The sequence below is a fragment of the Hyaena hyaena genome, unplaced genomic scaffold, assembly GCF_003009895.1.
Source record: "Hyaena hyaena isolate Hyena2069 unplaced genomic scaffold, ASM300989v1 scaffold_94, whole genome shotgun sequence".
NCBI classification, from domain to species: Eukaryota; Metazoa; Chordata; class Mammalia; order Carnivora; family Hyaenidae; genus Hyaena; species Hyaena hyaena.
The window spans coordinates 2,093,915-2,232,974 of record NW_024080726.1 but is presented as its reverse complement, the minus strand read 5'-3'; the positions used below and the strand labels follow the sequence as shown (position 1 = coordinate 2,232,974).

General features: G+C 56.8%; 2 protein-coding genes and 1 long non-coding RNA gene across 10 annotated transcripts; all 3 read left to right on the top strand.

Annotated features, from left to right (window-relative positions):
- The first annotated feature begins 13,784 nt into the window (after positions 1-13,784).
- Positions 13,785-41,020, top strand: H6PD (hexose-6-phosphate dehydrogenase/glucose 1-dehydrogenase). 7 transcript variants are annotated; one of them, XR_005528879.1, is made up of 6 exons: positions 13,919-14,069; positions 22,734-23,370; positions 24,453-24,570; positions 36,819-37,088; positions 38,126-39,844; positions 40,933-41,020. XR_005528879.1 is itself a non-coding variant. In XM_039235021.1 (5 exons), exons 1-5 carry the CDS (start codon positions 14,020-14,022, stop codon positions 39,487-39,489), a joined length of 2,439 nt encoding a protein of 812 aa, XP_039090952.1. In that variant the 5' UTR covers positions 13,785-14,019; the 3' UTR covers positions 39,490-40,992. The 7 variants fall into 7 exon arrangements, 6 of the variants coding, with proteins under 6 accessions (XP_039090952.1, XP_039090954.1, XP_039090956.1 ...); XM_039235021.1 differs by having other exon boundaries at positions 13,785-14,069; positions 38,126-40,992; XM_039235023.1 differs by lacking the exon at positions 13,919-14,069 and adding an exon at positions 14,420-14,727 and having other exon boundaries at positions 38,126-40,992.
- A 24,129-nt stretch (positions 41,021-65,149) lies between these two features.
- Positions 65,150-133,375, top strand: SPSB1 (splA/ryanodine receptor domain and SOCS box containing 1). 2 transcript variants are annotated; one of them, XM_039235029.1, is made up of 4 exons: positions 65,150-65,519; positions 65,969-66,135; positions 121,664-122,506; positions 131,339-133,375. In XM_039235029.1, exons 1-4 carry the CDS (start codon positions 65,248-65,250, stop codon positions 131,464-131,466), a joined length of 1,410 nt encoding a protein of 469 aa, XP_039090960.1. In that variant the 5' UTR covers positions 65,150-65,247; the 3' UTR covers positions 131,467-133,375. The 2 variants fall into 2 exon arrangements, with proteins under 2 accessions (XP_039090960.1, XP_039090961.1); XM_039235030.1 differs by lacking the exon at positions 65,969-66,135 and having other exon boundaries at positions 65,427-65,519.
- On the top strand, positions 67,966-68,979 carry LOC120233661. Its single transcript, XR_005528880.1, has 3 exons — positions 67,966-68,050; positions 68,251-68,319; positions 68,801-68,979. It is a non-coding gene; the product is annotated as an uncharacterized LOC120233661 (long non-coding RNA).
- Positions 133,376-139,060: the final 5,685 nt, after the last annotated feature.

The window sequence follows — 139,060 nt, the reverse complement described above, 5'->3', positions numbered from 1 at the left end:
CAACACCCGTGCGCTATCCACTGGCACCACCCACACTGGCTGGGCGTGTGTCCTCGAGTTCCCCTGTGACGTCAGCACTCGGCCCCCCCCGCCCCCTCCTGCACCCCCCCCCCAGTGACCTCCGCATCCCTGTTGCTCATGTTTTACTCATAGAAGCTCTCTCCTTAGATCTTTGTTTCTGCAGTTCGCTTATCCGGTTGCTCAGCCCACCACACGGCAATTACCCCGTCCGCTGAGGGCGTGTGGAGGGCCAGGCATGGCCCAGCATGGCCCACAGTTGGGCCTCACGTCACCCATGAGGCAGCTCGAACTCCCCCCATGTTATCTAGGCAGGAATCCAAGCTCACACGGGTCTGATGAGCTCCCGGAGGTGATGGGGGACCTGGGTTCGGACCCAGACTTCCAGTTCCGGGAAGTGCGCCACCCTGAGCGCTGTATTTGCCCACAGGTTACCAGGGCACGTCACCAGCGGGGACAGGGGTAGGGCAGACACACCTGCTCAGAGCAAGACACGGGGCTCCTGACAGACTGACGACCAAAGCAGAGGGAAGCATTAGGAAGAGCGGAGGAAAAATGAAGAGCATGGCAATCTGGGTCCATTTCACAGCCTCGGGAGGCCCCCCCCAGCATCACCGTACAGATCAGTGTGAGTAACAGCAGGAAAAACAGTCTGTTCAGTTAGTGCCAGCAGGGTGAGCAAGTACAAATGCGGGACTCCCGGTTAGATCCGATGTCACACAAACAACACATTCTTATTTAGTATTAGGGTGTCCGATGCGATCTTTGGGATACGCTCGTGCCCCAAAATTGCCTGTTGCTCATCTGAAATTCACATTTGCCGGGCATCCTGTACGTATCCAACAACCCTAGATGTTCACTGCATGCTTGGCTTAGCAATGCATTCTAGAAAGATGTTCTTCCAAAAATGGGTAAAATAAAGGAGCGACTGGGTGGCTCAGTTGGTTGAGTGTCTGACTCTGGATTTCAGCTCAGGTCATGATCTCACAGTCCATGGGTTCCAGCCCCGCATTGGGATTCCACCCCCTGCTTGGGATTCTCTCTCTTTTTCTCTCTCTCTGCCTCTCCCCCATGCATATTCTCCCCCCTCCCCATACTAAATAAATAAACTTTTAAAAACCCCAAAATGGGTAAAATAAAAAGATTGGTCCTTACGTGATCCTTTATGAGATGAGTAACAGTTAAGAACTGTGTGAATGACAGAAGGTACAGACAAACACAATGGAAATCTCTCTTTCACATTAAAAACAAAAAATTCTAGAGGTTGAAGGTCCCCAGATATCTGGGTAGCTCCACCAGCTGACCACAGATCTGGGCTCCTCCTATTTTCCTCCTCTTTGACTGTTAGCCTTCCTGTCTCATGGTTGCCTTATGAGCCAAAAGAGTTGCTGAAGCTCCAGCTGTCACATCAGCATTCCAAGCAAGGAGCAGGTGGAGGAAGAATATTAAAAAAAAAAAAAAAAGCACATGGCAGCTGTCTATTCCTCTTTTCATCAGCTCTGACAGCTTCTGCTTATATTTTATTAGCCAGAGCTTAGTCATGTGGCCCTATTTAGCTGCAAGAAAAGTTTGAAGTGCAGTGTTATAACCGTGTATGTTTCCTCCCTGAATAAAATCAAGGGTCTGTTACTAGAAGAAGAGAATGGACTTGCGGTGGGGGGGTGGGGGTGGCGGCTGTGGAATACTGTGTCCTCTCTCCTGGTCTATCAGGGTGCCTGGCCTTTTCTGCAGGAGGCTGTTAAGGGCCCACTTCTTAAAAATATAGGCAACTTTAACTTGCCTACTGCTCTGTTTTATAGACTCTTCTGGTTATAGTTCTAAGCCACCAAGGGCACAATTTAATATATCAGAAGAGGGATAAAATAAAGCGGCAGACTGATTTTTTTTAAATATCTAAAATTGAATTTAAAAGAGTGTTCTTAAGGAAAAGAGTAAACTCTTGAAGAATAAATACCTGATCTCTGCAGATCTCTCCCTACTTCCCCTCCGTAGATTTCAACCGGGGCTGCGTCTGGATCCTACCTCGAGCCGGGTCGGGTGCTAGGATGGGGGCTAGAGTGGTGGGTGAGCTTTCCCGGAGCTGATAAATGTGTGTGAAATGGTCTGAGCCGGTGCCTGGGCGGCACCCTAAGGAGGCTGGGTGGAGACACTGGATCTGTGTGCCTGGGAAGGGGTCACCGGTGGGGTCACTAATATTCCCAACAAAACGAATCCATTGGAGAATCCTCCCCTCCCCCATGTGGGCCCCAAAGGCCTTCGCTAGCTGTTCGTGCTCTTACCAGTGACAGAGGTTTGGGAGCAACTTTCTGCCCCCCCCCCCCCCCGCCCAATCATTCAATGATTTGCCGGTTCCCTGAAGCTCTGCTGAGAATTTTCTACCTTTTAGGTTTAGTATGAAGCAAAACTCTTAAAAGACGAAAGAAAGAAATCTTTGCTTTGCCTTCATCTTTGATCATGAAAAGCGGGTGTAGAGGGATGTCATAGGGGACCTCGGCTCCATTCAGTCTTTAGAGGCCACGATTCCCCATTCCAGAGCGAGGTGTGGACAGCTGGACCACTTTGCACCCAGTTTTCAGTAACTACGTGAGGACGGTAGCACAGGCAGCGCATTTGAGGTGGGGAAAGGTTTTCCGGAGATCAGCGGCTTGTGAGTATCGCCCCCTGGTGGAGGAGCAGGGTCTTGTTTCCCTCTTACCTCCAGAGGCCCAGAAGGATCTTTATGAAGGGAGCTCACAGGGCAGGCGCCGGCCCCCCAGGGCCAGGGATGCAGCCCTCCCCTGAGAAATCTGCACCCGGCTAAAGCAGCCCCTGGCAGTGACATTCTTTCCCAACTGCTGGACCAAGGCGGGAGCTTCTGGAGACCAGGTGGGGGGTCTGGGAGCATCCTTAGATCTTCCCAGCGGGACAAGATGGGAAGGCATGGAGGGGGGACCAGAGCAAGAGTTCTGATTCCCCAGGGGCTGGGGTGGAATTGTCAATAACAGAAGACCAGCTAGAGAAAGTGTTCTCACTAGAATCGAAAGACCAGCAAGCGTGAGCTCTTCCCCCTGGAGTCGCCAAAGGCCGTCCCAGGTGCCTGGGCTGTAGGCGTTGAAAGCCTGCTGGGGCGCCTGGGGGCTCAGTCGGTTAAGCTTAAGCGGCTGGCTCTTGATTTCAGCCCAGGTCGTGATCTCACCGCTATGGGATCGAGCCCCGAGTCGGGGCTGTGCTGACAGCGCAGAGCCTGCTTGGGATTCTCTCTCTTTCCTGCCCCTCCCCTGCTCTCGCTCTTGCTCTCTCTCAAAATAAATAAACTTGATAATTTAATGTTTAAATTTTTGTTAAGTTTATTTATTTTTGAGAGAGAGCGCATGAGCCAGGGAGGGGCAGAGAGAGAGAGGGAGACAGAAGATCTGAAGGGAGCTCTGCGATGACGTCAGAGAGCCTGACAGAGGGCGGGAACTCACGAACCATGAGATCATGACCTGAGCCGAAGTAAGATGCTTAACCGACTGAGCCACCCAGGGGCCCCATAAATAAATAAACTTTAAAATAAATAAAGTAATTAATTATTTAAAAATAATAAATGCATGCATGAATGCATGCATGGATGAATGAATGCATAAGTAAGTAAGTAAGTAAATAAATAAATAAATACGCAAACAAATAAATAAATATCAATCCTGGCTGGAGAGAGAGAGGCCAGGAAAGTCAGATTTCCCCCTTAGACTCCACCCAAGGGTGGAGTCAGAGCATCCTAGCAGGTGTGAACCAGGAGCGGGGACAGGAAGTCATCTCTTTTTACCCCCAGTGAGTCCCTCTAGGTCACCAGCTATGCACAAAAACTGTAAAGAGATGCCAGGGTTAATCTCCCAACTGCAGGGAAACATAATTAGCAGTTGTAGCAGAAATGGGAACTTCTTCAAGTGCCCAGCCCCCACCTCTAAATACCTGCCTCACCTCTAAATACCTGTGTGTGTTGAGCTGCGCTCACTAGGGCTCCATTTGCAATTTGGATTTCTTTGAGTGCCTGAGAGCCTCGCTCTAACATTACCCAACGTCCCGGAACTTAATACAGATAAACTCATTTGGGGCCTCATCCATGTGGTGCTTAATTCTAGAAGAATCAGAACATCATTCTTGTCTTATCCAATTGCACGGGTTCTGGGAATGCGGTGTTTCAGAGCCCCCGACATGTGTTTGAATTTCCTATGCCTTTTTATTTTGTAACAGGGACTTACACGTTCTCAGCATCCCCCCCCCCCAACACACACTGGATTGGTCATCAAGGCAAAGTGTCTGACTTAAACGAACACACTTAGTCTTTTACGATAAAATTGTGGCCGGACAGGCATTGTTGGGGTGTCGAGAGAGACAAGGAGCAGGGGAGATGGGGGCTGGGCGCTTGAGGAAGTTCCCATTTCTGCCACATGAAAGTTGGCTCCTGCCCTGGTCCTGGCCGATGTCAGCCTCTGGGATAAACCTCCGTGTGCCCGACCCTCTCCGGACAAAGGGAAAGGGGTGACTGGCCTGTCCTAATCCTGGGGGGTAGGAGAGACGGGTGGGCACCCTGGTTAAATAAGGCAAGTGCCTCTCAGCATCTTGTCCACAGGATGTGGCCCCAGTGTGACTTTCTTTTTCGTGATTTTTAAAATTGTGACAATTTACCATTTACCATTTTAATCATTTTTGAGCGTACGGTTCAGTGACATTAAACATTCACAACCTTGGGGCTTCTGAGTGGCTCAGTCAGTTGTGTCCAACTCTTGGTTTTGGCTCAGGTCACGATCTCATGGTTCGTGAGTTCGAGTCCCGCATTGGGCTCTGTGCTGACACCAGAGCCTGCTTGGGATTCTCTCTCTCTCTCTCTCTCTCTCTCTTTCTCTCTGTCTGACCCTCCCTCTCTCTCTCAAAATAAAGAGATAACCTTTATTATCATTTGGTTTTTTAAATTTCTTTAATGTCTTTATTTTTGAGAGAGAGGGAGACAGAGCTCGAGCGGGGGAGGGGCAGAGAGGGAGAAGCAGGCAGGCTCTAGGCTCTGAACCATCAGCACAGAGCCGGATGCGGGGCTCAAACCCGCAAACCGTGAGATCATGACCTGAGCTGAAGTTGGGTCTTTAACCGACTGAGCCACCTATGTGCCCCTAAATAGATAAATTGAAAAACAAAAACCAACCAACCACCACCAACAAAAAAACCATTCACAATGTTGAGTAACCATCACCACCAACCAACCCCAAACTTTTTTTCATGTTCCTAAACAGAAGCTCTGTCCCCATTAAGCTTCCCCCTCCCCTGGCCCTGGCAGCCATCATTGTACGTTCTGTCCCGTTGCATGTGCCTGCTTTAGGTATCACGTGTAAGCGGAATCCTAAACTATTTATCCTTTTCTGTCCAGCTTCTCGCACTAAAACATAACGTCTTCAACATCCATCCATGCTGTAGCTGTGTCAGAAAGCCCTTCCTTTTCGTGTCGGGCTATTTCCCTGTAGGGATAGACCACATTTCATTTATCTGTTCATCTGTTGACTGACACTTGGGTCGTTTCCGCCTTTTGACAGTTGTGAATGATTCTTCCATGGTCATCGGTGTGCAAGTATCTGGGTCCGTGCTTTCCCTTCTTTGGGGTGTGTACCTAGAAACGGAATTGCTGGAGCCTACAGTAATTCTGTGTTTAACTTTTTGAGGAACCTTGGAACAGTAGCAGGTGCATCACTGCACAACCGCACCAGCAATGCATGACCATTGCATTTTCTCTGCATCCTCACCAACGCTTATTACTCTCCCCACTTTTTCGGTTGGATTATGGTCTTCCTAGTGGGTGCGAGGGGTAGCTCACTGTGGTTTTGATTTGCTTTTCCCTGACGGCTAATGATGCTGAGCCTCTCCTCATGTGCCTACTGGCCACTGTACATTTTACCATCTCCTTTGGAGAAATGCCTGTTCGAGCCCTTTGCTCATTTCTGAATCGGGTTGTTTGGTGTTTTGTTGAGTTGTAAGAGTTCTTTCTATATTCTGAATATTGATCCCGTATCGGACATACGATTTGCAGAATTCTCTCCCATTCTGCAAGGTGTTCTTTCACTCTCTCGATGGTGCCCTTTGATGCACAACCAAACGCAACTTTTTGCATGTGTTAAAAGAAGGTTCATTTGACAAAGATCAGTCAGCTGCCAGTTGTGGTATATTAATTAATTCACCCATTTATACACGTATTATGGAGAGTATTTAATACAAGCATGTATGGAGGAGAGACCGGCACTGGGTATTGGGGAGAGATTTGTGTCCATAAGATAGAGTTGCCACCAGATAGTTTACCTTCAAAGTGTCTAAAGTGTGGTTGAGAAGACACTTCCTATAAAATAGAGGCCAAAAACCAATGACAAGGGATATTTCCAGGTGCTATATGATCTTTTTTTTTTTTTTGACAGAGAGAGTGGAGGAAGGAGAGGCAGAGAGAGAGACAGAGAGACAGAGACAGAGAATCTTAAGCAGATTCCACGTCCAGCGTGGAGCCTCACGTGGGGCTCAATCTCATGACTGTGAGACCATGACCTGAGCTGAAATCAAGAGTCGGATGCTTAATCGACTTAGCCACCCAGGTGCCCCTATATGATCATTTCTAAAATGTAAATTCCAGTTGATGTGACGGGACTGTCCCAGCATCAGGGAGGTTGGGCAGAGAAAGCCACTCAAGTCCTTCATCACCTGTCCCAAACCACACAATCAAGCTTCTCGCCAACAATCAATATTTCCACCCTCACAGTCAATGCCGTGTGACATCTAAATTAGCAAGAACTGGGGAATGTTAACTTAGGTGTAACATCCCCCGCTTACCTCGTCCCTTACCAGGTCAAGGTTATATTCTTTTTTTTTTTTTAATGTTTTATTTTTATTTCTAGGAGAGAGAGAGAGAGAGAGCGTGAGCAGGGGAGGGTCAGAGAGAGAGGGAGTCACAGACTGAAACAGGCTCCAGGCTCCGAGCTGGCAGTCAGCACAGAGCCCGACGCGGGGCTCGAACCCACGAACCGCGAGTACATGACCTAAGCGAAAGTCGGACGCTTAACCGACTAAGCCACCCAGGCGCCGCAATATATTCTAGGCAAAGAATTCTTTCTAGCTTTGTGACAGGTATAAACACAGCAGCCTATGCCATCAAATCAAATCATACAGGAATTATCTTATGTCATGGGTGCCATCCTTCAAATCTTGATTCAAAATAATATTAGAAGTTATTTCCCGTTCTGTGTAATTGAATTTGATGAAATACAATCTTACAAAACAAGAACGTTAAAAGGCAAATTATTTACATGGTCAAAAGAGCATAGGTTTGAAAGCCTTCATCTTAAATTCCTATGAAGAGATTTTCTTACGCAGATAAGGCAGGTTTAGGGGAAGCAAAATATCCCTGATACTATGGCAGCAAAGATGGTGGTTTGGGAGTCATGGCTTCTGAAATGGATACAAGTCCATAGAGAAATACACTTCTAAATGTTACTATGAATTATGTATTCACACGTATGGATGTATTCATATGTGCTATGTATTACACAATACGTTTTTAGCAACATTTCTGTGATTTAAGGCAAGGTCTGCTCATACTTCAGGGAGCCTAATGCCACTGGCTTTGACTTGCCAACTTTCCCTGCTTGAAGCTGGCCTTCCCCACATAGCTTCCTGGGGGATAGCTGTCTCTTCTGGCCCCCAAAGACCTGCTTTGAGAGTGAGGGACCCCCTTGCTTATACCAAAAGCCCAGGCAGCATCCCTGGGAATTCCTCCTTGCTCGTCCCTGTATCTAACCCAGCAGCCGATCCTCTCAACGTTCTCTCCCAAGCTTCTCTCACGAAACACAGGACCCCCCCACGCATGCTATGACTTCTGCAGCCTGGCTGGCTCTGGAGGCACTGTCTCCCGGTTCCTTGAGATCATGGACGATTTATTTACCCTGGAGGGTGCACTGCATACACAAACCCACCAATCCAGAGCCCACACTTCCAGCCTCTTCCCCTACGCGGCTTTCACACTTGAGGCCACCTTCCCGAATCACGGGGAACTATGTGCACAGGAGGGGGCAGCCCCCGTGCCCCAGAACCTGCCACAACTATTCAAACTAGCCAATCCTAAGCCTGTTGACCCTGCCTTGCCCATGCTTCCCACGGAAAGGCCCTTGTGCACACGTTCCCTGTCACCCTCTGCCTTCTGACTGACCCTGGGGCTTCCCCACGTGGCCCTGTGTGGGCGGCACGGGTGCCCTCCTTTCTGGAAACTGTAACGAACTACCTTCCTGGTGTCATTATCTCCTAATCGGTTGATTGGCCTTGCTATACCCGAGTACTAATCACACACCCCCGCTTTTTTTTTTTTTTAAGTTTATTTATTTATTTTGAGAGAGACAGAGAGAGTTCTGGAGGGTGGGGGCAGAGGTAGAGACAGGGCGAGAGGGAGAATCCCAAGCAGGCTACGTCCGCGTGGTCAGTGCACAGAGCCCGATGTGGGGCTCGAACCCCCGAACCCGTGAGATCATGACCTGAGCCGAGATCGAGTCGGATGCTTAACCGACTGAGTCACCCAAGTGCCCTACTAATCACACCTTTTAAAACACCCTGGAGGTGTGCCCCCAGCCCGTCTGGACCCTTCGATAACCCTCCACTGTCTCAACCTCTTATGGCCCAGGAGCCCCGGAGACTTTTCCGAAATGAACACGGATTGTGTTGCTTTCTTCCTTCTGACTCCCGAGAGCCTCCGCTGTGAGTTCGGAGAAAACCCACATTTCCTCACCGGAGCCTACACCCAGTCTTGGGCCACTTCTCGCTCAGTGGTCTGGCCACATGGGACCCCTCCCCGTCCTTCCGAGCTGCCATGCTGTTTCCTGTCTCGGGGGCTTCTCTACTTTTCCTTTTACCTCCCCACTACACCCCTCCCCTTGGAGTAGAATAGAAGTTCCTTGAGAATAGGGGCCTTGGTCACAGCCGCGTCCCCTGAGTCTAGCCAGCCTGGCATGTAGTTAGTGCTGGACAGATGAATGAGGGGCACCTTACCTGTATGTCCATGGCTGTAGAGGGGAGGGGTGGAGGGGGCTGGTGACTGTGGAGGTATCCCCTGCTGTGACCCTGTAGCCACCTGGGAGCTGCTGGATCACCAGAGGTTCCCACACTCCCGGCCCCAGACAAGACACTGCAGTGTCAGGGCTGGAAAAGGCAGACGGTGCCTGCTTCCTGGAGAAGCCAGGAAGCCAGCCTCTGTCTCGTGAGGTCCTGCTGACCGTCACATTTCCCCTGCAAGGGTGCCCTGTCCTTCCCCAGACCCCGGGCTCCTCCCGGGCCCGCTCCAGGACCTGGGCTGTCCCCGGGCTGCGTCTCCACTTGGCCCAAAGGACGCGATGCAGCTTTTGCTGGTGCAGAGGTGTCTGGGGCTGCTGCCAGCAGCCTCATCTTTTCATTTCATCTGCCAGCCAAGAGCTCTTCCCTGCTTTCGCCTCTTGAAGCTCAAGGCAAGAAACACTGACCTTGAGTACAGGAACCTCTTGCTTTGATACTCAAGGTCCCCTGTGCTGGTTCACGTTCAGGCCAGCTGCTCCCCAATCTTCTCTCTTCTTTTCCTTTGACCCCTTACCTCCCAGGCAGCCTCAAAACAAAACTTGGGTGTTTTTTTTCCCCCTGAGACCTGGCTCAGGCAGTAGTGACAGCGCCAGTGCACCTCTCTTACCCAAGGGCACCGGTGCACCCCTTCAGATTGCTGACTGCTGGCGGGTGGCCGCTTCGAGAAGACACCCTCAGAGTGACTCACGGCCACGTGCAAAGTGGAGGGGACCCGATGCCCAAACCTGGTAGCGCTGGCTTCCTACCTTCTACCACATTCATTTGACAAGTGTTTTTTTAAGGGTCGTGGGTCCACTAAGGGCCTGTCTCACTGGGCTGGACGGGGACTTTGGTCACGTCAGTGCTGCACGGCTATCCAAACAAGCATTTTTGGAGTACCTTCCGGGACAGTCCAACAAAGCATTCTGGGAAAACTGGATATGCACATGAAAAAGAATGAAGGCAGACCTGGCACCTCTCATGTCATATACAAACATCAACTCAAAACGGACCAAGAGTCTAAATGTAAGAGCTAAAACTATTGCGCTCTTAGAAGAAAATGCAAGCCTATATTTTCATGACATTGGATCAGGCAAAGCCTTCGTAGAATATGACACTAAAAAGACAAACCACCAGAGAAAAAATAGAGCAGGTGCACATCATCAGAATTAAACTCTCATGCTTCGAAGGACACCATCAAGAAAGTAAAAAGACAACACACAGAATGGGGAAAATTTTTGCAAGCCATCCATCTGGAAAGGACCTTGTATCTAGAATATATAAAGCATTCTACCAACTCAGTAATAAAAAGATAATCCGACTGAAAAATGGGCAAAGAATCTGACTAGACGTTTTTCCGAGGAAAATAAACAAGTAGCCAATAAGGCCATGAAAAGAGGCTCAGTGACAAAAGCCATCAAAAACATGTAGATCAATATCACAGTTAGATCCCAACTTACACTCACGAGGATGGTTAGAATCCAGTCAGATGATAGCAAATGCCAGCAAGAATGTGGAGAAATAGGAAGTCTCACACACTGTTGGTGGGAATGTAGACAGACTGGTGTAGCCGCTGGGGAGAACAGTCTGGCAATTTCTTCCTTCCTTCCTTCCTCCCTTCCTTCCTTCCTTCCATTCTGTTGTTTTTATTTATTTATTTTTTAAGTACAATTTATTGTCAGATTGGCTTCCATACAACTCCCAGGGCTCATCACAACAAGTGCCCTCCTCAATGCCCATCACCCACTTTCCCCTGTCTCCAACCCCCCATCAACCCTCGGTTTGTTCTCTGTATTTAAGAGTCTCTTACGGTTTCTGGCAGTTTCTTTAAAAAGTTAATTGTGGAGTTACCGTATGACTGACCTATTCTACTCCTAGGTATATATCCAAGAGAAATAAAAACCGGTCCACAGAAAAACACAGATACTTATGTTCATAACAGTATTATAATACACAATACCCCTAAAGTGGAAATATCAGTTTGTCCATGAACTAATGAATGGACAAATAAAATATTGCATATCCATACAATCAAATATTATTTAGCAATAAAAGGAATGAAGCACTGATATATACTACAACATGGATGAACCTTGAAAACATTGTAACATTGGGTCTGTATAGACCCAAGAGGCCACATATTATACGATTGCACATGTATGAAATGTCCAGAATTGGCAAATCACAAGGACAGAAAGTAGATTAGTGGCTGCCTAGGGTTGAGATGGTCGGGGAGAAATGGGGAGTGAGTGGTAATAGATATATGGTTTCTTGCTGGGGCGATAAAAATGTTCTAAATTGATATTGCTGGTGGTTACACCTCTCCGTGGCTGTTGAAAACCAATGAATTGTACACTTTATTTTTTTAAATGTGAGTTTATTTATTTTGAGAGAGAGTTAGAGAGAGAGCACAAGCCAGGGAGGGGCAGAGAGGGAGGGGGAGAGAGAGAGAATCCCAAGCAGGCTCCTCTCTGTCAGCGCAGACAAGAGAACAGGGATCTCAGTCCTAAACCACAAGGAACTGACTTCTGGAAGCATCCAAATGAGCAAGAAAAGGGCTGCCCTGGAAAGGATCGTGGCCCTGCAACCCTGCGGTGTTAGCCCAGGGAGCCCCACGCTGGACCTCTGACCCATGGGACTGTAAGACAATACGTCTGCATTGCTTAAGTCACTCAATGGCCGCAAGTTGTCACGGTAGCGATAGAAAAACAATAGGTAGCTCCTTCCTGTAGACTTCGCGAAGCCCATCTTTAGGGGAGAAAAAGTGCTGAGCTTTCTCATTCTGGGGATGAAACGTCGACTGTGGCTGCAAATCCACAACACCTGTTCCCCCCTCCCCTCCCGGTGAACGAGCGGAGCTGACTTGGTGAGTCGTTCTGAAAATAGAACCCGCCACGTGATTTTCTTTCTAACTCCACAGACCTCTCTTGTGAGTCATTCATCTTTCTGGGTCTCACTTTCCAAGTCTGTGAAGTGAAGCAGGCTGAGTTAACCCCGACTCCTGCCTGCCCCACAGTTTAGGAAGATGAAAGAAAAAGTCGCTGGGAGAAGAGACTCCAGGGCGCTCCGTGACAGGTGAGAAGCCACACACACTCGGGGCCGCACGTGCCGCATGGGGACACCGCTCTTCTCTCCGGCTTCCTTCGGAGGGTTCTGGGCGCATCTGGTCCCCTGTGATGTTGCCTGGAGCACAGAAATGAGAAAAGCTTTGGGTCGACAGACGTCCAGGAGCCAATCACAGGCCCAAAGGGACGAGGTTGTAGATTTGTGGGTGTGGCGGGGGCGGTGCTCTTACACCTAGATGAGACCAAATTATTTTCATGATGGAAAGAAGGCAAAGCAATGGCCCAGGTCAGACTAAAGGTACAGAGTCGGAACGAGCAGCTGTCAGTGGGGAGAACAGGGCTAATATCCTAGGCTCGTTTCATCCGAGGCGCAGACCCCGCCCGGCTGACACCTTAAGTGGACACATGAATGTTCTTAACGGGCTGCTTACGGTTGACTTGCCTATGGGATACTTTTTTTTTTCAATTCTTAACGTTTATTTATTAGTGAGACACATATGAACACGAGACAGAGAGAGCATTGTAAGGGCAGAGAGAGAGGAGACACAGAATCTGAAGCAGACTCCAGGCTCTGAGCTGTCAGCACAGAGCCCAACGCGGGGCTCAAACCTATGAACCGTGAGATCATGACCTGAGCTGAAGTTGGATGCTTAACCGACTGAGCCCCCCAGGCGCCCCTATAGGATACTTTTTAAAGATGCCCTCAAGGTACCTGCAGACCACCCTTGTGATGGCTCTGTAGGGACCCGGGAAAGGTCCCCTTGGCTCATCCCATTCTTCAGGCACCTGCCTTCTTCCATCTATGCCTCCCTTGGCCCCAGTTCACACAGTTGTGTGAGGACACGGTGCACCGAGGGTTGCAGAACAGGGAAGCCTCTTGGACAGGAGTCCTGGTATCTCCCCGACTGTTTTGCCCGGCACCTGCCCTAGACCCTCCTGCCCACATCCGGCTGTGGAGGCAGCCCAGTGGGTACTGGGCTCCTTGATCCCCTCCGCCCCCAGATCCCAGATCCTCCCCAGCATACCGCCTGAATTCTTCCTGAGGCCTGACAGCTCACTGCAGGCCCCCAGATGGCCCCTGGCCTTGGTGACAGTGGGGCCCAGCCCCTTTCAGCTTTCCAGCCTTCCTGGAACCCTCTTGCCCAATATCCTGTGTGGTAATCATGCCTGTTGGCCCCGCTCGGTTTTGCTGGCCACTGCCAAGTTCCCTCTGCTAGCTCTCATTGCTCTACCTCTCATGGAACCTTCATGAAAGAAAAAGCTGCGACAAGCTTTTTTTCTCCCCACTCAGAATCCGCTCTCCGGGGTGGTCCGCGCTCTTCACTAGAGGTGGCGGTGCCTTCTCCTGTCCCCGTGGTGGGCGGAAGGTGGGTCTGGAGGAGGGGCAGAGCTAAGATGCTCTAGGAGTAGGGACGGGGAGGGGGGGGGAGGTGGCCCCGGGGAGCCCTGCCTTAATTAGCCCGAGGTCACTCAGGCCCTTGACTCTCAGGAAGGAGCGGCTGCCTCTCTGATGGCGGAGGTGCCACTACAGGCCCTGACAGCCTGTAGGGCTGGGAGAAAAGTAGGTATGAGGTCGCTGCAGGGTGAGGGTCAGATACTGCACGACACTGGTGAGGACTGGGCCAGAGGGCTGCATACCATGCGGAGCGCTGATGGGAGCAGCTGACCGCGTCCTCTCACGCATGCACCTCGCCACCACCCTACAGGCGAAGGCCACACTCTCATCGGCCCCATCGTACAGATGAAATAACTGAGTCTCCGGTTTGTGTCTTCAGGGTCACACGGGTGTGAGCAGAGATTTGAAGCTGAACGTGGGGGCCAGGCAAGAGCGCGCTGTCTGAGCCCTAAATCACAACGTCCGGGCTCTGGAGGTGGGATGAACGAAGCTGCTCACTGGACAGAGGGCGAAGAGCGAGGCCTGAGGAGGTGAGTAACCTGTTCCAGGTCCCACAGCTTATGCCGGATCCCAGGGAGGACCCGGCCACCCGGCTCCCAGGCTTCCTGCGCCACACAGCCACTTCCCCCGCTATCCGGGTGTCCCAGACGGCAGCCCCTAAAATGCACCGCAGACCCCGTTGCTGCGGACCGGAGCGCCGGCGGGCCTCTTGCCCGCCCACTTCACTCTAGAATCCCGCCCTATCCGCGCTAACCAAGAAATCATTCGGGAGGCTCCGCCCCCCCCCCCCCACCCTTCGTCCGACCCCGAGCTGGGGGGCGTGGTCTCGCCTGCGCCTCCGCCCCTCGCCTCTCGCCCGGGAGCCTGACTGCGCGCGCGCCCCCGAGCCGGCCCGGCGCGCACGCGCCTTGACCGTGGTGGTCTGGGGCCCAGGCCCGCGGGGCCCCCGCGCTCCCAGGCGGGACGCGGCGCGGGTGGGGCGGGGCGGCGGACTCGGCTCCGGGTTACGCTCGGCGAAACCGGAGCGCGCGGCGGCCGCGCGGCCGCGTGACGCGCACCTGTCGGGCCGGGCCGCGCCGCGCCCGCGGAAGAGGATGAGCGGGGCCCCGGCCTGGCCCGAGCCCGGCCCGCCGCGCGCCGCCGCCGACGTTTCCCGGAGAAGCGGCCGGCTCCGACGGGCGAGATGAAGTAAGCTTCTCCCCGCCGGGTCTCCGGCTCCCGCGGCCGCGGGCGCTGGGGACAGTGAGCGGCGGCCGCGCACTCGCGCCGGGCCGAGCCCGAGGTCGGTGCGGCGGCCCCGCGGCCCGGACTCCTCGGGCGTTAGCGTCCCCGCGGCCCCCGCGCGCCCGCCGCTGCTCGCGCTCCGGCCCGAGCCCCTCCCGGCCCCGCTTCCTCGTCCGCAGAGCCCTTGGCGGCGGGCCGGGCGGGCGGGCAGCCCCCCTGGAGGCTAGTTTGGAGGAGCCCCCGGCGTCCCTTTCCCCGGGCCTTCTGGAAAGTCAGCGCAATGAGCGGCCGAGTCCAGTGCTTTCTGTCTGGAGAGCAGCTTGATCTTTGGCCTTAGCCCTCGGGTTTCAGTCAGCGTTCGCAACACACCCACCCGACGCGTAGTTTTCCAGAAGCAAACCTAGCTGCATCTTTGAACATCGGCTCCCTTAAACTTGAATGTTCGCTTGGAAATGAGAACTTCTGGAAAGATCATAAACCGAAATTCTTTGCCCACCCCCTCTCCACCCAGCCAGGCCCATGGCTTCTAAAGCCAGCGAATTAGGGGGGTCCTGGTGTAGAAATGGGCATATTTTAAACTCTTAGGCACATTCTCTGCCCTGATCGAAGGCGGATAGACGTTTTGAGCCGATGGGGCTAATCTTTTGGGTAGTTTTAGGGACACTTGAGATGAAAATGCTCCCTGTTCGGCGTGAAGAGAGCTCATTTCTGACAGTCCTTTACGTAACTTTCTTTTGAGGTACATGACTGCCCAACAAATAACTCCTCTAGGCAGACATTCAAGTTATTTTTATGCAGAGACTGGAGTTTCCTAAGTTACTCTGGAGTCCGACGGTTTGAGGCCGTCTGAGAGGGAAGCCTCGAGATCCCTTTATCAGTGGCCTAGCCACTTCTCGCTTTATTCAAGGTGGAATTTGAACAAGGTAAGATGTCATTGTTTGAGGCCACATTTCACGGTGGATCCTGCCAGGTCCTGACCCAGGGGCAGAGCAGGAAGTCTGGTTTTGCTGTTTGCTGCCCTGACTTGAGAGCCAGGTGGCTCTTTGGGAGACTTACCGCCATTGCCCTCTAAAACATTTTTCACATCCATGATCTGGGTGTTTTGGTTTGGTTTGGTTTGGTTTGGTTTTGGTTTTGGCCCCGTCTTAAAATGAGGTGGATGATCCCCGTTTTACAGCTGGAGAAAGCCCCTTAGCAGTTAGGTGAAAAGCCTACAGCTCCAGAGTGAAGGGGTTTAGGCGCCTATTCTTTGGGTCAGATCATAAATCCCTCGAGGGCTGGGGTGGGGACTTTTAACCTTCCTGGCATCACATTTCTTTGATTTTTTTTCCCCCAGCCAGTATGACAGGAAGGTCATGAAAGCCGTTGATGAGCCATTTCTTGGCATTTTTTTCCCCTTTCTGTTGTGGGATGGCTAATTCCTTTTGCAGCAGTTCCAAGAAACTAGCAAGAAAAGTACCTTTGCTCATGATGCCGTTGGTTTCATAATGATAGAAACAAACATTTCTAAGTCAGCTTACTGTAGGCTGACTCGTGCCAAGGGCCGTATGCGGATTGCCTCATTTTGTGCTTCTTATCAGCTTGTTTGCCTGCCCCGTGGTTGAGACACACGTGAGGGAGATAGACTGCACCACGATTGTTCCAGTCTCTTCGAGGAGCAGAATCCGTGTCCACACCAATGCAGGGTTTTAAATTCCACCGTTGGGGGTGTAGTCACACGTTTTACTGGTAGGTGGGACGCAAGGGCTGAAGCCAGACCGCCTGTGTTCACATCCGATCCCCTCTGAGCTGCCTGCCCTCCAGTGAGTCCTTTTCCCTCCGTGCACCTTGGCTTCTCCTGAATTCGTTCTGCAAGTGGGCAGAGTAATGGTACCTAGCTCCCGGGTTGTGGCAAGAATTTAAAAGCTTTGGTGCATGTGAAGCTCTAGGATCGGCATATAGTTAGACGGTCTGTAAATGTTTCTTTTGTCATAACTGGTGGTGTTACTGTGAATGCAAACTGTGCCTTAGTGCTCGAAGTCACCGGTAGATTCCTTCCTTTGTGCTATCGTTCAGATGCAGACGGCTTGCACACAGGTGACAGTGGTCTTCTACAAAATGGGATTTACTTGTGCCCCTTCTGTGGGCCAGGCCCCGTTTTGGATACTGGAGACCATCAGCAAACAAACCACAAAGCCCCTTCCCCCATTGGCACTTGCGGGGAGGGGCGACAGGCGATAAAACAAATACACTTTTCAAGGACAGTATATTAGAGAATGATACGTACCACGGAGGGAAATAGAGCAGGGGCTGAGATGGAGGTAGGAGGTTTGCAGTTTTACAGAATCGGCTGAGAGAGCCTCACCGAGGTGACATTTCAGGAAAGAATTCAAGTTAGGGAAAGAGTGAAGTATGTGGACATCTGCAGGGGGAAGTAGGTCAGGCAGAGCGAACAGCAAGTACAAAGGCCCTGAGGCAGGAAGACGGGTGGCTGGAGCCTAGAGAGGGGCACAGTGGCAGAAGAGATCATGGGTGGGAGGCCATAAGAGGTGGCCGAGTGCCATGCTCAGGAAAAGGCAGAGGAAACGGGAGGCCAGTTAGGTGGTTCCTATGATAACCCGGACAGAGGTGATGGTGGCTAGGACCAGAGTGGGGTGGTGGAAGTAGTTATAGTCTGGATGAATTTCGATGATAGAAACTATAGGATCCGCTGAGAGATGGGATGACCCCCAAAGTTTCCGGCCTGAGCTCCCGGAAGGGTCGAGTTACCGTTTCCGGAGGCTGGGGCAGTAGATCAGGTCAGGGGATGGGTCCGTTCAGTTTTGAACATAGTAAGTCTTACAGACACCCAGTGACTGGTGGCCGAGTCGTGTTGATTGTGTGAGCTTGGAGTTGAGGGGGAGAGAGCGCAGACTGGAGGGGAGGACCTGGTGTTGTACCTGGCAAATGCCAGTATCTGTGGTGTAATATCCCTGTGGTGTTGTATGCTGGTAACTGTGTAACAGTTCTGCAGGGGTGGGGCTTGGTGAGGGGGAGCCCGATTTACAGCCTTTGTCGGTATCTGTGGTGTAATACCCCTGCACAGGCTGTCTCAAGCACCCCACTGTAGAGTATCTTCGCCTTACAGACATAGTAGATGGAAATGATGTCAAGGGCCCAGGTTAATAGTAAAATATAGTAAAATACGAAACGATCAGCTCTAAGTATTTATTACTTCTGAATATAATTTTTTGGGTCATAAATTTGTACAATTTGGTTTAAACTTTTTCTTTTTGAGAGAGAGAAAACGCAAGTGGGGGAAGGGCAAAGGGGGGGGGGGGAACAGAGGATCCAAAGCGGGCTCTGTGCCGAGAGCACAGAGACCGATGCGGGGCTTGAACTCCTGAGCCGTGAAATCATGACCTGAGCTGAAGTCAGACGCTTAACCAACTGAGCCACCCAGGCGCTCTCATTTGGTTTTTTAATTCAATGGCTGTGTTTAACAACCGGCTTGAAAAATTCCCCGAAAACTCAGCAGGTGCATCTTGCGTGCAGGTACCAGGTGGCTCCAGCACACCATTTGGGTCGTGGGGACCCAACACACTGAAGAGGTGATGGGAGTAAGGATTCTCCGAGGTCTGGGAGGGAAGCGGGTCCCAGAGCCTGATCTTGCACCTCTTATCCCCGTCTCGTCCCCAGGGGACCGGGAAGGGAGGGCCACAGCCCGCAGAGTAGCTGAGGGTTGGACTAGCGTGGGCGTGTTTGGTACAGGTGGGCCAGAACCAGGAGAGTTCGGGAAAGACACCTGCCTTAGTGATCGTCTGGGGCACTGGGCCCCTCCCCTCGCACTCTGGTTAAAAAACGATCTTTAGTTTGAACTCTTGTTTTACTCCCACGCATTCTTTCTAAAATTCCGAACTCCTGGGCCATGATTTGAAGAAAACAGGCCCCTCCTTCCCGTTTGGCAAACAGAAGGTGGAGGCCAAAGGTGTCGATGTGGCATTGGGAGAGGGAACAGGGTGGCCGCAGCCACTGACCTTTACCTTCCCGCTCCTGTCCCCTGCCCCGGGGTCTGCTGGGAGCCAAGGACCGGCGCTGCTCCCTCCTGTGGCTTACCAGAGCCCTCCCCCGCCCCCCCCCCCCCAGCGCCAGCACACGCTGGGCCTGTGGGGGCCGGTCAGGCACGGCTGCCTCTTTCGCTTGGGCAGAAGCAAAGCCTGGAACCAGATTCCGATCCAGGCCCTCTGGCTGGCCAGGTTGGTGTTCGCGGCTTCGAGAATGTTGGCGGAGCTGTTCTTGCAAAGGTGAGCCGCCCAGGACGCCCTGACGGGAACCCCTCCGGCCGGACTGGGGGAGGGCAGGACTGCGGACATGGGCCGCATCAGCCATGACACCGAGACGAGCCTGTGTGAAGACGGTCGTCTGCACCTCCCTAGAGGAGGCCCCGCGGCACGGCACTCAGTGGGGTAGCGTGTTTCTGGCAAGAAAGTGTTGTAAGTGACATCGTGCCCTTCACACGCTTCCGCCAAAGCTTCAAGGAGTCTTGTCTTCACTTCTGAAGGGCACTCCGCTGTCAGCTCTTTGCTGCCCGGTGCAGTGACCCCGTCCGCTCCCCCGGGGCCGCGCTGCCCGGGGCCACCCTGGCTGCCTGAGGTGGGCACCCAGCTGGGGCCTCTCCCTTGCTGAGAGAGGGCACCTCTCCTTTCCTTGGAAAATCCAGGATTTGGGGGCAGCAGCCCAGTAGCGACCCTTCAGCTAAGTCTCTTCGCCTCATAGACGGGGCGAGGGGCCTTCGCAGGGCGAACCGCTTGGCGAGACGTAATCAAGGTAACGTGGCCGTTGGGGGCAGGAGCCGGAGGAGAATGACCCGCTTAGCCCAACACGCAGTCTCACACGCTGCCCTTCCTGCGCCAGACTAAGAAAACTTACTTTTTTTTAGTGTTTATTTATTTTTGAGATAGAGTATGAGTGGGCAACAGGCAGAGAGAGAGGGAGACACAGCATCCGAAGCAGGCTCCAGGCTCCGAGCTGTCAGCACAGAGCCTGACCTGGGGCTCGAACTCACAAACTGTAAGATCATGACCTGAGCTGCAGTCGGACGCCCAGCCGATTGAACCACCCGGCCACCGCAGAGAACTTACATTTAATTAAAAATAGGAACGATTCATAGCAGTACCAGCGGTCGGTGCGCCACGTCCGTGCTTTGTGGTTCATTTAAGTGTGTAATTTTAGGGGGTGCGGTTAGGCCTCTTGGAGCAGGCAGAGAGGCGGGGGAAGCGCTTCTGAAACACCCGCAAAAGCGGGGCCTTCAGCGCAAGAGCGGCTTAGACCGTCGGTGGCTGTGCTGGAGCCGTCTGGAGTCCCTGTCGCCTCACCCCTGCTCCAGGGCTGGGCCCTGTTCTTGGCTTCGTTAGGCTTCTCGAAGCCTGTTTGTCTCCCTGCCGCCGGGGCAGCAAGGGGGATGGGATGACCGTGGCAGTCACTGTGTCCCTCCTTTCGGGGCTGGGCGTGGGGACTGGTCTGGGGACTGTGCCCTAAATGCCCGAGGTCGGTCCTCAGGGCTGCCTGCAGGGCGGGGCTTTGTCCCAGCTGAGACGCCCAGTGCGCATGGTTGGTGGCATTATGCCACCCTCAGGAGCCAGGAGGCGCCTTACACTCAGCTAATTTGTTGACGTCTGCGTAGGGTTTTGTTGCCTGTGTTACCTCAGCTAATCGTCACAAGCCCGCTGTGTAGTTCGGTGGTGTTAGCCCTGTGTCACAGTTAGGAAACAGGGACCCAAACTGACTGGGTGACTTCATTAGATCACCCAGCCGGGAGGTGGTCTCGGGCCCTGGTCCTCTGACCCAGGTGCTGCATGCCTCCCCTTGACTGAGGAAGCTGTTTAGCCCAGTGACTGGGGGCTCGGGCTTGGGGACAGGGCAGTTCTGCAGTCTTCCGGGGCTGGGGGAGAGGGACTGGTCCTTGGAGCCCCCTCACCCGCCCATCCAGGCTCCCTGAGGTCCCGGACTCCTCCTCCTGCATCTCCAGCACGTCTGTCCGGAGCCCTGGTTCCCGGTGTGGGATCAGGAGCTCTGGAACGCAGCCTGCCAGCTGGAGGCTCCCCCTTCTCCAGGCTGTTCTCTGGGCTTCAGATTTCTCACCGCCTCTTCCCTCACTGACCTTGCAGCTCTGTCTTCCCTCCAGGCAGGGGCGATTGCCAGTTGAGGAAGAAATGCACTAAGGGCCAAGGACAGGGATTGGGAGAAGGAAGAAGGGGAGTGAGTGTGCAGGGTAGGGGGGAGTGCAGGGGAAGGCTGGGGGCCACGCAGCCGGTCCCTTTACCCGCCACGTCAGGCCGCCATAGAGGAGATGTCCGGTGTCCTGTAGATTCTGATGCAGATTCTGTTGTCGGAGCCTCATCTCGGTTTGGCCACTAACTGTGACATCCAAAGAGATGAGGAGGAGGCAAAGGGAAAAGTGGGGGCCAGGGGTGCTGTCGGAGGGTAGCTCTGGTCCCACTCAAGGTGGGCGATGATCCAGGGATGCGGGAAGGGAAGCTGGCCAGATATCTCCTTAAGCCTCCCTTTCCCTACCTGCACAGCCAGATTGGAGCCTCACTGTTGAGGGTTTTGTTCTTCCTTCATCCGGGAACTCCTGCTGCCCGTCATCTCGGTTCCCTGTCGGTGCTCCAGCCCCCCATCCCCCATCCCCCCTCCCCGGGGCTGGGCCCTGTTGCCCTGTCTAGTTCTGAGAGCCGAGTAGCTGACCACGATCGCTTTCCCCCTCGCTCCTACCTTTCCCCCAGAGCACTGGCCCTTGGAAATTGGAGAACGGGAGAGCCGTGGAGTAAGAATTGAGCACGTTAAAGCCTTACAACCTTGGTCAGAACAGAAGGCAAGTGAAAGCAACTCCTCTGGTGCATTTGCGGCCGGTCTGAGGCCGCTTGCCTTTCATACACGTCAGCCGCTTTAAATTAACCTGAAAGCAGCCAGGATGTTAGGTGCACCTCGGGCGTCAGGCACACCTTGGGAAGGCTGCAGCATGCATTTGCCATGTGTCAGCTCAGGGGCCAGAGAGCCTGGTGCCCGTTGGGCGCCCTCCTTCCTCACCTTCCTTCACCGTCTGAGCCTCAGCTTTTCTCTCTGCAAGAGGGAAACTGCAATAGCACCCGCTCCACTGGCTCTTTTCAAGGCTTTTGTCCGGACTCGGTGAGATTGTATGCACGAAGCACTCCGTTCCGGGCGGCTGCTGTCGTTAACGCACCCTAGTGACAGCTGCCACTTACACAGTGCTCCGGGGGTGGTGGCCAGTGTCCCAAGCATCTGATAAATACTAACTCGTTTTGTCCTTATAATAACCCTGTGCGATAAGTCACCGGTACCCCCGTTTCAGATGAGGAAACTGAGGTATGGAGAGACTGGGTAGTTGTCCAAAGTCAAACAGGAAGGAGTTGAGCTAGGATTCCACCCCAGTGGGTTCCAGAGTCAGTGCTGTTATTACCGCACCGCAGGGGTCATTAGTAATCGTGCTGGGCCCGGAGCCCAGCAGATGCAGGAGAAGCAAAGTGAGCAGCAACGGGGGGGTGGGTGGGAGTGTGAACCTGGCTTCTTGCGGCTCTGGCCATCACCTGAGGACCTGCCACCAGTCCTGAGCTGATGGGCCTGGCGACCCGTGCTCGCGCGTGAGACTGGCAGCGGCCATCAGGGGTGCGCTCCAGTCCCACGGCAGCCCTGGGGGCCACCCCCCGGAGCTGCCCGCAGCCCAGCTGTCCACCTCTCGCAAGGGGCCTACCCCCTCCCCGTGTACAGCCCCTACTACGGGGTGGGCCCCCTCCGCACCAGAAGCCAAGCTGCTGGGGGGGTGGGGGATGCAGTGGGGAAGCTGAGGGATTGTAACACTGTCCCGAGAAACGTGGCTGTTTGTGCCAGGCAGGAAATGTTTGACAGCCCGGAAGCGGGTGTACCTCCGTGTCCCAGCCTCCTGAACCGTGTCTGATCTTTCCTTGTTCCTTGTCTGCCTCACCTGTGCCCAGGCACCCCGGCTGCTGGAAGATGCTCACGATGGCGATGTGCGTGGCCCTCCTGGGCTGTCTGCGGGCCCAGGAGCTCGGGGGACACGTCTCCGTAATCCTGCTGGGAGCCACTGGGGACCTGGCCAGGAAGTACTTGTGGCAGGGGCTGTTCCAGCTGTACCTGGACGAGGCGGGCCAGGCCTACAGCTTCAGCTTCCATGGGGCTGCCCTGACGTCCACCAAGCAGGGCCAGGAGTTCATAGCCAAGGTCATGGAGTCCCTCTCCTGCCCGGAGGACGTGGCGCCTGGGCGCTGTGCCGAGCTCAAGGGCCAGTTCCAGCAGCTGAGCGGCTATCACCGCCTGAAGACTGGCGAGGACTACGCGGCCCTGAGCACGGACATTGAGGCGCGGGTCCAGCGCCAGGGCGTCCGGGAGGCTGGCCGGATTTTCTACTTCTCGGTGCCGCCCTTTGCCTACGCGGACATTGCCCGCAACATTAATGGCAGCTGCCGCCCCGGCCCAGGCGCCTGGCTACGGGTCGTCCTCGAGAAGCCCTTCGGCCATGACCACCTCTCCGCTCAGCAGCTGGCCGCGGAGCTTGGAAGCTTTTTCCGAGAGGAGGAGATGTACCGCGTGGACCATTACCTGGGCAAGCAGGTGAGCGGCAACTGTGGGCGTTAGAGGGGGCCGGGCGCAGGGAGACCCCATCGGTGGGGAGCCGCACTGCTAGCTGTGGGATTGGGCCTGGGCCGCTGTGAAACCCGAGCTGCCGTGGCTGTCCCGAAGGCGGGCTGGCAGCGAGAGGCTGGAGGAAAAGCAGAGTGTTGGGGGCAGGACCGTGGCCCTCATCCATGCAGCCGGCCGCATTCTCATCGCCACCCTGCATCGTCTACACAGGTGGCCCCAGGACTCTGGTGTCGGCCTGGCTTCCAGTGCATCCTGGTGTGGGGATTAGAATTAACTTCTTCCACATCTACCTGCCTTTTTTCAGTTTCCATATCTTTCCGAGTTCTATTCTGAGCCCAAGGCTGGTAACAAGATCCCACACCGAGTAGGGACCCCAAGTCCGTGCTTCTCAGCCAGGTTCTGTGGCGGAGCGTTGGGGGCCCTCCTGTGATGCAGGCCGCTGGCCGCTCCGCTCTGAGCGTGCCCTCGGAGCGCCTCTGGGACAGCCTTCCCTACAGGCCCCAGTGGAGAGCACACAGCACGGTGTCCTTTGGTGCCGACCAGGCTGGTGGGCCCGGGGCCACGCGGGTGGGTACCTCATCGTCTTCAGGACGGAGGCGCTGCTTTCTCTCCAGCCCCGTTTGGAGCTGCCGCGTTCCCAGAGAGTGGGCCTCAGACCAGAGTCTGAGCTGGTGAGGTTTTCACCTATTTCTGGGAAAACGAGCAAAGAGTACATTCAATTTACTGAACGTATTCAGTGTAAAGCTTTTCTTGCCCCAGTTATAGTGGTAAAAGGATCTCTTCTTTTATTAAAAGTTGATGGTCATAGAAGATAAATCATCGGAAGTATTTTTTCCTTGCAAAACGAGGAGCTGGGAGCCCTGTGGAGGTCACTTAACAGTTTTTGGAGTCTGTGTAGAGCTGTGAGGTCATAGAGCCCAGGGACTGAGAGTGTCTTCTCTGGGGGGGGGGGGGGGGGGGGGGGGGGGGAGCAAGGCGTGGGCCCTTTCTGGGAGTCAGGATGCCACCTTCACCCTGAGAACCAGCGGCACACTGGCCTCCTTCCCCGGCAGGCCGTGGCTCAGATCCTGCCTTTCCGAGACCAGAACCGCAAGGCCCTGGACGGCCTCTGGAACCGGCACCACGTGGAGCGGGTGGAGATCATCATGAAGGAGACGGTGGACGCAGAGGGTGAGTGAGGGGCTCCGTGGCCTCCGCCGGCCCCGTGCCCGGTGCGAGGGGAGGGCCTGGCATCTGCCCAGCGTCTGCGCCTCGGCTGGTGCTTCTCAGAGGGAAGCCGCCGCCGGTGTGGTGTCCCTCGAGGGCCTGCGGTGCCCCGGCCCTGGACGCGCTAACCCCCCAGGGCAGAGCCCGCGCCGTCCTCGCTGTCCGAAGGGAACGCAGTCTAGGTGGGTAAACTTGGCCCAGACCCGGAAGTTACCCCGAGTTCTACGTGGGTGTGGTGGGGCCCGTCAGAGCTGCCCCAGGGGCTGGTACCGGTGGTGCCCTCTGCCCAGACGCTTCTCCTCACCTCCTCGCCTCCCACCCCTCCTCTTCATTCCCAGCTCGGCCATCCCTTTCTCTGGGGCCTTCTCGACAAGGTCCATTCAGGGCCCCCTCAGAGGACCACGTGCCTCCTTTCTCTGCCCTCCAGTCTTTCCTGTGTCTCATCCGGGGCCTGTGTGTCTCTCCCCCCGGAACGTGGGCTCCAGGTGCCTCCTTTCTGGCTCCTGGCACGCATGTCGGAAGTGCTGAACAGATACCGAGTGAATGAGCAGCGTTGACCCCGGCGCGCGTGGCCCGTCTGTGCTGGGTGGCCTCAGCACGTCACCTCCCTCTGCGGCGAGGTGAGCAGCCGTGTAGCAGACAGTGCCCAAGGCTCCGCGGGGTGCCGGCCTTGTGTGAGTCCATCCACTTTGTTGAGCCTTGACTGCATTATGGTCAAAGCATCAGTTCTCAGCCAAGAAAATAAAAGCTAATTCTTCCATGTCTGTCCCCCCCAGTGGCCATCTGAGGTGGGTCCTATCATTAGCCTCCACTCACAGATGTGGTTTGGCGATGTGCCCAAGGTCACACGGCAGGAAGCGGTAGAGCCGGGTCCTTGGGGTGAGAGGTGTGGCTTTGGCCCCCAGGCTCTGCGCCACTGCGCCCAGCTCATCGCTCTGGCTGCTGGCTGCTGGCTGCTGGCTGCTGGCTGCAGCCTGGGCTGAGACACCCAAGGCCACTGTCCCCAGCCCACAGTGTGCCCCTGGGCAGAGTGGAAGGCTCCAGACCCTTCAGGGTCTGTCTCCTGTTTGCCTGTAACTCTTTTTCTTTTCCTTCCCTTGGTTACTCTCTCCAGCTTCCCTCCCCTCCTCTTCAAATGTGTATCCGGTGCCGGAGCCTCCGTGTGAGGGCCGTGGCCATGTGGGGTGTGATGAGGCACAGCCTCTGCCCCCCTCCAATACCTCACAGGCTCACTGGGGGAGGGGGTATATTAGGACAGACTCCAAAACATATGAGGCAGGCAGGCAGGGCCATGGGAGGGGAGGTTGGGGGAGGGGTGCCTGGCTCACAGGGCCCCTGTGAGCAAGCCTCCGACAACATTGCTGTCCTTGAGCGGAGCTGGGTTTCTCCGTTCTGGAGGCCCTGTCAGGACACTGGCCCTCTCCCCGCTGCACTGAGCCTGCGTGGTCTTGGGAACCAGCCCCAGCGCTTCCCGTTATTTCCTGTTCTGTCCTCAGCCGCGGCCCGGGCTGTGGGTCGCCTCCGTGCGCCGGTGTGTGTCTGCTGGGCTCCTGGCGGTGAGGGCCGGGCCTGGCTCTTGCTTCCCCTGCAGAGAGCTCCGCTTCAGCTCTGGTGCTGAGAGCGCAGGACGGCGTGACAAGGTGCCGCTGTCCCCGTCTGCAGTTCAGCGCAAGCCTCTGCCTGGACTTGGCTCAGCCACCGGCAGGGCTGGGACGCCGGGACTCCGACTGTGCTCTGGCGGCCCCTGCGTGTCACCCCTCCCCCCCTGCACTGGGGAAGAGCGGTGATGTCTGGGGCCACCAGCTGGCACCATCGCCCCTTATTCCTTCCAGCCCTTCCTCTCCAGTTCCCTTTTGATACCTGATGTCACCCGGAGGCTTCTTTGTGAGACCCCTGGGGAGCCAGGGGCTGGGTGCACTGAGGGCCTGCTTCCCCGGCAAAGATACTTTCGGGTTTTGGAGAAAGGAAGAGGGAAGGCAAGACAAAGAGGCAGACTGAGACCTGGGCAGGTCTGTGTGCCCAAGCATGGCCCGAGGCAGGGCGTCTTGGGTTTGGATGATGCCAGACAGCGAGGCCCAGGAGGGTGGGCACCGTGGCTCGGCCTTCAAGGCTGCGGGTGGGACCAGGGCACTGGCCCAGCTGCCTGCAGGGCGCAGGTTTGGAGGGGACGCCCTGGAGCACAAGGCTTTTTCCCTCAGCTGGGCCCTGTGCCTTGGGCCCAGAGGCAGAGACACAGGGCAGGGCAGGCAGGGGGGTTCTGTAGCCCCTGAGGGGTTCCAGCCAGCAAGGGTGTCGCCTGCGGGCTGGACCAGCCTGTCCTTGACTGAGATGCTGATGCCGTCCTGGGGGCTGGAACTCTGTGCCGCCTGTCTGCCGGCCTGTCTCTGGTCTGACGGGCTGACTTCGTGTCCTCCCCGCACCCCCCCTACTCCCAACCCCCGCGCCCAGCCACCAGGGCCTCTGGCAGCAGTGAGTGCTCCCTGCCTCCTGGGCCTTGGGGACCTGAAGGACAAGCATGTGTGTGCTGAGAAAGTGGCCCGGGGTAGCTCCGGAAACCCAAATGCTGAGCCTCCCCCCTTTCCACCCGTCTCCCCTCTCCCCTCCAGGTCCTGCTCTGGAGCCCGTAACACAGGAGGCCCCTTATAGACAGACCAGTTCAGGCTGGAGAGAGAGGACAGGAGATGTCCCTGGCTGGGGACATCTCCCTCCCCCAGGCTGTGGTCTCCCTGGCCTTGGCTGTGCCTTCTGTGGTGGGATGCAAAGCGGGCAGGGGGAGGGGCCGACCTCCTCCTGGAGGTCACGGCCGTGCTGGGGCTCCCTGTGCATAGCAGGCCAGCTGCTATGGTGGGACTGAGGGTGGCCGGGAGCTCCCGAGGTGGGATTTAGAGCCCCACAGTCTGGCGTTCAGCTTCAGAAGGGCACGTGCAGGGGCGGTCTCCCCTCGCCCGGGGCAAGTGCGGCTTCAGGTGCACAGCGCGGGGCAGTACGGGGTGGCCCTGCGCCGGGATCCCCAGGGATGGCAGACTACACTGTCACTCGAGTGCCGCAAACGGAAGGGACTGCCCCTGGTCCCCAGGAAAGGGACTCCTGAGAGGCAAGGTCGTTTGGCTGTTCCCCTCCCCCTCCCCCCCAGACATCCGAGTGGGTGAGGCTGGCCTCCCCAGCTCCCTCCCTTCTCGGCCCTGTGAGTGGCTGTCCTTCCCTGCCGCAGCCTCTGGCCCAGAGGAGTCTGTTGCAGTGTCAAGGCTGCCGCACAGGCAGGAGGGAGAGCGAGAGTGGGGGGGGGGGAGAGGAAGAGCACTTCCTTCCCCCTCCCTAGTCTCAGCTGGGGTGCCCCTCTGGGAGCCACAGAAACCCTGGGGGGTGGGTCTCCTGCGGCAGCACCGTGGGCTATACAAGGAGTGACCTTGGCTGTGTGGAGATGACCCCTGCTGGCCCCCCTGCTGGCCGCCAGGAGGCTCTGCGGAAGGAAGGGCTGCGTCATTGATGGCCCAAGGCACAGCTGTCCAGGCTGGACTGCCCCTTCTTCTGGGGGCACTGGAATGGGATCCGAGCTCGTGGCACCTCAGAATGCACGCTTCTAACAGCTGTGCCTGTGGCCTCAGTCCATCAGGGCCCTGCGTGGCTGGCCTTCCTGCCAGAAGGCGCTCAGGGTGTCCCTGCGTCCCTCTGCTGCCCTACTTTCTCCTCTGGGTGGAAGGCTTTTTTTAAAAAAACTTTTTTTAAAAGCTTATTTATTTTGAGAGAGAGAGAGCAAGCAGAGGAAGGGCAGAGAGGGAGGGAGAATCGCAAGCAGGCTCTGCTCTATCGGCTCAGAGCCCGACGTGGGGCTTGATCCCACGAACTGTGAGATCTTGAGCTGAGCCGAAATCAAGAGTCAGGTGCTGAACTGACGGAGCTACCAGGCGGGAAGAAGGAGGGAGACTTCCCGAGGACGGTGTAGCCGGCCCTGCAGGGGAGGGTCTCTTCCCACCCCCATTCCCCCCACGGAAGGAGCACGGTGCACGCTGACCTCCGAGGGCAGGAGCGGCCGTTCAGTGCCCCTTGCGCAGGGACCGCAGCAGCCCGGGTCCTCCGGGTGCGCACCAGCTGTAACTGCCCCCCGGCCTGGTGCCCCCCACCCCCATCTGCGGGCCGTCCGCAAGGTGAGCTCAGGGCAGCTGCCGGGCCAGCGGACCTGCTCTCTCCTTGGCCCTCCCTGCTCTTTATTTTTAGTTATCCCCGAAGGTGCCAGCAGGGCTCGCGGCTAGCTTTCGGTTTTGCGGTTCTGAAGTCTGTGTTTTCCTGGGAAAATCTGGGTCTCCCGCAGCGTGGAGGCAGCGGGGAGGGGCTCTGTGGCCCCCATTGTGAAGGGCGCGATCCGTGGCACGTCTCTGTATGATCATGATAATCTCTGCTGCTCTCTTGGGGTCGTTTGGAAGATTAAGTGAAATCACAGGCGTGGAAATGCTTTACCAGTGGAAGCGCTCTTCTCCTTCTGAGCCGTCAAGGAGGCGAAGTGCTGTGCTCTCTCTGCGGGGCGCCCTGTAACCGACCTGTGACTCGTGCCAGGTTCCGGGAAGACCCGGAGTTGGTCTGTAATACTGCCCTATATCCATGCTTCACCGAGTTCATCCCTCCCTCCCTCTCTCTCTCTCTCTCTCTCTCACACACACATATATGGATGTGAACATGTATTTCGGCTTCTACCTTCAGCAATCTGTATAATGTATACCTTGTAGTAACTGTATTTCTGTGAAATTTCTTTTTCTATCACAGAATATGAGTTGCCCTATTATTAGGCATTTCACTTTTTGCTATTTTATTTATTCATTTATATTAAAAACTTTTTTAACGTTTATTTTTAAGAGAGAGAGACACACATAGTGCAAGCGGGTGAGGGTCAGAGAGAGAGGGAGACACAGAATCCAAAGCAGACTCCAGGCTCTGAGCTGTCAGCACAGGGCCCAACCCGGGGCTCGAACTCACAGACCGTGAGATCATGACCTGAGCTGAAGTCAGACGCTTAACCGACTGAGCCACCCAGGTGACCCCCTTTTTGCTATTTTAAACAGTCCTTTGCAGGCTTTAAAAATTAAGATATAATTCACATATTATAACACTTACCCTTGTTCACAAAATCGTTTGACCACTGTCATTCTAGAACATTTATGAGCATTAAAAAAAATAGTTTTCCCTTTGAGTCTACTTCTGAAGTGGAGTTGTGAGGCCAAATGGTGGAAACTACATTACGGCTCTTATTATGTTTCCCAGAACGTGTGCAACAGCGATGATCATAGCTCGTGTTCCTACAGCTTTGCCTGCGTGGATGCTGTTGTCCCACCCGCCCTCGCCAGTGTGGTGGCCCTCGAGCACCTGGGACACAGCTTGTCTTGTCTGCCGTAGCATGCTGCCCCACGGGGGTGTGAGGGGTAGCCCGGCCGAGGGGCAAGGCACTGGGGCGTCTGTGCTTGTGACCTTGTGATCTTGGGTGGCGGTAGACTCCGAGCCGTTTGGAAGCCAGGTTTATGGTCTTGCTGCCAATTGTCCAACCTGGTTGAGCTTTTTTCTATCCTTGTTCAGACATCAGTGGGTTTTTAACCCTCAACTTTCAATGTAGGAAAGGATGCCAGGAGTGAATAAGAGATCATTTTCAGGAAGAATCAGTCCTCAGGCACTGGTGGACAACGAGTGGTCGGCATCCGCAGGAGAGCCGGTGCCCCGGCTGGACCCCGGTGCTGCGGTCGGCGGTGTGGTCCCTCCGGAAGAGGTCGTTCTGGAAAGGCAGAGCTTAGCCGGGGAGGGCTGCAAGCGCAAGTGCAAGCCTCCAGGCTGTGCTAAACACGGGCACCCCCTGAGGCTTGAAATTAAGGAATAAAGGAACCTGTCTTTTACACAGCGGGTAGTAAACCTGGGAAGTGCTTTCTCCCCGGCACTGAGAGAGGATAAAAATAGAAGAGGGTTACTTAGGGATTTGCTAAGCCAATGAATAGTAAACAGATAACGGGGCCATTGAAGGATTCTGCTGTGCTCCCTCCATCAAAAATTCATCTGTTCTCAAGCTTTAACTATCCTCTTTATACTCTTAAGTCTGTAACCCATCGGTTCCAGGGCACACATTTTCTTTTTCCATATTTGAACATCTCTGCAGTTGCATTTACCATTGACGGGGCACCGGAGTTGACGTGGTTGGAGGCCCGTCTCTTTCTCGGTGGTACTAAAACCGTGACGCTCTCGCCATCGCCGGCATTTTGGGTTTGATGGAATCCAGTATGTGTCTGGCACTCACTGCCTGCCCAGAAGTCCAGTCTTAAACCTCTCGCTGCCTTCCACGTGCACCAAATGTCACCACTTTCAGACTCAGCAGATTTAGAACTTAACCCGCCATTGAATTTTTCTCAGGACACGCCACCTGCATCATCTAACTTCTTTTTTCTTTTTTTTAATATTTTTTAAATGTTTTATTTATTTCTGAGAGAGAGAGAGAGAGAGAGAGAGTGAGCAGGGGAGGTTCAGAGAGAGAAGGAGATACAGAATCTGAAACAGGCTCCAGGCTCTGAGCTGTCAGCACAGAGCCCAACGTGAGGCTCGAACACACGAACCGTGAGATCATGACCTGAGCCAAAGTCGGACGCTTAACCGACTGAGCCACCAGGCGCCCCTGCATCGTCTAACTTCTTTATCTCCAAATGGTGACCGTCCTCTGCGTTGCCGGCTGCTGGGCCCTCTTTCTGAAGCTTCTGTAATAATAAAAATACTAGCCGGTATCTCCCGGCGCTTCCCGTGTGCCAGGCACCATTCCAGGCCTCGTAGATGTGTTAACTCGTTAATGCTGCAAGGGAGGGATGGGACTGTCCCTCTCTTACGTGTGAGATAGAGCTGCTCTCGTGGTGCCGCAGAGCTGAAAGATAGCGGAGCGGGTGCTTGAACCCATCCCTCCTGGGCTCCAGAGACCGCACTCCAGATCAAGAGTCTGAATGGCCTCGCAGATCCAGCCAGTCACCACGAAGCGCTTTCCCATCCCCTGAATGGTATCTTTGCGTTTTCCTGTTACTGCATTTGCTCTGGCCCTTGTTCCCTCCCTTAATTGCTCCAAACGCTGCCTTGTCGGACCAGTACCCCCTCCGTAAGTTCGTCTTGCAGGTAGATCGGAGATGGCCTAACTGTCCCACAGCACCTGTTACGGTTCTACTTCTTGCTTATTTAAAAAAGTCGTATTTGACATACAATTCACATATCAGACAATGCACCCATTTAAAGTACACAGTCCAGTGGATTTGTCAGTTTTAGAGCATTTTCGTCACCCTCCCCAAAAGAATCCTTGAACCCCTTATCCTCGTCCGTGTGACCTAGCCCCATGCAGCCACTAATCTACTTTCTCTGTCTATGGAGCTGCCTCTTCTGGACATTTCATATAAACGGAATCACACAATGGGCGGCCTTTTGTGTTTAACTCCTTTCACCGAGTGGCGTGTTTTCAAGGTGCATCCATGTCACGGTGTGTACCAATACTTCATTTCTTTTTTGTGGTGAATGGTAAAATTTTATTTGTCCATCAGTTGATGGACATTTGGGTGGCTTCCACTTCTCGGCGATTGTGAATAATGCTGCTGTGAACGTCCGTGTACAAGTGTTTGTGTGGGCCTATGTTTTCATTGCTCTTGGGTGCACACGCAGGAGTGAAATTGCTGGAGCCTACGGTAATTCTGCTTAAGTCCTTGGGGTCAGGAATTTTAATAGCTCCTTAGACTTCTCAGTCTAGTGTCCAAGGCTCTTTCTGACTGGTCTCGATTTCTGCTGTTCTGAATCACCAACTGGCTGCTTGTGCCAGGCCAGGCTTACATTGTCGTATGAACTGTGTGTTGGGGCCTCTGCCCTCTGGTCCCAGCAGGCATTGGGTCCCTGACCTTTGACCTAGATCCATCTTTCTAGAGCCTAGCTCAGCTGGCTTCTTCCACTCCACTCCTGAAAGCCACTGGTGCTCAATCCCTTCAGCTCCACTCCCAAGTTGAACGTTCACTTGTATGGTTGTTAAAATGGTAGTGCTAGGAAGTTGAAAGGGAGGTGTTTGCATGGAAGAATTGCAGGCTCTGGAGCTAACTTCCTGGGTCCGATTGCGTTTTTACCCCTTTGCCAACTCTGTGGCCTTGGACAGGGCACCTAGCTTCTCTGAACCTTAATTTCCTTGTATTTTTAAAATTAAAATTTGTATTTGTAAAAATATTTATTTTGGGGAGACCCCAAGCAGGGGAGGGGCAGAGAGAGGGGGACACAGGATCTGAAGCAGGCTCCAGGCTCTATGCTGACTGCAGAGAGCCCTATGTGGGGCTCGAACTCATGAACTGCAAGATTGTGACCTGAGCTGAAGTTGGACACTCAACTGACTGAGCCACCCAGGGGCCCCTTAAAGCTTGTTTTTGAAAGTAAGACCTCCTTATATATCGTTAGTGTGAGAAATAAAGGGGCTGATGAACACTGTTATTATAATTATTATCTTTTCTTGATGTTTTTCTTCTCAGCCGTATCGTAAGAACTTTGAAGAGCAGACCCTGTAGGGCTGGAGGAGCTCAGCCATCATTTCAGCAGGGGGTGCTTTTGGCCTTTCTGTTGGCACAGCTGGACTGGGTTCTCCCGTCCCTTCCGGGTTTCGCATGGCTGGCCAGAGCTGCACCCTCAAGTTCTGGCTGAGAACAGGACTCAAGACTCCTGCTACTGAGGACAGAGGTGCTTTCCGCCGAGCAGGCTCCTGGGTTTATTTCTTGCCCCACAACACGGGTGTTCCCTCGGGTGTGGCATATTGGGCTGAGTTCAGGGCACATCCTGCCAGTCATGGCCTGGCCCTCCTCGCCATCCAGCTGGCATGAGCGTGCACCACGAGCCTGGTTGGGGCAGGTGCTCAGGACTGGTGCCGAGGACCCCAGGGGGCCTCTGTGAGGTAGCGTGTGGGGACAGCCAGGGCGGAATTAGGGGCCACTTCTTTTTGTTTGTTTGAACTAAATATTAACTAGATGAAAAAGAATTTTTACTAAATATATGTAGGACATGTGCAACTACGATATAACAAATACAAGCGTACCCACCAAGCCATTTTTTTTTTAAGTTTATTTATTTATTTTTGAAAGAGAGACCAAGCAGGGGAGGGGCAGAGAAAGGGAGACACAGAATCGAAAGCACGCTCTGGACTCTGAGCTGTCAGCAAAGAGCCCGACGCAGGGCTCAAACCTGCAAACCATGAGATCATGACCTGAGCTAAAGTTGGATGCTTAACCAACTGAGCCACCCAGGCACCCCCCAACCAAGCCATTTTTTTTTATTATAGTTTATTGTCAAGTTGGTTTCCATATAACAGCCAGTGCTCATCCCTACAAGTGCTCTCCTCCATGCCCATCACCCATTCTCCCCTCTCCCCGCCATCACCCCTCAGTTTGTTCTCAGTATTTAAGAGTGTCTTATGATTTGCCTCCCTCCCTCTCCTTGACTATTTTTTTCCCTTCTCCTCCCCGATGGTCCTCTGTTAAGTCTCCTTTTCCACATATGAGTGAAAACATATGGTATCTGTCCTTCTCTGCCTGACTTATTTTGCTCAGCATAACACCTTTGAGTTCCATCCATGTTGCTACACATGGCCAGATTTCATTCTTTCTTATTGCCATGTAGTATTCCATTGTATAGATAAACCACATCTTCTTGATCCATTCATCAGTTGATGGACACTTAGGCTCTTTCCATGTGTTGGCTATTGCTGAGAGTGCTGCTGTGAACATTGGGGTCCATGTGCCCCTGTGCATCAGCACTCCTGTATCCCTTGGGTAAATCCCTAGCCGTGCTATTGCTGGGTCATAGGGGAGTTCTATTGTTTATTTCCTGAGGAACCTCCACACTGTTTTCCAGAGGGGCTGCACCAGTTTACATTCCCACCAACAGTGTAGGAGGGTGCCCGTTTCTCCACATCCTCGCCCCAGCATCTAGAGTCCTCTGATTTGCTTATTTTAGCCACTCTGACCAGCGTGAGGTGGTATCTCAGTGTGGTTTTGATTTGTACTTCCCTGATGAAGGATGCTGAGCATCGTTTCATGTGTCTGTTGGCCATCTGGATGTCCTCTTTGGAGAAGTGTCTGTTCATGTCTTCTGCCCATTTCTTCACTGGATTATTTGTTTTTTAGGTGTGGAGTTTGGTGAGTTCCTTATAGATTTTGGATACTAGCCATTTATCCGATGTTATTTGCAACCATCTTTTCCCATTCCATCGGTTGCCTATATTAGTTTTGTTGATTGTTTCCTTTGCCGTGCAAAAGCTTTTTATCTTGATGAGGTCCCAAAAGTTCATTTTTGCTTTTGAGTCCCTTGCCTCTGGAGATGTGTCAAGTCAGAAATTGCTGCGGTTGAGGTCAAGGACCAACCAAGCCATTTAAAACATTTTTTCTAAGTTTATTTACTCAGAAAGAGAGCACAAGTGGAGGAGGGGCAGAGAGAGGGGGAGAGAGAATCCCAAGCAGGCTCCGCACTGTTAGTGTCAAGCCTGATGTGGGGTTGGAACTCACACACTTTGAGATCATGAGCTGAAGTCAGCTGGTTGACTGAGCCACCCAGGTGCCCCGTTTTTAAAAAGAGCTTTATTGTATCTTTCCCCAAATTCTTTACCGTTTCCTCTCCTTTACTGTTCCAGATTTGGGGTGGGTTGCTCCCTTCATTGTTTGTATGTAGGCTGGATTCCCTGCATGGTACAGTTTCATCTCGAAGGGGAGGCGTACAGTGTATGCGTGTGTGTGTGTGTGTGTGTATGTGTGTGTGTGTGTGTGGTCTTTCCCTTTATCCTGCGCTCAGGATAATCTCACCAGATCTTTCTTCTCATGACTGACTCTTTTCTGCTGTTTCTAATCCATAATCCACCTGCCAACCTGCTGTCCTCACCTGGATGCCTTCATCTTAAACACACCCAAGAGGAACTCACGGCTTCCCCTCCACCAGACTGTTCCCCTCCCCGTGTCCCCCAGCGCCGCCCATCCTTGGCGTGGGCCCCTATTCTAGCGGTTCTCCCGTGCTTGCACCCAGCGCTCAGCACGTCTGGTCACCCCTGTCCCCAGCACAGACGGCCCACCCCCTCCGCCTTGCCAGCGTGGCGGCCTTTCCGCTGGGGCAGCCGCACAGCCTCCTGCTCGGCCTCCTTGCTCTGGCGTCCAGCCCCCCCGCAGCAGCCCGGGAACTTGTCCCCTGCTGCCGGCTCTCCACTGGCTTCCCCTGAACATAGACCCTCCAGCCCCTGCCCCGCTGGCCTCTCCGTCCTGCTCACCTTCCCGTGGACCCTCCCAGCGAGCTCTTGCCTGTGCCAGGCTGTCGGGTCGAAGGCTCCTCACCGGTCTTGGCCTGGCTTTGGCGGTGCTCACCCCCCGGCCCTAGAGGACCCTCCCTTTGCTCTCCTCCCACTCTTTGTTGCTAGTTCCTTCACTGACCCACTTTCTCTCCCCTCCCACTGAAAGCCGGGGCCGGGGACCCCCTGGGCCCCTGCACACTGCCTGGCACACTTGTGCCGTTGGTGATGGGGTGGTGGCTGCCAGCCTCACGCAAGGGCAGGACGCAGAGACACACCCAGAAGTCAGGTAACGCCCAGAACCGTGTGCCAGCAGGCGGCAGCCAGAGCCCAGGCCCTCGCCTCGAAGCCACAGCCTCCTGGGACCCCAGACCTCCCAGCCGACGCCTGGGGAGGAGCTGGAGTCCGGCCGCATACCTGCAGATAAATGCAGTCTGGCATTTTCTGGGACCAGACCCTTCCCCACACAGATTCCTGGGAAGGCCCAAGAGTTTGGCAGCTTCACTGAGAATGCTCAAAGACACCCCCCTTCTTTCTCTGATTGGGATTTGCTCCGGCATAAGTCATGTTTGTCAGCTCTCTGGACTAGGGGATGAAGATGCTGGCTGCAGGGGTCTGGGGGAGGGGGTGGGGACAGGGGGCAGGGGACCAGAAGTGCCTTGGGGAAGTCGGGCACATTGCCCACTTTTTAAAAGTTTATTCATTTTGAGAGGGAGAGCAAGTGTGAGTGGGGCAGAGGTGGAGACAGAGGGACAGAGAAGCCCAAGCAGGCTCCACACCGTCAGCGCAGAGCCCAGCGTGGGGCCCGATCCCTGTGAGATTGTGATCTGAGCCGAAACAAAGTCAGGCGCTCAACTGACCGAGCCCCCCAGGTGCCCCGGTGACGATTCCCTACAGCTTCTGTTCCCTGTCTGCTCCCATACAGGCCGCACCGGCTTCTACGAGGAGTACGGCGTCATTCGTGACGTGCTCCAGAACCACCTGACCGAGGTCCTCACCCTTGTGGCCATGGAGCTGCCCCACAACACCAGCAGCCCCGAGTCCATGCTCCAGCACAAGCTGCGCACCTTCCAGGCCCTGCGGGGCCTGCAGAAGGGCAGCGCCGTCCTGGGCCAGTACCAGGCGTACAGCGAGCAGGTGCGCAGAGAGCAGCAGAAGCCTGACACCTTCCACAGCCGGACGCCCACCTTTGCAGGTGCGCGCGGGGGCCGGGTGCAGGGGGCCGTCGCGGGTGCAGACACGCTTCACTTTGGGTGGGAAGGGACCTCGGCTGGCGTGTGCCTTGCTTGTCAGCAAGGAGGACATTCCTTTGCGTCTCCGCCCCCACCCCGTCTTAGAGCAGCGGGGCACCTGTTGGGTCTGTGTGGGTGCAGGGCGCCCCAGTGGTGTTCTGGGGTCAGTCCCCTTCCGCACGCACGTCCAGAGCTCTCGGGTGGGCTCAGACTTGGCTCCCACTCACACGTAGCGCCCCCAGCCTCCCCTAGGGACTGCTGCCCAGACAGATGTCCACCAGAGACGCCCTGTGGACAGTCCCGCGGGCCCAGCGCGTTCCTGGAGCGGCCGGCTCCCTGACGCTGCAGGAAACAAACTCCACGGTGGAAGCGGCAGCGGTTTATTGGGCACTGACTGCGTGCCAGGCACTTTATATACGTTACCTCTACCTTGTTAAATCCCCGCATGTATGAACCCGCAGGGCAGAGATGACTGTTATCCCCATTTAAAGGTCAGGAGATGGGAGGCTCAGAGAGGTTGCAAAAACTTGCCCAAGGTCATGCAGAGACGGGAAAACCAGGTTCAGGAGCATACTCGGCCACTGGCTGGTAGAACCGTGGGGTGCCCTGCAGGCCCCGTTACCCCCCCCCCCCCCGCCACCTGACCCGGGTGCTCTGCAGACTGGAGGGAAGCATCCCTTCCCACCAGGAGCCAGGATCACCGCCCCCCCACCCCGCCCCGACAGTTGTCTGTCAGGGGGACTGGACTCCCAGGCGCCTCATGGAGGTGGGAGTCCGGGGCGGCCCAGAGGCTGCACTTCAGGCACCTGCTGGGAGGAGAAGATGCTGGAAAGGGGGAGCATAGCAAGGTCAGGGGTGCTCCATAGGTAGTGGGCTGCCCGGAGGAGGCGGGGCAGTGAAGAGAAGGGCCAGCGGAGGTGAGGAAGGGAAGGCCAGTGCCCTGGGGGGGTCCCCGGCTCTCTGTGCCAGAGTATGACTCCCACTGCCCCCCGTCCCTCAGGCATCCTTGTGCACATAGACAGCCTTCGCTGGGAGGGTGTCCCGTTCATCCTGATGTCCGGCAAAGCCCTGGACGAGAGAGTGGGCTACGTCCGCATCTTGTTCAGGAACCAGGCCTACTGTGTGCAGAACGACAAGCGCTGGGTCGCTGAGCAGAGCCAGTGCCTCCCTCGGCAGATCATCTTCTACATTGGACACGGCGAGCTGGGCGGCCCCGCCGTGCTGGTCAGTCGGAACCTGTTCAGGCCCTCCCTGCCCCCCGAGAGCTGGAAGGAGCTGGAAGGCCGCCCGGGGCTCCACCTCTTCGGCCGCCCTCTGTCCGATTACTACGCCTACGGCCCCGTGAGGGAGCAGGACGCCTACTCCGTCCTCATATCCCGAATCTTCCACGGCCGGAAGGACTCCTTCATCACCACGGAGAACTTGCTGGCCTCCTGGGCCTTCTGGACGCCCTTGCTGGACAGCCTGGCCCACGAGGTCCCACGCCTCTACCCAGGGGGCGCCGAGAACGGGCCCCTGCTGGACTTCGAGTTCCGTGGCGCCCAGCTGCACTTCTCGCAGCGGCAGCCCGAGCAGCTGGTGCCGGGGCCCGGCCCTGCGCTGCTGCCCAGTGACTTCCAGGTCCTCAGGGCCACGTACCGGGACAGCCCGCTGATCTCGGCCTGGCCCGAGGAGCTGATCGCGAAGCTGGCCGACGACATCGAGGCCGCTGCCGTGCGGGCCGTGCGGCGTGTCGGCACCTTCCACCTGGCCCTGTCGGGCGGCTCGAGCCCTGTGGCCCTGTTCCAGCAGCTGGCCAGCGGGCACTTCGGCTTCCCCTGGGCCCGCACGCACCTGTGGCTGGTGGACGAGCGCTGCGTCCCGCTCTGGGACCCCGAGTCCAACTTCCAGGGCCTGCAGGCCCACCTGCTGCAGCACATCAGGGTCCCCTACTACAACGTCCACCCCATGCCCGTGCACCTGCACCAGCGGCTCTGCGCCGCGGAGGACCGGGGCGCCCAGATGTACGCCGGCGAGATCTCCGCCCTGGTGGCCAACAGCAGCTTCGACCTGGTGCTGCTGGGCATGGGCATGGATGGGCACACGGCCTCCCTCTTCCCGCACTCGCCCACCGGCCTGGACGGCGAGCCGCTGGTCGTGCTGACCGAGAGCCCCTCGGGGCCCCAGCAGCGCATGAGCCTCAGCCTGCCCCTCATCAACCGCGCCCGGAAGGTGGCGGTCCTGGTCATGGGCCGGGTGAAGCGCGAGATCACCATGCTGGTGAGCCGCGTGGGCCACGAGCCCAAGAATTGGCCCATTTCGGGCGTCCTGCCTAGTTCCGGCCAGCTGGTCTGGTACATGGACTACGAGGCGTTTCTGGGATGAGGGCGCCTTTGGCCTTGGCTCACTCCCACGCTCGCTTTCCCTCAACTGCTCCCCTCTCCTCAGTCCTGCCACCTGCCCTGGCCGTCTGGAACCATCTGGAACCCGATGCCTCGGGGCTAGGCCGCCAGAGAGGAAAGGACGAGGCCTCGTCCCCATCCCTTTGACAGTCCCTGTCTAGTCGTGTGGGCAGACACAGACGCGAGGAAGAAACTGAGTCTCTGCTCTTGGGAAGTTTCCAGTCTGGTTCAGGAGAGGAGTCTCCACCTTCAGAACATACCTGTGGCAGTTCCACATTAACACCAGCAGCACAAAACAGGACAGCGGGAAAGCTCCCTGCTTCAGCAAGAATGCAGTGGTGAGGGTTCATCCAGGAAGGCTTCCTGGATGGGGTGGCCCTTGAGCCTGCTCCCATGGAAAGGAAGGCTGCAGATGGTGGATGGTGGAGAGAAGGGAACGCAGGTGTCCATTGGGTGCAGGGCCTGCACAGAGCAGGATGGGAACTGTTTGGAGACATCGGGTTGGCCGAGTGCCCGTTTCTTCTGTCCCCTCCTCCCCTTCTCCGGAGCCCCTGACACTTAGCCTGCTGTTCGGGCCTCTTTGTGGCTGTCTCTCCTGCTCTCTGTCTCTCTGGGTTCCCTTCTCCTCAGTTCTGACGATGGTGGGGGTCCCTTCCCATCCCCTCTGTCTCTCTGCTGTCCCCCCAGACGAGTGACACAGCACCAAATACTAGGAAGTGGAAAGAAATCTCCCACCTGGTGTTTGGAGCTCCCTTCCTCCATGTGGGGGGAGGTCCCCTGCCCGCCCGCCACCCCCAGCTGCCCCCCTGTGTGATGCACAGTGGGCAGAGATGGTCATTCCAGGGATCCCTCGCTTAAGAGGGTCCTTTATACCTCAGGGGACTTGCAGGGGGCGTTTCCGCTCTCAATGTACCCTCTTGCTTTACCAGTAAAGATCCACTTAAGTCTTTAAGTCTTTCTCTGGTGGTGACACGTCATCTGTGGGGACAGATGCCATGTAAACGGTCTACACCATCCAGAGGCTCTGATCTGACCAAACGGGAACGAGGTCTTCTCTCGGGGGGCAGGGGCGGCTGCAGCTCCCTGGCAGTGCTGGCCACCTAGAACCTTCTCAGGGATGTGGCTGGTTCATGGGGCCACAGTGTAGGGGAGGGCAGGCGGCCCACCCACCTCTCCTCCCCCTCCCGGCCCCCCGTGGTCGGAGCTGGATGGAGCCGCCTACTTGCTGTCTCCCGGCCCCCCCTGCCAACACGCTGCAGAAGAGCTGGGGAGAAAGGATGAGGTAGCTTCTCTTTAAGAGGAGGGGGGTTCTCTGTTCCTGATTAGGTGGGTCCGTCATACCTGTTTTCCTGAAACCCCCAAGTTTGGAGGGGGGTCTCTGAAATTATTTTAAAAAATATTCTCACACATTTGATTTTTATTCCAGCTTCCCACAGAGTCACACCCCCAAGACCGGACAGTAAAGGGATCAGACCGATGACTCTGACCACTCTCTCGTTTTAAAGTCACACGTGTGGCGGGCTTTGGTGTTCCTTGGGCAGGAGGAGCCCAGCCAGATCTATTTCTCTACTTCTGATTGTTTACACTTTCTTCAAGGCGATGAATTTAAAAGAATTCTGGGCTCCCTTTGAGATGTGTGTGTGTGACTCTGGTGCTTGGGAGGGGGGCTCCCCGTGTGGAGGGCGCTCTTGTTGAAATTCCCCTGGCCTCCAGCGACCCGTCCAGACAGGGCACCTTTCTCTATGCCAAGAGAGCCGATCTTGGCGAGGCAGAGCCCCAGTGCCCGGTCAGGAAGTCTCTCTGGAGGGTCGGCATTTTAGCTTTTAGGCACCTGGCTGGCCAGCGGGCATGAGGGGACAGGATTGGCTCAGGCTCGGTGCCACCCGCGGCCACGTGGGGGCGCTCTCGCACCATCCCTGCCCTCTCGGCGGCTACCAGGGAGGAGCCCCTGCTAGCAGTTGCTGGGTGCCTTCCTTCCCACTCTGCAGCCCGCTCCCCTGGGTCGCCGGCCCCAGCACCGCCCCCAGTGCCGCCCCATGTTCTGTAGGAACTTAGCTCTCTGCGGCTGCAACACAGAGAGTGGGACCCCCACATGCCCACGGAGGCCTCCAGGATGTAGGGCCAGCAGGGTCCGAGGTCACCGTTTCGGAATCACAGTGAGTCTGTGCGGGGGTGAGCCCAGGATGTCCCGGCCTCAGAAGTCCTCCCCCGCCTTCATCCGTGGAGCCTGTGCAGGGGGTAGGGGTGGGGCGGAGCTGCCCGAGATTCTCCTCGCCACGGTCAAGTGCTGTCTCAAAAATCACAGCAGCAAAATCCACCGAGAACTCCACATCTGCTTCTCCCCCCCGCCCCCCAGCCCTGTGCCCCAGGGAAGAAGCCATCCTCAGAACCGGGCCCCCGGGGGGCTGATGGCCTTGATCCTTTCTGTACCCTCATCCTCATCTTCCCTCAGGAGTCAGCGATCACCCAGGCTTTGCTCGCTAGGCCTCGGCTACCCTCTCAGCCACCCTGTGTGCCTTGTTCACTGATGACGCAGAAGCTGAAGCCGGGGAGGGGGGGCTGCTGATGACGACAGGGGTGCCGGCCCGCCGGCGCCCCCTCCTGCCCACAGCGGCGGTTCACCGGGGAGGCAGTGGGCGGCCGGTGTGCGCTCAAGGACCTGCTGGCAGAGGAGGCGGAAGGGCCCCTCCTCGTTAGCAGCTCTAGAACAAGCTTATGACCATTTGTTGTGGGGAAAGAGCTGAGGGACTTTCCAGGTGGCTGCAGCCTAAGATTCTGGTTTTGATCTGGGAGCAGTTTTCTGTGAACCGCAAGTCAAAACTGTCGCTGTCTTGATGACCTTCCCTCCTTGTCTGTGCACAGTGGCTCGTTCCCCCTGCTTCCTGTTAGCGGAGTCGGAGCGCTGCCAGTGGCCTGTGGCTGGGAAGGCTCCTCGTCCCTGTCCCCGGGCCCGGAGCGCGCTCCCGCTCTGCCTCGCTCCCTCCTCGCCCCGTTAGTTCAGAGAGCTGAGGACAGCGTGATGGAGAAAGGGAGAAGCTTCCACAGAACCGTGTGTGTGTGTGTGTGTGTGTGTGTGTGTGTGTGTGTGTGGCTGGGGGGGGGGTGTTTCATGTAATTCAGTTTTTAGGAACAAACAACTTTGGTTCGCACAGAAATACCTGCAGCCTCACGTAAGCAGACTCGGCATCAGTTTTATCCAGGTCGATCGTGTCCTAAGTACCCAGGACCCCGCAGAACTTAGTCCACTTGTAGAGAAGCTACCTGGCAGAGTGTTCCAGAAGAAGAGACGCACAGGAAAGCCTCCCCCCCACACCCCCGCGGCGGCAGGCTAGCGCCATCTGCACCCGCCCGCCCCTTGAAACACAAAGTTGGTAGGGGCCAGGACCTTAAGAGGCCGGCCACCTCCTGGTGTCGCCAGGCCGTCCCCTGTCCCCTGGCCGTCAGCATGCTTACCTGCAGCCTCTGCTGCCTGTACCCCCTCCCACGCCTCCTTTGCTGGGCGCCCGGACGCCAGGCTGCAGCCCATGCTGGTGGCCCTGGAGGAGGAGGGTAAGGGCCCTGCCCGCTGTCTCTCCTCTGCCAACCGGTGGGTCACCCAAGCCACAGTCCCCAAGGTTGGGCGTCCGCCTCGTGTTGCTGGCCTGGGGCTCGAGGGGGGCGCCCCCTGCCCCCATGTGCCCGGCTGGCACTAGAGCAGAGCGCCGTCCAGAGCTGTCCTCACCCCCCTCGGGTGCTCCCCTGGAGGTCGGGAACCCAGAGCCGCTTGTGTGCGGGGGGACCTGCCGTGGCCGAGGTCTGCGCTCCCGCCCCCACCCCTGCAGCCCGAAGTGGGGCGTGAGGATCCCAGGCTCGTCGCTAAGCAAGGTGCAAGGTCACTGATGCTTCCCCAGCGGGACGCAGAAGCAGCGAGAGATTTGAGGAGGCCTCTCGGAAATCCTAGCAAGCCGGGGAGACCGGTCCCGGTGGGGATACTTCCTCTCCAGCCGGCTTCCGGGAGCTCATGTTTGCAAAGCAGATCCCCGCCCCCCCCCCGACTGTGTCTGACCAGGACACGTCTAGATTAACTGTCCGTCTGCTGCCTGTCGGCCCCCACCCTGCTCTCAGGTGTTCGAAAGGAAGTCTCTGCATCTTTTCTGCCCCGCCCGTGTAAGGCCAAGCAGACGCGTCTTCATTTGCTGAGCGCCCAGCGGAGCGTATCTGAATTCGCTTTGAAAGCGGAAGTGTCAACAGGCACCGCATCAGTCTGTCCAGTTTGGGCCTTTAGCTGGACCTGCTGCGTAAGCCTAGAAACGTCAGCCATGAAACGACATGAGATGGGTAACTGGGAGAGGACGGGACCCTGGGTCGGCGCTAATCGGCCCTGAGTGCATCCCCGTCTCTGAGGGATGACCTGTACCTGCCCCCCACCCCCCGCTCCGCCCTGGGCCCGTCCTCCTGGGAGAACAGGGCTGAGCGTGTCCGCTTGGCGCGGGGGCGGTTGCTGCCTGGACGGGGCGCAGGGCCTTGCTTCCCACCAGGGAGGCCGAGTGGGTCCCCCGCCAGCGAGAGACCTAGATGGGGCGGTGGGGGGCAGCGTGGAGACCGGGGCGTGTCACCGTCAGGACCGTGTCCGGGCGTCCCTGTCCCACGCTGGGGTGCTCCGTCCTGGGCTCCCGTGCGGCGAGGAGAGGGCCATTCTCAGAGGGGCCGCGTCCCCTGTGCGGGGGGGGGGGGGGACGGTGGGCACGAGGCGGCAGGAAGGTGCCATTGCCCTTTTGCACAGAGAGAAACTGCCCCCTGGCTTTGATGGAAGTAGTGGACACTTGAGGACGTCTCAGACCGTGAGGCGCATTCAGAACCGAGTTTTTGAAATGACTTTTTTATGCCAAATGTGACATTTATTTTTTAAACAGTAAAATTGTTTTGCCAAAACCCACGCTCTCGTTCTTCCTCTGGGACACGGGGTGCGGCGGGTTACAGACCTGGTCATTGCACTGGGTGTGTTCTGGTGGGGGGGAGGGACAGTTAGGTCCTGGCGGGGGGAACCTGCTTACATGCTTACATCCCCACTGCAGATACAAGGGTGTCTGGGCCCACCAGCTGCATCCCATTTGCTCGCAGGCCCTCAGGCCTCCTGGGAGAGAGGTGCCAGGTGACTGGGTCCCTAACCAGTCCCCCTGGCATTGCGGGCAGTGCGCCGGGTGGGGAAGCCCTTGCCCGGAGGGAGTATATCGTGGTGTCTAGAGGGAGGTACCAGGAGGGGGCATCTCTGAAAGCCGCAGAGCCTGATGCCGTTGCTGGTTTTCTGTGTCCTCTGCCTGATTTTCACTGCCAACCCACGCCGTGTTCCCAGGAGTGGAGGGACTTTGGGGGAGTCAGATAAAACTCCAGAACCGCTGGGGGTACAGGAGCCAGAGATTTACTGTTGTGGGACCCACGCAGATTTGGTGACCTCACAAGGCAGCGACAGGAGCCACAAGCACATCCAGAAAGGGGAAGGTCCCCAGGGACTGAGAGGCGCGGGGGACTGACACATGCCCAGAGTCCCCAGGGGAAGAAGGGATGGCCCATGGGCAGTAATGAAGGCTGGAAACCAGAGTCCCTGGTCAGTTCTTGACCGTGACTTAGCCTGGGAAGCACGTGGAGAACAGGCTTCCTGGGGGGGGGGCGCTGAGCGCGGGGGACAAATCAGTGTCGGTTTCCCACTCTCTGCAGGGTGGGTGGTGGTGTCCTTCCAGAAACACGGCGAGGCAGGCTCCCCGCCCACCGACACTCGGGGCTACGGGGCCCAGCTCGTGTCTGTGAAGGCGATACTGGAGAAGCACTGGTACCACTCCCCCCTTGGGGAGCCCCCCCCAGACTCGTGTTCAGGGGTCCTGGCGGGTCAGGACATCCAGTGCCCACAGCTGCAGAGACTGGCTGGGGGGGCGGGGGCCTGTGGCCCAAGTAGGTCAAATCAAAGTGCATCCAAGGGCGTGGCCGGAAGCTGCCCTGTGTCCCTAGACCCCAGCCCGAGGGTGTGTCACCCTGGAGCTGCTGGCAGCCACCGCCCATCACAGAGGGAGGGACAGATGAGGGCAGGGCCCAAGGAGCCGTCCCCGGGCCCAGATGGCGAGTCATCTGCAAGGGCTTCGCCTTGTGAGAACAGGGCTGCAACCCGGGGTAGGGAACGCGAGAGGCGGCTGGTGGGAGGGCGGGGAGGGGGCTCAGGAAGCCCAGCGGAAACCCGACGCTGACCCCAGAGGTGATTCGGGCCAAACAGAGGGCAGATGTCTCCGTCTGGGGCGGGGGTTTCATCAGTCCGGGGTGCTCGCACCAGCTCCGGCCGGCCCCCTGCTTTGGCTTTGGTTATTGCTTCATTTGGACCATTTTTCCTGATTGACCAAGCCTTTTGTTTGTTTGTTTTGCATTATAAGTTATTATTATTATTATCATTATTATTATTTGAGAAAGCACAAACTGGGGAGGGGCAGAGGGGAGAGACAGAATCCCAGGTAGGCTCTGGGCCAATGGGGGGTGGGGGGACTTGAACTCACCAACGTGAGACGGTGACCTAAGCTGAGATCGAGAGTCAGACGCTTAACCGACTGAGCTACCTAGGCGCCCCTGATTCAGTCTTTGAAAAGCGGGTCAGAAAGGCTAGAGGGCAGGAGGGAGGGCTGTGCAAATCACAGAAGGAGGTTTTGGTGCAGAAGCTCAGGAGGGGCTGGTCTCAAGTTCTCTTCCCGAGCCCCCTGCCAGCCCTGCGGAACCGCCAGAGCCCTGGAGTGTCAGCCGGCCTGCCCCGCCCCCACCAGAAGGGGGCAGTGTGGCTGGGCTGCGGGCTGCCCTCCGTTCTCTCCCCCATCTGCCCAGCCATCCCCGATCGGTCCACTGAGGACTCAGATCACAGAGACGCCGTGTGTGTACCGCGGAGGGAGTGTGCAAATGTCCAGGTATCATCGTCCACAGGTCGCCCAGACGGTGGTGCCTCCCCCCAAGGGGCTGGCGGCTGGGATCGCGAGGCTTGCACAGGGTGCGGTCAGTGCCCAGGGCGTCTCCACGCCAGGGCAGCCGATGGGAGAGGCAGGGTGGGGGTAGCAGCCAGAAGGGAGCCCGGCAGGTGCCCTCATTATCGGGGGGCCTGGATCTCCTACACCCACCGCGGGCCACAGTGGCTGCAGACAGGGACCTTGAAAGGCAAGGGCTGACCCCACACCTGGGACTTTCCCGCTCACTGCAGGCGGAGAGCAAGGCCAGGAGGTCAGTGCGGCTACTGGACATAGGCAGGCATGGTGCCCCTGCTCTGGGAGGGCAGAGAGAAGGAGAGAGAGAATCCCAAGCAGGCTCTGCACTGTCAGTGTGGAGCCCGATGCAGGGCTCGAACCCGTGAACTGTGAGATCATGACCTGAACCAAAATCAAGAGTCAGACGCTTAACCGACTGAGCCACCCAGGCGCCCCATATGCTTTTATTTTTAACTGATAGAAAAAATACACACAACAGCACAAAGATGAGAATACTCATCCACACAGATTACCTCCACCCAGCGTTAACCACTGTAAGATCTTTGCATATTGGCTTTTTTTAGAGAAAAACAAAATCACACATATTTTTGTAAAAATAACCCATGCCTGTTTTGACTGAATTCTAACAGTGGCAAAAAGTACACAAAGAAATGTAGAAAAAAAATTCAATCCAGTCCCCCAGAAATGAACAGTCATGGCATTAGGTGAACTTCTTGCAAGACATGGGTACAAATAGAAGAGATTAAAAAAATAGTTTAGGGGTGCCTGGGTGGCTCAGTCGGTTAAGCGTCCAACTTCAGCTCAGATCATGATCTCACGGTCTGAGAGTTCAAGCCCCAAGTTGGGCTCTGTGCCGACAGTTGGGAGCCTATAGCCCGTCTGCGTCTCCCTCTCTCTGCCCCTCCCCCGCCCACACTCTGTCTCTCTCTCAAAAATAAATAAACAGTAAAATTTTTTTAAAATATTGTATAAACATGGGATCCTTCTCCTGAAGCTCATTTCCATTTCAAGAGTGCGTTAATAATTTTACTTCAGCTGAAGGAGTTACTGAACTCCACACAAATATTTTTTTCACACACTACCTACTATTTCCAAAAAGTCTCTTTAACATTAGAAAGAGTATGAAATGGTTAAGAGGCTGGAGTCCTCACTGATTTTTTTTATTGTCTCCTGAATGTGCACCCTCCCTCTCTGTGCCCCATCTCATCGAGGCCGGGGCTCCACGATGTGCTGGCTGCACGTGTCCGCCTGCACTTTCGGGGGGTGCTGGCTGACCACGCAGCCCTGCCCAGCCCAGCCTCAGGGGGCCAGGCCCGGGAGAAGGGGTGCTCCGTTTAGATACCGGGCAGCTGCTGGCTCAAGGCTCAGTTCCAGCCCAGGGCATCCCACAGGGACCAGAGACCTTGTCTTCACGGAGCTTATGCTCCGCGTGCTCTTGAACCATCTCTCCTTCATTTGGGGTCCATGCACCCCTCTTTGGGAAGCGGCCCCCCACCTCCTCTCAGCTCTCACTATTTAATACACCGACCGCTTTGGAGGAATGGGGATTTCGTAGCGGCTCCTGGCTACTTCCACCTGCACTGCTGTGTTAAAAGTGCTCTTGGAGGTCACGACTGACCTCCACAGCTTGGAGCTCATGGTCACGGCAAGCTAGGAGGCCACCACCGCCACACAGCAGCTCCCACAGCTCGGGTGAGAGACCTCGTTTTACTGATGAGAACCCAAGGCCTCCCTAATTTGCCCAAGGTCACAGCTCTCAAATGGCAAAGCCCAAAGTCTGTCCACCCCAAGTCTACGCCCTTAACTACTGGGTCATCTCAGAAGCAGGTGCTCCAGGGAAAGAAGACACTGCCATTGGGCAAACCAGCGGCTCTCGGCCGGTGGCCAACCTGCGCCCAGACCATCGGAACTTCCCCAGCCTCCACTGGACCCCCAGACATGGGCTTGGGGCCGCGCTTGCTCGGCCTCACGTGTTCTTCCCCAGAGCTCGATCCACAGCAGAGAATGCCGTTAAGCCAGGGTGGTAGCTGGTGGGGAGGGTGGTCGCCAAGGCCCACAGGCCGCACCAAACCGGGGAGACCACGTGACGGCAAAGCGGGGGGCTGGGGTGGATGGAGACTCGTCTGTACTCGTCTGGAGCTTACCTGCTCCTAATTTACTCCCTCTGTTAATTGGATTATGGGGGCTGCAAAGCTGACATTTCTCCCCCTTCCCACTTCCAACCACGAGGGAAAGAAATTTGCAAAGGTGAATCTTCTCCCCCTTGGATTTCTAGTTATGTATAAAAAATACCACCAAGAAAAAAAAAAACCAACAACAACATGAAATGGGGAAGAATTATCCACAATGCCCGGCTGCCACTCTACCTATTGTTTTCATGTTTGGGGGTCCCTCCTGGGACACGTTGTCTCTGCCATCACAGGGTTTTATATTCTGCTTTATTTTATGCATATATTTTCATGAACATTCTCTGTGTTTCCTCCTCGTCTTCATACATCGTTTCCACGCTTGCGTAACACCCCGTGGGACAGAAGCCTCCTGGGGAACATTCCCCATCCTCTGTCATTGAACATGGACGTCACATCCGGCATTTGCCTCCTGGAGAAAATGCTGTAACATAAAGTATTTATACGGGAAAAAAGCCACTGTTTATTCTTTTATATTTATAGAAATACGGGGTTTAAAACGACCCAGTAAACATGAATTACTTTGTAATTGGAAAACAAACTCCGATAGGACAGTAGTTATAACAACAGCAATAATCAATGGCCCAGGAAGAAAAGGAGGGGAGAGTCTGAAGCCAGAGCACCAGGTCCCGAAATCCTCCTTGAGTCTTGAGCCCCTGCTGCTGCACTTAGCGTTTTCCAGTGAGTTTGAGCTCCCCGGGCCACCGGTTCCTTTTTACCTGAATTGCGGCTTCACCGCTGGCTGTTTTATTTTATTTTGTTATTAAAAAATTTTTTTTAAGTTTATATATTTATTCTGAGAGAGAGAAAGCATGCACAAGCATGGGAGGAGCAGAGAGAAGGAGACAGAATCCCAAGCAGGCTCGGCACCATCAGCACAGAGCCCGATGCGGGGCTCAAACTCACAAACCCGTGAGATCATGACCTGAGCTGAGATCAAGAGTCAGACACCTAACCGACTGTGCCACCCAGGCGCCCCTCCATCATTGGCTCTTTTAACCTGGGGTTGCAAGTGACAGAAGCCCAACTCAAACTAGGTCTGAAAGAACAAGGAAGTGCTGAGCCGCTACGGCGTGGCTGGATTCGGGGCATCAGGCGGCGGCGCCAGGAGGCCGGCTTCCGCCCCCTTTCGTTAGGCTTGTCAGGCGTCGTGGCTCCATCTACGGGATGTGCAGGTAAGTTGGAATTTCAGATAAAGACCAAAAATGCACTGTTAGCAGACATGTGTCCCATGCCGCATGCGGGACGTGTTATAGTTGAAGCACTACTTGTCGTTTCTTTGAAATCTTGATTTCTTTTTTTTAAATTTTTTTTAATGTTTTATTTTATTTCTAGGAGAGAGAGAGAGAGAGAGAGAGAGAGAGAGACAGCGTGAGCAGGGAAGGGTCAGAGAGAGAGGGAGTCACAGACTCTGAAACAGGCTCCAGGCTCTGAGCTGGCAGTCAGCACAGAGCCTGACGCGGGGCCGGAACCCACGAACCGCGAGATCATGACCTAAGCGAAAGTCGGACGCTTAACCTACTAAGCCACCCAGGCGCCCCTGAAATCTTGATTTCAAACACAGGGGGTCCTGCGTGTAACCGACTGTGTGTGCAGATGGGCTTTCCTGTAAGGGAGCTGTAAGCGCCTACGGGCCTGCGACGCTGGAGGAAGTGAGGGTGTGTGGCTCAGGGCTCCACCTGGGACACCTTGGGGAGGACTTTGTTGTGTCCGGTGTGGGTCATTGTGACGACAGCCCCAGGAGGCACCTGCAGAGCCCTCTCCTGTCCCCCGCATGTCATCAGCCTCTGCCCCGCCCCCCCTTCTTGGATGTGGTGCGTTGACATTTGCTCAGTCTTGGTCAAGGGCTCTCCCGTGCAGGCTGGCTAGACTCCTGCCCCGTCCCTGCTCGCGGGAATTCGGGTGGGGCTGGTCTCCGAATAGACGGGGGGTCGGGGGGCATGGGGGTGCTTACAGCCCTGGGGTGTTGTGCCAACCCGCCGGGTCGCCCCTCGAGGAGACAATGCTGGCCCTGGCCCCGCGTGGCTCCCCAACGTGGGCCAAACACGTGCTAGAAACGTCCCGATCCTCGGCGCCTCTCGGTCCTTAGACATCAGGGCAGCCTCGTTAATAGTTATCCCATGTTCCAGGGAGGGAAACATCCGCCCAAAAGGTTTTCTAATTACAAAGTTATGTCAGAAGCAGCCATTCCCCTCCCCCGCCCGGGACACCCAAGTGTGGGTGGTGGTTGCCAGCAGGGCTTCTAGGGCGCCCACGCGTGCTGAGCTCGGAGCTATGGGGGAGACGCTCAGAAGTGGCCTCTGGTCTCTCACACCCAAACGCGGCTTCCGGGCAGCCCACTGCCAGAGGGACTCTCACTCGGGGCCTCCAGGGTGAGGCCCCTGCAGCCGCTCGTTCTCAGCCAGGGTTCGAGTCCTTGCAGACGTGCGGAGTCAGGGAGCCGCAAAGAGGATTTTCGCGGACCCCGAGCTGCCGCTGGGCCGGGGCCTCGGCCTCCCCTCTGAGGGCCGCACAGGAGGGCCTGCGAGGGGGGAGGGGGGAGTTTCCCGGGAAGGGGCGCCCCGCTGAGCTCCTCCACAAACAGGCTCCTCCTCCTGACCAGGGACCCCTCTGTGGCCCTCCCTTCTCCCACGCCCGTCCTGATGCTCCAAGCCCCATTGAGGAGCCCCCGTCTGGCAGGCCCCCCAGCCCAGCGGAGCGGCCTCCAGGCCCCTTCCCGGGACCCCATCTTCAGGACCCCTCGGCCCGCCCCCCCCACCCCCTGCAGAAAGGCGTCCCATGAGGCGGCTGGACGTGTCTGCGCTCACATCACTCACCCCTGTGTATTCATCTATGCTACACCCTGAAGAGAGGACCCCCCCCAACACACACACACACACAAGCCCCGACCCCAGCGGCCGGGGTGTGCCGAGGTGTAGGACTGTGGCATTGACCTTCACGGCACCGCTTTACACCTGCTGCAGGAGGAAGGCAGATGCCAGAGGCCGGCCCACTAGGCCCCGTTGGTGGCCACGGGGAGGCCCAGGAGAGAGGGTGACGCAGCAAGGTGTCTTCCGCTCCCCCATCCTCCGTGTTCGCTCCCCTCTCCATCGGCCTCCCCCCTACCCAATCTAGGCCCTGAGATGTTGGTCTACACAGGCTGCAGCCGGCCCGTCAGTAATGGAACAAGAGAGGGGCGGGTGATTTCTCGCCCAGCCGTGAAGGGTGGCCGCGCCCTCGAAGGAAGGTGGCAGGGTCCACGCAGCATGGCCTCCCTGCGTGTCTCCTCCCTGGGGCCTCAGTTCCTGGTCCCTCCCTTCAGGCCCCGGCGGGTGGGAAAGGCCCTCCCCGACGCTGTCGGCAGCCGGGCCTGCACCAGCCCGCGCGCTTTCCACAACGGGCCCAGGCCTTCATAGAGGACTTCTGCCCGGCTCGCCTCAGATGACCTTACCTCGTGGGAGCCGGACGCCCTGTCCCTGCACTGACACCTTCCCCAGGATCCCCACCTGGAGCTGGTGGGAAGAGAGCGTTTTCTCCTGTGACGAGGAACTGCTGTGTGTCCGCCTGAAGAGCAGGCAGCCAGGGCTCCTGCTCCAGATAAAGAAGCCGGTTAGAAAAGAGGCACAGAGGGTCTCCAGCATCCCCGTCACCCCCGTGCCTACACCGCCCGTCCCTTGCCCAGAGCTGTGAGCCAATCGATCGCACTTTTTTTTCCCAGCTTAAACTCATTGGATTGGTTTGTTGTCATTTACAATTAAAGAATCCTGGGTAACAGGGGGTGGAAAGAAAGGAGACATCGTCCTAAAACCAGATTAGAAGCCTGATACTAGAGGGCATTACGGAGGACACAGACAGAGCACTGGGTCCCACCCGGGGGTCAGGAGGGCTTTCTGGAGGAGGAGGTGCTGTGTCACATCTTGAAGGATGAGTAGACATTGACCTGGAGAGGCTGTGGGGGCCACATGGGGAATCCCAGGCGGGAGGGCCTCAAGCAGCCCGAGTTGGGTTTGGGGCCACGCGTAGTCCTTTGCCGCTGGAGAGGACAAGCCCGTAGTGGGTGGGCAGCAGAGGCGACAGACGCCAGACCCTTAAGCCTTGAAGGCCAACCAAGGAGCGTGGACCTTTTCCCAGGTCATTCCCACCTCCTCAGACTGGAGCACCACACAGGGTCAGGGAGACTTGAAGACACAGGACAAATGAAGCACCACGTTCTAGAAAAAAACCTGTTTTCCCAGAGTTGAAGGAAAATATTATTATTATTTTAAGTTTATTTATTTATTTTGAGAGAAGGAGAGAGAGAGAATGTGTGCATACATGGGGGCGGGGCAGAGAGAGAGAGAGAGGGAGAGAGAGAGAATCCCAAGCAGGCTGCGCACCATCAGCACAGAGCCTGATGCGGGGCTCAAACTCACAAACCATGAGATCGTGACCTGAGCCAAGATCAAGAGTCAGATGCTTAACTGACTGAGCCACCCAGGCGTCCGGGAAGATATTATTTTCTCACTAAAACAGCCCTGGAGCAAAAAAAAGCCAAATTCCATCCCTTTCCAATATAAAACACAAGGCTTCAAAAATATTCCCACTTGGGGTGGGTGAGGATGGTTTAAGGGAAAAGTTTGAGAATCACTTCCTGGGCGGTAAGGGTCACCTAGAAGCTTCCAGCCCTGGAGGGGTCCCGCCAGGTGGCTGTGGTGTGAGGGCCCAGCAAGAAGCGGGTGGGCACAGCTCCAAACCAGCTCACCCATAAAGTCATTCATTCAGTCTACAAATACTCATGTGTGCAGGGGGTTGGGGGGTGGGGTGCACAGGGGACTCGGCCGCGAGCGAGGCCAGCAGGGGCCTCCTTTTCCACACCACGCTGTGATCTGTCACTGGGCACCCCAGCCCAGCAAGGGCCATCTACTCATCGCTTTGGCCCCGTTACCTGGTACGCAGTCGGCACCCAGGAGGTGCTTGTTGACTCTGCCAGTGACTGAGTCAGTAGCAGCGTGTCAGGCCGTGTCGCCACGTGTTTTCTATCAGGGGCCGAGGCCTGCGTCTGCAGCCCTGCCCACACGGCCCGCTCTGGCTCTCAGAGACGCTGCTGCCACTTCCTTCCACACCCAAGCCCGGTGCCAACAACCAGTGATGCTCGAGGAGCCCATCTCTGCCCCCTCAGTAGGATGTCGGGATCGCGGACACGGATTCCTACCGCCCCTGGCTTTTCCAAGACAGCTGGTTGGCCCCTGGAGTCAGGAATATTTGGGTTCAAATCCGGGCCCTGCTGTTCAGCTGCAGAACGAGGGGCCTGATTTTCACCACCGTGGGCTCTGTTTCCTCCTCTGTTAACCAGGATAACACACTCTGCTTTCCGCAAAGGAGGCACGGAGCTGGGCTTCGGGGTGGCCCCCGCCGGGAGAGGGTGGCGCGCCCGGGTGGCGGGAGCCACAGCGAAGGCAGGGACACGCGCCCACCTAGCAGGCCTCTTCCTCTGTCAGCGGCAGGCCTCTCGTGAGCCGTGATTTGTCTTCTGCAAGGGTGACTGAGACCTGGCCCTGCACTCAGGAAAACGACAGGCTAGTAAGAAGCGGACACCCTGAGCGGAGCACTCGCAGGTGCTGCAGGTGACCAGGGAGAGGTGGCCTGCTGGCCGCCAGTGAGCTGCTCTGAGTTCTCATTGCCCCCAAGTATGCGTTGGGCCCTTGGAGAGCACGGAGCCTTCTCAGTGCCCCCTTAACTGTCAGCCCTGTAGCCATGGGAGGCGAAGTTGTCCATCCCACAGCCCAGCCCAGGCCGCCCGCTCAGCCTCTCCCCTGCCCTCGCTACTCAGATGTGCCCCGTCTCAGCGCAACGGAGGCTCTACCTCCCCCATCCGTTGCCCCGAAGCCCAGAACCTTCTAAGGGGGTGGTGGGCAGAGATCCTCTCCAAGCCTTTGCTGGTTCTGTGTCCTTCCCAGCTGTCCTGGGAGACGGAGATGACTCCCCCTCCCCACCTCTCCCCCCCCCCCCAACACGCACAGGAGCTGCAGAAGCGCCTGGAACACTTTCCTGCAACTGGCCCTTCTGGGCACAGAAAAACACAGGTTGACAATCCCACAGATGGCCCTGGCTCTAGGCATCCGCTGCGGAGTGTCTCCCAGATGCGGCTTCCAGACAGAGCTCAGCCCACTCTTGCTACGTGCCAGCTGCCTGGGTGGTCTGGTATCCGAATGAAATGCAGAGGCCGCTAGGAGCCTGGGTTCGAATTGCCACCAATTTCCTGAAAGTTCCTTCTGCAGCTATAGGCAAACCCGCTGGTTGGTGTTGGGGGTGGTGGTGGGAACAGACCTCTCACTTAAAACCAGATGTCAGCATCTGTCCCGAAGCAGCTCAGGGAGACAGAACCCCCTCCCCAGCCCCCGCCCCCTCCCTCCACCTCCTCCCCTTCCTCCTCTCCCCTCCCCAGCCCTGCAGGCTTGGGTCAGCCACCACCCAGCCACACAGCAGACAAAGACCCTGTGCAAAGGAAGCAACTTCTTAGCTGGCACCTAAAAATATTGACTTGGGTTTTCTTCTTTAAATAGAAAGGAAATTCAGCTCACTCCACCCCGGTCCTCCTCCTTCTGGGTTCTGAGTGGGCACCCCGGAGACCTCACCCAGACTCGGCTTCCTGGATACTGAGCAGATGCAACTCTGGGGGTGGGGGTGGGGGATGGGGCCACAGCCAGGTGGAAGGCAGCGACGGGGCTCCCTCTCGCCCGAGGAGACTCTGGAGGCGGCTGGGAGGAGCAGACCGGCGCTTGGCCGGCCCGTGTCCCAGAGCACCGCTCATCCACAGGCACTGGGCATCGGTGGCACATAGAAACCACAAGACAGGGGAAGCCAGGTGGCCCATAAAACAAGAAGGGGGCAGGGAGGCTCTGATGCCCGGGGCCACCTGCCTAACTGACCTCGCCTCCCCCGAGGTCCTCCGCAGGCCTGTGCCGACAGCAGCCAGTGGCCGGGACCGGAGCTCTCCCTCGGGGTGTGAACTCTCCCTGGGACAAAAGGCCACTGGGCTTGATGGCGCTGCTCCCACATCTTGGTGGCTGACTCCATACAGGTCCTCAGGCACTTGGGGAAGCGCTCACCTAGGTCCCCCTGCGGCTGGCAGACCTGGCTAGATGCCCGTGGACCCGTGCGGTGGAAATCTAGAGAGACCCTGATGGGGACCATCTCCAAGACAGCTCATTAAGAGGGAGATACAGGGGTGCCTGGGGGGCTCAGTCGGTTAACCGTCTGACTTTGGCTCAGGTCACGATCTTGTGGTTCGTGGGTTCGAGCCCCGCGTCGGGCTCTGTGCTGACAGCTCAGAGCCTGGAGCCTGCTTCAGATTCTGTGTCTCCCTCTCTCTCTGCCCCTCCCCCACTTGAGCTCTCTCTCGCTCTTTCAAAAACAAACATGAAAAAAAAAATCTTTAAAAAAAAAAAGTGGGAAGATTCGAAAAGGATATCTGGTGGGGCGCCTGGGTGGCTTAGTCGGTTAAGCGCCCGACTTTTACTTAGGTCATGATCTCGCGGTTCGTGGGTTCGAGCCACACGTCGGGCCCTTGCTGACTGCCAGCTCGGAGCCTGGAGCCTGTTTCAGAGTCTGTGACTCCCTCTCTCTCTGACCCTCCCCTGCTCACGCTGTTTCTCTCTCTCTCTCATAGAAATAAATAAAACATTTAGAAAAAAAAAAAAGAAAAGGATATCTGGCGGGTGCAGTGTGCAGCCCCCACGTCAGAGAACCCAGACAGGTCTGGAGGACACAGAAGAAGCTGGCCAGAGGCTGACCTCTTAGGCGTTAGTGGGAGGAGACTGGGAATCCCTTTTGTACCGTTTGAAGCTCCTTTTCTTGATTCGATTTGTTGTTTTTTAATTTTTAAAAATATGTATTCAGTTTTTGAGACAGAGAGATAGAGCATGAGTCGGGGAGAAGCAAAGAGAGAGAGGGAGACACAGAATCCGAAGCAGCTCCAGGCTCTGAGCTGTCAGCACAGAGCCCAGCACAGGGCTCGAACCCACGGACCAGGAGATCAATGACCTGAGCTAAAGTCGAACACTTAACCAGTGGGCCACCCTTGGGCCACCCAGGTGTCCCTCTCAATTTGATTTGTATCCAAACCAAAATAATACATACAAGTCGTTTTTAAAATACTGGAGGGATACGAGCAAAACCAAACAGCCCAGCAATTTCCTGCCCCACCCCCACGCCCAAGTGCTGCACCCAAGCAGTGACTACTTGCAATTCTTTTTAGCCATTATTTTGGATATCTACTGCCTTATTTCTCGGTAGCCTGCTTGTACTCCAGTTTCATATTTCTTTTTGTTTTGATACCACCTAAATATCTAAAATCTAAGAAACGACATAGAAGAGAATAATTTGAGCCAGATTACCCGAATTCGAAACCTGGCTCTGCCTCTTACAACGGAGCAACCCTGAACGAGTGCTTTGCCTCATCGGTGCTCAGTTTTCCTCATCTGTAGTCTGGGGTAGTAGTGCCCACCCCACCAGGCTCGTGCGAGCAGTCAGTGACCAGCACGTAAGAGGCTCTCAATAAATGTTGGCCATTAATGTTATTATGATCATCACCATCTTCCGTTCCGTGTTTTCCTTCCAACTTCAGAATAGAGTTAAATCACAACATTGGAGTAAGTTGGTATTCGCTGTGTCCATTTTATGAGTATCTAAATAGTGTTAACAGCAGAGCCATTGTAGTACACTATGATTACATTGCCTTTCTGGGATTTGTGTGTGTGTGTGTGTGTGTGTGTGTGTGTGTATTTTCTGTAGTTGAGCAGAGTCTTGTCTTTTAATTCCCTGTCACTAATTTTTCCCTCTGAATCTCTTGGGCAGGTCATTTCCCAAGAGGAGTTCCACTGGGTCTCTCGTTTTTGGGGGAAAGGCAGCCAGTGCCCTGGGGCATGAGGAAGGAGGGGGCAGGATCTCGGTTCAGCTGCAGACTTAGATTTACCCCCTTGCTTTCAGCGGGGTCCCGCGATAGCCCCCACCCCTCCTCTCTGCCTGGTGTCCTGCGCCCAGGACACCTCCGGATTGATTATGCCCTTCCCCAGGGTGGGTGGGAAACAGCCTGGCTGCGCCTGGTCAGCAGGCTGCACCTGTGAATCCGGTCCCTTCGCTTTCAACCAAGGCCCCCCTTCTCTCCAGCCTCATGCCACTGGCAGAGGGAGGGACGGGATCCGCAGCTCCCTAGTGTCTCTCCTCCTCAGAGCCCTGCAGGGTGTGGTGGCCGGCTTCTAGGTGCTCCCCCTGCGGACACTGACTGTGCTCTGTCTGCCCCACCACTTCCTTCCCTGAAATCTTGTTGCCAGCCCTTATCAGCTATCATCTTGCCCATCCTCTTTGTCTTCATGCATTCATACTTGAAAAAAAAAATCTTTTTAATGTTTATTTGCTTTTGAGAGAGAGAGAGAGTATGCGCGAGCAGGGGAGGGGCAGAGAGAGGGGGACAGAGCATCTGAAGCAGGCTCTGCGCTGACAGCAGTGAGCCCATGCGGGGCTTGAACTTATGAACTGTGAGATCACAACCTGAGCTGGTCAGATGCTCAAATGACTGAGCCACCCAGGCGCCCTGAAAAAAAACCCATTTTAATGCAGTGTTGGGAGGGAGGCAAATGAGTCGGAGTGTTTGGTGGCTGTGTGTCATCGAAGTCCCCCTCCTGAAAGCCCTGCTGGGATGAGGATAACAGTGACAGCAGGGACAGCCATGGGCGCTGTCGCCTACGGAGGCTCTGAGCCAGGGACCGATCGAAGGATTTTTCAGAGTGAACACTGATGTTCTCAATGCCTGTGCCCACCTGCGGGCCAGAGGTGAGGGAAAGGCGACGGGGAAAGAGAGGGACGCGGTGTGAAGGGGCTCCCTGAGCTGGTCTTACAGCCTCTGCTCGCTCAGCCTCCCAGGGAAGCCACTGGAACAAGAGCTTCTCCTTTGGCCCCCGGGGCCCAGTAGGCAAAGGTTTGCCCCGACGGGCATTGGCCATCTGCGCCTCTGGGCTGCCCACGCGCGAGCGAGCCAAGGTCCCACACTTCCCCAAGCTTGGCATCCACCGGGGAGCCCCACACAGGAAGTCAAAGGAGCACCCGGGGGCCATGGCCTGATTCCACTTGGGGGGCAGCAGGCCGGCAAAGGGGGTGGGGGTGTTGTCCCAGTGATGCCTGGTCTGGAGACGGAGAGACAGAGGCGGGGTCTGCTGGGACACTCATGTGGTCGCTGTCATTCTCCCCATTTCACAGAGGCGGAGCCTAAAGCAAAGAACAATTAGGCGATTCTTCAAAAGTCGTGGTTGGCCTAGGATTCACCCCAGCGGGTTGGGTGCCTGAGTTCGCTTGGCCACCTGTCTTTCTGTGAGTCACCTGCACAACAGAAATAATATCAAAACCAATAACAATAATGCCCTATCCAGGGGTCTGGGGCTCGGCGTGGGGCCCGCTCTGGAGGAAGGTAGGGGCTCCTGCATGTGACTTCTCAGTCGGCTTTGTGTCACTGGTACAGAGAGAGACTTCACACATAGTTCTGCTTCCCCTTTGGAACTTAAATCTAAAGCACTGAAGATAATCTCCGGCTTTTGTGCCGGCAAATTTTGAGACCCTGAGCTAGTCACTTATACCCACGTGCCTCAGTTTCCCCACCTGGCCATCGTGGTGTTCAAGGATCTTCCCTTCCCCGAGTGCTGACTTTGGGGGATTCTGTGAGTCAAAGGTTCCCCAGAGAATGTTCTGGGTGAAGAAGGGAAGTATTGGCCTGGTCCCCAAGGTGCCTCTGGGGAGGGGGGTCTCTGAGGCAGCTTCCAGGACAGGGGAGGCGGGGGCGGGGGGCTCTCACCACAAGGAGGGTGAAAGGAGGGTGAGCCCTGGCAGACGGGCGGGGGGGACAGCGACACCCAGGCCTGACCCGGCAGCAGCCGTGGGCAGTGAGGCACAAGAGGCCAGTGTATGAAGGGGCCTGGAGGGGGCGCTGTTTCTCACCCTGCGGGGACGGTGGTGAGCGTCCTGTGTTCTCCCCGCGGGAGCACCATGCTGACACTTGTGGGGTCTCCAGGGACATTTTCCTGAAGTTCAGCAGCGGGACTAGGACCTGCCAACCGTGCAAAGCACTCAGGACCCTCCCAAGGCCTTCTTCCTCCCCGTGCCTTTCTTTCCAACGACTATCCCTCCATCTCCGTGCGACTAACCTTGTTCAAGCAAATGTATTTAGTCGACAAATATTGATCGAGGATGGGAGGAGATTAGATTATTGTTTAGTAAGTATTTACTGTCCCCCACGCCCCAGCCACTGCAGAAAGCCCTCCCCCCCCCCCCCGGGACGAGGGCTCAGCCGTGTGACTGTTTTGACTAAGGGGGGTGAGCAGACATGACTCAGGCAGAGACTGCAATTGCTGGGCTTCCCAGAGGTTTCCAGCGCCCCTTCCGTCTCAGTCCCAGGATATGACATGGAGAGAAGATCAGTGAGACAAACCAGGCAAAGTCACCCACAGCACAGTCACCCAGCCAAGCCCAGCGGGACCAGCTACCACCCCCCCTCCCGGCAGAAATGTGAGCGAGCATCAATGATGGTGGCTGGAAGCCACAGTTTTGGGGGTGGTTAGTTGCGCAGCAACGGCTGACTGTTACAAGGGCCCACGCGTGCTAAGGTCTGCGAGAAGCATAACATTCTCCCTGTGACAAGTGCAGGGCAGGGTAAATGGGACGGGGTGCAGTGGGAGTCAATGATCAGGTCAGGTAGAGCGGGGGCGGGAGCAGGGGGAGGAGCCGGTGGTGGCAGCAGGAAGCACAGCCGGGATGGAAATCCAGGCGGAGAGGTTGTGGGGCGATGCTCCTAGGCCCAAGGAGGGGGTGAGGGGGTGGGAGGTGGTGTGGAGCTCGGAGGAAAGCAGCAGAGCCAGGAGAGGGGGGACAGGGCGCCACGCGGGGCTGGCTGGTGGGGCAGCGGGAGCCAGACCACCTAGAGCCTGGGGGGATGGTGCGAATCCTGGACTCTGCTGAGTGGGGGCCATGGACCGTATTCATCTTGCAAAGAACACTTTCTCCACTGCGTGGGAAACGGATCGGAGGAGCCGGGAGTGCCAGCAGGGAGGCGGGTGAGGGGGCCGTGGCGGCCATCCGGGGGACAGGTGCCTCACTCCCCGAGGGCGGCTTTAAACATCAGAAAACGTATTCTCTCACCATTCTGGGGGCTGGAAGTCCAAGATCGGGCTGTCAGCAGGGCCGCGCTCCCTCTGAAAGCTCTGGGAGAGAATCCTTCCTTGCCTCGGGTGGCTTGTAGTGCTTGCTGGTGATCCTCGGCTTGTAAATACCTCCCTCCAATCCCTGCCGTCACGTCACATTCTCCTCTGTGTCCACACTCCCTCTTCTCATAAGGACACGTGCCATTGGATTAGGTCCCACCCTGGCCCAGCATGACCTCATCTCAACTTGATGACATTATGGACCTATTTCCATTTAACGTCATATTCACAGGTTGTGGGTGGTCAAGGATTTTGGGGGGCAAGCTCTTCAACCCCAGTACACATGGCATGGGATGGGTGTGTAAGGCAGGTGACAAGGAGTAGACGGTGTGGGGAGTTCCTTGGGGGTGGGGGGCGTCAAATGAATGGAACATGGAGCTGGGTCTCCTGCTGGCCATCTGGCACCTCACTCTTCTCTCGGTCACTCTGCTGACCCTCCACCTGGCCACAGAGCCACCCCTCGTAGGTGCTGTCCACTCATTTCCTCACCTGGTTTGTCTCCCCTTTGGCTGTTGTTCTGTGCCCAACCCCCTCCACAGGCTGATAAGGTGGCACTTACTCTACTCTCTGCCACTTGGCGCTCCTGGTGCCTTGGGTTCCCGGGGTGTCATCCAGCCAGAGCCAACATACAGCTGGGGCTTTGAGTCTCTCCAGATTCAAGTCCTGGTCCTGCCACTTTCTGGCCAGGCGACTCTGGGTGATCTGCTTCGCCACTTTGTATCCCAGCTTTCCATTTGTAAAATGTAGACAATCATAGTTCCTACCTCGTAGGAGGGTCACACGAGATGGTACGTGTAAAGAGCAGAGCACAGTACCCGGCATATTATAAGCAGTCAACAAATGTTAGCTTTAAAAAATATATATATGTATGTATGTATCTGTGACTGTCGTCTGGGTTTGGATGCCTTAATTCTGCCTTCTTCCCACCTGATATCCCCTAGAGAGAACAATTCAGGGCATCCCTGATGAGGAAGTAGTCCTGCCAGCTAGAGCTGGTATCACCATCCGCAGCCAGAATGTGCCAGGCTGTCTGTAGAGGGATGGCAAAGCCAATGTTCCAAGGTCTTGGAGATGCTGTCCCAGGAGTGACGATGGGAGCTGGTCCATCCTCACTCTCCAGACTGCTCTCTGTGGGATCAATGCTAACTTCACAGGCTCCTGGCACAGAGGAGCCTGTGGCTCCTTCCTGGTAAGAGCTTGTTGAGGGAGTGAGGCAGCTGACCCCCTGGCTGGGGCTGGGGAACCCTGAGAAAGGCTGGGCCCGTCAGTCTGGGCTCATTTTCAGGGTGTCTACCAAACACAGCAAGTCTTGCTGTGGGCGACGGGAAGGAAAAACGTGTCCCAGACTACTGGGGGTCTCTGATCTGTCATTCTGGGAACAGAAGGATGACCTTTTAGAATCTTTATGTAGAGTCTGAACCAAGTCTGAACTGAGGCCACCGAATACAGATCTCTGTCTAAAGAAAAATAGACCATGGAGCAAACTTACATAAAATGATGATTTATTATCACCTGTTACTATCTGAAATGATCTCTCTTACTGTTTTTATTGTCTGACTCTCCCACTTAAATTGAAGTTCTCTAAGGTCAGGAACCTGGTCTATTTTGTTTACTCTTCTTTCTCTTGTGTGCAGAGTACTGCTATTCAATATTTATTTGTTCAACGCCTCACTATTTAATTTTTTAAAATAGCGAATGATTAAATGAACAAATACTTGGAGGGTCACTTCCCTTCTATTATGGGGTTTTATTGTAACACTAAAGATGTCATCCCAAGGGGACAAAACCCACCGAAGGACTCTGGTAAAGAGTTAAGGCAGGTACCAAGACCACAGCCTGCTCATTTTTAATTCACTGGAGGTGTTTTTGAAGAACTTTGCAATAATTAGTGCCATGAGCCTAAAATCATCTCTTCTCAAGGTCACAGGAAGTCTCCTGAAGCTTGGTTATCACCTAGCGTCTCATTTAAAGCTCCCAAACTCTGCCCGGCATTTTCCCTTTATTCTCTTGATGAATGTCTGATAGAGCTGCACTGCAATACTGTAACTCACCAGCAGGTGTCACTGTCTAACAGTACATGCCTCTGTGTGAAACCCAAAGCCAGTTAAGGCTGAGAGTCTAGGAAATGAATCAATGTACTAATTCATGAAAGCTGTAAGATAAAAGTTCTGTAAGATAAGGTCCACTCTATTTCAATTTCATGAGATAAGTATATCTTATGTTAGGGATGCAGAATGGGCCTACATTTTATTCATATGCTTCAGTGTTCTTTCTGTTCTGGTGAATCTTGCCAACCTTTCGTGTGTGGATCCCATGCTTTTCCCGGAGTTTGTTATTGCTTTTTTTTTGTCACTAATAATATCTAAAATGTGTCTATTTTCTGAAATTCCTCAAAAACCTCTGATTTCCTTCTAACACATTGCCCCTCATGTGTTGCACTCAGTATTTGTCGATGATTTGCCCCTCCCCACCCCCACCAAATCATGGGAAACAAACACATAGAGCTGTTCTACCGATGGAGAAATGGAGTCTCAGAAAGGTCAAGTAATTTGTTCAAGGTCATACAGGCAGTGAATGGCAGAGCTGGGGTTTTTCTAATTCTAAATCCCTTGTCCATTCATTCCAGGGAGCAAAAGGGACCCAGAGAAGGTGGGTGCCCCAGGAGACAAGAGCTTGTGAGGACAGCAGATTCCGTTCTAAGGCTGAAAAGGTGTCCAAGGTCTCCCCGGACAGATTTTCCATCGTCAGAAAAAAACAGCTGATATTAATTTGCTATCTAGTCATTTCTTCCCGTCATTTTCCTGAGGCAGATTACAGAAGGGAACAAATTGTATGTGCAGATATCAGTGATGAAATGTGGGGGTTGGGGGCGGTAGGGGAGTGGAGTCAGGAGGTGGCATGACCAGGCCCAGAGCCGCCCCCCTCCCTGCTCACCCCAGTGGAGCACAGATGGGTTAAGACTGGAGTCAGTCCTCAAATTCCTGGATGTCTATCAGCTGATGTCACAATATTGCAAGATTTTGTATCTTTTTAGCAAACTGTAGTATCAGCACTGATAGGCTGAGCACACACCCCTTTCTCACAATCTGGTATCCACGACTGCTCCGCAGTGCTCCATGTGGCACCGGGTCACTGCTGGATGGCCAGCTTTCCAGCGTGGTCCTGCCCACCTGCCCAGGGTCCTGGAGGAGAGGAAGGAAGGCTTACTCCCCAGAGGTTACTTTGGGAAATTTAGGTCAGCAGGATCTAATTACCCGACTGGCTCAGAGCTGAGATTTCAAGATTAATGCCGAAGGAGGGTGGAGTAGGGGTGCTGAGGGCTCCTAATTGGGGACCATCTATTTTGGGGCCCACACATCAAAGGTAAGGCCTCTGGCCCCAAATGAACAGATCTCACCACTTGAATTACACACTGTCTGCCCCAGTCTGCCCCAAAGGTCTTTTCCAGAACAAGAGGCGGAGCCTGGAGGACTTCCACTCAGGATGCTGCAGCAAGAGCCCCAAGAGAGAACAGTGGCTGGCGAGGGGTGCATACGCCCTGCATAACACACCCTGCTTCCTCCTCCAGGGGACAGACCCAAGCACAGAAGTGCTGTACTTTGCAAGAATTAGACCACTCCCAGGTGTACCAGTAACTCGGAAAGACCCCCTCCTTCCTGGAGGTTTTCGCATGGTCCCAAAGGCTATTACATCCTGGGACAACTAACATTCTCACACTGCAAAGTGTTAAAAGGGGGTCCCTTGCTCTCTTTACATTCCAAGGGCCCTGGGTTGCTGACAATGGCCGCGCGCCCCAGTGGTCTGGGTTCCCTCTGCCCGAGGCAGCCAGTCGGGGCTTAGTAATTTTTTTAAAACAAAAAAAAGGGGTGCCTGGGTGGCTCCTTCGTTTAAGCGCCCTACTCTTGATCTCAGCTCAGGTCAAGACCTCACAGTTGGTGAGTTCGAGCCCCGAGCCGGGCTCAGAGCTGACAGCAAAGAGCCTGCTTGGGGTTCTCTCTCTCTGTCTCTCCCCCACTCCCACTTTCTCCTTCTCTCAAAATAAACCGACTTTAAAACAAAACAAAACTGATCTTCAGCACAGTGAGGCGTGAAGACGTCACACTCTGGGAGCTTTAAGAGTCCAGCTCTTTCTCAGTAGTAAAGGTGGAGCAACAGCGGTCCCGTTCTAGAACGTTCTAGAGCGGTACGCAAAGATGAAATAACTAGGGAACCACACTGTTACAGCTCCAACCACGCTAATTCTCCACCCACTTCAATGGACACCGCACACAGCAAAGGGTGGAGGAAAGCAGGGAGAGGTTACTCTTGAGACACTAATTTCTTTAGAACGTTCCCGGTTCTAGGGCTCAGAAGGCAAATTCCTTGGATGAGCCAAGGGCCGCAAGACTCTGTAAGAAGTCTCCTCGGGGTGGAGGACCTACCACCAGGCTGTCGCTCGCGCATTCATTCGACAACACTCCCGGAGCGCCGCCTGCTGTATGCCCTGAGCCAACGCGCCCGCGCCCGCGAGGTCTGGGGGTCCAGGGAGCCCCATCCCTGGGGGCACCGACCCTCCGTCCTCCTCTCCGGTGCCTTCGAATTACGGAACTTGAAGCTGCTGGGAATTTCAGATGAGGCAAGCAAGGCCTTGCTCCCAAGGTTAGTGCAACAACCCCCACCCTCCCGAGAGATTTAAAAAATTATTATTAGTAAGCACCCCCCCTCCCCCCGCTCCCCTTAGCCGCGGCCCGCGGGGTGTTGCAACCCCGGCCTCTCGCCCAGCGAAGGCGCTGCCCGGCGCTTCCCGAAGACGCCTCCGGAGGGACGGAAGCTCCGGTGCCGCCCCGCACGCGCCCCGACGGCCTCCGGATGGGGCAGGGGTGCGGGCGGAGGCGGGGGCGGCAGAGGGGGCGCGCGGCACCGGGGGCGCCCCCGCCGCCCAGCGCCCGGCGCGCGGGAGCGGGAGCGGGAGCGGGAGCCGGAGCCGGGGCGGGAGCCGAGGGGCGGGGCGGGGCGGGGCGGGGCGGGCCAGCCAGCCCCGCCCCCCCGGCGCGCGGGCCCCCCCCCTGCACTTTAAAGCCCTCGCCTGCTTTTTCTTTGCACCGAAGTCGCGCTCGGGCTGCCCGCGCGCTCGCAGCAGGAACCAGGCTCCAGGCGCTGGCGCCGGGGCCGCGGGAGGAGGCGACTTCGCTCCGTGCGGCGGGCGCGGCCCGGGGCGCCCCGGCCTCCTCGGCCCCGGAGAGCGGCGGCGGCGGCGGCGGCCCTCCCTGGCGCGGTAGGCAGAGCCGGCACGGGCACCGGGTGGGTGGGGGGTCCGGGCGGGGAGGGCGCGGGGATCGCGGCACTCGGGGACCGAGTGGTGGGCGCGGGGCTGGGCGCGGGAGACCTGGTGGCGGATGAGGGTCCCGCGGGGAACCCTCCTCTCGCCGCAGGTCCCGGGCGAGGGGTCCAGGGCGCCGCCCAGCGCCGCCGCCGCTGAGGACGCCTGCGGGTCGCGGCGGCCGGGGGATCTCACCTGCGGGGGCGAGACCGGGCGGGGGTCCCCGGCGGCCGCGGCCACCGTCGCGCCCGGGGTCGAGCCTCAGCTACTGCATACCCGGGGAGGGGACCCGGGACGCGCAGCGGCCCCCGCAGACTTCCAGGTGCAGGAGGGGCCCCGGGGGCCTCCGTTGCCGCGACTGTCCCCGCGGCGGAGGCAGGGGTGCTGACCTGCCCCTCCCACACGGGGGCAGCGCGACCCCGCTCCGCGAAGTTAGTTTCGCTTTTCCCGCCAGTCGGGACCCGAATCTGCAGCGCAGCCCTACTGGCCCCCTCGGGGCTCCCCCGCCCTGCCCTCCGCGCCTTCCCCGGGGAGCCCGCCGGGCGACACCCCGGACGGCGCCGCCCTCTCCGCCCTCCCGAAGCCGCCGCAGCTTCTCCCGGCAACCGAGGGGGAGCCGAGTGTTGTGTCAGCAAATCGATTAGAACAGAAAAACCAGAGCGGCCTGGGTGGGTCGGAGGAGCCGAGGAATGCGTCAACCCGCGCGCGCCCGGGGTGTGTGCGGACTTGGTAGTTGTCCTGGTCAAGTTCAAGGCAAAGGTCCCCGGAATTTTAACTGGCCCCTGGCGCGGTGGCTCGCCCTGATGGGAGGCTACAAGTGTGTGTGTGAGTGAGTGTGGTGCGTGTCTGTGTGTGAGAGGTCTGTGTGTCTCTGAGCCTGGCTGTGTGGGTGTGTCTGAGGGTGTGTCAGGGTGAGAAGTGTGTGTCTGGCCTGTGTTTCTGTGTCTTTGTGTGTCTGAATGTTTCTGTATGACTGCGGGTGAGTTTGTGCCTGTGTCTCTGCATGTGTGCCTGGGGGGAGTGTGTGTGAGCGTGTCTGTGTGGGGTGAGTGTGCGTCTCGGCGAGTGAGTGTGTGCCTGCCCTCCGTGGTAACCTGGCTGTGGGGCTGCTGCTTACCCAGAGCTCGTTGCTTGACTTCCCTTGCTTGGGCTGTGCGGGGACCGGACGCAGGGACACCCTCCGGTGGTGTCAGCCAAGGAGGACCCGGGCTCCTTCTTCTCTCTCCCTCTCTCTTTTTCTTTGAAAATGAACTGCACGGTAAGGGGGGTGAGTTGGCAGGGGCTGCTTCCTGAGTGAGTAATATTTAATTAAACACTCCAGCCGGTAGCATCAGAAACTGGTCATGAGCTGAGTTTTAACAGGTGGCGATGGTAAAACAAGACAAAACAAAACAAAACGCCATCCCTGGTGACTCCAGTTTGGTGTCTTTGGTAGAATTCTCTCCTGGGGTAGGACAGCTCGGGGAGGGGGACCGGAATGTCATCCCTGGTTGTTGAGGACAGCAAGCAAGGAAAGCCGGGGGAGGGGGGGGAAGGCTGCTCCCTTCTCTGCCCCATCCCTTTCTGATACTCCCCCTCTGGGTTGTGGAAAGCGCTAGGTTAAGCATAAGGGGTGTAGACAGGCATCCCCCCACCTCCACCCTGCTAAGGAATCCTGGAGCTGAGGAAGCCCCATCTTACTTACAGGGCACCTACGTAGACATCTCTGTAGGCCTTTCCCTTCCCGGCAGAGGCCCAGAGAGGGTGGCTGGCTTACGAAAACTGCAGACCCAGGGCCGCGGACAGTCTCCAGAGCCCTGGCTGTGGCTGTGGGTTTCAGCCTCCGGTGCTGAGGTCACGGCCGGGCACCTCACGGCTGCCCAGCTGTCAGGTGATGGGGTGGATTAGATAATTTTAACCACTTCTTATTCTCTTACTGCTTTTTCTTCTGCAGGGAGGGTTTTATCCAGTAAAGAGGGAGAGGGAAAGAAAGAGAGAGAGGGAGAGAGAGAGAGAGAGTGTGTGTGTTTGCAAATGGGGAGGTGTGGAGTGGCCTAATGTAATAACTTTACAAATCCTTTTCCTTCCCAGCCTGGCTACCACCGGGGAAGCAAACAGAATGAAGGCAGTGGTCCAAGGCCCACAGTGGTTCTGACGCTCGTGAGCAGGGGCAGATCTGGCTTCAGGGAGGTCGGGGCTACGGGGAGACTGTGGGTTCGGGGTTGCAGGGCTCCTAGGAAGGAGTGGTCCAGCCGGGGGCCCTGGGTGACGTCACTTTGTTGCTGGCTGAGGCTGCCTTCCTTGGGCTGCTCCAGCAAGGCTAAAACCACCGTTGAGCGGGCTCCTGCGGCTGCCATCTAAAACCCTGCGGGCCTCTGGGCAGTCGGTGTAGATGTTTAATTTCTCCACTGGAGCCTGGGAACGGGCCGGGGGTCCAGCTGGCCGAGGCCAGTGCTGTCCCTGCTCACTAAGGGCGATGGAGTCTGTGCTCTCCTCGCCGCGCCCGGTCCCCTTCCTGGACCTTCCCCCTCCTCGGGTGGGCAGAGACTTGCCCGTCGATGCATTGGCACATTTAGCAAAAACCCCTGACTCTACAGTGTTCAGAGTTTTGTCCTGGAATTTCACACCAGTTCTTTTCAAGAAATAGGTCGTGGCCCGTGTGCCTCATCGGTTCATTTTCGGGTTCCTGAAAAGCTGGAGAAAAGGATCCTTATCAGACCAAAGCACCGGGCGGGGGTAGGTGCACATCTCTCCGCCCAAGGACGCATAACCCTGTCCCTCCCACACAAGCCTGACGGATGAAATCCAGACTTAAACGCACTTTTGTTTTGGACTTTCAACCTGATGCTTTCCCTTTTCCCAGTTATCTGATAGAGAGCGAAAGTCTAATCTAAGAGTGAAAGTCTAGCCCAGAGGCAGGTGCCGGGCGCGTGCTGCTAAGTGCATTACAGGCAGGATGTTATTGGAGATGGTGGTGATGATGCTGGTGATGATGACGATGATGGTAGTGGTAGGAAAATGGTTTTATAGAACGTGCTAGGACCAGGCTCTGATCTGAGTCCTTAACACATTAACCCTGTGCTTTTCCTAGGAACCCAGGGCAGTGAGCTGGGTTTCCTGGGGTCGGGACGGCCACATGACTTGGCCAAAGTCTTGCTGCTACCAGGTGGTGAGAGTAAAACTCTAACCCTAATTTTGGTGCATAAGCTCTTACTCAACACAGTATGCTACCTCCATCACCTTAGCCTTTTCTCCAAGAAGCAGGCGCTATTTTGTTCCTAATGAAAACTTTTTATTACCATGGAAAATTTCCAACATATACCAAAGTTGGGAGAAGAGTCTAAGGTGCCCTCACCGGCTTCACGTGTCAGCACATACACACGTCCCCACTCACACACGTGTGTGCCCATCCACACGCATGTCTACGTACACGTGTGCACACTCAGGCTGGACTGTTCTGAAGCAACTCTCGGGTCGTCTGTGAGTCGTTTTGAAGCATTTAAGGGGAAATAAATATCAAGTCTCAAAGAGGTAGAGTGGGACCCTACTGGGGGCAGGTTGGGGTAAGCGTATTCTTCCCAACTTGGACTTGAGGGTCCCTCCTGGCTGTGGCAAGGTGAAGACAGCTCACTGGGGCATCTGTCTTCTTGCCTCCCACCCCCAGAGTTCTGGGGAGCCACTTGCTTGTTTTGTGTTTTAAAAATCCTGTTCATTGCTCAACATGACAAATGGATGAATCCGTTGGTCATGTGACAAACCCCATCAGCTCCCATGGGGCTCTCTTGGAGATGGGGGAGGGGAACTGGAAAGACTCAACCCTGCTTTGCCCCCCATTGGAGGCTGGGCCTTGCGCAGGCAAGGACGTTCGAGATAGCGCCTGGGCCGCAGGGGACGTAGAAGTCGGTTGTCAACAAACATGGCGCCCGGCCCATGCTTAAACCCAAGCTTAACCACCTTGAATTCGCTCTGCGGGTGACGGACAGATGGAGGTGTGTGGGGGCACCTGCCATCCTCCGGGTGCCTCTGGGAAAATGAGGGAGGCGCTGGGTGATTTGGGCCCAAGACTCAGGGGCATGTGGGACGGAAACGCCACGCGGAGGAGGAACCCGTCTCTACCTGGTGTCAAGCTCCTGACAGCTGCCCCAGCTGTGGACAGCCCTTGCCAGACAGGCTGCTGGTAGTCGCCCAGCTGTGGCTCTTTGGGGACCTGTGTTTCCTGGTATTGCGCTGCATCTGTTTCCTGCTGGTTGGGACGGAGGCTGGTGACGTTTTCAAGCTGGAACCCACAGGTTTGGGAACTGGACATGCAGATGTTTGGGGGGCGTCCCAGTGGGTGGTGACCCTCTAGAGAGGGCTGGGGGCCAAGGGCATGCATGGGAGGTGCCTTGAACCCGTCCCAGGTAGAAAGGGTCCATGGATGTGTCCGGATGGCGGCTAGACCTAGGACTCTTGCAAGAGGCCTGGGCGGGAGTGGAAACATTGGAACCTTCTCTCCAAGGGGTTCATAGAGGAGCATCTGGTATGAGATGCGACATGCTCATGGGTAGAATCCTCATTCTGGCTTTTTCTTCTAGAACCAGGGGAGAGATTTACACCAGTGTCCTCAGGCCTTAGTGCTCCTGCCCAGGCATGCTTGTTCTGGAGGGTTCCCCTCTGACAGCAAGGGGGGACCTCTGGGGGGCTCAGGGGGTTAAGCGTCTGACTCTTGATTTCGGCTCAGGTCTCGATCTCATGGTTTGTGGGTTCGAGCCCTGTGTCGGGTTCCTCGCTGGGCTTGGCGTCAGCTTCAGGTTCTCCCTCCCTCTCTCTGCCCCTCCCCCATTCTCGCTCTCTCCGCCTCTCTCTCTAAATGAATACATAGTTTAAAAAAAGAGCGTCTCAAACTCTGTCCCCATTGTACACAAACCCCCCATTGCCCTCCCCCAGCCCCTGGCTCCCTCAGTTCTGCCTCTGTCTCTGCGGGTTTGACTCCCTCAGTTAGGGGGGCTCCTGTGGACCATCCTTCCCCGACCGGCTTGTCTCACTCAGCGTGATGTTCTCAGGGTCGTCTGTGTCGTAGCCCGTGTCAGAAGGTCCTTGCTTTTCAAAGCTGAAGAGCACCCCCGTGTATGGGCCTCCTACATTGTGCTTATCCATTCAGCGGGGTGTGAACACCTGATCTCTTTATTGCGCTCCCTGAGAGTACAGCCTCCAGGAAGGGGCCTTGTCATGGACGTTTAGGGTGCTGGGGGGTAGTGCGGGTAAAGAGGGGGCACAGAGCCAGACGAGGGGCTCGAACCCACAGACCATGAGATCGTGACCTGGCCTGAGATCAAGAGACTGATGCTTAACCCAGGCGCCCCTCACTTGTAAAACCTGAGTTCCACGCGTGTCCGTCCCCCCGGGCCCCCTGCTCACGTGGTGATCCTGTGGCGGGCAGCCTGCCTCCGCCTTCCACCCAGGGACCCAGCCAGACACACGTTCACCGTTTCGAGGCACCACGGGCAGCTGGACGACCTGGGGCAGGGGTGGGGTGGGCAGGGCCAGGCCACGGGAGTCTCGCTCATCGCTCCGTGCCCAGTGCTCGGCGCACACAGCAGGCTCCTGCTAGGTGCCTGTGGGATGGGTGAGCGCAGACAGCTGTCCCTCAGAGCCTCGGCCGCCCTGACTTTGTGGTGTGACGGCCACTTCATGGGGTGGCTGTGAGGTGTGGGGGAGGCGACCCGCCTCAGCACTGACCACAATGCACAGTCCCGACGTCCTGAGGGGCTGGTGGCTTCACTCCCCACGGACCCGCCCGTCATCACCCGCCCCGACTGCCCAGAATGTCCCCCATGACCTTGTGGGAGGCCCAGGAGTCCACAACAAGCCTCCTGAGCTATTTTGGACTGTTTGTCATTCATTCTTTCAGTCAAACATTTATTGAGCCCTTTACATATGCAGCTGATGTCTCGGACAGATGGGGCGTCTCACTCTCAGAGACTGAGCTGTCTAGTGGGGGAGACCCGCCCGTCTCCCACGATGACCCTCCCCGGGTGTAGCGGAGAGGCTGAGAGTGGGGGGGGAGGGAGGTGGCCATCCCCGGCAGAAGGACGGCAGCAGCGGCTGGCCTGTGGCTCGGGTAGGGCTGAGTGAGGGCGAGAGGCCGGAGGACGCCGGGAGGGGGTCTGTGGGGAGAGGGGCCCGGGCCCGGGATGCCCCTCGAGGGTGAGCTCCGACTCGGGCTCCGCAAGGCAGAGGCTGAGGGCCTCTGGGGCGACGCCTCGTCTGGGTCTCTCGTCTTTACCGCCTCGGCCTTGGGTCCCTGGAGCGAGACGGCCTTCTCGGGGTGGACGCTGCCTCCTACGGCACTTTGTCTAGCGCGAGTTCACTATAAATAGCCGGGTTTCGACCACGAAGAGCATCTGGGCACAGCAGAGCTGGTGGGGTGGGGGGGGAGCGGGAGGAACTCATTTTCCTGCAAGATGCCCCTCACCCTCCAGCCCAGGGACGGAGGTGGAGATGGATGGAGCGCGGGGACCTCGGGTCGGCAGGTGGGCTGGGCTCGGCCACACTGGAAAGCCCAGCGGGACGCATTGGACGTACCGGAGGAAGGCGAGCCCGCATGGAGGGCAGGTGGAGAAGAGGCAGTGTTAAAGGGCTGGTCTCAGAAATTCAGGCCCGGTGCTGGGCTTGGGGCCCCGTAACAACGGTGACCAGCTGGAGGCTGGCGGGTCCCGGTGGCTTCCCGGTGCTCCGTGGGCATGAAGTCAGTCCTCACGTTGTCAGTGAGGCCCGTAGGGCGGTGCAGCCCCATTTTACAGACGAGAAGACAGACCTTCAGGGCCACGGGCCCTAAGGGGAGGAGCTGGGAGCCCAGGCCTGCAGCCTGGCCCCCCGGTCTACACCTTTATCCACCAAGCTCTGCCAGGAAGAGGGGAGCCTTGGTCTGTCTCTCTGTGTATCTGCTATTCTGGACGTTTCCTATAAATGGAATCATCCACTCCAGGCCCTTTTGTGTCTGGCTCCCGGCTAATTACGTTTGGCGTGGAAGGTTGCTGTGTTTCCTGAATGGAAGCCGCATTTCCCGTCCTGGCTCACTTGGGGGCCGCTTGAAGGTGGAGACAGTCCTGTCCAGGCGGCTCATCTCAAACATTCACCGAGAACTCTGAGCCCCTGCCTTTCTGCGCATCCGTCCACCCAAGACCCAGCCACCGGCCTCCCGCCACCAGCCGCCACGTTCAATGTGTTAAACCTGGTTCCGGCCATCTTTTTAAAATGAACACCTGATGGGGCGCCTGGGTGGCTTAGTCGGTTAAGCGGCCGACTTTCGCTTAGGTCATGATCTCACGGTTCGTGGGTTCGAGCCCCGCGTCGGGCTCTGTGCTGACTGCCAGCTCAGAGCCTGGAGCCTGTTTCAGAGTCTGTGACTCCCTCTCTCTCTGACCCTCCCCTGCTCACATTGTCTCTCTCTCCTAGAAATAAATAAAACATTAAAAAAAAAAATGAACACCTGACAACGTCCATTCCCTTCTCGAAGCTCTTGGGGGAAGTTCCCAGATCCAGGACGTGACCTTCAGGGCGTGGCCTGGCCTCAAGCTTACTTTGTGCAGCCAGTCCCCACCTCCAGCAGCGATGCTACATGCGTCCCCAGGTGGCGGGGGTGGGGGGGTTGAGGCTGGGGGAGCCAGTAGCTCACGGAGCTATTTCTCCCCCAGGCCACCCGGGGCTGGCCGCTGTTCCCAGCATCTATCGCTGACAATGTCATTTGGTGCCACTTCAGCTCGAGCTGGTCACGCTCCCTCCTTCCCTACCAGTGCCGGCTGAGACCTGACCGTCAGGCCCCAAGGGGGCGGACTGTCTCTCACCGGCACTCTGGCCGCAGACCCTGGCCCAGGACAAGACCTGACCTGTCACCACCTCAGGGAACGTTGGCTCCTCCGTCGTTGGAGCCCTGACAACTTTTCCCCGCCTTTCCCCTCCTGTCCTCTGGCCTGCGTTTTGGGGAGGCTGCCTCCACTCCCGTTCTGCTCCGGGTATGATCTTCCAGAAATAGCGTTAACCTTTCTCAGACGCCTGCTGTGTGTCAGGCTTTAGGCCCTGCTGTTGTAGACGGAGTCCTGACTCTTCACACAGCCCTAGGGATCAGGTGCGGCCTCCCCCGCCACAGCTTTTGAGGACAGTGAGCCTCAGAGACGTTTTCTAAGTTGCTGGAAGGGGACACAGCTGTGTGGCTGACATAAAGCTGGCCTGCGTCCTCCCCATCTGTTGGACACACGGGCGTCGTTTGGCACCTCCTGCGGCCGGGCATGGCGCCCGGGTGGTGGGAAGCGGCCCTAAGCCCTCGAGAGCCCGTGACAGGGCAGGTAGAGATGACAGATGACAGGTGTGCTGGCTGGACAGTGAGAGCCTCGTGTGACGGTTCAGAAGCATTTGTTCTAGGCTGGGGGTGAGGGGCCGGGAAGGGGGCAGGGAGGTAGAGGGACCCGGGGAGGAGGGGCTGGCCATTAGGAGGAGGACCCCGGGAAGGCTGCTCTGTGGCAGGGAGGCCCCGAATGCCAGGCCCAGGGGTGGGTAGGGGGTACGCTTGTATCCCTCCCCCACCCCACTCGCCCCAAAAGCCGTTCCTAAGAGGGACGGATAAACCAGCAAGTGCTGTCTCCGTCTGCCTCCGTCATTGAACACTCTGGCCAGGCCCTCACTGGGGCCCTAGTCAAGCCCCTGTCCCTTTGCCTGGACGCCCCGGGGACCCTCCCGGAAGACCACTAGCCATCGGCAGTTTGGCTGCAGGTCTGCCCAAGCCTGGGGTTTTTGGCTGGCGTGGAGCTGCACCGTGGCCTGAACCCCGCGTGGGGCCAGGGCGGCGGGGAGGCTCCGTGAGGCACCTGCCCGGGGAGGCCGCACAGGAAATGGGCCTCAGTGGCGGGACCACCTGCTGGGCTGGTCTCAGGGAGCCTCCTGTGGTCCTGAAACAAAACACAGGATTCAGACGCTGGGAGTTTTTGTGCGGGGGGGAGGGCGCCAAGTTCTCGGGAGCACCTATGTGGATCTGGGGGCGCTAAACCTCTGGACAGATTGGGAAGACCCAGGAATCAGAACCTCCTTGCTTATTTACTCTGAAGACCGGGGTGGGGGGTGGGGGGGGGTGCAGGGGGAGACACGTAAGGGTGTTTGCTTGTCTGAAGGTCTTCGCAGTTTGGAGATTCGAGAAGCTCTGATGAGAAAGGTCACCTTGCGTTTGGGAAGCCTGGAAAGATCACCCTGAGGAGCAACCCCAGTGTGAAATGTGTTTAATTATGTATAAATTATATCGAAATGTCAGGGTCTCTTTAAACAAACTTCATCTTCTTTGGAGAAATGTTCAAAAAGACAAGGTTAGGGGCGCCTGGGCGGCTCAGTCGGTTAAGCGTCCGACTTCGGCTCAGGTCGTGATCTCTCGGTTTGTGAGTTCAAGCCCCGCGTCGGGCTCTGTGCTGACAGCTCAGAGCCAGGAGCCTGCTTCAGATTTTGTACCTCCCTCTCTCTCTGACCCACCCCTGCTCACACTGTCTCTCTCTCTCTCTCTCTCTCAGAAATAAATTTAAAAAAACATTAAAAAACAAAAGACAGGGATTTCCCCACTCTCCTGGTTCTATCCTATTGGGCCAATTTTGAGCTGTTTTTTGCATTTTGCATGTTTCGTCCCCATCGCCTCGTGCCTCCAGGGTCCCAGCAAGCCTGTCTTCCTCACCAGCGGGTCACGCTTGGGGATGTCTAGACAGCTCAGGACGAAGCTTCATCCAGCCAGTGTTCCCTGAATGGCGGCCCTGCCTCGCTGTCACAGTGCCTACGCCGAGGGGGATGCCTGGACGGCACCGATCCCCGGGCCCTGTTGGAGCCGAGGGCTGAACCAGGACTGGGTCCCCCGCTCCCCGGGGTGTCTCACCCCTTTTGGGGTGCTGCTCCGGTGTCAGCATTTATGTGCATTTTTTTTAACGGAAGGTTTGGAGCACAGACTGGAGTCACGAGCCCCACACGTTCGCGACCCAGGGCCAGGTTACCACTCTTCATGCATAGTGTTAATGTGCATGGGACACCCTCCTTTCCGGAAAGGTCCTGCTCGGGGGATAACATCAAAGTCCCAGACAGGGCCAGATGAGGATCCTGTGGCTTTGGACCACACCCCCTGCCCGCTGGTTTCACACAGAACCTCGGGCTGTGCCAAGGAGGGAAGACGGTCATTGGAACCAGAGCAGGCCGACTTTGATCTTGATTGATTGATTGGTTTTACATTTATTTATTTTTGAGAGACAGAGAGAGACAAAATGCGAACGGGAGAGGGACAGAGAGAGGAGACACAGAAATCTGAAGCAGTCTCCAGGCTCTGAGCTGTCAGCACAGAGCCCGACGTGGGGCTCGAACCCATGAACTGTGAGATCATGACCTGAGCCGAAGTCAGACGCTCAGCCGACTGAGCCACCCAGGTGCCCCTGATCTTTCTTTTTTGAGGGGTGCAGGGTTCTGTGCACCGCCCCCATTCCCTAGCACCTCTGTCCTTTCACCAAAACATTTCAGTGACCCGGCAGAAGCAGAGAAAGGCCAGGGGCCAGGCTATCTGGCGTGAGATGTGTCTTGATCCACCGCCTTTTGGTTATTAGGGATGTGCCCTCTGTTTTCTTTCTGGGAAGGTGGGTTTGAAGCATCCATGGGGAACCAGACAAAATAGCCGTATTTGGGCAACGTAGAAAAGTGGAGTTGGCTCTCTCTCCTTCAGCCAGAGAATATGCCCAGGACAGAGATATAGGGGCCCTTGTGATGACCAAGTTTTTGCCTTGGTATAATTGTTCTCCCTGAATTTTTAAAAAGACAAAGCAGGGAGAACCCGACTTTTCTGGATATTACGGTGGGATGCTGTCTCTTCAGGGCTCAGAGTGTATACAGCAGGCGCTAATGCAGGATTCGATTCTAGCAGAGTCTTACTGAGATATAGTTCACACACCATGCAGCTCCCACATTGTGAACATCCACTTTTTAAAAAAAAAAAAAAGCTTATTTATTTATTTTGAGAGCGTGTGTGTGCGCACGCTCACATGAGAGCCGGGGAAGGGCGGAGAGAATTCTAAGCAGTCTCCTCGCTGACCGCACAGAACTCTATCTCACGGACAGCGTGGGACTCAGTCTCACGAACCGTGAGGTCACAACCCGACCCGAAATCGAGAGTCAGATGCTCCACCCACTGAGCCACCTGGGCGCCCCTGTACATTTTCACTTTGATGATTTTTAGTGACCTTCCAGTCAGGCAGCCGGCAGCTCTATCCGAGAATCATGACCGCTCACCTGTCAGGTGCTGTGCAGCTGGGAGCCGGGGTAGGGGTTGCAGGTTCGAGTCCCAGGTGTGCCGGCACCAGTGTGGGAAGCGCCGTCAGGGAGGTTTCTTGGGTAAGCAGCTCGTGAGCTGCATTTTATGAGAATTCGACAACCTCGTGCTTTGTCGCTGCACTGATGTGGCAGTCCCGGTAAGCACCTGCTGACGGCCGCCCGGGTGGAATTTGGGGCCATGCAGAGGATGTGAAGGGGAGGTGACCCACAGTCGTGTGTGCCGTTTGTCCAAGGCTGGGCACAAGACCGTGTGTGCGCCCTGTGGACCGTGCGCGCTGACCGCCCTTTCCTCTTGGGCTTAGACCAGTTTGCTTACTGTTTATTGAGCACTTACTATGTGCCAGGCCCCATGCTCGGCACTTTGCATGCATTAACTTCTTTACTGCTCCCAAGAGTTCTGTTGAGTGCTGTTGGTTATGCCCATTTTACAGATGGGGGACTGAGGCACGAAAAAGTCGATAACTTCCCTGGGGTCACACAGCCAGGAAGTCAGGCTGGATGCGGCCAGACTGTGCTCCGAGCGTGTGGAGGCTTGTGATCTGGTGGGATGGGAAGGAGGTCAAAAGGCAGCAGTCATCAGATGGGCACACGGTGTTAAGTTATGTGACACGGGCATGCCCAGGGTGCTCTGAGAGTGATGAGAACTTTCTGGAGGAGAGCAGGTTCAGCCAGGCAAAGGTGAGGGTGCGGGAGGGGCTCCCAGGTGGAGGAGGCGGGAGAGCACAGACTGGCAGAGAACCAATTCCCATCAGCCTGTCCCACTGGTGTCTTGCGGGGCCAGCCCTTAGCAGGCGCTGCGTGGAGACTGAGTGAGGAGGGTCATTGGAAAATCAAGAAGCCAGAGACCCTGAAGCTTGTGTTTTGGCCTTAGGGGTGACCAGGACAGCTCGAAGATGCCCTCGAATGCTCACTTCACATTCTCAGCATCTCTGCTGGGCTGAGAGTAGAGCCAGCCGTGTCCGCTGAATCCTACCTCCCCTATGCCCCCTCCGATAAACAACACGGTTGGCCAGCTGCGAGAGCTGGGGGCGGGGGGCTTCCGGTTCTGCAAACAGCCCCCCTGGAACCCTCCAGAAGGGCCTGCTCGGCAGCATCTTGCCCCCCACCAGCCACCTTCTGCACGTCCGGGGGGCGAGGGAAGCCCTCGGTTCATAAGCCAGAGGAGAAGGAAGAAATGAGGGAAATGAGAGCGGGACCCTGGATGCTTGCTTCTGTTGTCTAGTAAATCACGTAAAATGAGTTCAGAAAATGACTCTCTCATCCCCGAGTTGCCCTCGGCCAGCCTGGGGTATAGTTCTCACAGCGTCTTGTTTTTCTCCGAGAAAAATCAGCCCCCAGCATCAGACTTTAATTACCTTCCCTAGGGACACTTCCTGTGGATATTTCTAGTGACAAGTGGCTGAGGCCATGCTCCTACATAAAATTAGGGTTTTAAACTGGGTCACAGAGTCAGATGCCCCCAGGGGCGAGGAGCCAGCGTGCTAGGAAGCACCCAGTGGCAGGCTGTAGGGAGGGGGAGGGCTGTGGCAAAGCGGAGCCGTGTGTCCTGGGTTAGGGAGTGGCCTCTTACCCAGAGCCATGGAGTCCCGCGCGCTCGAGGGTCCATTTCTTTTCCCCCTAACAAAAGCCAGGAATCCAGGTTTTGGGGTTGTTGTTTTTTTTTTAATGTAGGCAAATAACTTAGTGGGCTTTTTTTTTTTTTTTTTTTTTTTTTTTTTTTTTTTTAGTGTATTTATCTATTGAGAGAGGGAGAGAGAGCAGGGGAGGGGCGGGGGGTGGACAGAGGATCCCAAGCAGGCTCTGCAGTGTCAGCACAGAGCCTGACACGGGACTCGAGCCCAGGAACCCTGAGATCATGACTGAGCCGAAATCAGGAGTCAGAGGCTCTACTGACGGAGCGACCCAGGCGCCCCTGGGGGTTCTGTTTTGTTTTGTTTTGTTTTGTTTTGTTTTAAAGAAACAACACAGAATAAAATGTCTGAGCCCTCCCTGTACGGTTGAGGAAAGCAAGGCCAAGAAGCTCAGTGGGTTGCGGAGCTTGGGGCTCAGGGCTCCGGGACTAGACTCACCCCCTGTGGGCACCTGGCCTGGCCCCCCTCCGCCCCTCCATGCTACCTCCTGGGCGAGGGCAACAGGGCTGGAAACCAACTCAGCAAATTCCACTGCAGTCACGGGGACAGAACCTGGAGGGACAGAGCCCCTAGAACAACCCTCCACCCACGGCTGCTCCCTGATGAAGGCGAGTCTTTCTGCCTGTTGGGTGCCAGACACAAAGCACTTCATATAGACTGTGTGATCCTGACAGGTTCCGTTGCCCCCATTTTACAGATGAGGAAACTGAGACCCACAGAGCTTCACCTAACTAGATGGGGCGGGATTTGAAGCCGAGTCTGATTCCTGAGCCAGGGCTTATAACCATCGAGTTTCACAAAGTCGGGGCTGGTACGTAGCCAGAAAAGCGCATTTCACCCTCGACGTGGAGCGAACAGACTCACCCTGACGCTCGCCCGCCGCCAGGGCATCGCCTGCAGGCTGGGGGGACATGGCGTGTGCGTGAGGGGCTGCCCGGTCCCCTCCTGGATGGGAACCTCGAGAGCACGGGCGGCCCCACCTCCACCGCGGAGGGACCGCTCCGCTGTTCTGTTCGCAAGGTTGCTGACTAATTCTCTTCGCAAACGGTTCAGTTTCACATGCTTGAGTTTCCAGTAACTATGTGGGTGGATTTGTTTCATTTAAGGGGAAAACAAAACAAAACAAAACATGGAGGGGGTTTTCTTTCCCAAGAAGAGGACTGGCCAATTATGGGTTTAAGTGCGTGTGGCTCCGGGCACCCTGGTGCGGTCCCTGCAGCCAGCCCGCCTCTTGGCAGGCGGACTCGGAGGTAGAAATCGCTTAGTCATGTACGAGCAGGGACCAGGTGCGGGAGGTCAGAGAGGTGCGGCGGCCCTGTGCCCTCCCCACTCAGCCCTGCGGACGGGGGAGTGGGCAGTGGGCGGTGGAAGAGGACTGGTGGGGGAGGGGCGGACAGCCGGCCGGGGGCCTGGCCTGGGAAGGAGACCCTCCCTAGCTGGACCGGCCGCCTGCTTCAGGTGAGTGGAGACGGTGCCGGGGGACAGGCGTCCCGGGGGACTAAGCAGGGGTGTGGGCGGGTGTGGGTGTGTCTTCCCGCACAGGCTGGACCCGATAACATTAGCGAGGGCCCTGGCCAAGCAGGGCCGAGCGTCGCCAGGCTCGACCCTTCTAGCTGCTGGTGCGGGTTGTGTGGCCAAAGGGCTGACTGATGGAGGGGCACCTGAGGGGGCTCGGGGACGTCGCCCCTTCCCAAGCCATCGGGGACTGTTTGGGTGGCTTGGAGCCCGTAGGGGCACAAAGACATCTCCATATGACATCTCTGGTCCACGGGTTCCTTCCCTGGAGGAAGCCACCTTGGGAAACTGTGTTCAGCCTGGGTGTTGGGGCTGGAGCCGTTAGGAGTCTGGCCTGGGAGTCGGGTGCAGGTGCCTGGAGTCTTGCTGTGGTACTACCTGCCTCTGTGCGCTGGGCCTCGGGTTCCCATCTGTGAAATGGGGGCATACGAGGCCCCCATTGATGGATGAGTGGACATGGGTGAACTTCCGGGTGCTGTCCTTCCCATAACTGGAATCCAAGGCCTGAGATGGGATGGGGGGCCTTACCTTCCATGTGCCCTCCTGCTCCGAGGAGACGTGCCTTGGATTTTATCATCTTTAGTCCTGGCCTTTGAGAACCTGCCTTGTGTGCTTTTTGGAAGGGGGGGGGTGGTGAATGTACAGAAAACTCTCCAATGGTATCATGTGAGTCAGAGAGTAATAAAGGCAATGAGAGGGCAGCAGAGTTCTGGAGTACTTAAGATGGGGTTCAGAGTTTATGCTCAGCAGGCGAATCCAGGAAGGCTTCCTGGAGGAGGTGATGTTGAAGCTGAGCCTTAGGACGTGTAAGCACCGGAGGCAGAGAGAAGGAAGGGAAGAAGGGAAGAGATCTGTCACTGGTGGAAGAGGCTGTCCGTATATAAAACCGCCGGGAGCGCAATGGTACCCAGTGTGTCTTAAGCGCTTAAATACCCTCAAAATCAACGACTCCAGGATTTATAGTTTAGGTGTCTGAGAACCTATTTTTATAGATGTGGCTCAAAGAGGCCAAGTCATTTGTCTGGGATCCGGGTCGGAAGCTAGAATCAAAACTCATGGCCTTCCCAGGGCAAGGGGTGAAGGGGTAGAGTGTGTGTGTGTGTGTGTGTGTGTGTGCATGTGTGTTGGAGCACACGCACAGGGAATGGAGATCTTCAGGTCACCCTGTGGGAAAAGGCAGTTTCAAAGCCATTCACAACTGATTTCCTGTGTTGAGGGGACCGATTTTTTTTCGAGCCCCTGAAGTTCGAACCACAGGCTTCTCGCATGGCTGCTTTGAATTCTTCGCTGACCGTCCTCCGTCACCCCGCGTGTGCCAGCTGCTGTCCCCTGTGCCCTGGTTGCTGAGTGGGGCCCGCGGACAGGAAACAAGGACACAGGCCACGGCCCAAGGGGAGTCCCGACTCTGTGTAATTGCCCTTGTTGGGGTTTTAAGCCTGTGCTGTTCTGGAACTCCCCAGTGCCCTGAGCCTGCCCTGGAGAGCCCAGGCCAGCAGAGACGTTCTGACTGGGCGTCCCGCGGGAGCGGGGGGAGCAGGGTGGACAGCCGCGGCCCCTGGCAGCCAGGTGGGGGCCACAGGAAGCCGCCGCGCTCCCTCCCTTTCCGGGCAGGTAGGGGGCTTGTTCTGGGAAGCTGCGGCCGGGGAGGGACGGCGCTTCCTGTGGCCTGGGCCCATGGCGGGCAAGGGGGAGGGTGGGCGGGGGCACCCAGGGGCCCGTGCAGAGCACTGCTTAGTCACCTCCACGCGGGCCGCCTGGTGCGTAGGCAGCACCTCCAGGCCTCCGTGGGGACAGGAGGCAGAGCCCTGCACCTGTGGCCTCCGCTGCACTCCTGCCCTGTGCTTCGGGTCCTGGGCACCGCCCTTCCGACCCCCCACTGTCAGGCTCCCTGCATCCTGCATCCTGGGAAGACCCTGAGTTCGGAGCTCTGGCTTCCGACCCGGATCCCGGACAAATCGGCTTTCTGGAGCCTCACTTTCCCCATCTGTAACATGGGCATGACACTCGCCTTGCTGGATCGCCACGAAGACAAAACAGCGTGGCTGCTGCCTGGTGGGCTGAGGACTGTCCTCCGCACATCCGTGGCGGCTCACCCAGCCCGGGGCCTCTGCCAGGCTCCGGACACCGCCCCGGCGGGGACAGTCACTCGCGCCAGCATTACAGCACAGTGACCGGTGCAGGGAGAGCCGGTAAGAGGGGGCCCTGGCCCAGGACCCCGGCCTGGGGGAGGGCCGCCCTGCAGCAAGCCCTAAAGCACAGGTAGGGGCCGGCGAGCTGGGAGCCGGGGGGCAGTGCGAGGGGACACACGTGGGCTGCAGGGCCTGTGTGGACGGGGATGGCCTGAGGCCCAGCCTTGGGGACCCCTGCAGACACGTGGCGTTCACCTTGCCCAGGAACGCGCCCTGCCCCACCCGATCGAGGCTTCACCTGGGCGCCAACCCTGGAGCCTTGAAGTGTGAAGACAGGAGGAGAGGCAGCCCTGAATGGAGTCAAGGAGGAGGTGGAGACCATCCTTGGTTAGGGGCTTGGTGAAGCCCCCCCACCTCGGCCTGTGTGGCTCACGTGGAGGGAGGAGAAGGCCTTAGCATGTCCATCTGGAGCTCGGAGAGGCGACCCCAGGGCGGGAAGGGGCAGCGGGGGGGGGGCGGGTGAGGAATTGGATCAGGGTGGCGGGAAGTGATGGGTTTTATGTGGCTCTGAGGCGTGGCTGACGTGGTTTGGGTGCGGTGGTGATGTTGGTGCGCCCACCTCTCGAAGGGTACGGCTTAGACACTGTCCGGCCTGGTGGTGGGAGACAGGATGGCCCGTTGTGAGAGAGCTCCGGAGTCCGTGCCTGCTGGTCCTGTGGTTGCTTGGGCTGCTGGGCCCGGGTGGGAAGCCCGTCCCAGGCCTCCAGCCCCTGACCTCCCGGGGGGACCGGGACTAGGTCTGGCCCTGGGCCGGCCGCCTGCCTGCCTGGCCCCAGAGCCAGAGGCCAGACGCTGTCCCTTTCCAAAGGGTGGAAGGGAGGGGCGCCTGGGTGGCTCAGTCGGTTAAGCTTCGGACTTCGACTCGGGTCATGATCTCACAGTTGGTGTGTTCGAGCCCCATGTCGGGCTCTGTGCTGACAGCTCAGAGCCTGGAGCCTGTTTCGGATTCTGTGTCTCCCTCTCTCTCTGACCCTCCCCTGTTCATACTGTCTTTCTCCCTCAGAAATAAATAAAACATTAAAAAATTAAAAAAAAAAAAAAGGGTGGAGGAGAGTCTCTACTCAGTCCCACTGGGTCAGTGATTCCTGTTGCGGAGCCAGACTCACCTGTTCAGGACAGAGCCAGAGGCCCCTGCCGGGGGGTCCCGATGTCCAGATTGGCGTCTCTTTCTCAGTTTCTGGGTACCTCCCACACCGCCCCCCCCACTTTGGTTTCTCTTTGCCTCCCTCTTAAGTTTTCCCAGCAGAAACTTCCTTCCGCAAATATTGATGAGCACCTACTTTGTGCCAGCCATTGTTTTAGGCAGGGGGTCGCTGCACAAACAGGACAGACGGGGGGATGATCATCAGCTGTTGTCTGTGTGTCAGGTGCGTCTCTCTCTTGCGGGTCCGTCTGCAATGCCCCCTCCCTCCCTCCCCCTACAAGGCTTTAGCTTCCTCTCCCCTGTCCTCTCCCTGCCCTTGACGGACGTGGTGTCCTGCTCCCGTGTTTGGCCCGGAGGTGTTGGACAGCCCTGGAGAGCCAGGACCCCCTTTGCGTCTGGTTCCAGAGCGCGCCACCGGTGGGGCATTTTGTACGCAGCGGGACGGCTCAGTGCTCCGAGTTTACTCCTTGATACTTGGAGGAAGGCTGCGCCCACCCCCGTCCGCTTTGCAGGCATTTCAGTGGTGGAGCAGGAGGGATGGCTCAGCCCGTGTCCTCGAAGGAGCTGGGGATGCGGGGCCGGGACTAGTCTCCAAGCTCCGTGCCTGTCCCGGGGGCTTGTGAGGAGCCCGGGGGGCACTGTGGGGCCTTGAGGGATGCGGTGGGAGTCGCTGAGACACCCTCGGGGGCAGAGACGTTGCCCATCACTGTCCGGTCCCCCGCCCGCCCAGCACGGTGGCTAGGATGCAATGGGGGCTCGTGGGAGCTTGTTGCATGAATGAATGAATGTATGAATGAATGAATGAATGAGCTGGCCAACCTCTTTACCAGCAACGGAAGAGTTAGCATCTTTGACCCGGTCAGCCCGTGCTCCGTGGTTGCCCGCTGATGTCTGTCTGTCTCTGAGGACAGGGGCTCCAGCTCCCTAGTTTGGCAGCCCTGGTGCCTGAGACGGTGCCTGGCACACACGGGACTGAATCGGTTGATTGCTTTTCAGCCTCCAGTTGATCCGGCTGTGGGTCTGACCACACCCCCGGGTGGCCGCCCCCCACTCCCGCTGATCATGACCTTCCTTTTGAAGGTGACCCGGAGGGTGGGCTCTGTGTCTCTTATTTTCTTTGGTGGGGGGGTGATTTTTCATTTATGTCACTGGCATAGAATGATGGGGAAGCTCTCTGCTCGTGAAAGTTTGGTGTGACTGGGAGGGGTCCCCCCATCTCCAGTGGGAGACCCTCCCCCCTTTGAAACAAACATCTTCTTTCTTTCTTTAATTTGTTAAGTTTATTTATTTTGAGAGAGAGAGAGAGGGTGAGCATGAGTGGGGGAGGGGCAGGGAGAGAGAGAGAGAATCCCAAGCAAGCTCCGCACTGTTGATGCAGGGCTCAAACTCCCGAACTGTGAGATCATGACCTGAGCCGAAATCAAGACTCGGATGCTTAACCGACTGAGCCACGCAGGCGCCCCAGGCATCTTCCTTCTCCGCTCTGTTCATATCTCTAAATTCCTGAGCCTCCGACCCCCTCCCCAGGCCAAGGCAGCGGGACAGACTTTGGCTGAAAAGGGCTGTAGTTACAGGCACTGGAAATGATCCTGCTTCCCTCTGAACCTTCTCCTCCTTGCCACCGCCCCCCCCCCCCCACACCTGACAAAAGCCCTTAAACCTTTCTAGTTCAAGTCTGCAGAGGCATCCCAGGCAGTGTGCCTTCAATGCTTGCATTCCTAGGGCTTAGCCGACTCTTCTGAGTGTGGAGTTTCTGGGTTAGTGGCACATGGAGCAGGAAGCCAGAACGCTTTACAAAGACAGCGTGTGTGTGATGGAATTCCAAATATCCTTGATGGCACGGGGTGGCCTCCGAGCCCCAGGGCGCATTCTTGCGGGAGAGCAGGCCCTGTGTGCCTCTCGTAAACATGCCCTGACCTTGGCCATACCTTGGTACCTGCCGGAGAAGCGTCTGGGCAGCTCTTCCCTCTGGACCTCTAGCGAATGCTTACCCATTCAGCCAGAAATGGCGAGAGTGCCTTTGGAGCGGCTCGGGCAGTGGTGAGGGAGGCAGTCGGGGCAGCTGCACGTCATCACCTCCGAGACCCACGGAGGGGAAGGCTCACCGATTTTTCTTCAGAGAAGCTGCCGATTGTTGCCGGACCGTGCCGAGGACTCCAGGACCAGCCTGATGTCAGCGACATCAGTTCACTGTGAAGCCCTGTGAATCACGAGAGACGGGACGAGGGCACTGGACTGGCCAGAGGCATGGTCAAGTTCACGGGGGAGGTCTAGCTGCAGCGGGCATTTCGGGTGGCCGTGCGTGGGCAGGGTGGGGCCGAGGAGTGAACAGCAGGCAGAGTCAGGGTGCACTGGGCAGGGTCCCAGCTGGGCTCTGCCGCCTCAAACCCAGTCGGGGAAGTAGCCACGGTGTGTGCCGTGTGCAGGAGGGCAGAGGTCGACCCAGGTAACTCGCACCTGGGAATAACACTGGGCAGGGAGTTTCCGCACCTGCTCCCCAGAGCCCTCATCCTGTTCGGGTCTTGATTAGCTCTTAGTAATGACCCAGATCCCTGGGGCTTAGTCTCGGGCTCCTCCTGAGCTCCTTCTTCGTCTTGGGCCCATCTCGGTGGCCTCTCTCTAATGAGCAGTCGGTACGAACCAGGTGCCAGGAGGCGGGTGCGCAGGCATCGCCTCACCCTGAAACCTCTCCTGTGACACACGTGGGGTCATTGTCCTCTTTTCGCACATGGGGAAACCGAGGCCTGGAGAATGGTCCGAGCTTGGAAAGAGTCAGAGCTGGGATTTGAACCCAGGGTGGTTACCTCCAAAGCCCACGCCCGTCTCTAACGTTCACGAGTTTTCAATAGATTTGCATTGGTTTTTCCTCCCCTGGTCGTGTGGTGACCTGACCTGTCTGCAAATGGAATTTAAGTCCTGAGTGACAGTTGATTGAGCGGGGGTGCCTATGAATAATGGCCCCAAGTGACGCGTGTTCTGTATGGGAAATGGTGTCAGTCCTGAGGAGAGGTGTGCTTACGGGGCCCGAGGCCAAATTCTGGGGAGCCCAGGGCCACCTCTTGTCCCATCATGGTTGAACATTGGCAGAATGTTCCGGAGGGCCAGGAGAGCCAATAGCAAGGTGACAGGTTGCTGGGCACGATCGGCCCTGCTCTGGACACCCCGGTGGCCAGCGGGAGGTGGGGGTACAGCTGTGGGGGCCCCTGTGATGGGGGAGTGCCGTGTTGGACCATCAGACCCCTCCAGCCCCCCAGCCCAGCCCCCCCTTTCCTTTGTTGTCTGGCTGTGTCAGACGTCTGGGCTGGCAGGGAGGTTCCTGAATGGGCCTTGGAAATAGGTCACTCCCTTCCCGTGCCGCCTGCACTGACCCACATGTGACCTTCCCCGTGGTGACAGTATTGGGCTGTCACTCTTTGATGCTGTCTGTGGAGAGGCTGCGAATGTCTGGGGGCAAGGCGGCCGCCCCTCCCCCCCTGCCCTGGCCTTCGAGGACCTTACCCCCTGGGCACCGCGGCCGGGTGCTCCCGCCTCCCGCTCCGCCATACTGGAAAGGGGAAATCCACACACTCCTGACCCTCCGTCTGAGCGGCTGACCTTTTCCTCTCCTCAAAGTGCCCCGGCTGGGCTGGCGGCTCTGACCGTCTAGAAGGAACAGCCTAATTCCGGCTGGGCTGAAGCCAAGGGGGCCTGACAGCTCAACCTGGCCCTGCCCGGGGCCTCCAGCCCCTCGGCCTAGTGCTCAGCAAGGGGTGTTCCTTCTGAAAGCTCACCGGCGTTTTTCCGACACTCCCAGGGGCTGGCTTGGGGAGCTGTCCCGCAGGGGCCTGCAGGCGGGGGTCACGGTGGAACTCGCAAGATGCGTTCACGTAGCCCAGGTGCCAAGGACCCCATGGGTCCACGTTCGGCGTCTCCTGATGCCCAGAAGGCACCCCTGGGCCCCGTTGTCCCCTCACCTGGGCCCAAAAAGCCCTGTCTGCTATGGACGGCTTAATTCGGGCTTAATACTTAGTCTTCGTGGAACCCAGGGGTGCTCAAAGCAGAAAATGGAAAACACCAGACCCATGTCCCCTCAAGGAGGTGGTTTCTTTCTCGCACCTGGCTGCCCTGTGTCTTCGGGTGGCGAGAGCCCCGCAGGGCAGATTCTGGGGAAGTGGCCTTTGCAGAGCTCTCAGGCTCCATGAGACAACGCCGCACCCGCACCACCGTCACCCCTGCGGGGTGTCCAGGGTGACAAGGAGTCAGGGTTGGCTGCGATGTCGCGGACAGCAGGGCCATGCAGCTCGGGAGCCGTGGGTGTGCGCCTCCTCCCTTCCTCCCTGTGGCCTGTGGGAAATTCGGGGGACTTGTCCTGCAGGACAGAGAACCAGGATGCGGACCCCAAGGAATGGTCATGGGCGGGTGCGATGCATGCCAGCCTCCCCCCCACCAAGTGGCCACCTGAAATCCAGCTCTGGCGTCCCTCCTCGGGGCACCCCCGGTTGCTCTGTCCGGTCAGAGCTCCTGGGTTTTTTGCTGTTTGTTTTTCCTGCGTTTTTTAGGGCCTTCCTTTTATGTGCGCCAAAGTAGGGGACCAAATCCCAGTGGGTAACTACTCGTTCGAGCTTTTCCTAGCAAGTTGATGTGTTCGGTGCAGTGGGGGTGGGCTCCGGACGGGCAGCGCTTGGTTCTTTGCACTGCAGGGACCCACTGCAGGTGCCGTGCTGGAACATAGTAGGACCACACAGCTCCTTGCCTCAATGAACCGCATCTTAACTAGCTCTGGTCACATCGTCGCCCTCCCCTGTGGCAGGTTCTGCTGTGATCCCATGGCTCAGCACATAGTAGGTGCTCAGGGGGGGTTTGGTGGGGAGGGTGAGCTGCGCCGGGTGCTGTTGCCACATCCCTTGCCGTCCTCTGCGGAGTCTCTGTGCCCAGCCTCAGAGGGGTCCTGGACGCTGTGTCCCTGACAGGCAAGCCAGCCGGGAGGGGATGGGCAGGGGGAAGACAAAGGCCTGGTTGTGCCCTCGGAGAAAACCCAAACCTGGTTTCCCTGAGGCTGAAACTGCCAGGGCCCAGCCCGCCCAGTTCCCATAAAGGGGACTTTGTGTGTGGCTCCCGGCGGGAGGAGGAGGTGGCCAGCGTGCCGCCCAGCGCCCAGACTCTCCCTGGGAGCGGGTGTGACCGCCCGGGAGCCACAGCTCACTGCAGTGGTCACTGCCGTGAACCTTGACGCGCCCTCCCCGCCCCCGCCGAGCCAACACCGGAGAGACGGCCGTGCTTGGGACAGTCAGCTCTCCGTGTCCCAGGGCCAGCATTGTCGGATCCAGACCAGACACATTCTTTCTTGGAAACCGAGTGGGTGCGGGCGGTGGGGACGAGGCCGGGACACGTGGGTCTGTGCGGGGCAGACGGCGGCGGCTGCCGGAGTTCTGACTGGCCGCACAGCCACCTGCGAGCTGCTGCCCTGAATGCACGGCTTGTCTGGACGCCTGAAGCCGGGACCCCAGGGCTCAGCGCGGAGCAGCTGGCGGACCTGCTTCGGCTCCCACTGCCGGCTCTGGGGTTTCCTGGGGAAGAGCAGCTGGGGCAGGGCCAGGGAAGGGGCCAAGGCTGCCCCCTGCTGACCGGGTACCTGCCTGCCCCGCACACCCCGGGTGCTTGGGCTGTTTAGGGGTGAGACTGACTTCTCAAGGGATGGGGCACCTGGAAGGCAACTTGGGGGCAGAGAAGCTGCAGATCAGTTGGCGGAAAGTTCCAGAGCAGAGAGGGGACAGACGGGGGATGCCTGACTATATCTTGGGGAAGGTGGCATGGGAGCACAGAGGCCCTAGGCCCTGCTTCAAGGAGGTGGCATTTCTGTGCAGCTTGGCAGTGTGGGAGGTGGGCCCGTGGGATGCAAAGGGCTCCTGACTCATTCAGCAGGTGTTTATTGAGCACCTACTGTGTGCCAGGCACTGTTCCAGTGAAAAGACACCTGCCCTCGTGAAGCACATGTTCTTGTAAAGGAACAGGTCTTTTTTTCTTCCTTAAGAATTCAACTCCATTCTTTTCTTTTTTAAAATGTTTATTTTTGAGAAAGAGAGAGAGAGCATACACATGCATGAGCATGAGCAGGGAAGGGGCAGAGAGAAAGGGGGGACAGAGGATTTGAAGTCAGTTCCATGCTGACAGCACAGAGCCCGACACGGGGTTTGAACTCACGAACCTCTAGATCATGACCTGAGCTGAAGTCAGACGCTCAACCGACTGAGGCCCCCAAGCGTGCCCAGAGAGCAGGTTTTAAGCAGATAAGTGAATGTCACTGGAAAGTGCTGAGTGAGCGAGGTACAGGGGCAAGGGTGCTGTGGGCGGAGAATGTTTGCCGTTTAAAGTAGGGTAGCTGGGAAAGGCTTCAGTGATGAGGTGGCCTTTGAGCAGAGGTTTGGTGGAAGTGAGGGGAATAGCCACCTGGGTACCCAGGCCCAGTGCTCCTGGTGCCACGCAGAGGACTTGGGAAGTGCAAAGGCCCGGGGGTAGGGGCTTAGCGTGTGCCAGGAACAGCCAGAGGCCAGTGAGGCAGGACACAGTGTGGGAGGGGGGAAGGGAGAGCAGGTGCGGGAGGCTGGGCTGTGAGGGCCCGCGGGCCACTGTGGGCGGAGCCACTGGGGAGTCTGGGCAGAGGAGGTTGGTGCTGGGCCGAGGCGGGAGCGGTGAGGGGGTGAGGACGGCTGGGCTCCGGGTGCACTCAAGGCAGGACTGGGAGGGTTTGCTCCCCAACAGGCTTGGACCTCGGCCCCATGGGTCGCGTGCAGCGTGTCCGTGGATAAAGCGGGGCTGCTCCCTCCTCCTTCAGCACACATTTGTCTGCTGTGTGCCAGGCTTTGGGCACAGCCTGGTCCCTGCTTCAAGGCTGGGGACACAGGGAAGAAAACCAGCAGCCACAGTGTCCCCCCTGGACTGAGCCGAGCGAGGGGCAGGACTCGCGTGCTCGGCACATGGTTGAGGAGCGGGCTAATAAACGGACAGAACACACCGGTACTGAGAGGCACCGAGTGGGGGCATCGAAATGACCCCGGAGGAGGTCAGAAGGCTTTCCCGAAGGAACCTGAGTCTGGTTTCAAAGTCTCCATGCAAAGAAGTCTGGAGAAGCCAGGGTGTTCAGGTGGAAGAAACGGCGTGAGCAAAAAAGTGGTCTTTAAATGCCTTTGCCTGGGGCGCCTGGGTGCTCAGTCATCTGAGCATCCGACTTCGGCTCAGGTCATGATCTCACGGTTCGTGGGTCCGAGCCCCGCGTCGGGTTCTGTGCTGACAGCTCAGAGCCTGGAGCCTGTTTCAGATTCTGTGTCTCCCTCTCTCTCTGACCCTCCCCTGCTCATGCTGTCTCTCTCTCTCTCAGAAGTAAAATAAAATATTTTAAAAAATAATAAAAGCCTTCGCCTGTGAGTCGATTAGGACTTTTCCACTTGCAAGGGACAGAAAACCCAATCCAAATGCCTTAACGCAAAAAGCCACTGATTCGCTGCACTGTATTAAGCAGCTAAAAAGTCAGGCGGTTTCAGGCGCAGCTGGATCCAGAGGCTCCAACCCGGGCGTCAGCAGTTGCCTCTCTGTTTAAGCGCCCGCTTTCTCTCTTTTTGGCCGTGTTCTCAGGTCATTTAAGCAGAAGTCCCAGGACTGGTTCTGACTGGTCTGCACACTCACTGTCACAGGGGCGGGTGGGGCCCTGATGCCGCAGGCTGAGCCTGGTGCCCACCCCTAGGGCCCAACGAGCCGGGAGTGGGGAGAGGGAGCCCCCTCCCCAGACAGAATCGAGGCGCGTCACCGGAACGAGAAGCCAGGGGTGGGACAGAGGCGTCAGAGCCTCCGCCCCTCTTGTTAGGGACATCAGCTACGTGTTTTCATCAGGGGTTTGCATTTCGGCGGCGAGGCCAGAGGCGGGGAAGGGACCGGAGCGAAGCCAGAAGGGCTGTCAGAACCAGGTCACGAAACGCTCTTGCGTGTGCAAGTCTGCCCGTCCTCTCTGAGGCGGCCCTGTGCCCAGTACAGCGTGGTCACTCAGCGTGGTCACAGGAGACTGGCTCCGGCAACCCGGTGTCGCGTGGATGCCGGGGGACGGTTGGGGTCAGGGAAGTGGCACCGGGGGAGGAGTGTTTGGGGCCACCGGGCCGGGAGGGCGCGCCGTCAGGACCTCGGGGGCGGGCCCCCCGTGGAGGCTGGCGCGGGGGCGGCCCGTCGGCTCGCACGTGCCCTGCTGCTCCCCTGCACTGAGGCCCGGACCAGCCCAGGTGGCGGAGTCCATCCTGCCCTGGCTGTGCAGCGTCCTCGGGGCGTCCTCGGCCTTCATCCGCCCGGGGCGCTGTCGCCCTCGCCTCCCTGCCGGCTTTAGGCTGATGTCCGCGGGGGCGGACAGGGCGTGTCCCTAAAAGCAGCCCGGCCGCCTTCTCACTTGGGTGGCCTTGCTTGCTGGGCTGGTGCTAAGCTCCCTGGGGTTGAATGGTTGTTGGTTTTTTTTCCTTCCTGAAACTCGAGGGAAGATGGACCTGTGTCCCCGGTGTCTGCCCTGACTCCTCTCGGGAGCAGAGAAGATGCTACAGGGGGTCTGGGGCCCAGGAGGCCAGAGTGCATTCTGTCTGTCCCGAGGGGTATGGCTGGGCCGGCCCCGGGCACTGCACCCGTCGTGCGGAAGGTGCTCCGTGGGGCTGACTTTGGTCTTCCCTGCTTTGGGAGGGAGGGGGGACCGTCAGCGCTCACGAGGTTGCTTAGGGACTCTCACCATTGCCTGGCGTCACCCTTCACCAGGCACCGTCACTCCGCGGGGCTGCTGGGGAAGACCTGGGTTTGGTCCCAGCCCTTTGCAAGGGTTCCTCAGGTCACTTTTCTAAGCCTGTGCCATGGGGGCCACCAGATGACCCTGTGGAACCACCTGAAGGGTCCACAGAAGGTCAGTGGGGGGACATCCAAGTGGGCGCCTCTTGAACAGTGACTAAAGGCACTGACAAGGTGAGCGATGGGGACCTGAGTTCCCCTGGCTTAGTGCTCTCCTGGTAGGCAGGCCTGGAAGGGCTGGAGTGAAGGCTGGAGGCCCCGTGTGGGGCTGGGGGTGGGCCTGAGACCCCCTCGAAGCTGCCTGCCCGGAGGAACCGCCTCCCAGGAGGGGCCACAGGGCAGCCTTGCTCTCTCGCCTCCCTCGGCGGCCATCTTCCCTCCCCTGCCTGACGGAAGTGCGAACCCCAGGCCGGCCGTTTCCAAGGGGCTTTCCTCCTGACTGCAGCTCCATCTGCAGTTGGCTTCATTTGAAAGACTTCTTGCCTCTGAGTCAAAACACAAAAATCCCCCTGGATGTGCCACAGCGTTGGCTGTCGAGGGAGGCGCTGGAGACTTCTCTGGAGCGGGGGGGCGGGGGGTCCCTAATCCTTCCCTTCCTGTCTGTGGCCAGGTGGCTCCAGGGTCTGGAGACCCTGAGCGTCCCCCGACCCGGGGTGGGGGGTCCTCTGGGACAGGTGCTCAGGGCTGGGTGGGCATCAGGGTGATCCCTCGTCCTCTGATAAATCTGCTGCTGGTTGTTGGAAAAGACCAGCACAGCCCCCTGCCCCCCAGGCCTGAGCCCCCGAGGGCGCCAGGCGATGTGGGGTGCTGGGACCCTGAGCCCCCCGCCTCAGACGGCCTGCCAGAGTGCGGGAAGGAATTCATAGGTTTATTTTTCTTAACCTCTTCCTGTTTAATTTCTATTTTTTGATGTGTGTTTTGTAACGAATGTTACAGAAACACGTGAGTATAACGTATATGCATCACGTATCTTCTGGTGGATACATACTTACAAGTTTGCCAATCACGTTCATAACCAAACCAGGCTGGTACGCCTTGCTGACAATGGGAGGCTCTGGTTTGTGAAGGGAGAGGGCACTCCCGGGGGCCAGGAAGGCCGTGGTGGGGAAGTGGGCCTGGGAAGGCAGAGCCGTGCCCGGGGAAGGAGGGTGTGGGTGGGCCCGGAGGGTGACAGACAAGAGCATCCTGGCAGTGTCTGTTCTGGGACATCCTGAGTCATCCGCGTGCGCGTGGATGTAGGGGCCTGGGCGCCTGCAGGAACGGGCTTGTGCAGGGGTTGGGGGGAGAGGTTTGGCCCATTTCTTCCACAGTAGACACCATTTCCTAAGGTCTAGACCAAGGGTCAGCAAACTCTAAGGTCCAGATGGTAAATATTTAGACTTTGTGGACCACGTGATCTCCGTTGCAGCTACTCACAGCAAGCGGTAAAGTAGCCAGGGACAGTGTGTCAACAAAAGGGCAGGGCCGCGTGCCAATAAAACTTTATTTACAAAAACCGAGAGCAGCCCAGACTGGCCCACAGGTCACCATTTGCCAAAACCCCTGATCTGGATTAAGAGGATGGGGCCCAGCGTGGCTCAGAACCAGCCGCTCTCACCCACCAAAAAGCAAGCCCCTGACCTCAGATTCACAAGTGTGTGCTCCACTGAGATACACTTGTGGGACCCGGGGAAATGGTGTGGACCCTGCAGACAGTGTGCACGCTCTGGCACTGTCTCCTTCAGGGCCAGGTCATCATGGCAGTGGGGGGAGGCAAGAGGCTCATCCCAGACTCCCAAAGTGGCAGCGCTGAGAGATTCAGAAGCCAGGCGGGCCTGGAGCCCGTTTGTCCCCTTCTCTAAGGTGTGAAAGCACCAGAGTGAAGCAGCACCTGCCGGTATCCGTCCTGTAGGACTTTTTCTTAGCCTCAAAGATGCTAATGGGCTTTGTGACTCCAGGGGAGGGCAGATCATAGGTCCCCCCCAGCCCAGAAATGAGTTTTCCAGGGCTTTAAGACCCTGTCCGGCCCAATTTGCTGAAGCCGAGGGGATGGAGGGCATGCGCCCTGGGCTGAGGACTCCACGCCAGCGCAGGAGGGGAATGACCTCACAGCCAGGGAGGGATGGAATTTTCAGGAAGGTGGTGCAGGACAGTGGATGGGACTCGTGGGGAGGGCACGAGGCAGTGGGGGTAGAGAGTGTTCTGGGAGACGAGCCTGACAGCCAACCAAAGACTTTAGAACAAGAAAGCCATGATGGGCATCATGCACGTTGAAATGAGATCACATGCGCATATTTAGGGGTGGGTCCTTTTCACAAGATGCCCCCAGGAGACACAACTGGATCTGAATCAGCATCACTTATGGTTGTCACTTCTGCACGGAAAAAATAGGGGGTTGGTGCCTTCTGTATGTAAGTTTTTCCACAATGAAAGTAGCTTTATCGTTCCCGAATACAGAGTGCGCTCATCGTGAAGACTCTGAACGATACGTGATATGTAAATGCGGAGACGCAGAAATCACCTGATCCTGAGGTCCCCACATTAACCTGACGCCTGACCTTTCGGGCTGATGAATCGCATGCCTCCCTATCTTCACACAGACTTGTTTGCAAGAGTGTTTCGTGCTTGCCTACTCTCCTTCGTCTCTTGCATCCCCATCCCAAACTGACGTTAACCTAGAACTTGTCTTTCCATCCTTCTTCTTTTTTTTTAAGTTATAGTGAAATACTCTTAATAAAATTTACCGCCTGTCTTAGGCATCGTGGGCTGCTGTAAGAGACCACCGCAGGCCGGGGGGCTTAAACAGCAGACACATTTTTCTCACAGTTCTGGAGGCCGGTGAGCCCCTCTTCCTGGCCAGTATACAGCTGTCTCATTGCATACTCACGTGGTGGGGAGAGAGAGACCATCTCTCTGGTGTTTCTTCTTCTTTCTATTATTATTTCTCAAATGTTTATTTAGAGGGAGAGAGCGCGTATATGAGTGCACATGAGCAGGGGAGGGGCAGAGAGAGAGAGAATCCCAGATAGTGCCATCTGTCAGCACAGAGCCCGACATGGGGCTCGATCTCAGGAACCGAGAGATCGGGACCCGAGATGAGATCAAGAAACAAATGCTTAATGGACTGAGCCACCCCCGTGCTTTCTTCTATTATAGGACTTTACCCCATCCATCAGGGCTACACCCTAATGACCTCAGCATCTCCCAAAGGCCTCTTCTCCTCTGACAAGCACGCTGGGGGTCAGGATTTCAGCATCTGTGTTTCGGGGGTGCACGCTGAAAGCCCACGGCGCCATCATCTCCGTCTTTACGTGTTCAGCTCAGAAGCGCTAGGCACATTCGTAGGGTTGCGCGACTGTCCCACCATCCATCTTCGTCCTGTAAACCGGAAGCTTTGTTCCCATGGAAACAGCAGCTGCGTATCCCTCACCGCTCCCCCCGCCCCACACTCTGGCAGCCACCATTCTCCTTTCCTTTTTGTTTGTTTTACTTTTAAAATTCAATTTTATTTATAATTTTTAATAGAAACAAAAATTTTAACATTTTTAAAAAGCTTATTTATTATGAGAGAGACAGAGAGGGTGTGCACGGGGGCGGGGGGCGGGCACAGAGAGAGAGGGAGAGAGAGAGAGAATCCCAAGCAGGCAGGCTCCACACACACCACCAGTGCAGAGCCCGATGCAGGGCTTAAACTCACAAAATCGTGAGATCATGACCTGAGTCGAAATGAAGAGTCGGACACTCAACCGACTGAGCCACCCAGGTGCCCCCGAACAAACATTGTAACATTTTGAACCATTTGGTTCAAAATTCAAAAGGTATAATACTGTGAAAGATCGTGAAAGTCTCCCCCCGCCACCAACTTCTATTTCCCAGACACCCCAGTCCCCTCCATAGTGTGTCAAATATAGTCATTTTTCTTGGGGAGAAGGGTCCATCCAGATCTGTTGTGCCTACGTAACCATGCAGATGGTATACTCTTTCTCATGGAAACGGTGACACACTATTTTATTACGTGATGTTATGTTATGTGATGTGATGTTATGTTATGTGATGTGATGTTATGTTATATCATATCATATTCTGTACCTTGCTTTAAAGGAACAGTCTTGGAGCTCATGTTGGGGCTTCCTCGCCCCTGCAGGTCACTTACTGCTGTGCTCCATGCCTCCCCCTGACCTGGGGGTGCCTCATGGGTGGGTAGGGTGGGGGCACTCCCTTTCCCTCTGGTCTCCAGCTGGGATCAGCCAGTGGGGAGAGCACGGGGCGGGAGGGAGAAGAGTGTCCCTGTGTGGTCACCTCAGGCTGGCCGTGTCCACCCACAGGCCTCTGCTGCCATCCAGGGTACCTCCAGATTTAGATTCTTCCGGAGTACCTTGTGCTTAGATTGGAAGTTTGTCCTTTGAGCGTGGGGTGGGTGAAAGCCGCTGCCCTAACTCCTGATAACAGCAGTCTCCTTTCAGGCTCCTTCATGCCTGTCAACACCTTTACTTTTTTATTTTTTTTTTTTGTACGGAACAGCTTTTTAAAAAAATTCGTTTTATTTTAGTTTAGTTTAGTTTTCTTTTTGTTTTGTTTTATTTTATTTTACTTTACTTTTTATTTTATTTTATTTTGCTTTATTTTATTTTATTTTATTTCATCATGGTGTTTTTTTTTTTTATTCCCACACTCCTTTCCCCCCACCCCCCCCTGCCCTGACCACCATTCTACTTTCTGCCCCTAAGAATCTGACCCCTCTGGAGACCTCAGGTAAGTGGAATCATCCAGTATTTGTCTTTTTCTGACGGGTTTATTTCTTTTTTTTTTTTATTTTTTTTTTTAATGTTTTATTTTTATTTCTAGGAGGGAGAGAGAGAGAGACAGACAGCGTGAGCAGGGGAGGGTCAGAGAGAGAGGGAGTCACAGACTGAAACAGGCTCCAGGCTCTGAGCTGGCAGTCAGCACAGAGCCCGACGCGGGGCCCGAACCCACGAACCGCGAGATCATGACCTAAGCGAAAGTCGGACGCTTAACCGACTAAGCCACCCAGGCGCCCCTGACGGGTTTATTTCACTTAGCCTAATGTCCTCAAGGTCCATACACGTTATAGCAAGCAACAGGATTTCTTTCCTTTTTAAGGCTAAATAGTATTCCGTTGTTTGGATGTACCACATTTTGCTCATCCATTAATCTATCAAAGGACATTCGGGTTGCTTCCGCGTCGTGGCTGTTGTGAACGATTTGCTGTTGACGCAGGTGTGTAAATATCCGTGTGAGCCCCTGCCGTCCATTCCTTTGTGTGTATAACCCGACGTGGAATTCCTGGCTTACACCGTAGATCTATTTTTAGTGTTTCTGAGGAACTGCCGTACTGTTTTCCATAGTGGCTGCACCATTTTACATTCCCAGCAAGGTGTGGAGGGTTCCCATTTCCCCACATCCTTTCCCACACCTGTTATTTTCTAATCGCTTGTTCATTTTATTTATTTATTTTTACATTTATTTATTTTTTGGGGAGCACAGGCGGGGTGGGTATAGAGAGAGGGAGACAGAGGATCCGAAGCGGGCTCTGTGCTGACAGCAGCAAGCCCCATGCGGGGCTTGAACTCCCCAACTACGAGATCGTGACCTGAACCAAAGTCAGGCGCTCAGCCGACTGAGCCACCCAGGGGCCCCTCGTTTTTGTTTTTTTTTAACATAACCCTTTTACTGAAGGTTAATACACCCCCAATAGGTCCATACCTTTCTGCCTGCCCAGCGGTCTTGGGAGGCGGTATTATTTCCCTAAAAAGGGCTTGCCTTTCCTACTCTGCTCGGCTCCTCTCTAAGTGCACAGGGAACAGCCTGCAGGCGCTCCCGTGTGGCTCGGCCTTGGCTTTGTAATAACGACGTAACGGTTCCCGAAACAGATGTGCCAGCTGCCCACCTGATGATCCGCCAACGACAATGCGCGCAGCATGGGGCACGGCATGCGGTAGCGTCCCCGCAGCAGACACCCCACCCAGGCACCCTTAGTGCGGACGCTTGTATTCCTGTGGGCCGGGCCCCAGGGGTGCACTTGCTGGGATCCTTTCTCTTTCGATTTTGCTTCTCAAAAGCGGCACCGATTCAGCAACCCCCCCTCAAGCCACGGGGGTGCCCCTTCTTTCCCTCCCAGCGGTCGGTGCCATCTCTCTGTTGACTATGCTGAAACCCAGGGGGTACAAAACGATAGCCCGTTTTGACTTCAGGTCTGTGTTTCTCCATCTACCGGGGAGTTTGGGCCTCTTCTCACACAAGTTTATGTTTGCCGCGTGCATTTACTTCTCCCCTGAATTGGCCGTTCGAGTCCCCCGGCCTTTTAACTGATGTGCAGAAGCGAACGCAACAAACTCTTGACAGCTGTTCATTTCACACGCTGGAAACCTGCGTCCCTTTTATACGTTTTTGGATTGCGGACTTTCAAAATGAAAAATGCTATCTGAATGAGAGCGTTTGAGGAAGATCGGTCGTGTGGGCTGCGTCAGAGGGACGCCGTGGGCAGGGAGGCCGGTCCGGGGACGCGGGGTAGCCTTGCCGATGACGGTGACTTGATCATGAGACTGCGGACAGAAATTGGCAGAGTGTAGAGGCTAGGAGGAGCCCGCGCTTGAGTTGGGGCGGCTGTGTGTGAGTGGGGGGCGGGGTTACCATTACAGATGCTATTTGCTGGATGAGTCAAGGTCAAGGGGAGATGCTCCCTAGAGCCGGGAGAGCAGAGGACCCCATGGAGGGAGAGACGAGCAAGAACCTCCATGTGTAAGGGGCAGGAAGCAGAACTGGCAAAGGAGTTGGAGTGGGAGCCTCACCGAGTGGGAAACGGATGCTTCAGGGTCAAGGACATGGTCAGTATTTTCACACATGGTTGAGAGATCGAGAAGATGCTGTTTTAGCCCATTCAGTTGATTCATTAGGAGGTCTCGACCTTGGAAGAGCCCTTTCCCTGAAGTGGCTGGGGCCTGACCTCAGCCTGTTAGCTTCTGCAGCCTGAGCGCCTGGAGGGTGACGGAGGCCGCAGGAAGTGTGGGTGGTGGCAGGAGAGGGCAGCGAGTCCCCGGGGCCCCCTGGGGCCTGTGGCCTCCAGCTCGGTTTCAGTATTCTTCAGCAGGGAGTGAGGACCGAGCTGCCCTCGTGGGCCCTGGCGGGCGCTGGCCACCTCAGGTGTCTCACGGGGTGGGGGTGGGGGTGGGGAGCCGCCAGAAGCCGCCTTCCTGTGAGAAGCTCAAGAAGCTCCGTCTCCCCTTGCAGTGTCTGTTCCCGGAGCGGCCCCAAGGGACCAGCAGAGACATGAGTCATTTCCTGGACAGCAACCTGTCCCAGCCTCTTAGCCATTTTGGGCTCGGTCCTTCATAAGTCACCTTCCTCTTCAAGCCTACTTCTGCCTCCTGCCTCCTTGTCCGTTTGCAGAGCACCAGCAGGGGGAAATCACATGTGAGCACGCTGCGCACACGGGGCCCGGAAGAGGGCTGCCCGCAGTCAGGCCCTTCTTTCTCGCATTCTAACCCAGACCGAAAGGAGGGGAAGTTGGCCAAGAAGTCTAGGGAGCCCGTTCGCCAAATAGATGGTGACATTCTATCTCTGCTTGGGCCGATGCCCCCCTCCAGCGTGGCTCCTCCAGCATCTCCCCTTGACCTTGACTCATCCAGCAAATAGCATCTGTAGTGGTAACCCCACCCCCCACTCACTCAGCTCTGTGTGCCGACAGCCTTGGCCACCGTGGGTTTGGAAGGGGTGGGCGGAGCCCGGCCAGGGCTGGCCGGCCAAAGGCGTGTGCCTCACTCAGCATTTGATCTTGTAGCTCAGGGTAGGGGGGACCCCTCTTCCCTCACTTAATTTATCTAGGCCTCAGGTGTCTCTTCCTGATTTTCGTAGAAAAGAGCATTTTCTATTAGGGTAAAACATACATGACACGGTATAGAATTTCTCATTTTTACCACTTTTAAGGGTCCAGCTCAGAGGCATTCAGCACGCTGACATGGCTGGGTTGTCATCACCACTGTCTACTTCCAGAACTTTCTCATCTTCCCAAACTGAAACTCTGTCCCCATGAAACGCTAACTCCCCTTCCCCGATCTGTGGCCCCTGGCGCCCGCCGTTCCGCTTTCTGCCTGGGAATTTGGCCATCTGGGCACCTCCTGTAAGTGGAATCCTATGGTCCTTATCTTTTGGGGGCTGACTTATTTCATGTCCTCAGGGTTCATCCATGTCGTAGGACGTGTCAGAAGGTCCTGCCTTTTTATTTTTAGTTTAAAAAATTGTTTTAGTGTTTATTTTTGAGAGAGAAAGAGAGACAGAGCGTGAGTGAGGAATGGGCAGAGAGAGAGAGAGAGGGAGATACAGAATCTGAAACAGGCTCCAGGCTCTGAGCTGTCAGCACAGAGCCCGACGCGGGGCTCAAACTCGCAAACCGCGAGATCACGATGTAAGCCGAAGTTGGCCGCTTAACCGACTGAGCCACCCAGGCGCCCCAGAGCGTCCTTCCTTTTTAGGGCGGGATAATATTCCATTGGATGGAGCCTCCACGGTTTGCTTATCCCTTGTACACGGACACTTGGGTGGCTCCCTCTGTTTAGCTGTTGTGAATGACGCTGCCATGAACGTGGGTGTGCAAACATCTGTTCAAGGCCCTGCTTTTAATTCTGTTGAGTGTCTACCCAGAGGCAGGATTGCTGGATCGCCTGCTCATGGTAATTCTGTGTTTATTTTTTTGAGGGTTCACCTTACGATCTCCCACTGCGGCGGCCCCACTTTACAAAAACAAAGTGTTTTGATTGAATGGCCTTTATGATGTCTTTGTGCCTTAAAAGAAGATGGTGGCTCCCGGGTTCCGTGGTCAGTGGCTGGAAGGTGATCGCTGAAGTTAGGACTGGATGCCCCGAACATTGTGGTCGATGTGGATGATCATTATTTTCTCACCTAACTCATTAATATGTGTAAAGTGCCCCTCTGCCTTCACAGTGAAGGCCGTGTGAGCATCGGTATTGTTTGAGGACCCGCCATGGGCTTGAAACTATTGGCCTCTTCGTGTGTATTTGTTCCTGCCTTAGATTGTCTCCGCCCTTTTACAGACTCTACGTGTTTGTTACTCTCGTTTCCCTGGAGGAAGAAACAGCAATGCTTCCTCATGCTGTCCTTGGAAGTGGTGTTTCTTGGGTTGTTAACCCACTTCAGATTGTGTTTACCTAAAAGGAATGTTCTAGTTCTTCCTTCCTGGTTCTTAATCTACCTCCCCCAAAGTAAAAGCAAGCAGGCAAGTGTATTTCTTTTTTTTTTTTTAATGTTTTTTATTTATTTCTAGAAGAGAGAGAGAGACAGCGCGAGCAGGGGAGGGTCAGAGAGAGAGGGAGTCACAGACTGAAACAGGCTCCAGGCTCTGAGCTGGCAGTCAGCACAGAGCCCGACGCGGGGCTCGAACCCACGAACCGCGAGATCATGACCTAAGCGAAAGTCGGACTCTTAACCGACTAAGCCACCCATGCGCCACGGCAAGCGTATTTCTTACAGTATCCAAGGGAGTGTTGGGGTGGGGGGTTGACCCACAGGAGGCCACCTCTGGCCACAGTCCCCAAAGCTGTGACATAGGAAGGGCATGGATTGCTGCTTTTATAGAGCCCTACCCCTCCCTGCACTTTTCATTAAGCAGAACAACTTCAACTGCCCCGTGGAAAGAGGGGACATTCATTGCTTTCCGGAAGCCCAGGGGGCTGGATGGACTCTGCTCTGCCACCCGGTCCCAGTGTCTGAGTCCTGACTCCATGTAGTGGCGTTCAAGGCCCTTGCCATCCAGCTCCAGACGCTGTCTGCTGTGCATGCTCGCTCATTATTGCCCTGAATGCCCCTGCTGGGCCTCCCTCGGGTTCCCAGATATGCCATCACCGGGGTTCCCTGCCCGGAAGTGTCTCTCCTGCCTGCTCCTCCCTGGGCTCATCTCTGTTATTAAAACCTCAGCCGTCTGTCCGAACCTCACAAAGGCCCGGCCCCGTGAATCCCACCCCTCCTCCACCCAACCCCGCCTGCCCCCTCTGTCTCTGCAGCCCCGCAGGTCAGGCACCTACCTCTGCTGTGACTCTCCCGTGAGGCCGCAGGCACCCGTGCGTTGTGTGCCTCAGTCTCCCCTCCCCAGGCTCTGCAGGTACACCATTGCACTTGCTGGATGGATCATTAGTAGTTAGGGAAAAGAAGCACGGCTGTGTCAGGAAGCCTTTGACTTTTTTCCGATGGCTTATGTTTCCCCTTCACCGTGTGAGGAGAAAGGTGACAAAGAGAAAACCAGTTTATGGATTTTTAGACAGAAGACACAGCTCAGTGACTTCTTCCCTCGCCAGGCTCCTGCTGGGGAAAGCGGGAGTGGTGCCCTGCCCAGGCGGGGGGTCCTCAGGGGAGGAAGGGAAACGGGGCGCTCCGAGGAGGGTCTGGGGTCTTAGTCCGGTGATTCTCGGCCCCTTCACTTCCCCCTCAGAACAGAGTCCACACCTGAAGGTCTAGAAGAAACTTCTCCAGCACCTTGAGTGGGGCAGGGAGGGGGGCTTTCTGGTAGTTTCCATCTGGCTGTCCTAAAAATGCTCTACTTTTGTTTCCAGCATGTCAGAGTAGGGGGTCTGAGACTAATCCCCGCCACTCAACGCCCCCCCACCGAAAGAACGGCTCTGTGACAGGGATGGGGGGTGGAAGCTGGCCCCTGGTCGCTTTAAGACAAGCAGGGGCTTGGCCAGGTGGGGCAGGGGTGCTGCAAGGCTGACTCCTGATGTCACGTGAGCCCAGGCTTCACCTCCAAAGGTACTGGTTCCTTTTACAAGGTGGGAGGGGACCCCTCAGGGCACCACTGCCATCGATGGTCCCCCCCCTCACCCAGACCACGGCCCAGGCGGGGACCTCACCCCTGCCCGGGGAACCCCTCTCGGGCCCGGGAGCCCCTGGCCTGCCTGGTGGCTGAGCGTGTTGGCTTGTTTCAACGTTAAGGCTTCGCCCATTTGGGGACAGAAAACCTCTTTGTGGGGCAAGAGAGCAGGGTGATACCTGGGGGGAGGGGCGGAGGGGCTCCCCGGCTCTTGGGCCCTTCTCCCTTCCGGTTGTGAGCGCCAACCCTCCTGCCTGGCTTGGGGAGGGGCCCCCCGCCCTGCAGCCATTCTGTGGGCCACCCCGACTGCCTCCCATCCTCCGCCCTGCCCTCCTGCTCTCCTGATGGGGACGCTCTGGCCTCTTGGGGCCCCAAGTGGACATTTGTTGAGGGTTCGGGGCCTGCACCCTCCCGCCTCCTGTTCCTGTGCCTGTCCGTGTATCTGTCTCTCTGTGTCTCAGTCTCTGTATGCATATCTCTGTCTCTCTGTGTTTCTGTCCGTCTGTCTGTCTGTGTCTCTATTTCTGTGTCTTTGTGTGTTTATCTCTGTCTGTATCTGTTTCTGTCCCACTGTCTCTGTGTGTTTCTCTCTCTGTGTCTCTGACTCTGATTCTCTCTCTCTCTCTGTCTCTGTGGCCGGGAGAATCCTGAACCCGGGTGGGCTCTTCCCGCCCGCGATCAGCATGACTTCACTAAGACGGGGAAAACCCACCCCGAGTGCCTGGTGGGGTAATTCCCGAGGGAAACACAGGTCGGTAAGCTAGTGGCCCTGCCTTTTGTTGGGGATCTGGACCTGCCGCCAAGCTCCCTGTCCAAAGTTAGCGTCTGTCCCTTGAGGGGAGATGCGGATGCTCCCCCCTGCTCAGTGCGGAAGCAGGGGAGGGAAAGCAGGGTTTGAATCGGTGCTGGAATATATTAGAGGTTCAGGTGTAAATCTACGCGGGTGGGGGGAGGAGGCAGCCAGGAAACCTCTCCTTACATGAGCCCTGCCCCCCGCCGCCTGGGGACACCTAAAGACAAGGGGCCACTCAGCTCTTCTTCTCTGTTTCCACTGGAGTCTCCATCATGGGGACCTGGGACACAGGAGGAGACCTGTGTTCCGGGTCCGCTGTGGCTGGAGGCAGAAGGGGGTCAGCGCCCAGGCTGGGCCTGCAGACGGAGCCCTGGGGGGCTGGCCGTGGCCCGGGTGCGGTCCTGGCCCATCACCCGCCAGCCCCGGCTGGTGAGCCCGGGAAGCTGGTCAGTTTCTGTTGATCTCATGACAACTCGTTTGGGGACGAAGAGAGCTGGTCGTTGCCCGGAGGGGAGGCTGGGAAGGGGGCTAAGGGAACAGTCCTGTCTGGAGGCCCCCCTGCGGGCCCGGCCGGGGTGTCACCCCCACACCTGACCACGTGGGCCCACCTGGCTGCCCGAGTGGGTACAGCGTCTGAGACCCTGCCGTTGCCCCGTGTCCTCTGCGACTTGCAGCCTGGCTTTCCTGGGCTTCCCCGAATGGGGTGCACTGCGGGTCCCTGGGTCCTGGGGAGCAGCAGGAGGAAGGGAACGGGTGATGGAGGGGCCTCCCATAGGGCCCACAGCCTCCCTTCTGGAAGGCTTTTAAAAACTGGCCCATTACCTTGTAATTGTTCCCAGCAGCGAGGCCGAGGCCGTGGAGGAGCGGCCCCGCTGTTTGTTTTGCCTTCTGTGTTCTCCCGGCCAGTGGTAACCAAGGGCCGTTTCCCCTTGGTGACGGCGGCGCTGGCTCAGGCCAGGGCTGCTCCAGCCCCAGCGCAGGAGGCCTGGGGGGCAGGGGGGAACCCACAGGCCAGCAGCAGGGAGGCTGCCTCCCCTCCTCGGATCTGCCCGCAGCCCGAGAGCCTGTGGACCCCTCTCCTGGTGCTTCCCCCAGGCGCTGGCCCGGAACATTCCAGAACTCTGGATCCGGCGGTAGGTGTCCGGAAGACCGTGAGGCCACTTGCTGGCTGGCCGTGAGGGGCGGGGCTCCAGCATGGCCGTGGGCCGCAGCCGGGATGCTGCTTGGGGCCATGAGGGACCCGGCATCCCGAGGCGATTCTGGGGAGGTTTGTGCGGGAGGCGGGGTGTGCGGGAGGCTGGCCGGGGAGGCTCTGTGGCCGAGAGTGCCAGGACGGACAGATGGACGGGAGTCCGGCTGGTGGCGGTGCTTGGAGTGAAAGGGTCGGTGCTACAGCAGGTGTGTCCGAGAGAGAGCGTGAGGCTCCCAGGGGGTGGCTGGCCCGCGAATGGAGGATATGTGGAGAAGCAGGGGGAGCTGAGGAGGGCTTGGCGGGTGGGCAGAAGGGAGCCCCTGGTGAGCAGTGAGAGGAGGAGGGGTCTGGAACGGTGTCGCCAAAACCGTGGTCTTCCCAGACCCAGAGTGGCCGAGGGCTTCTGGAAGCTGTGGGCCAGGGAATCAACAGCCCGTTTTATGCTCCCCCTGCTCCGGTGGGTCTGGCAGAAGGATGGGGACAAGCTCTGCCCATTTCTTCTGTTAAACTTGTCGGCTTCTAGCTGTGGTCTGCGGGGGGGTGGGGGCGGGGGTCGCAGTTATGTTTTAGGGCTGCTTCCTGGAGAGGGCTGGACACCCCTCCGTTTTTCTTCTTTCTGATGCGTGTTCCCTCCAGGTTTCTGCCTTGAGGGTGGGGGGGCCGCTCCACTGCCCCCAGCCTCCTGCGCACAGCTCGGTGGGAGGACCCCAGACTCCGCATTTCCAGCACGCTCCCAGCGTGCCTAGAAGCGGGGTACAGGGTGACCGTTCCCTGGCCCCTAAAGGGGCTGTTCGCTAGGAAGGAGTCGGATTCCACGGCCGTGTCTGGCTTTCCGTTTGGGGGCCTGGAGAGGGGGTGCTGTCGATCAAGAACGCTGGAGTACCTGGGTGGGGGCCGGGGCCCGGCGCGTGGGGACCGGCCGGAGCTGTCACACCAGCTCCTTCCACCAGCCCAGCTGCTGAGACCGTTAAACCACAGTGATTCACTCCGGTGCGTTTCAAGGGGAGGCGCTGTGTTACGAAAACATGGGTCCTGGCGCCTCGTTTCGTTGGCAGAAAACGTTCCCTTGATGCGGGAACGGAAACTTGGGGTGGCCTTGGAAATAGTCCGAGTGTGCCCGGCCAGGAAGGCAGTCCCGGGCCGGCCACTGCGCCAGGGGGCCGCAGAGGGGTCCCCGCACCTGGGTCTGCACCGCCCGCGGCCGTGACCGTGAGGAGTGTGGGACGCTTCCCCGGGTGCGGCCCCATTTCCCCATGAAGGTCACCTGCTGCGGGTTGTATGTTACGCCGAATCCAGCGTGCAGAGAAAATACCTTTCCAAACGCGGGCTGTCTTGCTGACATTTCCAGAGTCGTGCAGAGGCAAGCGCGTTCATTCATTCTGGCTTCTTCCACCCTCTGCCCCGATTGCCACCCGGGACTAGCCCATTAGATGGATATTGGGCCAATTTCCCTTTTTCCCCACTTCCCCTTTCTTCCTGTTGTGTTCTCAGATGCGATAAGTGGGACAGACTCTGCCCAGAGCCAAGTTGCTTTCCCCAGTGGGATAGACTCAGCCCACACCGAGTTGCTTTCCCAAGAACCTTCTCCAGATGCGCGTGTCCCTGCTACCTGGCCTCAGGAGAGCCCAGGACACAGCAGACCCAGGACCCCACAGGCCACCCCTGCAGCTGCCACTACATCCTGGGGCCGGCACAGCGGGGGGCGCGGGGGAGACACCAGGGAGTGGCCCATAGAGGTGAGCGAGACCACTGCCTGCCTCACAGCACCGGCACCTGAGGGCTTCCCGAGGGGCTTCTCTGTCGTCAGTAATGAGCCCGAGATGGCGAGAGGCAGCCACTGGGCTGAGTCACAGACACTGCGAGGCGGCCGTTCGTTTCAGCCGTTCCACCACTGGAAACCCTCGCAGCTTCCCTCCCTCCCCCCCTCCTCCCTTCCCCCCTTCTTCCCTTCCTTCTCCTCAAACCACTGCATTACAAATACACCACCAGTGTTGGGTCTTTATGAAGTATTGGGCTTTCTGTGGGCTCCTTACTTAATCCTTACAGCAAACCTGTGGTGTCATGCAGTCACCTTCCCCGTTCCTGGGAGGGAGCACCTGGGGCTCAGAGAGGCTAGACAACCTGCCCAAGGTCGCCCAGCTTGCGGAGCTGAAGCTTCAGCCCAAGTGGCCCAACTGCAGACTGCATGTGTCGTCTCCGTGTTTGTAGGCATTTGGTAAACAAGTTGCCCTCGACTGACCCCATTGCCGCCCCAAGAAGTCTTAGGTAGAGGCTGTGGGGCTACTCAGACGAGGATCCCAAGGGCACTGGCTGAGCCCCTGTGGTCGTTATGGTCCATCCTCATTCTGTAGATTCAGGAACTGGATTTTTTCACCCCAGCGTCTCCAATTTTGATACAGTTGAGAGATTCCTACCAAACTCACAAGAGACTGAGGTATAAACCTGAGGCAATATGTTCACGTACAGTAAGGAGTAAGACAGTCAAGGGTGCTGTGTTCGCCTCTGAAAGTGACAAATGGGAGTGGCCCTCCTGTGTTGTCACCCAATGTCTCTGCTGTCGCCATAGGGGTCGATGTAATCGGAGCTGGAGTCCCTGGCCGTAGACTAGGCCGCCATCCTCCCATGCTCTGGGTCCGTGTCCTCACCCACCACTCACTTCCTTTAACAAGCCCTTTCCTTAGACATGGCCTAACATCACCTGTTGGGTTATGGCTCATTTTGGTTACCTTCTGGATCCTTCCACTTCAGCCACCCTCAGGTTCAAGCTGCAACTTTGCATTGACTCCTCGGCTGGCCTCCCGGCTCCCACTCTGGCTGCCTACAGCCTCTTCTCAACACGGCCGCCTAAAAGGATCCCGTTAGTGTCAGACGGTGTCCTCTACCCACTCAAGGCCCTATGCTGGTGTCTCATCACTGGAGGCAGAATCCAGAGTCCTTAGCGGGCCCTTACGCTGCCTCCTCCACAGCCTCCCTGCCTGCGCTCCAGCCCCTCCGTTTTTCTCCCAGCATCACAGGTGCGCTGCCACCTCAGGGCCTTGGCACATCCTGCTCTTCTGCCCAGAACGCTTTTCCTCTTGAGCAGGCTCGTGCTTTTCTCCCTCCATGTATGTAGGCCTCTGTCGATAAATCACGGTATCAGAGAAGCCTTCCCCTACCACCGGTTCCCAGCATTTGCTCTGTCCTCACGACTCTGCCTAAGTTTTCTTTGACACTTATTACTTGGCCCTGTATTAGCAATATAGTCATTTAACACTATTTATTGAGCGTCTGCTGTGTTCTAGGCACTCTTCCAGGCATTGGGGCTGCCACAGGGAACACAACAGATAAAAATGGGGCCCCTGGGGGGGGCTCAATTCGTTAAGCCTCCAACTCTTGATTGCAACTCAGGTCATGATCTCACGGTTTGTGGGTTCGAGCCCCACGTCGGGCTCTGCGCTCACAGCACAGAGCCTGCTTGGGATTCTCTCTTTCACTCTCTCTCTGCCTCTCCCCTGCTCACATACTCATGGTCTCTCTCTCTCTCTCTCAAGAATAAAGAAATAAACTTTAAAAATGTTCTGCCCTTGAAGTTTGCTTTAATTGTTGAAATATTGCTGTCTGTCTCCCCCACTAGACTAAGCTCCATGAGGGCACTGATTTCTACCTGTATGTACACAGCAGGCGCCTAATATCTTTGGCATACGTTCCAACCCTAAGGCACCTTATTTGGACTTGGGTGTCTTCCAAGTGTCCGTCAGCTGAGCACGTACAGACCACCTCTCGGGTAGATCACTTCCGCAGGTGACAGTCTTGCTGACTCACTTCTTGCCAGTTTCTGTCTGGTTGGCGAACTCGGGGACTAAGGAACAAAGAAAGGGCCTTGGGGAGCCCAGCCATCTCCTCAGGGCTCGGCGGGTGCTTGTGGGGTGGGGTGAGCATGCAACCTCGATATTTTTTAGACACCGTCTAGATGCACGTGGGCCTTGAGCACGGTCTGGCGGTGGGAGGTGGTGGTGCCCGACTCCAGAGGCTTAGATCTCCCCAGACCTGTGAGCAGTAATCCTCGCGAGAACACGGAGACTCATGCCATTCGAGGGTTTTCAGGTCCAGTCAAACCGCGGGTCAGCCCGGCCGGACGCCCGCAGCCGGCATCACTGCCAGCAGGGCAGGCGGGGTCCGAGCTGGGGGATGGCTTCCTCGTGTCGCAGAGCAGGGCCTCTGCCCATCCGGAGTGGCCGCGGGGTGTTGACTCGCTCTGGGCAGAAGCAGGTGGCTCTGTCTCTCTCCCCTCCTCCTCCCACCTCGTCCCCCGAGTGGGGAGCGTGCAGAGTGATCGCCCAGCCGTCGATGCTTCCAGGCAGGTGGCCATCCTCAGGCCAGGGTGCTGGTGCATGTGCCCCTCACCACGCACGTCGCGGGTGCAGGCTCGCGCCCCGGATTTCTCCAGGGACGCTCCATCTGCAGGTGCCGCCTCCAGGCGGCGGGTCTGCCAAACCGCGGCTCTGCGCTTTTGCTTTTGGAGGAAAGAAAGTGGGGTGGGGTGGAGAGTGGAGAACTGCGTGCCGGTGGCCCAGTTCTAGAAGCCTCTTTCCTCCCCACATGGGAACGTCATTGGCCATGTCCCCATGTGTAACCCAAGACCACTTGGAGCTCTGGGCCCCTCTCTGGTCTGCGGCCCTTTCTACACCCACCTCTTGCCGTGTGGCCCTTGGACGTCTTCATCCGTTTATGGTTTTTTGTTTGTCGAGGTGAAATTCACATAATACAACTTTTTAAAGAGTACTGTTCAGTGGCATTTAGTACATTCGTGATACTATGCCTGCCACCACCACCTGTGTCTAGGTCCAGAACATCTTTGTTCCCCAGAAGATGCCCTGACCCATTAGCACCTTCCCTGGCCTCCGGCAACCCAGCGATCTGCTCTCTGTCTCTGTGGAGTCACTTATATTGTATACATGGGATTTATCACATGCGTGGGATCCTGCAAGACATGACCTTTCACTAGATCTGGCTTCTTTCACTCAGCATGAAGTACTTCATTTGAGATTCGCCCGTGTTCCTTTTTGTTTTGTAAGTAGGCTTCACGCCCAGCGCGGAGCCCAACACGGGGCTTGAACTCACAACCTTGAGATCAAGACCTGAGCTGAGAACAAAAGTCGGATGCTTAGTCAACTGAGCCACCAAATGTCCCAACCCTTGATTCTTTTTTTAATTGTGTTTTTTTAAAAATGTTTATTTATGTTTGAGAGAGAGAGTGTGTAGGATCCGAAACAGGCTCCAGGCTCTGAGCTGTCAGCACAGAGCCCAACACGGGGCTCGAACCCATGAACCATGAGATCGTGACCTGAGCCGAAGTCGCTCAACTGACTGAGCCACCCAGGCGCCCACACACGCACGTATCATTGGTTTTTTTCCCTAGATTTTACTCGTAGGGCAGATACAGTTGTTCTTCATTCCAGCGGACGTCGCAAACCTCTTCCCTTGCCTCTCGGCCGTGGTCCTTCAGCCAGCACGTGGGACGGCCATTCGGTAGCTGGGGAGGCCACTTCCTGCCTCCTCGCCTTACACCCCCGGGACAGGCTAGTGCCGTGGGGACCTGGCGGCCGGGCCCTTATGCTTGCCTGGGAGTTTAGGACTGAGTTCTTTGCTGCCTTTGGGCTTGCTGAGGAGGCCCTCCTGTCGAGCTGGCGGCCTGGCGTTCAGAACTTTCCTGGTTGATGGACAGGAGGAGGAGGTCCGTCCGTGAGCTCTTGTGGCTTGAGAAGTAGGGTTAAGTCCTGTTCTCAACGGGCCTGCAAGGCGTGGGGCTTGACCTCTCCCTCCGCATCCTGTTGAGTTCTGTGATATGGCACACGAGGAATGGTGATTAGGTTGCACCAGGAGGCACAGGGCCTGATTCCTTCTAGAATCCTTTCCAAGTTCCTTGGCTGTGGTCCATTCAAGGTCCAGGTGACAAGGCTTCAGTCCAACTAGCTGTGTGGGAACCTGGGCACCTCTCCGCCACCGTGGCCAGTTCAAAGACCAGGGAGCCGGGTGGGAGGTTCCTGTGACCTTTGGTTTTTCTTCTACTGACCATGGACAACGGGGTGCAGGCTATGAGGTCTAAGGTTTGGAGCGTGTTGGGAGATGAGGTGGCCACAAACTAATGAGAGGAAGCTGCTCTAAGGCCACCCAGCTAGGGAGAAGTCTCTTGTGACCTTCACTGTAAGTCACCTACATGTTCATCTCTAAAGGCAAGTGACAGAAATTCCCATAATGGAATATTACGCGGCTCCTACTGCATTAAATCAGCATAGGAACTAATCTGTTATGACTTGGAAAGAGCAAACTGGTGAGTAGTATGTGGGGGTGATCCTTTGCTCTAAGTGGACTGTCCCCAGTGGGAGGGGGACACTTTATACGTTTCTGGATTGAGATTTCTTTTGTGTGTTTTGAGACAGAGAGAGAGCATGAGCAGGGGAGGGGCTGGGTGGGGGGGGAGAGAGAACCCCAAGCGGGCTCCATGCTGTCAGAGTGGCATCAGCCCGACTCAGGGCTCACAAACCGAGAGATCATGACCTGAGCCGGAACCAAGAGTTGGTCGCTTCACCGGCTGAGCTACCTGGGCGCCTCTCTGGGTTGAGATTTCTGATGAGCATGTATAACGTTTGAAACATTTCAGATCAAGATCGAGGAAGCAGTTTTTAAAAATGATTGTTGCAAATCTGAGCCTGGCAGTTGGTTCACATGGATTGAGATCCTACAACGTTGGGGTGTAATTCCTTTGAACCAGCAGCGTCCCAATGTTGCAGGGGGCTCATTGGAATGCAGACCCCCGGAGCCCACCCCCCTGATTCAGTGAGTCGGGGACCAGAGGCCAGGCATTCTCTTCTCCCTCCCGGTCCGGGGCCCCCACTTTGAGAACAGCTCCTGTGAACACCATCACAGAAAAACACCCCTACAGCCTCTTCTTCCTGTAGAAAGTTTTCGGGACTTTGGCCGCTGCTCTTGACCTAGGAGCTTACGCTTGGAGTTTTTGAGGCTACTCATCCACACACAGCCTTTCCCCTGGGATCCCGCAGGCTGTCCCCGGGGACAAGCCCTGTACCCTGCTTCCTGCTCCCCGTGTGGGTACCAGGCAGGCCCCCCCTGATGGGCGCCCAGCCCCCAGCACAGGCTCCATTCCCACTGTCTCCTGAAGGCCCTTCGGCCGCTGTTTCCGTGTGTCAGCGTGTGTCACTGAGATCCCTTCAAGAGCAGCAGTTCTCATCTGAACGGAGCACCCAGGCTGTTGCTGTCACAGCCCTGATTGGGCTGCAGCCATGAGTCTTTATTTTAATTTTTAGTCTCTGTATGAATGTAATGCCAATTTCCCATGGGCAAGGTTCAACTGATGTGAGCCCTTTCTCAAAGTGCTGTGAGTAATCTGGGTCCTTCCGTAGGTGTTTACAGCAGGTGCATTCTTGGTCTTTTGAGGTCAGAGGCTAGAGCTCTGGACCATGCAGGATTTTCTCTCCAAAGTCGCTCATCAGAACTTTCCAGAAGGGACCGATACATTTTGTTGGCTCTAGGGGCAGCGACTTCCCTTTTATATCCCTGCTTGGGAAGAACACGGCTTCTCTCCTGGGGGTTCCCGGGGAATCTGTCCTCAAGTGTGCAGATGGGATGTAGTGGGGGAGGTGAGGGAGGTGGGGGAGGGACTGTCCTGCTGGCGGGAACGCCTCTGCCGGGGACCCCGTGGCCAGCCTCGCACAGAGCACACCCCGAATGCGCTCACCACCGAAGGAGCGTGGCCCTGGGGCCTGGCTCACGGGAGCACGACACCCTAAGTGACAGGCAGGGCCGGGCAGCAAGTCAGCAAACTACAGAGTTGTCTTCTGATTGAATCACAGACCGCCCAGGGCATGCTTCTCTTGCAAAATTCTGGGCTGCAAACACCGATGTGTGAGGTGGGGAGGCGGAGGGAGGGAGTTTATTTGATCTTCAGGTGAAAGGAGGCTTTATAAATAGGTCACCTTGTTCCATAGCCTGAATTTCATTCTTTCCCCATCTTGGGTCAAAACAATGGTTTTACTGTGCTGGGGTCACTCGGGACACACTGAGGGGGATTGGAGTTAACAGGAGGTGAGTGTGTGACTGCCACTCTCTCCCCGGTGGCCCTCCTGGGTGTGTGTGCCCTGCCTCCTCCCCCCCATCCATTTGTCACCCGTCACCTTGCTTGCGTCTCCATCGGAGCGTGTTCCTTCCGCCCATTTAACGGACTTTTCCTTAAACCGCAAAACAAAGGGATGATTCTTTTAGTAGAGAAGAGCTCCACGGCCGGCTGCTCCCAAAGTGGGTTTTTTTTTGGGGGGGGTGGGAGGTGGACCTGCAGAGTGACAGGCAGGTGCTGAGCGCGCTGTCCTGTCTGAGCCAAGAGTGGAAATTCTTGCCCCTCTCCGGTCTCTGCCCGCCGGGGGCCTCCCTCCTCGCCTGCCCTCCTCTGGGCACAGAGCTCTGCCGTGGGTTTCAGGTTTCCGGACAGAGTCGCTCTGTGCTGGTACGGGGCCCGCGGGGCCGGGAGCTACCCTGGTTTTACTGGGCAAATTAAAATTATGAAGTAGAAGCAGCGCAACTGGAAATCTTGGGAGAAATCGCTGTAGAAACAATGTGTCCCTTTGGGATGGCGTTCGGGCTGTACCAGTGATTCTCGCCCTCCTCCCGGCTCTGGACCCTCCCCGTGTGGCTTCCTGGGTGAATTAAGCCTTTATCCTGTGCTCGGTTTCAAAGTGACACACGTGGAGAGCCTTCAGGAATTACTTTGGGGAACAACTTCTTTGTGGAAGATTCGTTTTTGTGCGCTTCAGAATCATTTCGTGGGGCACCTGGGTGGCTCAGTCGGTTGAGCGTCTGACTTCGGCTCAGATCATGACCTCACAGTTCGTGGGTTTGGGCCCCGCATCGGGCTCTGTGCTGACAGCTCAGAGCCTGGAGCCTGTTTCAGATTCTGTGTCTCCCTCTCTCTCTGCCCCTCCCCTGCTCACACTGTCTCTCTCTCTCTCAAAAATATATTAAAAAAAAAAAAAGAAGAAGAAGAAGAATCATTTCGTTACCCAAGGAGTACATGCGTTACAAAAAAAAGCATTCGGTTCAGAAAGCATTCAAAGTGAACGCATCTTTCTTCCACCCCACCCTGCAGGGTTAGCCGTTGTGAAAGGTTTGGTGTTTATTCATTTTAGACCTTTCTCTGTGCCTGCCAACAGACAAACATGTGCAGATAGAATCTTAAATTCTGTTCTTACAGAAGCGGGATCACGTTCTGCATCGTGGTCTCCAGTTTACTTTTTAAGATGTGAGAGGATCACGTTATATTTCGGGGATGCCCGCGGTCCCAGGGGCTGCCTCCTCCTCGCCAAGGCAGGGGGTGTCGTGGGGCCGTGGGCGTCTCTGTCCACACGTCCCCGTGCGGGGCTCTCGGGCTCCTGGAAGAGTGGCTGGGGGGTGATTGCTGGGGGTGTGATGCCGGGATGGCAGCCGTCGCATGGCACCATGTGCCCAGATGCGTGTTGTGGACACACCCCCGTACCTGCGCGTGGCTGGCTTTCCCCAACGTTCTCTCTAGACCACCTCAGCCTTTTTAACCCTGTGCATCCCACGTGGCTCCCTGTCCCCACTCACGGATGACAGTCTGCCAGCCTCCCTTTAGTCTGCGATGCGTAGACTGAGAGCGTGGGGTGTCCAGCAACTGCTCTCCAGCTGCAGGCGCTGGGGGACACGGGTGCGGTGTGCACGCTTCCTCCGCGTCCAGAGAGAATCAGCCTGTACCTTTAGGTCATTAAAGGCTTGGGTTAAGATGGTGCCGTGGCCCAGGAATCAGACCCCCAAACAGTGCTCTGTGGGGATACACTTGACCCCTCCCGTCCTCTAGGGACCTGGGGCCCGATCTGGCTGTCCCTCGGCCTGAGGAAGCAGGAGGCTGTGGGAAGATCATCTACGTAGAGTCCGGGGCCCACCTGGAATTCCATTACGGACAGGTGGCCCTGACGGGTCTTGGAGCCGCATGCCTCCCCATCCCGTGGCAGCCGCGGGGTACACTCAGTGGGATGCTTTTGCCCATTAGAGGGTCTGAGAGACACCCCCTTGCGCAGTGAAACATGAACTGACTTCTGACCCATCGAAGATGATGTGTGTGTAGCATTAGTTGGGGAGAGTTGGGGGGTTTTCAGTGGAGGGAAAGGGGTCCCCCCAGGTCAAACCATAGGGCTTACTGGCATCTGATCTGACAGCAGACACCTGTCCTCTGGGCCCCACCCCCAACCCCCGCCCCTGGTCCCAGAGCCTTTAATCTCATCCACACGATTGTAAGTAAATGCAGAGTCTTAAAGCTCCTAAGGTGTGTTTGCTCATGTCCCTCTGTGTCCCTCTTCAGGGTAAGACAAGCCAGGTTACAGGCCCAGTGTCCCTGCCCCGTGGCTGTGATTCCTGCTTCCCTTCCACTGTGTGCTCCTCTCCTCCGCCTCCAGGCAGCCCTCCAGTGCAGGAGACAGACACAGCCATGTGCTTGGCTTCGATGTTGGGGGCGGGCCCTCCTCCCTTTGTCCCCAGGCATACTGGGACCAGTGCTGTGCCAGGCTGGTGAGTGGGAGGAGGGCCCGGCTGAGCTGTGAGCAGAGGGAAGTGGAGCGTGAAGAGCGAGGCCCAGGAGCACCCTCGGCCTCAGGGATGGCGCCACAGCCGCTCATCAATGTGGGCGAACTTGACCACGAGGCCCACCTGACAAGGGAGAAGTGCAGGGCAGTGCGGTGCGATGGGGTGGGCGGCTCGCCTGCGGTTCCAGGTGAGGAAGTGATCCACGCGGCGTTTCCTGAGCCCCACCCCCCGTGACTTGTCCCACATGGAGCCCCGCGCCAGCAACGGCTCTAGAACTTGACCCCACCTCAGGTGCAGATCTGTTAGGACTTGCACGCTCTCTGACCGTTGTGTAAAGAGGGCCCTTTCCCTCGCAGGCTTTTCAACCCACCCTTTTTCGGTTAGTTTTCTCCCTTGACTCTGTTTGATCTTTAATCTGATTTTACCTGTAGAAAAATAACGTTGCCAGGAGTTCCCAACCCAGAATGACTTGTCGCCTCCCCAGCCCCGGCAAGAATAGAGCTACGGTCAGAGCCCCTTTGAGCATATTTTACTTTGCTTCCGTTGAAATGCGCGTGCACACAGCTGTGTGTGTGTGTTTATAGGTCTGCGTGCATTCTTGCTCCCCTGCTGCATTTGTGCCCTGTGCTAATGTGTGTATGAGCTTTTATTTTATTATTATCAATTTATTTATTTTGATAGAGACAGAGATAGTGTGAGTGGGGGATGGGCAGAGAGAGAAAGAGAATCCCCAAGCAGGCTCTGCACTGCCGGCTGCAGAGCCCGATGCGGGACTTAAACTCATGAAACCGCAAGATCATGACCTGAGCCAAAACCAAGAGTCAGATCCTTAACCGACTGAGCCCCCCAGGCGCCCTGTGCGTATGAGCTTTGTGAACGAGAACTCCCGCAGAGAGAACGAAAGAGCCACAGCCCAGCACCGCGTGGACTTGCACGCCCTTCCCACTCATTAGCCCCGGAGGCTGCGTGTGACTGGTGGGTGGCGGCGGCAGCAGCTGACACTCCTGTGACAGCTTTAGGCCCTGAAAGGCCTGGTCATCTGCATTTGCCTCTCGGAAGGCAGGAAAGGGGACTGATCCCAGAGCTGTGGCCTGTGCTGCTTCTTCTGGTTCTGCCCTGAAGTTTGGGAGGACTCTCTCTTTGGCCCAGTATTTGCAGGAGCGTCACAGGCCAAACCAGTGCCTCTGTTACTCTGTCCCCTCCCCCGCACCCCAGCACCACGTCCGAGCATTTTGGAAATAGCGTCCGCAGTGTGCATGGGGGTTTAGAATGGAGGTCAGCAAACTGTGGCCTCTGGGCCAAATCTGGCCCCCTGTCTGGTTTTTTTGTCAATAAAGTTTTATTGGAACATAGCCATGCCCGTTCGTTTACATAATTATCTGAAAGGCCTAGAATATTTACCAGCTGGCTGCTCACAGAACATGTTTGACTTCACAGAGACATTAAATTTGATCTGCTCAACATTTCAGACACTTGGGTCTTGGCTCAAGACCAGTGCCCATCATAGGATTGAGTGCAGTGACCAAGAAGATGCATAACAGTGAACTTTGTTCAGTGTGCAGAGCACAGCCTGGAAAATAAAAATAACATAAAAGCAAAAGTGAAAATGCCAGTTGTAGCAGGTCCTCTCTGGAACGCTGCCTCAGTTGAATCTTAGCTAAGCTCGGGATACCCAGGGTTCCAGAAGCAAAAAGAGCCTCGGGAAGGCTAAGGGTGAGTCCTAGGCAGTGGCCCAAGGTGCGTGAGTCTCCCCCAGGATTGGAAGGCCCGGGGGCAGCACTGGTGGAGGAGAGCAAAGCAGGGAAGTGCACATGGCCTGGGGGGAAGAACCGTACTGGCTCCTGGAGACCCACGGAAGGGCCGATCTCTGTGGCCACATTTAAAACTGAAAGGAAGGGGGGGCAGTCGGATGGCTTCAGTGACTTTGCATGGCAAGGAGGTGGCTGGGTGTGGACAGCAGGTCTACGAGAAGGAAGCATCAGCTTTGACCATAGCCTGGACACGGGGTGGGGACAGGCAGGTGACAAGTGAGTCAAGGATGGCTCTAGGGTTGCTATGGTAGTTGACCACTTGGGGGTGGCTCTGAAGGCCAGAGCAGCAGCAGCAGCAGAGTGGGTGGGCCGTGTCCCCTGGACGGGAGCCACCCCTCTTCCTCCCAGAGACTCGCCCTGCTGTACGTCACATGGTCCAGGGACCCCCGAAAGGACCCTCCCTCTTGGATGGTTCCCTGGGTTGCTGGCCCAGGAGGGTAGGGGCTTAGCACAAGGGCCGTGCAGATGGACTTGCCTGGAACCGGGGACTCTCAGAGCTGGTCTCACCTACCTGACCAGCCACCGAGGTTATGCTGTCTTTTCTGTTGGCTCGTTCTGAGGCTGGACTGACTTTGTGGCCTCCAGATTCCTCCCCACGTACATCTGCCTCCCACCGCGGCACTCCGTCTTCAGCCGAGATGATGTGCGAGGGCCCTTGTCTGGCTCAGAGGTTGGCCGAGCTTGGCCAAGAATAGGGACCAGCTTATTCTCATAAAGTTTTATTGGCACTCAGAGCTGCTCGTTTATCGACGCACATCCCGGGCTGCTTTCAGGCCACAAGGCAGAGCTGTGCAGTTGGCAGAGGCTGCCTGGCCTCAAAGCCTGAAACTCTCTAGCCCTTTAAACGAGAAGTTTGCTGATCCCGGGTCATATGTATACAGGCCTCAGCTCACAGGCCTGGGAGCTCCCTTCCTCTCTCCCTTTCTTACCCCCCATCCCTTCCCCAGCTCCACCTTCCCCATTCTCCATTTCCACCCATTTCTCTCCAAAGAGCTTTCTTTTTTTTTTTTTTTTTTCCTGTTTATTTATTTGGAGAGAGAGGGAGAGAGAATCCCAAGCAGGCTCCGCGCTGCCAGTGAAGAGCCAACATGGGGCTCGAACTCACGAACTGTGAGATCATGACCTGAGCCAACACCAAGAGTCAGGATGCTTAAACCACCTGGGCCACCCAGATGCCCATCTCTCCAAGTGGTTTAAATTAATGTGTTGCAAGGACTTCTCCCCACCTTCCTCTCCCACGTGTCCTGCCCACCCAGTGTCGCCCCGACCCCCAGCCTCCTCCTGACTCCCCGACCTGGGCCCAGCCTGGGAATGCTGAGGTGCTGGGCTAGATCCCACCGAAGGGCAGTGGCCGCTGTGCTCCAGGAAGCAGTGAAATGAGCTCTCTGAGGACTGCTCCCTCCCGTCCTCCAGAGAGCTGACTTGGGTCCCCACCAGAGTCCTGCACAGAGAGGTCACGGGGCACCAGCCAGGGGGAGGTGCCCAGCAGGGATGTGATATGGGTACTCTGACTTGGAGAACTGCCCCGGACCCGCTCAGGGAAATACTCGGATGGAGCCTGGGGAGACATGGAAGAGGGGGGCAGTCAGGGAAGGCTGCAGCCTGGTGGCCCCCGATCTCTGCACTTACCAGGACCATGTTTGCACCCCGGAACTCTGGCTCTCTCCACCCCCACCCCCACACAGCCTGGCAAGCACCCGGGTGCCCCCTCTGGGGTCACAGGCGAGTCCTGGAGGTTTCAATGGATCTCAGGACTCAGTGGGCCTGAAAGCTTGAAATTGGCGATCTAGGACATCAGGTCACAATGTCCACTGAACTTTCCAGAGCCAGGGTGGTCCTCTAGGTGCAGAGGGACTCCTCTGCCCTATACCAGCTTTGCGCACTTTTGACACAAGAAGTCCTAGCTTGTCTCTGAAGAAATGACCATGCGTCAGGGTATGAACAAGCCTTCCATCCCGCACCAGAAAGAGGAGGGTGAGAAGCGTGGCGTGCTCGCTCAGATGCGGGAGGGGGGTCCAAGTGTTCCCGCACAGGGACGTTTATTCTGCCGAGAGCCAGCCTCCTAGAGGCCTGGCCGCCCTGAAGACGTGGTCCCAGGGGAAGGAGGCCCTTCCAGGTTAGCGGGGAGACCCTAGAGAGACAGCAGGGCCCACTGCAGACACCTCCCCACCTCCTAGCCCTGCTGGCCTCCAGGCACCCCACTGGGAGGCCCGTGGCCCCCTCTCCCAGATTCCCCCGCACGGTCCCTGCCCCCATCTCCCTGCCGATGCTCCATCACTCCCGTAGTGGAAGAGCTGGGGGCCGCCTGCAGAGGGGAACCCCCGGGAACCCCCTCCCCAGGCTCCTTTGGATTCTCTTCACCCCAGGCACCATGGCCTCTCCCGGCCCCTCCAGTTGCTCACTCAGTTGCATTTACTTAGCCAGGAGGCTGCTTCTCCCTTATCTGGTTGGCCCTAGGAGCCTGTCCCCCAGACCAGACAGCCAAGAGTCCCTTCCACGGGCCAAGGAGGTTTGTGATGACAGAAAGAAGCTTTTCTCGAGGGAGACTCTGGAAACCAGAGTGGGCATGCTCTTTTCCCTTCGCCAAGGCTGGACACCAAGGCCAGGAATGGGAAGGGGGGTCAGTCCGCCTCACGTATCAGACCCTCCTCCTTGGTCGTAGTCCTCGCGGTACAGCCAATGGAGAGGAGGGGACAGATGCAGAGAGGCCTCTCCTCCGACCCCATGGCCTGGTGAAGCCAGAGTGGGAGGAACAAGGTGTTTCGGAGTTGGGCCTCCTCCCCAGATGGGCTGTTGAAGGGTGTCGCTGGGGAAGAGTGACGGTCCTCGGGGCGCCTGGGTGGCTCAGTCGTTTAAACGTCCGACTTCGGCTCAGGTCATGATCTCATGGTTCGTGGGTTGAAGCCCCGCATCGGGCTCTGTGCTGACAGCTAGCTCAGAGCCTGGAGCCTGTTTCGGATTCTGTATCTCCCTGTCTCTCTGACCCTCCCCTGCTCACACTGTGTCTCTCTTCTTCTCTCAGAAATAAATAAAACATTAAAAAAAAAAAAAAAAAGAGTGACGGTACTCTCAGTGTTGGTCCAGAACTACCTGGGGATGGGGGGTGAGAGCCTTCATCCTCACCTGACCAGGGGCCATGAGAAGGGCGTCACTGGTGGCCGCGGCCCAGGAGGGACACGGGACTTGCTGGGGATGTCACTGCAGCCTCAGGGACCGGCAAGCCAGGAGGCCCCAAGTGGGCTTTCCGCCTGCACCGGGGTCCCCTTCCCTAGCAGGGACCCCTAGAAGCAACTGTGCTAGAAAAGAGGAGGGGCTGGGAAATGGAGTCTAGAAGCTTCAGCCACCTGGTCGGGGCTTCACTTTCCCTCCAGACAGCAGGGAAGAGACGTAGCTTCCCTTTGCTCTGCCCAAGGAAGATGCCCACCGCCCCGGGGCCAATTTCAGGACCCATGCCAACTTGGCCTTTTGCCCTGGGAAACGTGATAAGGTGTCTGGAGAGGGTCGTGTAGCCGACGCCATTGAGAGTGAGGCCTGGTCCCCGAGCCCAAGTTTCCCGGCCGACTGCTGGTAGACAGCCCCTCCCTGGCAGTGTAGCCGTGGGGCCAGAGCCCTGCATCTGAGGAGCTGGGAGCGCAGGGCCTGGGGTTGCTGGGACACGTCCCGGTTACCGCGTTCCCCTTCCTCCCGCACGCCCCGCTCACCCCGGTTCCTCTTTCCATCCATTAGGCACCACCGAGCGCCCCGCGGTCTGCAGAGGCCACCTGGAAACCTTCCCTGGGACTTCTGTCTGGGCCTCGTTGGAAAACTGGACAGGCGAGCCCGCGATTGATGAGTTTGCCTTGGGAGTCCGCGCAAAGGTGAAACCGAAGGCGAACATGGGTCAGAAGGTCACTGGGGGCATCAAGACTGTGGACATGCGGGACCCCACATACCGGCCCTTGAAGCAGGAGCTCCAGGGCCTCGACTACTGCAAGCCCACCCGCCTGGACCTGCTGCTGGACATGCCTCCCGTGCCCCACGACATCCAGCTGCTCCACTCATGGAACAACAATGACCGGTCGCTCAACGTCTTTGTGAAGGAGGACGACAAGCTGATCTTCCACCGGCATCCGGTGGCCCAGAGCACGGACGCCATCAGGGGCAAAGTCGGGTACACTCGTGGGCTGCACGTGTGGCAGATCACTTGGGCCATGAGGCAGCGGGGCACGCACGCCGTGGTGGGCGTGGCGACGGCGGACGCCCCCCTGCATTCCGTGGGGTACACAACCCTCGTGGGGAATAACCACGAGTCCTGGGGCTGGGACTTGGGGCGCAACCGGCTCTATCATGACGGCAAAAACCAGCCGAGCAAAACGTACCCGGCCTTTTTGGAGCCGGATGAGACATTTATTGTCCCCGACTCATTCCTCGTGGCCCTGGACATGGATGACGGGACCCTGAGCTTCATTGTGGACGGACAGTACATGGGAGTGGCTTTTCGAGGACTCAAGGGCAAAAAACTGTATCCTGTGGTGAGTGCCGTCTGGGGCCACTGTGAGATCCGCATGCGCTACTTGAATGGCCTCGACCGTAAGTGTCTTCTGTGCTGTCCGGTGTGGCAGCATTCCTGGATTCCTTGTGCCCCCGGGGTCCTGGCTGGGCCTGGCCAAAGTTCACAGTCATTGGAACTAAACTGCCTTTAGGTAGACATCCCAGCGTATTCAGATACTCAGAGGCCACTCTTGCCTTCCTCTGCTTACATGAAGAATTCTAGCAGGAGTCAGCCAGATTACCTGATAGCACCTCGTGGATGGATGAATGAGTGGATAGATGGATGGATGGATGGATGGATGGATGGATGGATGGATGAGTGGATAGATGGCGGGTGGGTGGGTGGATGGGTGGATGAGTGGATGGATGGGTGGATGGATGGATGAGTGGGTGAGTGGGTGGATGGATGGATGGATGGGTGAGTGGATGGGTGGATGGATGGATGGATGGATGGATGGATGGATGGATGGATGGATGGATAGAAGGATGAGTGGATGGTTCGATAGTTGGATGAATAGATGGATGTGTGGATGGATGGATGGATGCCTGCACAGATGCTCATTTTTTCCAGTTTTGATCTGCAGTTGGCCAAATTCTAGCACAGTAGCCAGGGTATTATTGAGCTGGGGTTTGCAGTCTTGGGGGTAGGAGGACCTCTTACAAAAATGAAAGCCAGTGTCCTCTCTTGCTCATTAGGCAGGTTTAGGGTCTCTCTCTTCTGGTGCTGGTGTCTTCTGAGCTGGTTCCTCTGGGGACAGAGTCCCCTGGAGGGGCTTGTTCAGTCAGGATGTCAGGCCTTTGGGGAGGACCATGTGGATTAGAAGCAGGCTGAATCAGCAGTGATTTCCACTGGTCCTTTGGAAAAGGCAGTGGCCTTTCTCAGACCACATGTGAGAATAGCCCACATGTGGCAACACTGTCATCCTAGTTTAGGGAGTGGAGAAGGTTCTATGGGTGGCTTTGTGGCTGGGACCCCATGGTGGCAGGAGGTCCCAGAGTTCCAGAACTGTCCATCCCCATGCTTGGCCCTCACTCTCTCCTGGGCCCCTTCTACCATCTGCAAACCCCACCCCTAAAAAGGGGGTGATACAGAAAGCTTTGCCCACCCATGTGCTGGCCATTTTTAAGGGGCAAGTTTGGCCTGGCACCCCAAGATCTAACCCCACCCCTTAGGCCGGGTGAGCAGTCAGGAAAGCCCCTGCTGGGGTCAGAAGCACAAATGCTTACCCTGCTCATGCTGCCTCCAGACCTTCAGCTTCTCCCATGCCCCTTCCCTACCTCAGCCTTGGAAGATACCAGAGAGAATATCCAGGGACACAAAGCAGAGGTAAGCTTTAAGCCTCCACCGCCCCTCTCTCCCTCGCTCCTTGCCCCTGGCTTTGGCTGGGTGATGGCAATGAACTCACCTGTGCAACCTGGTACCCCTAGGTCATGGGCTCCCAATAGGAGCAGTCAGGTGTTCGTCCAGCAGGTAACCTCCTCCCGGATGTTCTCTCAGACCCGGTCTAGGGAACTAGCAGAGCAAGTTCTGTGAGTCTGTCTCCACAGTAGAAAGTCTGCAGCCAAATCTGCCTGGGCCCGGATGGACAGGGACTGGCAGAATCTGGCACATCCTGCCCTGCACCTAGGATCTCGGGAGCTCTGGCCCTGGCGGAAGGGTGACCACAGCCCCAGGTCGTTCCATACCCACTCTGTGCAGCCAGATGGATGAATGAATTGCCTCCCCTCCTCCGTGTTGCCAGGTCACTGGGGCTCTTGGTCTCCACAGAGCAGTCCCGCCCCCATGCCCTCCAGGAAGAGGGCCATCCGTGTTGTGCGTTTTCAGGGTCCCACTGTCCCCACAGCCAGCTCTAACACAGGACGCAGACACCCCCCCCCCCCAGTGGCCCAGAGGGGACCAGCCTGTTCACCGTGGCAAGTCAGGGCACACTCAGCCAGAGCTAACCCTCTGTGGAGTCAGGGCGAGGCCCCAAAGTGTCCTGGAGGCCCAGACAGGCATCTTATAAATGGATGTCTTGTTAGCTCTGGGTCAGGTGGGACGTCGGACACTTCTGTGATCTTCTTGCTGGGGAAGTGTTCAAGGGTCGAGCGGAGTGGGGCACGGGCATGGCAATGCGTTGCTGAGAGCTACACTTGCCAACAGGGTCTTGGGTGGAGACTCCCAAGTACGAGGTGGCCGGAGCTCACCTGGGGTTCTCGTGATTAACGGTGAGGACACCTCCCTCCCCGGAAATGCGGTGCCGAAGCTGAAGCCAAGTGTGCCTCCCCCAGAGGCAGCAAAGACCATCCCGGGGGCATCCAGGCCGCAGCGACGGAAGGGTTCACTTGAGAGGCAGTCGGACTAGGAGACAGGAGGCCAGGCGTCAAGTCCGCCTCCGTGAAGGCAGCATCAGGGAAGTTCAAAGGCAAGAGGAAGAGGTCTGGGTAAAAAGTTGGGTTGGCTCGTGAGTCTGCAGCTGCGATCGGTCCCCTGAACTCTTTGGTTACCGGGTTGCGGTGCCGAGCAATACCGGGGCGCCCTTCCCTCTCGACTTCCACAGTCCCAGTCCATTGTGCATGGGCCCCGTTCTGCACACCCAGCTGAGTTTGGAGGATACAGATAGGAAAACCCGTGAGGCTGGTGTAGCACCAGCAGCCAGACACACCCACAGAATAGGGTAAATGGCAGCCTCACCCGCACACCCACTCCTCGGTTCTGTACCGGGAGCACCTCGTGCCCCAGAAGGACCACTCTGGCTGCTGCACAAAAGTGAACCGTGGGGGCAAGAGTGGCCGCTGGGAGGCAGGGAGGAGCCGTGACATGTCCAGGGGAGAGGTGACCGGCGCTGGGGCCAGGGTGGGGAGCGTAAGCTTGAGACGCTAGACGCACACAGAGGTGGCTCTGTCTGAAGACAAGGTGGGTGTGACAGTCACCCATGGCTGTGACGGTGTGTGAAGCTGAGATCCCTGGATGAGCTCGCCTAGGGAGGGAGCAGGCAGGGCTGAGGCCGGGCCCTGGGGCGTGTCGATGTTTCGGGGTCAGGTGGACAGAGGGGAGAGGAGGCGGAGCGGCCATGGGGCTTGAGGGGAGAGCAGTTTCCTGGACAACAAGTGAAGAAAGGACTTTAGGAAGGACGAGGAGATGCCAGGTCCGGTACGGTGATGGCTGAGAGTCGTCCATCAGCTTCAGCAACAAGGCCATCCCTGGTGACCTTGATGGAAGTCGTTAGGGTTGGGGTGGGGGGAGGGTCAGAAGAGGAACAGGCAGGGTGGTATGTCCGATGGGTGCTTCAACCACCAGAATGTAATCTCACACAGTTCCGGAGGCCAGATGTCCAAAATCGAGGTGCCCAGGGTTGGGTCCTCTGAAGAGCGCCCTTCCCAGGCCTCCCTCCTGGCTTCGTCTGGTTGATGACTGTCCTCACTGTGGACACATTCCTCCGTCTCTGCCTCCATCACCACATGGCCCCCTATGTCTCTCCTCATCTTATTGGCCCACCAGCCATTGGATTCAGGGCCCACCCTATTCCAGCACGACCTTACCTTAGCTAATTACATCTGCAAAATGCTGTATCCAAGAGGGCCATGTTCTGAGGATCCAGGTGGTTCTGAACTTAGAGCAGGGTGGGGGGCACTCTTCTCACTGTAGATGTGGAGGTAGAAATTCTAGATCGTTCCCAGGAGACCTCCGTGCTACCTGCCACCTGAGGGGAAGGTGAGACGGCACTGAGATGGGGTGCTCTTTGGGTGAGGTCAAAGGGCGCCTAAGTCTTCTACCAGGAGGGTATGCTTTACCGTCCGAGGCAGCTGAGGACGGGGGACTGTCATGGCAGCCCGGGTCCCTGGTCCGTGGTGGGAGCAGAGCGTGACGGGCAGCAGGCAGGCCTGGCCAGATACATCTTGTCAGGGTCACATACAACCTCTGGGGCGGTCTGACCTGTTCATCTGGGAAGTTGTCTGTGCCCTCCCTCCCCACCCCTCCCCACCCCAGCCACCCGGCCCTGACCTCAGCAGGGAGCAGCGAGCGGTTTGCGGAGCCGGTCAGCCAAAGTTGCTGCTGTGCTCGCTGCTGCTCTCCCAGCCTCCTGCCCCTGCGTGACCTCCCCGCTGTCCAGCCGCCTCTGACCACAGCCCACTTGTTCTGACTCCTTGAGCCTTGAGACCTTCTGGGGCTGACGCAGCCAGAGGGGCTGTGGTCTCACCTTCCTCTTTCCTGGGGCGAAGGGGTGGAGCTGGACATTGTACTGGGGAGACATGGCCCAGCTTGGGCTGCCTGGTCCCCCGACTCCCCCACCTGGAGACGCAGAAAGAAAAGAACTCCTTGCAAGCCTCAGACTGGCCGTCACCCGAGGGAGAGACCCTGCCCCATGGGCCCTCCCCACTCCCACTGCTTGTAACAGCGTCTCCCACTAAGGAAGCATTTTCCCTGTGGTTCGGCATTTGCAAACTCCCTTCCATAGCTCCCAGACAATTCAAATTGGTGAGGTCTGTCCTGATTGTGGTTTGGAGGCAGCTCAGCTCTTTTCCTTAGGAGCCTTTTGACTGGGCCACCTCTTCCTGGTGTCCTCCTAGCCTCCCGGGATGCCCTCCCGGGGCGCCCCACCCGCTGGTGGCTCCCTCCTGCACCCCCATCCCAACTGGGCTCCGGGGAGGTGCCCTGGTCAAGGATCCTGATCACCCAACCTGGAAGGCTTTCCTTCTGGGGGGGAGAGGCCACTTGGGAGGGAAGGGTTTGTTCTAGAACCCCTGGCCCTCCTAGAGGCTGGCCACATGAAGACATCAGGCTCTCAGAGTCGGGGGAGCGGGCAACCAAAGGTGCCTCATTCCCAGCCACGTGTCAGCCTTCTTCCCTGGTTGCCAAGGACAAGGGGCCGGTGTTTTGTTTTGCTTCTGTTCGGTAAGACCTGCTCCCTGTTAAGGAGAAATGCACACCTGCCCTGGGATGGCCATCGTCCAGCCATGACTTTCTAGAATCCATCTCACAGAGCATTCCCACCATTAGCTGCTTGCTAACGGTCACCGGAGCGGCAGAGGCGTCGGGTGGGAAGGGGAATGCGGCTGAATCAGGGGCACTTCCTGGCACATCTGTCCTTGACCTCCCACACCCACAGCTCATTCATTTAGCCCGTGAACTGTCACAGCCCCTGGGCTCTGGAGGCGTGAGCTGGGCAGCAGGAGAGCCCCCGGCCGCCGTGCTGGGCCGTGCATGTTCAGATAGGCCACCAGGTAAACATTTCTCCTAGAAATGTGGAAGCCGGCGCATAGACCATCCAGTTCCTCAACCTTCTGCTCCCGTAAATAGCACCCAACTCACTTCCCGCTCAGTGCCCGCCCCTCCCGTTCATACAAACTATGTAAAGTTTATGACGAGACCTCAGCGTCCCGGGGATGCGCAGAGCGGCCAAGGCACCTTGCTCGGGCCGTCAAATAAGTAAACTCTTGCCTTCCCTGCTTGGGAGCTTCCCCGGTAGAACTTGAGTGGGTACCTGACTTTGTTGGGTGGAGCTGGTACAGAGTCTGGAGGCCTTCCTGGGTTCCGTCAGCGACCAACTGAAATCAAGATGGACATTTTCCATGGTCTGGTGCCCACGTCTGTTTCTGTGGCCAGTGCACTCGTGGTCTGTGCCCAGCCATTGGAAAGCCATCAGACCGTGGCCCTATACATCATCGTTGACCTCACGTAAGACCCAGGGGGGAGTGACCCGTTTGTGCACTCGCGGCCCCCAAGGGCAGACCCATCCACGGGATGCTGGGATGACCGATCATATGTTTGGCTCGTCACGCGTCACTGCCTCTGTCAGCCGCTACTGCTGCAGCTCAGCCTGCAGATCGGGCCGAAGGACACGTCCCTTCCGGTTTCACAGCTCCTCCATTCAGTGTGGTCCAAAGATGGGCCGGCCGAGGAGGCTCCCCAGCGTCACTTTCGGTGGGGGTAGGAGGAGGTGGACGTAGGCCCTCGGCCCCCTGGGTTCTACTGCAGGGGGCCACCTGGACCTTCCTCCTCACGTGGGCCTACAGCAAGCCAGACTGCAGAGCAGGCCGGGCCTGGGTGTATTTTCACCTTCTAGCCCTCGGCTCTCACCCCCTGAGCCCGCTGCCCCCGTGCCAGCCGCAGGACACGTGCCCCGCAGCCACGGCCGCCGCGGGTGCTGGGATGTTAACGTCAGGTAGGCTGTCACCGAAAATAAGGCTCTGCTGTTAAGACACATTTCTCAGTGATGGTCCCCGTGGGATGCCGTGGACACCGTGAAGCTAAGAGGGTGTGGTGGGAACGCCCTCCATCTTCCCTCCGCAGCCCTGCATGGCCCTCTGGCCACATTCAAGGGCTCTTAATACTTTCTCAAGGACCTTCAGCCACCAGGGGAAGCCCCTTGGCCTCCCCATGGGGCTGAGCCGCATCCTGGAGGGAGAAGGGCTGGCCCGATGGGGGCAGGGGGAGAGAGCTCCTGAGTGGAGGAGAGCAAGGGCCACCGAAATCCCCCAGTCGGTCCACGGAAGGGCCCCTCGGCGCGTCCAGGGGAAGAGCCACCGGGAGACATTTGTGGCCGTCAGAATCTCAGCTGGAGGAGACTCTGGGAAGCATCTGGTCTGGATTGCAGATGGGGAAACTGAGGCCCAGGCCGAGGGAGTGGTCTACTCGAGGTCAGGCTGCCGTGTAGGGCAGAAGTGAGGAGCCAGATGTGAGGCCACTGGCACGGGATGGACAGGGGGACTCCAGGCCCTGTGGGCTTGCAGGCGGGAGAAACCGGCCCTGCTCCCTGGGGAGCCTGGGTTGCTTGACCCCCAAATGGCGGGAGATCATTTACTGCATTTTCCTGCCTCCAGGCAGGGCTCCGCGTAATCATCCTGCGCCGTCCAGGAACGGACAAAGCTTTTCATGAAAAACGCTTACCATAGTCCCTTCTCCCGCCGAGCTGCGGCTGGCCACCCGTGGGAGTCGCTTGTCTTCGAGCCAGGAGTTTAGTAAATGTCTTATCGAGCCCAAGACTTACTCTCATTTTAATAACAGCTCTATTGCCGTGTAATCCACGGGCTGTCCAGATCCCACATGTCGAGCGTAGGAGTCCGTGGTCTGGTACGTTCACGGTTGTGCAGTCGTCACTGTGATCGGTTCTAGAACACTTCCATCTCCCCGAAGGGAACCCGTACTCATCAACAGTCACCCCCAGACTCCCCCAGCGCCTCCGGAAGTAGGGTTTGCTCTTCAACACTTGGGTTTTTTTAACGTTCTTTTTCATAATCTGAGACACAGTCACGGACGTCGGAGAGCTGTGATCCACTTCTCATTGGGGGAAGGGGCTCTCACGGGAAATGCAGGGCTTTCTCAGTTGTTTTGGTCACAGAGGAGTCTTGGTGTCAAGGGGAGACCCTGGATGGAGCCCGGATGCGGTCGCTTCGGCTCTTCCCACGTCGGGGACGCCATGGGCCGGCCCTGAGCACCTCCAAGTGGGCTCACCTGCACCTTCACCTTGCTTCCGGGAGGAGAGCCAGGAAGAGTCATTTCCGGGGAGGCAGGGAGAGCGAGGCCCACTGTGCCCCCGGCCGCCTCCAGGACCTGGCAGCGAGCGACTGTCACACACCTTCTGGAGCACACAGGCTTCCCCTGGGAAGACAGGTCCCGGGCTGTCTGGGGACACAGGACAGAAGTGCTCCTTCAGGCTGTAGCCAGAGGTCCCTCTCAAATCCGGGTGCCTGAGGCAGCACTGCCGCGAGCCCCTGCCTCAGTTTCCCTGGCAGCCAGCTGAGATGCCCTGGCGGTGGCTGGGGCAGTCGTGGGGTCCCGACTGTGGAAGCTGGGCTCTGGGCTGACGTTCCCGCTCTGCCTTGCCAGGGCTCTCAGCTCCACTCTGTCGGGCGGAAGGAAGAGCTAGGACCGAGGCTTTCTGTAGACACTGCGTCTACAGGCTGGGGTGGCTGGGCCTCCTGTAGCGTGTCTCCTCGGGCCAGCGTTTCTTACATCTTACATGGTCTGCTGCCTAAGGATGTGGTTGTTGAGCCTGGATGGCCTGGCTTTGAACCCCAGACTGTAACCTGGCATGTTAGGCCCCCCTGCTTCGGTGCCTTCAGCAGTGAGCAGGGGATGGCTGCAGGACCCACGAGCGTGGGGCTCACCTAGAATATTCTCTTCCTGAACGCCTGCATGGGGTCTGGGGCCGGGGCACGTGTGGGGAAGGGCTGGCTTCCGTGTGCCCAGACAGTCACGCAGTGAAGGCTACTGCTCGTCCAGTGGGTCAGAGCAGGGAGGGCCTGGGTTCTGACCCCGCTGCATCTCCCACCAGCACCGTGACCTGCGCCGAGTTATTTGGACTCTCTATCCCTCAGTGTCCTCATCTGTAAAATGGGGCTGATGGTAATGATGCGTCCCTGTGTGCTTGTTAAGCCCCTCATAGCAAACCATAATAAACCATTAGGGGAGGGGTGCCTGGGTGGCTCCGTTGGTTAAGCATCTGATTCTTGATCTCAGCTCAGGGCACGATCTCATGCTTCATGAGATTGAGCCCCACATCAGGCTCCACAATGATGACACAGAGCCTGCTTGAAATTCTCTCTCCTCCCTCTCTCTCTGCCCCTCCCCCACTTGCCCTCTCTCTGTCTCCTTCTCAAAATAGATAAACTTAAAAAAAAAAAAAAGAACCAAAGTATCGGGCTGCGTCTAAAACATAAAAATAAATAATAAACCCTTAAGGGAGATGGTGTCGGTGGAGGGGTCACCAAGGCAGCCGCCCAGGCAGGTTCTCCGTGTCAGCTATTAACGGTTGACTTAAGATGTAGAATGGTCTCATCACGAACTAACATGATAGCACTGCCATCGTCCTGAGCACCGTTCGTTCCGGAGCCTTCCGGAGCCTTCCAGAGCTGCACTAACCTGCTGTCCTCGCTCTGTCCCCGCAGCCGAGCCCCTGCCACTCATGGATCTCTGTCGCCGCTCCGTGCGCCTGGCCCTGGGGAAGGAGCGTCTGGGCGAGATCCACGCGCTGCCGCTGCCCGCCTCCCTCAAGGCTTACCTCCTCTACCAGTGACGTTCTAGCCCCGCGTCGCCAGCACCGCAGCCGCCTGGCACCGCCTCACCGAGCTGCCGCCTGGCATCTGGCCGCGGGAGGAAGTCCCTGCTCTTCCTCTTCGTCCTCCTGGTCCCCTTGCCGGACACGGACTGCTCGAGCCGGGCTCCTCTGTCCCCGTCCTGACGTTGGCAGAAGCCCCCTGCATGCCGTAGGAGGTCCCTCTTTGGAAAAGGACACTTAGAACAGACTCCCAGGAAGCCCTGCGCTGAGCTCTGATCTGCCCTCGGGGTGGCGTGGGGCACCCCCACCACCCACTGGGTCCCAGTGCCAAGCGCAGATCCCAGGGCTGCTGACAGGTGCTCGGATGAGGGCTGGCGCTGAGGCCGGTGGGCCGTGCCACGGCAGACAACGCTCAGGGCGTCAGAAACTCCCCACGGACACCGAGGCAGACGCATGCCAAGACTGGACCTTCCGCCGGCACCTGAGCGCCCAGCATCAGCTCCGGCCGTCGGTCCCTCGGTAACCCTGTATTTATTCTTTTAACAATAACAGAAGCCATTTATTTATTCCACTTAGAAAGGAAACCTTGTTCCAGTACCTTCTCTCTGGAGTGTCCTGTTGCGTTTCTCCCACCTGCCCCTCCCTGGGATATGTGTGTACCTCACCCGCCCCTCTCGTCGGGCTGTGTCTGTGGTGTGTCCTCACCTGGGCATGGGGGTGTCTCTGGGGCTTTGGAGCCACAGTTTCCGGGGGGGCTCTGCTCCAAGTTCCCGAGCACGCCCTGCAGGGAACATTAGCCTCACGTGCACTATGAGAATCTCGGGGGACCCGTCCGCAAGGGCTGTGGCAGCTCCCTGTGTCTGTCCAGCTAGCCACTCACCGCTCGGCCTCGTACATCTTGCACGTGGTTTTATTTCTTCAGTCTTCTGGGGGAGGGCGGTGCTGCTTCTGCTTTTCCTTTCCTAGCTGAGATTTCCCACGTGCGTCCTCAGTGGCTCTGGCCCTCCCAGAGCCGGAACCAGGAAGGGAGGCTGAGTGGATCTCCTTCCCCAGAGAAACCAAGGGCAGAAACCTGGGGAGACCTCGGTGAGGTCGTGCCCCGCCCCCCCTCCCCGGAAGCCAGCACAGGCCCCCACTTAGTGCCCCTCTCTGGACTCTGCGCCCAAGTGGAACAGTCTCAGCTCATCACGACCCCCCAGAGCCACACGAGGTGCAGGGCGGGGCGGGACGGGGCAGCCAGCAGAGGAGGGTCACTAGTGCCCTGCCACAGCCCCCCCACGTAGCAGCCCCCGGCCCCTGCCACCGCGTTCACCGCCTTCTATCTCAAAGTCAATGCTCTTACAATCAGACTTCTGTTCATTTCTGTACAGGTACAATAGATGACTTTATTTGTTTAAATGTTTAATATATATACATATATATTTGTCTTTAAGAATTATGTTTTAAACAGCTGCTGTAGGGTACCTTTAAAAAAAAAAAAGTCTTCCAACGGAGTATTTTTTTAAAGCACAAAATTGGTACCAAGTCTGGGTGAGGAATGTAAATTACCCCCTTATTATTTTGGGTTTTTTTCCAAGGGCAGGGGGAGGGGGGAGGAAACCTTACCTGGAAGGCTTTTAAAGACTTTTCCTCACTCCCATTTCGAGGTGGGTCATGTTCTCACGAATGTTGCACACAAGAGAGTTTTACTTCTGCAGAGCCCAGCCTCGCCGCCTGGACCCAGCTGTCCCCCACCGGCGCTGGATGAACTGCGGACTCTTCGTCATTTCTCTGCACCTCTGTCCCCGGCTTTCCAAACCCCTGCCCCACCCTTCTTTCCTCCCAGCCTAGAACCTTGTGACCTGTACAGTTTTGAAACTCCTGTTCTATTTTATGATGGTTAATAATAGTCAGTAACCTAATAAAGGAAAGTTTATTAAAATACAGAGCCACGTTTGAGTCCCTCTCTGTGCCTCGGGGGAAGCGTAAGGGGTTGTGGCCAGGCCCTCCCTGCACACGTACAGTTCTCAGTAGATGCTAAGGTAATCCCCAGGACCCTTTGGCAGAGGGTGGGATGCCCACCAGGGCCCCAGTGAGGAGGAGAGTCCTAGAGAGGTGATCCTAGAAAGTCCTCAACCCTTCTCAGGAGTCTGTGAGCCTGCGGCCCAGACCAAGACTTTCTGCGCCTGATAGAAAGGATTCTGCTCCTCAGGGAGAGCCTCTAGCTCATCCGAGTCCTACACTGAGTTGACACCGTGGGCTTTGTAAGGGGCAGGATGTGAGCCCAGGCTCTGCACGCTCCCCTTTGTCCCCCGGTGCCCAGCGTTCATGATGCCGATGAACCTTCTCTGAGAACCTGTCCTGCGGGCTGCTGAGCGCGGGGCACCCCCCTCATCCCCTAGCAGAGAAGACAGGAGATTCAGGCTTATTCAGAGGATCGGCGAGGGATCCGTGAATACTCAAGAAACTGACTAGATAGGATCACATGTCCTGACTGGTTTCCAAAGATTTGGCAAGAAAGCATTTCAGCTGCCTGTGGGCCTGTCAGGATCTCGTGGTGCTGTGCAAAGTGCCCTGGTCTGAGGCCCCAAGACCCTTAGGACCAAAGTCCCGTGTCCCTTCCCCTGGCAGCCGCCTGGCCAGCTCTCCTCGGACTACCTGCACCGGCATCACATGGGAGGTATTGGCTAAAACGCACGTTTTCTCAGAGCCCTTGCCTGAGATGAACCGGATCGTTTCTGGGGCCAGGCCAGGGATCTGCAGCGTTCTCGAACTCCCCGAGTGACCTTGCCTAAGAGAATTTGGGGACCACTGTTTGCGACTGTATCAGCTCTTTTTCTGGGCAAGTTGCTGAGGAAAGGAAATTCTTTCAGTGTGTCGGTGGGTTGTCCCGGCAACGAGCACAGGGACTCCTGAGTCAGACCTGGGTTCAGATATTGGCTCTGACTCCCCCTCACCGCGTGCCCTTGGATGAGCCTCCATCAAATGGCAGTCCTCACACTGCCCGTCTCGTGGGAGGGTAGCGAGGGTGGAATGAGGCTTTAGAACAGGGCCCAGCACACGAGCGAGGGCGCTAACACGCGCTTTAAAAGCTCATGCACTTCTGTTCTGGAAAATGACAGTTACTGGAATCGGTCTCTGAGAGTCGTCCAAACATCCCTAACCCCAGCTTCCTGATAATGTCCTTTCTTCTTGGGTCTCCAGAGAGCCAGGTAGGCACTGGGGAAGAGGGAGCCCTCAATACCTTCCCCGGCTGCGTCTGGAGGAAACGGGTGGCCTGAAATTATTTTTCGGTTGGAGTTCATGCGTGGGTTGCAGCTGGGACTCCTCTAGCTTTGAAGGATGTAGCAGGGGGAGGAGCGGGGTCAGGCGGTGGGTGGGGGTGGGGGTGGGGGTCATGGAAGCCCGGGGAAAATAAGGGCCTTTGTACTGCCTGGAGACTTCTGGGGGAGCAGGGCTTTCGTGTGGAAGGGAGCAGTCTTAATAAAACCATCTTGCAGACCGGCCCATGTGGTTGTAATTAATACCCTGCCTTCGAGCAGGTAGCCGGCCTGGGGCTTGGCCGTAGATGGGAAGAGCGCCCCCCCCCGCCCCCGACTCCCCGCCACCTTCCTCCTGCAGAAGGCTTCCCACCCACCCTCTCCCTCCCTCGCCTCCTCCTCAGTGGCGAGATGAGGAATGTGGACTTTACTGAACCATAAAGTATGCCGGGGGAGCTGGGGAGGGGGCCGAAGACAGCAATTAGTTCATGCTCCAGTCCAGACACCCAAACATGGTTCGAGTCCAGCTGCAAGGAATATTTGAAATAAATGAGCTGCCCGGGGCCAGGAGTTTGCTGTGTTTGCTGTACGGGGGCCATGGCAACCAGGGAGAAATCATGAGCTAGGAACTGGGCTGTAGAATCGACAAATGATGTCGGGCCGAGCAAGCCCAGAGGAAGCCGCTCACGGCTCTTGGAGGGCTCTGCGGGCCTCAGCTGCCGGCGGCCGGGCTGGCCTTGGGGCCCCCCCAGTGTCCTGGGCGGGATCCTGTCCCAGCTTCGGAGCTCCGTGTCCTCTGCGGGGCACCGACCTTTTTTCTCGCTCTCTCTCTTTTTTTTTTTTTTCTCCCTTTTCCTTCCTTTCTTTTCTTTTTTTAAGAAAACAGAAAGCTAACACTTCTTTGGAAGCTTTCTTCCTGGGCCAGAGCACAGCGGCCGCTGCCAGTCTGATAATGATTTTGCTGAGCACAGGGAATGTTCGCGGTGGAAAAGCCCAGGCTGAGGGCAGTTGGCGGGATGGAAGGTGGCACTGACGTCCCCTGGCTCTGTCTTCCCATTCGGCCCAGCTGCAGCCCCTCCCGGGTCTACCTGGTAGACCTCATTTATCCCTCCCCTGGCCCTTCTGAGGGTGGACGTTACGGCCGTCCCTAAGACTGTGTCCTTACGGAGGCTCAGGAATAGCAGGACCCGGCTTGGGGGCATGAAGCGGAAGTTCACAAGTACCTCCTGCATGTGAATCCCTAGGGCACCTGCGGGAAAAAGCAAAATCTCAGAAACTCTGATGCAGTAGGCAGAGCCCAGGAATCTGCATCTTGAAACACCAGAGCGGAGTCTCGTGCATTGCCCTGGGGTAGCCGCAGAGTTGTACCCATGCAGACCCCCTGACCTGCCCCATTTCCTTCAGAGGCTCCCTGGGGCTGTGACTCACAGAAGCCTGGAGACCACTGGTGTGGGTGATTCCATGGAAATCAGCCCTCCGTACCCTTCGTTTCAGAGCGCGTGCAAATGTCCTGGGGAGCTGGGGCTGCATAGCCAGCACCTTTCCAGATGAGGAAGTGCTTGTCTTAGAAGACTGAGCCAGGCAGTCTGAGAAAAATACCAGAGTGGAGGGAGGAAACCTCAGCCTTCGGCTGGTCCCCTGAGCGAGCCTCAGTTTCCCCCAAGGAAATTAGTCCTGGAAAGCCAAACCAGGAGCTCAGAGCCGCCATGCAGGTCCTAAAGCACTGCCCAGGCCCCCTCCAGCAGGGCTGTCCAACAGGAGCTGCCCCTGATTATTTCCTGTGACCTCAGCGTCACCCAGGACCACGTCTCTCCCCGATCGTGTCTCCCCGCTTTGTGGCATGAAAAGCAGAGCATCCCCGCTCCCTTCCACCTGCATCCCAGGGCCCCGCCTTTTTATAGATTTCTTCAACCAAACCACGTTTGTGAAGTTCCACCCCTTTGATTTGTGCTCCACAAAGCCACTGTCGGGGTTGTGACAACCACGGCTAGAACCAACTTCGGCCAAAAAGCCAAGAACTTCACCTTCCAGCTAATCTGTGTTGCGTCTTCAAGGCCGTGGAGAGGGTCCTGGGCTTTGGAGCCAGGACAGCCTGCGATTCACGCCCAGCTCTCCGCCCCACGCGAGATGGGAACTTCCAGCAAGAATGTCAGGCTCCCTGCTGTCCCCGTCTGTGACCTGGAGGCAGTACTTTCCCCCCGGGGGTCCGCTTAGGCACTAGAAGTTTCCGGGATGGACGCATCAAGGTGCTCGGTGCCAGGACTCCTGCCTCACCCTTTTCTTTTTTTTTTTTTTTCCCAAGAATTTTATTTTTTATTTTTTTATTTTTTTTTTTATTTTTTTTATTTATTTTTTTTTTACAAATAGTTTATTGTCAAATTAGTTTCTACATAACACTCAGTGCTCATCCCCAAAGTGCCCTCCTTCATGCCCATCCCCCCCTCCCCCCCACATCCATCAGTCCTCAGTTTTTGTCAGCATTCAAGAGTCTCTCATGGTTTGCCTCTCTCCCTTTCCCCCACCATTTCCGCCCTTCTTCTCCCCCTTGGTCCTCCGTCAAGTTCCTCCTAATCCTCCTATACGTGCAAACATATGGTATTTGTCCTTCTCTGCCTGACTTATTTCGCTCAGCATAACACCCTCAAGGTCCATCCATGTTGCTACACATGGCCAGATTTCATTGTTTCTCATTGCCATGTAGTATTCCATGGTATAGATAAACCACATCTTCTTGATCCATTCATCTGTTGATGGACACTTAGGCTCTTTCCATGTTTTAGCTATTGTGGAGAGTGCTGCTATGAACATTGGGGTACATGTGCTCCTATGCCTCAGCATTTCTGTATCCCTTGGGTAAATTCCTAGCAGTGCTATTGCTGGGTCATAAGGGAGTTCTATTGTTAGTTTCCTGAGGAACCTCCACACTGTTTTCCAGAGGGGCTGTACCAGTTTACATTCCCACCAACAGTGCAGGAGGGTGCCCGTTTCTCCACATCCTCGCCAGCATCTAGAGTTCTCTGATTTGCTCATTTTAGCCACTCTGACTGGCGTTGCCTCACCCTTTTCTATCGGCGTTTTACAAAATTGAGCTGAGGTGCCTGGGTGGCTCAGTCGGTTGAGCATCCGACTTTGGCTCAGATCATGATGTCGCAGTTCGTGAGTTCGATCCCCCTGTTAGCCTGTCAGCACAAAGCCCGCTCTCTCTGCCCCTCCCCTGCTTGTGCTCTCCCAAAACTAAATATTTTTTTAAAAATTGAGGTGAAACTCCTATACATCACATTGACCATTTTAAAATGTACACTTCCAGGCTATGAGCACACTCACAATGTGCAACCACCACCTCTGTCTGGTTCCAGAACATTCTTATCCACCCGGGGGAAACCCTGTGCCCCCTGGCGGTCCCTCCCCACCCCCCACCCCCCGCCCCTGGCCACCACCGATCTGCCTTCTGACTCGATGGATTCACCTGTTGTGTGCAGCTGACATCAGTGGGTCACGCCCTGTGGGACCTTTCATGTACGGCTGCTTTCACTTCCGATCGCCTCTCCCAGGGGGTGTTCCCTGACGCCCTCCCCCACCGCTTCCCTTTGTCTTGATTTCCTCATTTGTGAACCGGAGAGAAAATGTCCTCTCTTGAGGTCACCGTGAAGACTCAGTGATCGTGAAGAATCCAGAGCTCAGCCTGGCCCGTAATAACCGGTCAGTAAGAGCAGTTCGTACAATGACTCACACACACACACACACACACACACCCCGCCCGGGTCTCCCACAGACCCTCATGTGCTTGGAAGTCTTGTGAACAAGCCTTTCCTAGGAAGGCATCTCACAGGGAAGTTGCTCGGTGCCAGAGCCTCTGTCCTGCTGGATGCAAACGAGATCAGTTTTCTCAAAATCGGCCTCATCATCAGGGAGGCAGAGGATGGGGCAGTCAAGGGCTGCGTGGCCCTGCTCAGCCTCTCTGACCCCCAATTTCCATGTTGTATGAGTTTCCTGTGGCTGCTGTAATAAATCACCACGCACTGGGTGGCTTAAGACAGCACACATTGATTCTCTCCCCGTCCTGGAAGCCAGAAGTCCAAAATCAAGGTGTGGACAGAGTCGTGCTCCCTCTGGAGGCTCGGGGGGGGGGGGGGGGGGGGCAGGGGTGAGAATCATTCCTGCCTCTTCCAGCTTCTGGTGGCTCCACCCTGTCCTTGGCTTGTTGGCTTGCAGTCACGTCGCTCCAACCTCTGCCTCTGTCATCACATGGGCTGCCTGTCTGTGTCTCTGTGTCTGTCCTGTGAGGACACCTGTCATTGGATTGAGGACCCACCCGGATAATCCAGGACAAACCCACCTTGAGATTCTTAATGTCATCTGCTAAGACCCTTTCT

Bases quoted from the DNA above. Each gene is read 5' to 3' on its own strand.
- H6PD (XM_039235021.1), top strand. From the start codon at position 14,020: ATGAACGAAGCTGCTCACTGGACAGAGGGCGAAGAGCGAGGCCTGAGG. The intron at 23,371-24,452 runs GTGAGCGGCAAC...CTTCCCCGGCAG, and splicing joins ACCATTACCTGGGCAAGCAG to GCCGTGGCTCAGATCCTGCC. The intron at 24,571-36,818 runs GTGAGTGAGGGG...GCTCCCATACAG, and splicing joins GGAGACGGTGGACGCAGAGG to GCCGCACCGGCTTCTACGAG.
- SPSB1 (XM_039235029.1), top strand. From the start codon at position 65,248: ATGAGCCAAGGGCCGCAAGACTCTGTAAGAAGTCTCCTCGGGGTGGAG. The intron at 65,520-65,968 runs GTTAGTGCAACA...TTTGCACCGAAG, and splicing joins AGCAAGGCCTTGCTCCCAAG to TCGCGCTCGGGCTGCCCGCG. The intron at 122,507-131,338 runs GTAAGTGTCTTC...CTGTCCCCGCAG, and splicing joins CTACTTGAATGGCCTCGACC to CCGAGCCCCTGCCACTCATG.